Source organism: Cetorhinus maximus, chromosome 6 (assembly GCF_964194155.1).
Source record: "Cetorhinus maximus chromosome 6, sCetMax3.hap1.1, whole genome shotgun sequence".
Classification (NCBI taxonomy): domain Eukaryota; kingdom Metazoa; phylum Chordata; class Chondrichthyes; order Lamniformes; family Cetorhinidae; genus Cetorhinus; species Cetorhinus maximus.
The window spans coordinates 127116668-127235178 of record NC_135884.1 but is presented as its reverse complement, the minus strand read 5'-3'; the positions used below and the strand labels follow the sequence as shown (position 1 = coordinate 127235178).

The window sequence follows — 118511 nt, the reverse complement described above, 5'->3', positions numbered from 1 at the left end:
GCCCACGCAGAAGATGCAACACCTGCCCCTTCACTTCCTCTCTCCTCACCGTCCAAGGGCCCAAACACTCCTTTCAAGTGAAAGCAGCATTTCACTTGCATTTCCCCTAACTTAGTCTACTGCATTCGTTGCTCCCAATGCAGTCTCCTCTACATTGGAGAGACCAAACGCAAACTGGGCGACCGCTTTGCGGAACACCTGCGGTCTGTCCGCAAGAAAGACCCAAACCTCCCTGTCGCTTGCCATTTTAACACTCCACCCAGCTCTCTTGCCCACATGTCTGTCCTTGGCTTGCTGCATTGTTCCAGTGAAGCCCAACGCAAACTGGAGGAACAGCACCTCATCTTCCGACTAGGCACTTTACAGCCTTCTGGGCTGAATATTGAATTCAACAACTTTAGATCTTAAACTCCCTCCCCCCCATCCCCACCCCGTTTCTTCCCCCTCCCTTTTGTTTTTTTCAATAATTTATATAGATTTTTCTCTTCCCACCTATTTCCATTATTTTTAAATCTACAACTAATACCTTGTCAGTCTTTCCACCCCACCCCCACTAGAGCTGTACCTTGAGTGTCCTGCCATCCATTCTTAATTAGCACTTTTCTTAGATAATATCACCACCTTCAACACCTCTTTGATCCTTTTGTCTGTGTCATCTTTTGATTATCTGCTCCTATCACTGCTTGCTTGTCCCTACAACCACCCCACCCTCAACTTCACTCCCCCCGCCCCCCACCTTAAACCAGCTTATATTTCACCACTCTCCTAACTATACTCAGTTCTGTTGAAGGGTCATGTGGACTCGAAACGTCGACTCTTTTCTTCTCCATCGATGCTGCCAGACCTGCTGAGTTTTTCCAGGTAATTCTGTTTTTGTTCATTCATTGAAACCCGCCCGCACTCATTGCTGCGACCGTCTGGGGGGCTGCAATTTCAAGGAGTTAAGATTTTTTTGAAGAAAAGGCAAACATCAATCACTTCTGCGGACAGCAAAGTCCAACAAACTGCAAATTTGTTCAAATGAAACAAAAGCAAAAAAAACTGAAAATCTGAAATGAAGGCAGGAAATGCTGAAAATACCCAGCAAGTCTGGGCAGCATCTGTGGAGAGAGAGAGAAACAGAATCAACGCTGGGTCAATCCTGGAACTCCCTCCCTAACAGCACCGTGGGTGTTCCTACACCACATGGACCGCAGCAGTTCAAGGGGGCAGCTCACCACCACCTTCTCAAGGGCAATTAGGGATGGGCAATAAATGCTGGCCCAGCCAATGACGCCTACATCCCATAAATGAATTTTAAAAAGTCTGTGACCAGAATTTAGTCAATCTGTTTTAGCAATGCTGGAAGATTAAATATTGACCCAGATACTGGGAAAACTCCCTGCTTCTTCGACTAATATACCCCTGAACAGACAGGCGGTGTTTTAGTTTAACAATTGATCCAGAAGACCTAACACTATAATCAAAAATAACCTTCATTTTGATACTACATTGTAATTTCTCCTAATGTCCCAAAGTACTTCACGTACATTGAGTTACTTTTTTAAGTGCAGTCACTGTTATGCAGGAAAATATTAGAATAATCTTGAGAAATCATGAATATGAAGGATATTGAAGATTCATGATGTGGTGGGAAAGTATTTGCAGTTAACAAGATAGCATCAGTTTATGTTTATATTATGAAATAAGTGATTAGATAGCTAGAATATAGTGAACTGATGCATCAATACCATGTATATCAAAAAGCAAAAGGTATAGATTCAATTGTATGACGTGCCATAGAGAGCCTGATTTTCTAAATGCCATCAGGAAGTCTTGATTTATGGAGATTGAGTCTTCAGAGGGATAGGATGAAGAAATACTGGTATTCTCCTTTCCCCACTGAGGAATTCAAATCACTACTTGGTAACTATCACGATCTCCACACTTGTCCGTAATGTAGCATCCAAATGGTCTGAAACCAGAGAACCTGCCTACCCTCTGAGCTATGATGTATCGGTCAGGTTCCTATTCCTGAATGACTTGCTGAAGTGGTTTGATTTCTAATAGATTATTAAGTTTCTAACAGTTTATTAATGAGGATGCTGGGTCAGCTTCGGTTAGCATCTGTGGATATAAATCAAAGGCCACCATGTGCTAGTGTAGTCAATCCTCTGTACAAGTAGGATACATTTAATATTACAGATTAACCACCCTGTGGATTGCTGAAGGTGATTTTTAAAGATCTATCATTTCAAGATGAAGGTTAAAGCACAAAATTCATTGATGACTTTACAGTTCTCATCTTTGCTCCTTCATTTTTAAGAATTCTCGAATGAGCATTCAGGTTTATTACACAGCATAGATCTCAATATTCAAAAGTTTTTCCCCATTTACCCCTCAGTTCCTAAATAAGATTATTATCTGAGTTCATGCAGATTCTCCAAAAAAGAGGAACTTACATGAAGGACACTGAATATAAAGCAAGCACATTTGCGAGCACATCATGAACATGTGCAAGTTCCTTCCTCATCAGGTCTCTATATCTTTCAGCATCGTCAAATTTAGAGTTCTCCTTCTGGAAAGGCTCATGCAGCTCTCCAGAACTATTCTTCACATGTAAGGCTCCAATCTCACTGAAACAATTTCCCCATTCCAACATGGATCCACCATTCCCCACCATCACATCTATTTTAGGTTTCCTATTACAACTCCCCCCACCCCGACCAACATCCAGGAATGAAAGCCACCAAAAAAAACCTTCACAAATCATCTTTGTCCAATGACGCATCCAGCTGTACAAACAAAAACTTGCCCTTGTGCAATCCTTTCGTGCCTGTCTTGCAGGTGCCCTTATCTGTCTTAAGCCGCTATGTAGTGCAACCCCGAGCCGACAGAATAGCTGGTGGAAGGCTATTGACTTTCACTGGGGAAGACTGCAGATGGGCTTGCAGGATGACTTCAAGCAGTTCTGGACCTTGAGGGCCCGGCTTCAGGCAGCACCACCTTGTCTAGGCAGCAGCAGTCTGGGCTGAGCGGTACCAGCAAGGACACTGTGGAGTGGCAGTGGCGAGAGGACAGAAGTTTTGTCCTCCATTGTGCAGCACCTCAGCAATCATAGATTGGACTGCTGTGAAACCTTGCATGTCCTTTTGAGCTCGGAGATCTGCATCAATGATGGCAGCAGTCTGAGCCAGCATGGCAGCACGCATAGATCTAATTATCTTCATTTGAGCTCTCACTGCAGTACTGAGATGTTGACTGGCTTCCACCTATGCTGCAGCAAAAGCTAAAACAGTGGCCACCAGATGCTCCATCATAGTTGGGTCTGGTAGTGCTGTCATGGAGTTAGCCACCGCTTCCATGGTGGAAAAGATGTATTTCAAGACCTGCACGATGCCCGACGACATTTTGGAGTTGCCTTCTCCTCGGCAGTGACAGAAAGCGGCCTGGCAGGACTTCTAATGCACTAAACATCTTGGTGTGCATGTTCATCAGCATTCTCCTGAAAGCCACTCCATTGAAGTCCTCACCTGATTTCCCCATAGCAGAACTAGTCTACGAGTTCACCCTCTGAGGAGCTGGTACATGAGCCACCCCTTTTCTCTGGCCTGGTTGCAGCCCACTCAAGACTAGTGATTTACCATGCGCAGATCCTGATACTAGAAAACCCTCACATTCAAACAGTGCGAGTATCTGGTGGTAGTGAGCGTCAGTTGAAACGTAGATACCTCATCACTGCCATGGGGCTACTCTTCTTCCAGTCAATGTTGAGGCTGTCCAAGTGACAATTCATGGGTAACTGAAAAAATAAAGGCAAAAGGAGAGGTTTGGAGAGGAGAGAGGAAAGCAGGAATTCCATGGACTCACCATCTGCAGCTTTCACCTACTGCCACATCTTAGGATGGGGGTGAGGAGAGAATTGAGAAGGGGCATAGGATGCATCATCCTAAATGGCTCAGTAACATTAGATGCCACAGGCTGTATTATTTTCAGACCATGATTTGGAGCACCATCTCCTTGAGGGGGCTGAGAGGATGAAGTCATGGCGATCTCCACAGGTTTTCTGGGTCTTCTTACCATTATGGGCAAGAGAGAGGACAGAATATCAACGATTGTGCTGTGGAGTTTGTGGGTGATGTGCCTGCATAGATGCAGGTCTGTAGAGATGGCAAGAGGTGTCTGTGTTGCCATCACCAAAACGTGTGAATGGATGAGATGGAGTATCTGAATGTTAGTTAAGTCCCGAGTGTAAGGGAGCGTTGCTCAATGAGTGATGGGATGTGGTGAATTGATCGGTGAGGTTAGCGTTGTGGCATGTATAAGGTGTAATGTGACTATGCATCCACTCACCTTGAACACCTGTGAGGTCATTAGCTTTTTTTCAGCACTGTCCATATCCTCAGGGTCAGACTCTGGGCATCCACCACTGTGGCCATTTGCTCCCACTCCCTTCAGAGGCCTGGTGTATGAGGATCTTCTGGACCCAGAGCAATCTGGCTCCCTCCTGGACAAAAGGCAGCAAACACTTAATACTGGGAGTTCTCGCCCTTGCCTACAGCACCATTTTCCATCGGCTTCACTCTTCCAAATGATGCCTCAATAGCCTTCAGTTCAGCAGCTTCTCTTTAATGGGGACAGCCTGCCTTTAAGAAAAGCACAAAGCTGATACACGCCCTGACTGAGTTCAGGAGCAGCTGGCAGAGTGGGACCCGCTCGGCCACACAATCACGCAGATGAGGTGGGTACACCAAGTTTGACTTGCTGGTGCAGGCAGTTCATAAATCACAATCCCCCATTCTCAAAAACCAGGCCACACACATTTCTAGCCCAAGGAGTGTTTCCACTTTTTACCCAAAGAGTGGTGAGAATTTGGAGCTCAGGGAAGTTGAGGTAAGTAGTATATTTAAGTACTACATTTAAGGGAAGGCTAAATAAGCATATGAGAAGGAAATTGAGGATTATATTAATAGAGTGAGATGAGCAAGGATATTCATGTGGAACACTAACACCATCATGGACTGGCTGGATGGAATGGCCTGTTTCAGTACCGTATATTCTATGTAACCCGTCCCTAACTCACAGAAACATAGAAAATAGGAATAGGCCATTCACTTTGATCATGGCTGATCATCCAACTCAATATCCTGCTCCCACTTTATCCCCATATTTTTTGATCCCTTTCGCCCCAAGAGCTATATCGAACTCCTTCTTGAAAACATACAATGTTTTGGCCTCAACTACTTTCTGTGGTAGCGAATTCAACAGGCTCACCACTCTCTGAAGAAATTTCTCCTCATCTCAGTCCTAAATGGTCTACCCCGTATCCTCAGACTGTGACCTCCCTGGTTCTGGACTCCCCCACCATCAGGAGCATCGTTCCTGCATCTACCCTTTCTAGTCCTGTTAGAATTTTATAGGTTTCTATGAGATTCCACCCCCCTCTCATTCTTCTGAACTCCAGCAAATATAATCCTAACCGACTTAATCTCTCCTCATATGTCAGTCCCGCCATCCCAGGAATCAGTCTGGTAAACCTTCGCGGCACTCCCTCTATAGCAAGAACATCCTTCCTTAGATAAGGAGACCAAAACTGTACACAATATTCCAGGTGTGGTCTCATCAAGGCCCTGTATAAATGCAGCAAGGCATCCCTGCTCCTGTTTCGAATCCTCTCACTATGAAGGCCAACATACCATTTGCCTTTTTTACCACCTGCTGCACCTGCGTGCTTACCTTCAGTGACTGGTGTACAAGGACACCCAGGCCTCATTGCACATTCCCCCCTCTCAATTTATAGTCATTCAGATAATAATCTGCCTTCCTGTTTTTGCTACCAAAGTGGATAACTTCACATTTATCCACATTATGCTGCATCTGCCATGCATTTGCCCACTCACTCAGCTTGTCCAAATCACACTGAAGCATCTCTGCATCCTCCTCACAGCTCACCCTCCCACCCAGCTTTGTGTCATCTGCAAATTTGGAGATATTACATTTAGTTCCTTCATCGAAATCATTAATATATATTGTGAATAGCTGGGGTCCCAGCACGGATCCCTGCAGTACCCCACTAGTCGCTGCCTACCATTCGGAGAAAGCCCCGTTTATCCCTACTCTTGTTTTCTGTCTGCCAACCAGTTTTCTATCCATCTCAAAACACTACCCCAATCCCATGTGCTCACTCAAGGCCGGGGGTGGAAATGGGAAAACTGTCACCTCTGTTCCTTTCCAAGGAAAACTCCACCAATCACTCCTGCCTTTGCTAATCTACATTGGCTCCTGATCCTCCAGTTACTAAAATTTACAATTTTCATCTTGTGCTTAAATTCATCCATTGTCTCATCCCTCCCTATCTTGGATTTCCCCTCGAATGCTGCAACCGCCCCTCCCACTCTCGTGCATTCTCCAGCACTGGTGGTCTTATCATGCTATTGTCTGACCTCTAGTATTGGATGAGCAGAATTTCTTCCAATTAAATATTGGAAAAACTGAAGCCACCGTCTTTGATCCCCCCCCCCCACAAACATCATTCCATGGTATTCCGAGGCTGAGCCAGACTGCTTTCAATCTTGTTATTCTATTTGATCCTGAGCCAAGCGTCTGGATGTATTCCTTTCCAACACCAGGACCACCTATTTCCACCTCACTATCACCACCCACATCAGCTTGCCTGCTGCCAAAACCCTCATCCATGCCTTTGTTACTTGCAGACTTGACTATTCCAATGCACTCCTGACCGGCCCTCCATTTCACAGCCTCCAAAACTCTGCTGCCTGTACCATAACTCACACCAAGTCCCATTTAACCACTGCTCCTATGCATGCTGACCTACACAAGTTCCTCATTTGCTAACATCTTGATTTTAAAATCCCTCCATGGCCCAACTTCACCGTTTCTGTAACCTGCACAAAGATCGCTGTGCTCCTCCAAACCTGACCTCTTCAGCATTCCTGAATTTGCTCCACCATTAATCATCGTGCCTTCAGCTGCCAAGGCCCCATCCTTTGGAATTTCCACTGTAACCCTGTCTCCTCCTTTAAGACGATCCTTAAAACCTAGCTCTTTGAACAAACATCTGGTCACCTGCCCGAATATTTCTTTCAAGTTTGTGTCAAATTTTGTTTGATAATCGCTCCTGTGAAGCGTTGTGGGCTTCTTACCATGTTAAAAACAAACCACAAATTTAAATCGTTGTTGTATCATTAGCCATTGGCAACAAATCCCTCCTTTTTGCCTTTCAAATGCCCACATCCCTCTCCTTTAAAGATACCCATCTTACATACCCTTTAATTTCTTCTTCATAGGCTTAGTGTCCGTTTATTTCCATAGATTTCTGAGAAGTGCCTTTGGCCATCTTTTTCCCTGTTAAAGATGCTACGCAAGTGCAAGTTAACGTACAAACATACAAATTAGCAAGAGTAGGCTGTTTGGCCCCTCAAGCCTGCTCCGCCATTTGATAAGATCATGGCCGATCTGATTGTGGCCTCAACTCCTCTTTCCCACCTATCCTCAATACCCTTTGACTCCCTTGTTAGTCAAAAATCCACCTACCTCTTCCTCAAAAAAATTCAACGGCCCTGCCTCACCAGTCTTGAAGGGAGTTCCACAGACTCATGAGCCTCAGAAAAAAATTCTCCTCATCTCCATCTTAAATGTGAGACCCCATATTTTTAAACTGTGTCCCCTAGTGCTAGTCCCTTCTACAAGGGGAAACAACCCCTCAGCATCCACCCTGTCAAGTCCCCCTAGGACCTTAGATGTTTCAATTAGATCGCCTCTCACTCTTCTAAATTCTAATGTGAATAGCCCCAGCCTGTTCAATCTTTCCTCATTACATAAAACCCCACCCCAAATACCAGTTGAGTGAACCTTCTCTGAACTGCTTCTATTTACAATCATATCCCTTCCTTAAATGAGACCAAAACTACACACAGTACTCGAGATGCGGTCTCACCAATGTCCTGTACAACTGTAGCAAAACATCCCTTTTTTTTAAATATTCCATTCCCCTTGCAATAAATGACTATATTCCATTTGCTTTCCTAATGACTTGCTGTACCTGCTTAGTAACTTTGAGATTCATGTACAAGGACACCAGATTCCTCTGTATCTTAGAGTTCTGCAATCTCTCCATTTAAATATACTGCTTTTCTATTCTTCCTGCCAAAATGGACAAATTCACATTTTCCCACAGTAGACACCATCTGCCATAGTTTTGCCCACTCACTTAGCCCATTTATACCCCTTTACAGACTCATGTCCTCTTCACAACTTGCTTTCCTACCTATCCTTGTGTCATCAACAAATTTAGCTAGCGGTATTGTCACCAGACTAGTATTCCAAAGACCCAGAGTAATGCTTAGGGGAGCTGGGTTTGAATCCCACCATGGTGAAATTTGAATTCAATAAAAATCTGGAATTAAAAGTCTAATGATGACCATGAAACCATTGCCGATTGTTGTAAAAAACCCATCTAGTTCACTAATGTCCTTTAAGGAAGGAAACCTGCTGTCCTTCCCTGGTCTGGCCTACATGTGACTCTAAACCCACAGCAGTCGTTGACTTTAACGCCCTCTGAACAAGGGCAATTAGGGACAGGCAATAATGCCAGGCAGCGACACCCGCATCCCATGAATGTATGAAGGAATTTTGGAAAATTATAACCAGCCATCTACTATCTCAGCAGTCACTTCTTTTAAGACCATGGAATGAAGTAGTCAACGTTTAGTTCAATATATTTTTTTTTAATCAGTACCCTTTTCCTGGTGATTAGAACTGTTTTAGGTTTCTCCCTCCTTTTCACCTCTTAATTCACAATTATTTCTGGATGTTATATGTATCCCCTACAGTGAAGACAGATAAAACATCTGCTCAATTCATTTCCTTATTTTCAATTAATTCCTCAGGTTCTCTTTATCTCGATCTGTTCTTATATTTCTAGCTAGCTCTTGTACTCTAATTTCTCCCTCTAGTTATTATTTGCTGTTTATTTATATTCTGTCTAACCTTCTGACCTGTCACTAATTTTCACAGAATTATGTGCTTTTTCTTTTAATTTGACATTATCGTTAACTGCCTTAGTTAGCCACAGACTGTATTCTATCCCTAGAGATTTTCTCAGTGGAATGTATCTTTTAATGTTAAGAAATACCTTAAGTATCTGCCATTGCAGCTCTACTGACCTATCCCTTAATCTGATTTCCCAGTTCACCATAGCCAGCTCGGTCTTCATACCCTCATAGCTGCCCTTATTTAAGTTTAAAACGTTAGTCTTAGACCCGCTCTTCTCTCCCTCAAACAGAATGCAAAATTCAATCAGGTTATGATCACTGCTACTTAGGAGTGCCTTCACTATGAGGCCATTAGTTAATCCTGCCTTGTTGCACATTACTAGATCTAGAATAACCTGCTCTCTGGTTGGCTCTAGAACATGCTGCTCGAAGAAACTGTCCCGAAAACACTATGAACTCATCTTCCCTGGTATCTTTGCCAATCTGATTTGTCCAATCTATATGCAGATTAAAATCACCCATGATTATTGCTGTACCTTTCTAACTGTATACCCTGTCCTACCAGTGTGGTTACTGTTAAGGGGCCTACAAATTACTCCCACAAGTGAATTTCTACCTTTACTGTTTTTCTCTATCCAAACTGATTCCACATCTTGATCTTTAGAACTAAGGTCATCTCTCTCTAATGCACATTCTTAATTAACAGAGCTACTCCTCCACCTTTTCCTAGCTTCCTGTCCTTCTGAAATGTCATATAGCCTCGAATATTCAGGTCCCAGCCTTTGTCATCTTGCAGCCATGTCTCAGTAATGACCATCAGGCCATACATATTTATTTATATTTGAGCTGTCAATTCATCCGTTTTGTCGTGAATGCTATGTGCATTCAGATAGAGCCTTTAGTTCTGTCTTTTCACTATTTTCGCAACCTCTAGCCTTACCTGCTGACACACAAGTTTGTACACTGTCCCCTCCTGTCATGCTCTGATTAGCATTTTTCTTATTGTTACCCTGTTCTGTCTTGTCCTCTCCTCTTTATCACATCTTCCCTCACCCCACAAATTAGTTTAGAGCCCCCTCTACCACGCTCAGTACACGACTTGCCATAACAATGATTCCAGAATGATTCAGATGAAGGCCATCCCAATGGTACAGCTTCTACTTTCCCCAGCACTGGTGCCAGTGCCCATGAATCAAAATCTATTTCTCCCACACCAATCTTTGAGCCACACATTCAACTCCCAAATCGTATTTAGATATGCCAATTTGCTTGTGACTCAGGTAATAATCCAGAGATTACCACCTTTGAGGTTCTGCTTTTTCATTTAGCCCCTACTGCTCATACACCCTAAGCAGAACATCTCTCCTAGTCCTTATCTATGTCACTGGTACCTACCTGGACCACAACAACTGGATTCTCCCCCTTCCACTGAAAGTTTCTCTCCAGCCCCAAGCAGATGTCCCAAACCCTGACATTGGGCAGGCAACAGCGTTCTGGACTCTCACTCTCAACAGCAGAGATCTGTGTCAATCCCCTGACTATATTGTCCCCTACTACCACTACATTCCTATAAACCTTCCTGCTTGAATGGTTTCCTGTACCATGGTGCTGTGGTCAGTTAGCTCATCCACCCAACAAACCCTGCTTTCATCCCCACAAGCTGCAAGAACCTCAAACCTGTTGGACAATTGCAAGGGCTGAGTTTCCTCTACTTCTACCTTCTTGATCCCCTTACCTGCCTCACTCAGTCACACCCTCCTGTCCCTGGCCATTGACTAAATCAGAAGACCCTATCCTGAGGGATGCGACTGCCTCCTGGAACAAAGTGTCCCAGTAACGTTCCCCCTCCCTGAGGCATTGCATTGTCTGCAGCTTGGCCCCCAGCTCAATGACTGAGCCAAAGATCCTCAAGACGCAGACACTTAATACAAACATGTTTGCCCTGGATCACAGCGTCCTTGACCTCCCATATTCTGCAGTCACAACACATCATCAGCCTTGCCAACTTTTGTGTGTTAATTAATTTATTTTCTTAATTCATTTATAATTAAATCCTACTACTCCCAATAAGCTTTACTACTGCTAGAAAATTTAATACTAAAATAAATTACATGAGTTTTGAAAGATAAATGAGCAAAATACTCACCAACGACTTACCTGTTACCCTACGATGTTACACATTGATCTTTCTCAGAGTGCAGCCAATCCACAGACTGAGCCCCCTAGCTTTTTTAAACTAATCCACCACTCTCCACACACTTTTAAACTCAAAGTTAAGGTGGCTACTTCATGTGAACAGCACCCCCTCCCTCACTGCATCAAATTCCCTCACTCACCAAATTCCCAAGTTCACAACTGTGCCTAGCTGCACTCAATGACCAGCTGATGTCTTCATGCTTGCTTACTCTAAGTTGTCATGATTCATATCAAGAAATACAGATTCCTGCATATTGCGATACTTTAACCAAGAAATCATGTTAGGCCAACCATATCCCCAGGAGAGTTTGGAAGTACACCCAAGTTATTTAGACAGTCACTAATACTGAGGTTATAAACAATCACAATTATGCTGTGGTCAAACATTTCAGTTTTCATTTAGATTAGATAATAAAGAACTGCTCAAAATTTTGAATAGAAGTTCAATGAAGGAAACGAACAAACTTTGAAACATAATTTATTAAATATTTATTCTACACATTACAATAAATGGTCACTAATGTAATTTAAGCACCATAGGCATATTTGAGAAGGAACAGCACAAGATGTCAAGAGATGACTTTAGTGGACAGTATACAAGTATTCTTTTTTGATTATTCATATGCAAATTAAATTACATTATAACTATATATAATTATATATAATACACACATATATATAATTATATATATAATTCCATTATAAAATCCCTGGTAGTTTATATACACACAAATATGTAATTAACAATTATGCCAAGAACCTCCCTGTCATCATTTTCTAACAAGGGGAAAAATAAATTTGAGTTTCTAATATGTTTCAAGTGGTGATGTTTTAAAAGCACCTGTGCAAAGAAATAAACTATTCATTGTATGAAAAGTACTTATACCACTACTGTAGGTACATTACCAATCACACTTTTTTGGTCAAATTTAAAACAAGTACCTCTGTTGTTTTTCTATTTTAAAATTATGCAAGTGGCGGATACATGCAGCAGGTTGGTCGGCCTTTGAAAAAAAAATGCCTCAATCACCTTACACTCAATATATTAACCTAAGAATGAACCCAAGAATAAAATGAAAAGTACTGAAGATGCTAGAAATCTGAAATAAAAACAGAAAATACAGGAATCACTGAACAGGTTAGGCAACATCTCTGGAGAAAGAAAAAAGGTTAGAGCAACATTTCAGGCCTTTGATCTTTTATCATGCCCAATGTTTCACATCTATGACTTTTCATCATAACCCTACAAAGGAAGATTCATAGATCTAAAACATAAACCTAACCTTTGAGAATTTTCCACAGATCTTGTCTAGCCTGCAAGCATTTACAATATTTTCTGCTGATAATTACCTTCAAATCTTAGACTATGTTTTCTCTTTCAAAGGCTGATCAACCAGCTGGTGCATACCAGCATTTTCTGTATTGATCCACAATCATTTCAATGCCGAAGTGGAAGAACAATACGGAACCAGAATCAATGTTTTACATTAATGTTCACTGGTCTGCATTTATTTAATGGAAATATTTTCACATGGATAATCTTTAGTAAAAGGGTTAAATTGAACAACTTTTGGTCTGATTTTATGAAGAGCAAAACGCCATAGACATGGTGCATGTACCTTCCAAAGGCCAGTTGTCAGATTGGCTTCTGTTGACTACAAGTTATATTTGAATTTTAAAAAGACAGATGATTTTTAAAGAGATGAATAAAATAGTGAATGCACAACTACTTTAGGAGGATATTGAATAGTAATGCATAGGAATTTAAACATTTTCAAAAAAAAAGTGCATAACAATGTTTAGTGCTACAAAATTCAGCTTTTTGATACAAAAATTTTGATTAGCAGCATGATTCTTTGTATAGTACTGGTGGTAAGAATGCAAACGACTGTACAGTATTTAGTTATATTTTACTTCAGAGTTGATCGAGAATGGGGGGAAAAACCAGCAAATCAAGGTAAGAGAGATCTAATAGTGCATCTATTACTTCCTCTCCCTTCCCTCCATTGTGATAGTCTTACAACAATCAAGAAAGTCACAATAGACCACAAAAGGGAATACAAACCATAACAATCTTTTTACGCTGAGTCAAAAGGTATTTCTATTTTCCTTTTGATCTTGTCCTGTGTTGATATCTGCATAATTCCTCAGAAATTATCTACAAACCAAACTGCATTACAGACCACTAATTAACTATTCAAAAGAAAGCATCAGACTGAACTATCAACCTCTAACACAATGTAACAATAAGTGTATTTTCACCCCTAATCCCACATCAGATTGTCAAAGTCAATGTAAATGGTGGAAGAGTCATCGTTTTTGAGCTGATTGTTATTACATTTCATCAGGCATGTTAAGCCAAATCATTGCTTATTATTTGACATTCCTTTTTCCTATTGAATAACCAGAACCTTAGCTTGGGCAAAAGAATGCTAGTGAAAAATGCAAGAAAGGGGTAAATACTAGGATGATCATCATGGTCCCTGGTTGACTGCCAGTACAAACTTCCAAAAAGCTGCGTCCCAAAAAGAAACAGATGATCTAAAGTGGAATTCTGAATGCTCAGCTGTGATTAATATGGTACAGTTTTTCACTAGACTAGCAAATTCCATTGGGAATTACAATATAGCATGTATTACATTAGTTATTTTATTCTCTTTAAAAATGCAACTGGTCCAACATCAAGGTATTCTGTTTAACAAAACGATTACTAGTTTATTATTTTCAACAAGACTGAACTTAAAATCCAGGTGTCCATTTCACATCAAATTACTATAGCAATCCGCCAAACTCAGTCAATCCATATCTGCGCCAGGCAGACTTGTAGCATTGAAAGATAGTCTTATTGATTGACCAACCAGCCCTGGCTCACTAATAGGCCTTGGAGGGCTGGACCTATCACTGGAAACTAGATTCTTCTAACTCAGGTTTAAATAACATGCCCTTACAGGTGGTTCTGGCTGGACAAACAATGGAAAGCTTACCAGCACTTCGCACCAGTAGCTGTGTGGTTTCAGTTCGTAAAGCACCCCTGTGCATAATCAGGGTCCGCCAAACTCCAAGCTCACATAAATGGGCTATAACCCTATACCTTAGATCAGCAGAAACAACTGGTTGTGTAGATTTTTTTAGTAGCTTGGTTTGGAGACTCAAACACAGCACAGTAATGGGTTTTCTTGATGTCAAGACATATAACTGACAAAAAGCAGTCTTTGGAATGACAAGTGAAAGTGACACTTGCTGTCAGCTTGCTACTATTGATTTATCCACTGCTGCACACAATTAATTATTTCTTAAACTGGTGCTCAATCACTACAAGGCATTTTGATCCTCCATTTTATCACGTATACTGGGGCACTGGCTTCCTAAAGCATCAGTTTTTCTGTTTCCAAATGGTTCAATTCCATTGTGCACTTATTCTCCACCCCTTCCTGTCACACAGTTCAGTTTCTAGTTCTGAACCAAAGAATCAGGATTTGAAAATGATGGAATCTGAAACGTAACAAGCCCAGATCTATAATTATTTGCTAATTTAAACATCGGCTCCATTAATCTTGAAGGTAGATTTAACAGAGCGGAGACTATTAGAGTAGAAATTTCTCCTTTGCCAAGTTTAGACAGATGCCAGTGAGAAAAAAAGGGCAGCATTACTAACGCTTTAACACATTCCTGGGATGAAGACAAAGCACTATATAGCTGCAAGCTTTCTCTTCATGAATCATCTCAAGGCCACAATCCTATTCCTAGAATCCATTTAAATACCTAGTTAGTGTTTCTACAATCAGATGGAGATGGACTAAACATATAACAAAATGGAAATACATTCTAAATAGAAAGTGCTCAGGAAGGAATGTGTATAAAAGTACACTACTCTTGATATTATGGTCAGATTTTAATTTCTAAAATTTGCTGCTTTGATTTACTGGGGAAGCTGCCATTTTAGCCCTTCATCAACAGTTTGTACTTGGACTTCCCACATCAGGGACAATTTTTAATATGTTCATTCAAATCAAATCTCAATGCCTCATTCTAGATTTTTTGGTCCACTAATGGAACTAAACAACTCCATCGTTAACATCTACATTATCTTCCCACAAGGTTTAACTTAGTTAGCTGGCAGGAAATGAAATGATCAGCGTTACAAATTTCCCAGTTGACAATTCTTCATTTGGGCTTAGGCTCAGTCAGGGTGAGTTGGTCCAATATGAGACTGTCTTCTCATCGACAGCCGTGGGCACCTTGGACACGTGGTGGAATTGTCGTAATAACAATCTCTGCAAATAAAAAGAAACAAACAGCATTGTAAGATACTAGTTACAGAAAGATGCACATCATTGCAAATCAAACTCAATAGAATGCTTACAGATAACACAGGGCCTCTGATTTGCATGAAATTGCATGGGATCATAGATTATGCAAAAGAAACAGAAAAGGCCATTGTGGTTGTCAGGCTGGTCCCAAAGCCCAAAATATACCATTTGTTTCCCTCCTACAATCTCTCAGGGCAGTCTGTTCTACACATGTGCCATTCTCTGTCAAGCAGTTGACCCCAAACTCATATTCCATCTTTTCATGTAGAGTTCTTATATCCTGGATACAGAATTCATGGCTATATAAAATTGTCAGTTTACCAGTTTCCAAGATTCCATTGAAAGAGTTTGATGAAAATCTGTTACGAGTCTCCTTTGCTCCACTGTAAACATTCTCAATTTTTTTATTCCCTCCTCATAGCGTCAGCCCCAATTCCCTGGCAAATTTTGTTGCCCTGCTCCACAAAATCAGTGTCCCAATAATACAAAACTTAAGAGGACTGAAATATTGCTTTACACATACTACTGCACATTGCATTATGTTCTATTCTTCTGACTATATACTCCAGTGCACTATTATCACTGAAACTCACTTTTATTCATGTTTCTGAAGATGTAATATCAGCTCCAGTTATCATGCTCTCTCTCCCTTTTCCTTCACCACTCTACCTTTAAAAGCACAATGGCATGTTGTAATGGATGGCTCCTTAATACAATAGGCCTGTATTAGTTTAAGTTGCTTTCCCCTTCTCTGTCCCTCATCTGTGTAGCATTCTACAAGATAGACAAAGAAAACACTATGCCAAAAAGGAGAAAAGGTTTTTATTTAATTCATTCAAAGGATATGGGCATTGCTGGCTAGGTCACTATTTATTGCCCATCCGTAATTGCCTTTGAGAAGGTAGTGGTGAGCTGCCTTTTTGAATCACTGTGGTTCATGTGATGTAGGCAGACCCACAGTGCGGTTAGGGAGGGAATTCCAGGATTTTGACCCAGCGACAATAAAGGAACAATGATACATTTCCAAGTCAGGATGGTCAGAAGCTTGGAGGGGTACTCCCAGGTGGTGGTGTTCCCATGTATCTGTTGCCCTTTGCCCTTCTAGATGGTAGTGGTTGTGGGTTTGGACGGTGCTAAGGAGCCTTGGTGAGTTTCTGAAGTGCATCTTGTAGATGGTACACACTGCTGCTACTGTGCATCAGTGGTGGAGGGAGTGAATGTTTGTGGATGTGGTGCCAATCAAGCAGGGTGCTTTGTCCTGGATGGTGTCAAGCTTCTTGAGTGTTGTTGGAGCTGCACTTATCCAGGCAAGGGGAGAGTCACACTGTTGGCTTGTGCCTCGTAGATTGTGGACAGGCTTTGGGGGTCAGGAAGTGAGTTACTCACCTCAGGATTCCTAGCCTCTTACCCCTGCTCTTGTAGCCACAGTATTTATATGACTAGTCCAGTTCAGTTTCTGGTCAATGGTAACCTCCTGGGTGTTGGTAGTGGCGGATTCAGCGATAGTAATGCCATTGAATGTCAAGGAGCAATGATTAGATTCTCTCTTGTTGGAGATGGTCATTGCCTGGCACTTGTGTGGTGCGAATGTTACTTGCCACTTGTCAGACCAAGCCCAGATGTTGTCCAGGTTTTGCTGCATTTGGGCATGGACTGCTTCAGTGTCTGAGTCGTCACGAATGCTGCTGAACATTGTGCAATCATCAGCAAATATCCCCTTCTGACCTTATGATGGAGGGAAGGCCATTGACGAAGCAGCTGAAGATGGTTGGGCAGTACCCTGAGGAACTCCTGCAGTGCTGTCCTGGAGCTGAGATGACTGAGCTCTAACAACCACAACTATTTCTTTTTGTGCAAGATGTGACTCCAGGTTTGCTAGGGCTCCTTGATGCCACAATCGGTGAAGAAGGATGAAGAAAGAAAAGAAAATGAGAAAAGAAAAAATGCCATTCTTTTGAATAGTTGGATCCTACTGAGCTTCTATGATTATTTAATCATGACACACGCTGGCACATCTGGATGGCTAGCCACAGAAGAGGTAGTGACAGTCTGAGAACAGGCTATGCATCAGTCCTCCTGCCTTCTGTCATTAGTTCAATCAGGTTTTAAAAAACGGGTTGAATAAACTTTAAAAAAAGAAAATGCATCTGAATAACCCTGAAAGTTTGAGGCTCTGAAGATAACAGAAATAGTTACATTAAGAAGTTACATTCCATAACAGCGGAATACGCCTCCAAGAAAGTTACAAATTCAGAATCTTAATTCATCCATCTTAGAACATACCAAATTCTTTGTATGTCTTTAAAGATTCCAGGATTCTTACCTCCACTGCTCTTCTTGGGACTCTATTTCACAGGTTGATTACTGAAGGAATAATTTCTTGACATGCCCTGAACGTCCATTTCACTAATATAGACATATCTCTCAACTTACTCTTGCTATTTAACACAATAATATTTTGGATTTAACATTTTCATTATTGTAACATTCTTACATGCCTAAGATCGCCACTCAAAGACATCTCCTTTTCAGGCTGACACACCCTAGTTCCTTCAGTCTTTTCTCATAACTCAGTCCTTTGACTATGGATCAGCGTTGAGACACGTTTCTGCATTGTCTTCAGTGCTTGAATATCTCACTCATCTTAGCAGCCAGAACTCGACACTGTACCGAAGGTACAATCTAAGCAGAACCCTTCAGTCACAACATCCTGCATTTTACTGAAAGACTAGCTTAACATGCCATTGACTTTGATTATTGCTGCCCTACATTGGTTGGACATGTTGACCACTGAGAATACCAAGATTCAGTGATCTCTTTTGGCGTCATACTTAGCTATTTCAACACCATTCATGTAGTATGTGTGGTATTCAATATTTCTTGTGTGCGCAGTATTATTTTTCTACATTAAACATCATGTTATTTTTCTCTAATGCAGAAGCAATATGCTGCAGATGCTGGAAATTGGAATTAAAAACAAAAAATGCTGGAAATACTCTGCAGGTCAGGCAGCATCTCTGTAGAGAAAGTGTGTTAATGGCCGGAATTTTCCATCACCTCCCCTCCTTGGATCCATTTAGGTTTCATTTGAACTTGATGGTTTTAAGCATTATAAGATTCAAAACTCAGCAGTATATTTTTTAGAAAGTTTCATGTCCTCAACTGAACTTTTGTTGCGCAACCTATTCCAATCCAGTTGTTTTAGTTGTTTCCTTATTTCTTTCTTGAGGGTAGTAATACTGGTAGCAGCCTTCAATCAGATCACAGGTTGGCAACATTAGCACACAGTCGTCAATACACTTCTCATTTAAAGGAAAATGAAGTACTCATCCTGTACAACTCATCCTAATATGAATTCCTTAATGCATATATTGGAAGCCACTCATTTATCATGAGTCAAGGTTTAAATTTAAGAGTCTGGAATTGATACCTACAGTGTAATTGGTCCCGAATATCTACACCAACCAGGAAGTGAAGCAAACATTAGCTTAAGTTCTTTATACTAACCTGTGGAATACAGCTGAACAATCCTGGCACACTGATGTGTGGCTGTCAAATGGAAAGAGCACATCTCCCTCTTTGCACAACTCGCAGACAAAACCTTTAGCTTGACATCGCTACAAAGCAAGCCACAGAATCAAAGGTAGATTTTGGTCCAATTAATAATTTTAAAATACAGCTTAATACAATCATTGGGATAATGAATTTGCAGCATTATTGTAACATTTTATTTTATACATTTGATGTTTTTGATTAGAGATTGAAAACTGTTTGCTACAGATACATAAAGTGGAATACCACTGACTAGAACATTGTCAATAAACTTTGTTTAGCACATGAAAGTATTAATTGATGAGAAAATTATGACAAAATATATAGGGGGAAATTAAGAACTCAAAAGTTGCAAACACAATGCAGAAAACATTTAAACAATACTAATGGATAATGATTGGTCTGATTATTGGGCTGTATAGGGGGCACAGTTTAACAATAAGGGCTCTCGCATTTAAGACAGAGATGAGGAGAAATTTTCTCTCATACTACTGAGTGGTTTGCTAGGCCATTTCAGAGGAAAGTTGACAGTCAAACACATAGCTGTGTGTCTGAAGCCACACATTGGCCAGACAGGCTAAGAACATGTGAATGAAATGGGTTTTTATGACATTCTGACAGCTTCATAATCACCATTCCCGAGACTAACTTTTTATTCCAGATTTATTAATTAATTGAATTTAAGTTCCACCAGTCGCCATGATAGGGTTTGAACATGTGGCTCCGGAGCATTAGTCCAGGTCTCTGGATCACTAGCCCAGTAACGTAACCACTATGCCAAATCCCAACTAACTCCATTGCTGAAAATGTAAAATTAAGCCCAAGAGTGCAATGTAGAAAGCCAGCTATATAACTGATATTTCAGATGTCAGATGTTAGAAATCTTTCTCCAATGATTAGGTCTAGTCTGCTGAGTATTTCCATTACTTTATGTTTATGTGCCTAATTGGTAAAACATTTAAGCAAAATATTTCACTGTTCTATTGAACGGAAATTGAAGTATGGCATGCAAGGTCCGAGATTTCCGATGCACCTTATTGCTCTTAAGGAACACGATTAACGTTTAAGTGAATTAGGTGACAGGAAACGGTACAGTTTGGATTTAGCTATTTCTTTTTCTGAAAAATAGGACACAAAAACATCACTCTGAGAAACAATACTGTAATTCTCTTTAAAGAATACAATAAAAATGCAATATTTTTCTATTGGGGGTCAAAGCTTGAGGGGTGCGTTTCCTGAACCTAAAAATCTCTCCTTTTGAAGACTGATGTTACCTTAAAGGATTCTTTAACAGTAAAAGTCTGACTGTACCTCACAGTCCAGTTTGATATGCTTTGCAAAGGTGGTGTGGATTTCAGTTAAAGTGCAGCTCAGGCGCCCAGTGGCAATGTCAATTAAATCCTGTAAAGAATACATGTCATCGTTTTCCACAAAGTGCTGTCGATCCTGTAACTGTAAATGCAAACATTTAGACAAACACTGAAAATTTCTTCCATAAAAGCTGGATATAATGCATTTTCTTCTTACAATTTCAATTTCAGAATAGCCAATTTGGACCAAAATGTTGATTTTGCTTTTCCATTTGAATCAATATTACAGCATACAACATCACTTATGGACATGGCTCTAATGACAGAACAAACTTACCTGTAGCAGCAGCCTTGCCTCCATTGCCTCCTTACAGGTGATGAAATAGGGTTTCATTAACAGGATGTCTTGTCGGAGTTTCTGCAGGCAGAAACCAAAGGCAATACATGTAACTAAACAAACAATTTTTACATGCACTACCCTCCTTCAGGACAGGTCACTAAAATTTTGAAGAAGATTAAACAAGAACAGCATGATAGAAATAAAGAAAAACTAACTTAGAGGAAATTGGAACATTTCATCAAGAACAATCTCTACTCAGTTTAACATTTCAGCATAAAATAAAATACTCTGCTAAATGTCCAGGACAGAAGGCCCAAACAGGCAGAATTCTCAATCTTTCAAAGCTCAAGGGAAAGGATAGGGCTGAAGCTGCTTTTTTTGATATGCCATATATTCTGGATTAAAAATAAAACACTCCAGGTCAGATTCTGCAGCTATTCTGAAAATTATAACAAAGGAAGATTAACTTTTACATTTTGTGAAAAGTCTTCAAGGACAGCGTTGAAACAAAAGGGACAATATTCATTTATCAGTAACTACAGATTATTTATTTGTTTTATAACTAGAATCGTAGAATGATATAAGCACAGCTGGAGGACACTGAATTCATGGTGCCCAGATCTGTTCTTTGGTAGGGCGATCCAACGAATCCCACTATGCTGTTCTTCCCCATAGCCTTGTGAATTTTTCACTTTCAATATTTATCCAATTTTCTTTTGAATGTTATTTTTGAAACAGCTTCTATTATTCTTTCAGGCAGTACATTCATGATCACAAAAACTTGCTGTGTAAAGAAGATTCCTCACGGTGCCTCTGGTTCTTTTGCCAAAAACCTTAAATCTGTGTCTTCTGGTTACAGACCCTTATGCCACTGGAAACAGCTTCTCCTTTGCTCCAAAGCCATTCATGATTTTGAACAACTCTATCAAATATCCTCTTAACTCGCTCTGGTCTAAGAGCAACCCCAGCTTCTCCAGCCTCTCCACATAACTGAAATCCCTCAGCCCTGATACTACTTTAGTAAATCTCTTCTGCACCCTATCCAAGGCATTGACAACCTTCTTGACGATAGGGCTTTGTTTCTTGAAGGTAAGTGACCATTAATATTGAATATAATATTCCAGCCGAGGCCAAACCAGTGTTTTCTAAAAGGCTTAGCATAACTTCCTTGTTTCCATACTTTATTCCTCTACTAATAAAGGCGAGGATCCCGTAAGATTTTTTAAACAGCTGTCTCAAATTCCCCTGCCCGCTTAAAGGATTTGCATACATACACCTGAGGTCTGCTCCTGTAACCCCATTAAAATTGTACCATTTAGTACAAATTGCCTCTCCTCGTTCTTCCAAACAAAATGTATCACTTCACGCTTGTGAAATTTCATTTGCCATGCGTCTGCTCATTTCATCAGTCTGTCTTTGCCCTCCTGATGTGTTATTATCCTCCTCGTTGTTTACTACATTTGAGTTTTTTCACCTGCAAACTTTGAAATGATATATCAATACCCAAGCCCAGGTCATTATATATCAAAAATGCAGCGGTCCTCATATCGACCCCTGAATATTGACATAAAAGTGTAATGTTTTAAATCATGTGTCAAATCACTGATTTGTAATTACAGGGTCTGTACAGTTCTTCCTAACATTTACATTATTTTCTAGTTAATGCCTTTAGTAACATGCACTTCTGGCTGCATTTAATCAATACAAAGCAGGCTTATTTGTTGTACATTTTCAGTTGTAGAGCGTACACTGGATCTAGGCATACCCGAATTTCCACCAATTCCTCCACATAGTTGAAGAGAAGCGGATTAATCGCTCTGAGTTTCAGTACCGGCCGGGAAATCATCAGTGTGAGGTACCTCATACTATAACGGCACACCTAATGTCAAGTAACAAGGAAGGAAAAAAAAAAATCAGACAAAGACCCAAGTAGCACAACCTCAAATAGCATCTGCAAGTGTTAAGTCTCCTAACTATAGAAGCCTCAAGTTTAAACGTATTCACATCCTCTGCCAAGTAATGCATCAAAACATCCCACACTGGTACCATTTTCAGACAGTTTACAAAACATAGTCTAAGATACCTTGTGGTCTTGATCCAACCAAGATGGATTTAAGATCCGTCTAGTTTAAAATCAAAGGCGGTGGGCTGGATTTTCATCCCTCCGTTCAAGTCAGAACGGAGGAGGGCTGGCAAAAGATACGGTGGATGGGACCCGATTGTGGGATTCCTGCCCCCATTCCCGTCGTTGGCAACTTTAGCAGTGCAGGATTAGGGTGCGTGTTGTGAGGCCACACACAGCACTCCCAGCATTGCTGGCTGCATTGTGGGGTGGACATTTCAGGCCACCTGTGATTTTGATGAGGTGGACCAGCTTCTAAAAGTAGTATGGTTCACAGCTTAGAGGAGTTACAAACCATGAGGGAAGCCCTGTTCCGGAATTGGGAACCTTTTGACAAAGATGTTGCCAACTTCAAATGTCATAATGAAATGCTAAGTGATAAGTTAAATGCTTTTAATGCAGCAATTGATGATAGGGATTTGTTCTTTAAAAGGTAAGTGACCATTAAATTGACCAGTATTGTGAAAGTGGCAAAAACTTAAGATGCATCAAAATACATTATCCACTGGATAAAGTGATCTTATGCATTGAAGAATATTGGCAATCTGTCAATTGTCCCCTGTGATTTAATCTTTTTGTGGAAAGACAGCTCAGACATCTGTTTCCCTGCTTCAAAGTCTGAACAGATAGTTGAGCTCTTTCTATGACTTAAAAATCTTTATCTATTCAGCTCTGGAGGTTTTGTTGACACAGTTGTGCAATGGAATCTCATCATGAATGCATGACTGAATTCTAAATTCCATTAATGGATTCAGCTCAGCAAGAGTTAAGAGCTGTCAGGGGGACTGAGAATTTGTCTTGACAGCTTTATGACCCCTTAATAGGATTTTTAAAAAATGAAATTTGAATGAGGATGTTTATTTTGAGAATTTTATAAGCATCTCAATGAATTCCTAATGTTATTACAGGGTTCAAGATTTGTGTGCATAGTGGATACTGGGGGGGAGGGAGAGGTGGTGATGCTAAGGCGGTGGGCCAACAGAGGGGGGTATGGGCACTGAGGTGCCAGGCTGGGGAGAGGACTGATACGATGGGGGTCTATACGGGGCAGTAAGGGGGGTTGAATGTTGATACGGTGGAGGGGGTGGGGTGGTGGTGGTGAAGGTTGATACGGGGGGCTTTCAGAGGCAGTGACAACGACACTAGTCCAGACAGCAGCCAGGATCATGAAGCAGGAAAATTGTCTGACCCAATTTCTGTCTTGAAAATTAAAATTGAGCCCTATATTTATTTGTGGAAATATGTGAACTTGTAGTATTATGCAAAGTCTAAATGTCTCCCTTACATACTGAAGATAGTAGCTCTTTTGTTTTAGGGAAATGTACATCGTGACTAAGTTGTTTTTGTCACTTTAAACATCTGCGCCTTATCAGGGTAGATGAGGAAACAAGCACTACAGCTGATTATTGGCGATTGCTAATCCAGCAATGGAGGGATCATCATTCATTAAATCAAATGTGTTGTTGTATAGACACAAGCATGTTGATGACTAGAAATCCCTGCATCACTGCTTTTATTTCCTGCTTTTTTCTAATTGCGAAGGTTACCATTATGGTATCTTTCTTTGCTCCAGTCCTGACTTCAAAGCAAAGAGGGAGTATAGCTGTTGCCTATCAAGGTTGCTTCAATGAACCTTTGTTTCACCAGACTATAAACAAACATGAAGCCAACACAACAACTTGTATTTACCTTTCACTTTTAACATAATAAGGCATCCTAAGACATGTCACGGAGGCATTATACAACAAAATAAGACAACAAGCCACAACAGGAGACATTAGGACAGATGACCAAAAGCTTGATCAAAGAGGTAGGTTTTAAGGAGCGTTCTAAAGGAGGAAAGTAAGGTAAAGAGGTGGAGCGATGTAGGGAGGGAACACCAGAGCTTAGGGCCTTGGCTGCTGAAGGCATGATCAATGGCGGAGCGATTAAAATTGGGGGATGCTTAAGAGCCTGGAATTAGAGGAGTGCAGATGTCTTAAAAGGGTCTTAGAGCTGGAGGAGATTACAGAGATAGGGATGGGGCAGGCCATGGGAGTGGGATTTGAAAACAATGAGAATTTTAGAATTGAGGTACTATTTAACCAGGAGCTAGTGTTAAATCAGTGAGCATAGGGGTGATGAGTAACAGCATTTGGCAATAGTTAGGACATGGGAAACAGTTTTGGATGACAAGTTTATAGGGTAGAACATGGGAAGCCAGCCATGAGTGCATTAGAATAGTCAAGTCTAGAGGCAGCAAAAGCATAGATGATGGTTTCATCAACAGAAGAGCTGAAGCAGAGGCAGAGATGTTATGGATGGAGGTGGTAGCATAGTGGGCTACCAGTGATCAGAAACCGAACTGGACCAGACTTTTAAATACTGTGGCTAAAAGAGCAGGTCATAGGCTGGGAATTCTGTGCCGAGTAACTCAGTTCCTGACTCCCCAAAGCCTGTCCACCATCCACAAGGCACAAGTCAGGAGTGTGATGGAGTACACTCCACTTGCCTGGATAGGTGCAGCTCCAACAACACTCAAGAAGCTTGGCACCATCCAGGACAAAGCAGCCCACTTGATTGGCACCCCAACCACCACAATAAACATTTACTCACTCCACCACCAACACACAGTACACACTGCTGTCACTATCTATAAGATGCACTGCAGCAACTCACCAAGACTTCTTTGACAGCACCTTCCAAACCCACGACCTCTACCAGCTAGAAGGACAAGGGCAGCAGGTGCATGGGAACACCATCACCTGCAAGTTCCCCTTCAAGCCACCCACCATCCTGACTTGGAACTATATTGCTGTTCTTTCACTGTTGCTGGGTCAAAACACTTAACACCCTCTGAAACAACGCTGTGGGTGTTCCAACAACACATGGACTGCAGCGGTTCAAGAAGGCAGCTCACCATCACCTTTTCAGTAACAATTAGGGATGGGCAATAAATGCTGGCTTAGCCAGCAAGGCCCACATCCCTTGAACAAATACAAAAAAGGTGGAAGAGGCAGCCTTAGTGATGGTGCAGATATGTGGTTGAATGATAATTTCAGGCTCATATGAAAAGTGATCTGCTGCCAGTTAAAAACACAATAGTTGCATTCACTTTGTTTTGTATACGTAAAGAAACTGTGGATATGTGATTATGTGCAATTTAAGGCTTGCAAGTTTCCATGAACCAGGCTAAGCTCTGCAAACAAACTCATCATGTTAATTATTTTAATCATCTGTTATAGTTTGACCTCATTGATGATATACTGTGTATCTCTTCAAAAACAAAAAACTGTTTGTATACTGAATCATTCATTGTTTCATTTCATATTTTCCCCAAAATTTCAACAAGTTGCGTGGTGAGTAAAAGGCGTAAACCTGAAACCATGCACATGGATTAAGGATCAAGTGCCACAAAGGGCAAGTTACAAGAAATATATATATTTTTTTTGACTTAGAATAGCAATCCTGGTTAGGGCCAATATAATTTTCTGAAACCCACTTGACTACTTTCCGGTTTCCATCCTCATAGCTGTTACCATATTGTTCTCCCTCCCAAACAGGAATGATATCTCTTCTTCCCATCCATGACACTCACTTTATGGGTTTCAAAGTCCCAATTGTGTATGACACGTGCAGGGATGACTGCTACATCATTCCAATGGCAGCTGCTGCAGTAATATCGCCCTGTGTAGTCACACATACGCGCTTCACTAGGCACACCACCTGAAGTGTAAAACAAAAATCAAGGTGAAACAAACACGAGTGGTGCTTTAAAGGCAGAAGACTTTTTTTTAAAAATCTGATTTTACAATAATGAAGCTAGTCATGAAACATCATCCCACCCTCCTGACTGGAGAAATCCTATGCATCTTCAGTCAGTTACACCACAGTCAAGAGAATTTTTGCACTACATTACTGGACTATATGAACATGTTTATGTTTCAGAATTTCACTTTGGTACGGCAACATGTTTTATGTTTGCATCATTACTCTTGTAAATGCCATAATGAGTACGTTGACATCACTAACTATCAGTATAGTAGCCTCTGATGCAGGACCACAGTGGCTGTGTTGGGGGGAGAGAGGGAGAGAGAGAGAAGGGCAGGGTTGCACAGGACCTAAGCTACTTGTTTGCAGCAACACTAAATTCTCCATTTCTACAGCAGCTGAAGTGCTTCTGTCTTCTTGCTTCTCCCAGAAAAGGACAAAATGGACTAGGACGATAGCATGTGGAACTTTATGTGAAATAGGGTGTAAGCATTTGAAGCCAGAATAGTGAAATCCAGAAGACAACAGTTCAGTGGGGTGAACACTCATTTTAGGTCAACTTTTGCCAGTATGACTGGGTCTTTGGACACAATCAGAAAATGTGACTATTCCTACCATCACCTCTCAAAGAAATCTTTATCAAATCAATGTGTCCTCATGGATCTGCACTAGACTGGTGACCAAAAGTCTTGTCATATAATGAATGGTGTAGGGTATACTTTCCAGAACAGGATATTTGACCCGTTATGAATGGATTTTTATTATTGTATTCCAAGAATTAGTACGATCACTGTATATTTTTGCTAAAAAGCTACTTATAAATAAATCTGATGATTCGCTTTAGTTTTTGTTTGACAGTATGGTATTTGCCCTCTTCATAATAGACAGGAGAAGGTGATGGATGTTGATGTGCTCTCCAATGCATTGTAATGTAATTACCACCACCAACCTGTCTGCCACAGATGCATCTATCCTTGACAGTATCAGACAAAGCACTGTCTTCACATTGAGGATACCCTACCACCATGATAAAATGAATAGATTTCAAACAGATCTCGCAACTCAAACTGGGCAGCCATGAAGTGTACTCAATCACAATCTAACCTCATGGCCTGGCATATCCCCCACTTTACCATTACTACCAAGCCAGGGGAACAACACTGGTTCAATGAAGAGTGCAGGAGGGCATGCCAGGAGCAGAACCAGGCATACCTAAAAATGAGGTGTCAACCTGGTGAGGCTACAACACAGAATTCCTTGAGTGCCAAACAGCATAAGCAGCAAGCAATACACAAAGCTAAGCGATTCTACAACCAACAGATCAGATCTAAGTTCTGCAGTCCTGCCACATCCAGTCATGAATAGTGGTGACAATTAAACAACTTACTGGGGGAGGCTCTACAAATATCCTCATCCTCAATGATGGGGGAGCCCAGCACGTCAGTGCAAATGATAATGCTGAAGCATTTGCAACAATCTTCAGCCCAAGGTATTGAGTGGATGATCCATCTTGGCCTCCTACGGAGGTCCCCAGCATTACAGATGCCAGTCAGCCAATTCGATTCACTCCACTCGATATCAAAGAAACAGCTGAAGACACTGGATACAGCAAAGGGTATGGACCCTGACAATATTCCAGCAATAGTACAGAAGACTTGTGCTTCAGAACTTGCTGCATCCCTAGCCAAGCTGTTCCACTACAGCTACAACACTGGCATCTACCCAGCAATGTGGAAAATTGCTCAGGTATGTCCTGTACAGAAAAAAAGGACAAATCCAACACGGCCAATTACCGCCCCATCAGTTTACTTGCGGCCACCAGTAAAGTGATGGAAGGGGTCATCAACAGTGCTATCAAGTGGCACTTGCTTAGCAATAGCCTGCTCAATGACGCTCAGTTTGGGTTACGCCAGGATCACTCAGCTACTGACCTCATTACAGCCTTGGTTCAAACATGGACAAAAGAGCTGAGCTCCAGAGGTGAAGTGAAAGTGACTGCCCTTGACATCAAGGCAGCGTTTGACCAAATGTGGCATCAAGGTACCCTAACAAAACTGGAGTCAACAAGAATCAAGGGGAAAACTCTCCACTGGCTGGAGTCATACCTAGCACAAAGGAAGATAGTTATGGTTGTTGCGAGGTCAATATTCTGAATTCCAGGACATCACTGCAGGAGTTCCTCAGGGTAGTGACCTTGGCCCAATTGTCTTCAACGGCTTTATCAATGACCTTCCCTCCAGTATAAGGTGAGAAGTGGGGATGTTTGCTGATGATTACACAATGTTCAGCACCATTCATGACTCCTCAGATACTGAAGCAGTCCATGTCCAAATGCAGCAAGACCTGGGCAATATCCAGGCTTGGGCGGACAGGTGGCAAGTAACATTCACACTACACAAATGTCAGGCAATGACCATCTCCAAAAAGAGAATTTATCCATTGCCCCATGACATTCAATGGCATTAGCATTGCTGAATCCCCCACTATCAACATCCTAGGGGCTACCAATGACCAGAAACTGAATTGGGCTAGCCACATAAATACTGTGGCTACTAGAGCAGGCCAGGGGCTAGGAATCCTGCGGCAAGTAACCCACCGAGACTCCCCAGTGCCTGTCCACCATCCACAAGGCACAAATCAGGAGTGTGATGGAATACTCTCCAATTGTCTGGATGAGTGCAGCTCCCACAACACTCAAGAAGCTTGCACCATCCAGCACATAGCAGCCTGCTTGATTGGCACCACATCCACAAACAGTCACTCCCTCCACCACCAACACTCAGTGGCAGTACCATCTACAAGATGCACTGTAGGAACTCACCAAGTCTCCTTAGACAGCACCTTCCAAACCCACAACTGCTGCCATCTAGAAACACAAGGACAGCAGACACACAGGAGCACCACCACCTGCAAGTTTCCCTCCAAGTCACTCACCATCCTGACTTGGAACTATATCACCGTTCCTTCACTGTCGCTGGGTCATAATCCTGGAACTCCCTCCCTGACAGCACTGTGGGTGTACCTACACCGAATGGACTGCAGTGGTTCAAGGAGGCAGCTCACCACCACCTTCTCAAGGTGAAATTGGGATGGGTAATAGATGCTGTCCCAGCCAACGGTGCCCACATCCCATGAATGAATTTTTAAAAACTGGTAATTTTCCGGTAACATGCTGCTCCACTAACAGTATGCACATGGGTGCAAGTTTCTCCTCAGAACAGGGTTGTTCTGCTTATGGAAATTAACTTGTGTTCTAAAAGGTGGGAGCGTTGGGAGAAAGGCTGAACTGTAACACTAACTGTAAGCTGTAACTGTAACTGTTGCTATTTGTAGATTTCAGTTAATGTGCTAAGAAGTGATGCCAAGGAAGTCATATCTTTATCGTGAGGAGATTGTAAGATAAGATTTGCCATTCGTGAAATAAAACTCAATTGGCAACTTAATATTTTTGTTGGCAAACTATAATGAACAAATTGTGCAATCATCATTGAAATGAAGGAGTTGAAACTATGGGGTGGGTGGGAGGGGCTGACCTCCTTTAGGGCAACAGATTTCATTGGATTTCTACATCTTTCCCAGTTTTCAGTAATAAGTCTGGAGCGCTTTCTCCCTTTCAATAACCAACAATACCCACCTGCAAATATTGGCAACTAATAACTAAGCAGCCTGACAATAAGAGATGATTCTGGGTTCATAATTTTTGGCAGACTAACTGCAAAGAACAAGATAAATTGAAACGCTCAGCCGAAGCGGTCAAAGCAATGGGTAGTTTTTCAAAAATAGTTCGATGTTGCAGCCCATTCAACTTTGAAGTGAAATTTTCCTTAAAAACACTCATCTTTAGTAATTACCCAATGACAGCATCAATATCATATCTGACTCAATGAACTAGAAAGCTTTTCATTAACTCAAAAAGGAAACTATAAACAAATACACAGGAGCTCTCATCTTCTGATCACTCAACCATTCCAAAGCAAAATACATTTGTCAGATCTGCTTGGTCCAGACACCAAAAGTAATTCAGAAAAATACATTTTAATCAAAACAAATACATAACCCTGTCTGTCAGAGTTGCCCCGTATATTATTCAATCTTCTCCAAGCCAAAAATTAAGACGTTACCCTCTCCCAGTCACATTCACTGGAGACTTCCTGCTTGGTGCAGATTTCCCAAGTGTGCTGCTAGTGTGATCCTAAGTTCTCCCAGCTGCTTGATGTGATCGTTCCCCCATTTTGTTTTGAAGACAGTAAGGAAAATAAGTCTCCACAATCCAGTCTTAACACCTCAATATTAGCATGCAAAAATTCAGTGAAGCTCTCTTGATCATTCAATTATCCTGTCAAGATATACATCTACCAATATACATGGGAAAGTACCAAATTATACAGAAGATTCATTAAATACAGGTCAAATTAATATCAAAGTCTTCCATTACTGTTATTGAAACAAACAACCAGATTTTGATGTAAACCTTCCCCAGACTTCACCTTTATCAGAAAAAGATATACTATTTATTTCAAGTATAAATTAACATGACAATTGTTTAAGTTTCAAAGCAGATTACAATAGTGTACCCACGTAGAGAAACTAGCTGACGACACTCTCCACATCGATAATCTTGCCTGTCCAGTCCCACCTCAGGACAGATATTGAGTTCAAATTCAGACTGGTGGCTGACCTTTGATCTTACACAGGATTTGGTGATTTGGTTCAAACACTTACTGTGACACCGGTAGTAACAGCCTGTCAACAAGGAAACTGAACTCAGTGAAAAACGGTGACATGCAGCAGTAGAGAGATTAATCACAGCTTCTCATATAGTTTATTGTATTTACCTTCCTGACAATACATTCCTTTCTGGGTAAGAATGCTCTGTGTCAGTACATTGAATTTATACTAGACTGCAAGTGTGCCATACATTTGAATTAGTGTAGCAGGATTTCAAAAAAGTACCGAAACAAAACATTTTATTTCTTCTCAGGATGAGTTAGTATCAAATTATATAACAACCAAATTATATTATTTATTAAAGCATCATCTCCTGAGAATGCCTTTCAACCCAGTTTATAACCTTATACCATTTACTATATTTGGTTTGCAGTCAAAAGTACTGACATTATTCAGTATGTAAATCAAATGTGACTACTGTTCTACCAGTCTTTAAACACTTTTCAAAGCACAAACAATAGAGCAGTTTTGCTTTCTTTCAGGGAAATGTTAGTCTACACTTCATGAATGATTAAATATTTACCTAATTAAAACATTTTCATTCAATCTATTGTGTCACACTTCAAAGGTGTTTCAAGTTTGTAGGGCAAAATTAACCTAAGTCCTTATTTCACCAAATGACATATTCCATCAATGAAACATGCACAAGCCAAATTTGTTTAGTAACCAGAGGATTAGTGATTAGAAGAAAACTGAGTAATCAAATCAATTGCTTCATTCATTAAACAGAGAAAAAAAGTCACTAAATGGACCAAATAATTTCTTCAGTTTTTTTCTTCCTGTTTATCTTCTTAAAAGACAAGATATTAGTTAGAAGTAACACAACATTAAAAAAATTAATTTTTGGAAATAAAAGTCACTTCAATTCATATGCAAAATTAGTTAAAGCTAGAAATGCCTGCAAGGAGTTTGTCACAAGAAGTCTTAGGAATTTCCTAAAGCCTGGCAACCCAATTACTGGGAGGAAAGGGCAGTTGATTTCTACCTCCTGTGGAGAAATAATGTGCAAGAGATGCATCGGCAGACTTGTATTTTCATCCCTCTCTCATGAAACTACAATACCTAGAGCATACTGTATGAAAACTTACTAATAGTAAGGCAGGAGGCAAGGGAAAAATATGATTTTAATTTTATTCAATTTTTTGAAGACAAGACATTGAATAGCAATTCCCAAGTTAACGGTACTTTTTGGCATAAGGTTCTTTTTGTATTGCTAAGGCAGCCTGCCTGATGCTTATGTCAAGAGCAGAGGGGGGTGTTTAGGAGTGCTTTCATGCCCTACAAACTTAGACATTGTGACCAGAGCCAGCCAGCCAGTCAGTCAGTCAGGCCTAGACAATGGTGAATGAGCACACAAAACTGGCTACACAACAATGAGAACAATTCTCTTAGTTGCATTTATAACTTTTCTACAAGTGAAGAAAAACAAGAAAGAGCAGGAAGGTTTTGAGGGCAATGGGAGAAACAATACATCTTAAACAAAGAGTCAATGACACAAAATTGGTAGGCAAGGTGAATGTGTGACAATAACTGGACATAAGACATTTTGGATTGCACAGTATACTGTTAGAAGCAATTCTGTAGAATAAGTTACCAAATTCTTTCTTTCATTGAAGACATTAACATCTTCCTGGACCATAGGTTTCCCCTAATGTTTTCAAATGCAGACAGCGCAAACAGCCAGTGCCACAAAGGTTACCCGTCCTGGAGTTGACCACGGGGAGACCGTAGTCTCTATCTGTGCCCGAATACCACTATTACACACTCCAGCAAATACAAGTTAGCTATGGAAGTATAAAAGCTTTGCATTTTTAGCAAACAATGGGCTATTTTTCAGTAAAGATAAAATAATGCTGAACTGAACCAGATAAGAGACACTCACAATAGCAGCACTTTTCACAGAATGCCATAAGGTTTTTCTCCTAATAGTTAACATTGTGTCATCTCAAGGACTCCCGCTGAGCCAGTCTCAGTCTATTCAATGCATCAAGAGGGAGGATTGTTATAAAATAACTCATTTAGGGCCATGCCAATCGTCCTGCCTGCCAATTTCCTGTCTGTGTAGTAGAGTATTTGGCCACAATGCATCTTAAAAGTGGCTGTATATTAATATGCATTATATATAGTCATATTAGAAATTGTTTGGAACATAAAATATTTCCAATTAAAGTTAAACAAATAGTCGTTTAGTACGGAACTTGAGTATCACTGAAAAAAGAGACATGCCTAAGCTTTTCATCTTGCACTCATCAGGACACTTCGCAAGAGTACCAATATAAGGGAAAACAACAATTTATACTGTATGGGAAGAGAGTGCTGATTGGTTGGCAAGTGGCATTGCCATGGAGAATGCACCAGTGATGGTGACTGACAGTTGACTGTCAAGCATCGTTTGAAATTTAAACCAGGCAGCTTGACCCTGATTGGTCAAGACACTTCCCTGAGTCAGCGAATGGATGTCAATTTGTTTAGCGGAAACAGTGTACATGTTCCTTCTGACTGCACAGAACAGGGCCCATTATTAATGAGCAGCTTCCAGTACATGCAAATGCGTCATACTGTAAGCCCGACTGAATCTTAAGTTGGTTGTCAGCATAATTCTTAGCACACTGAGGATTATTTAGCAAATGTTGCCCAATTGTGGAATCACATCTAACGTTGGACGCTTTTTTTTTTAAGTCTTGTAAGCACCGGTTGGTTAGGTGTGGTCTACCCTGACAACTGCAAACAACGGCTGGGACATGCTGTTTGATATGATCCGCCAGTCTTTGGGATGTATGGCCTACTTACCTAGCATCTCAGTCACTGAATTTCATATACCACATCCTGTTTGTGGCGAACACCACACATGTTGCTATACATAGTAGCAGCAGGAAACAGCTAGCTTCACCTGTTACTCAAATTCTTGAGACACCTTGCCCTTCCAGGGTAATCTGAGGAAGAATGGGCACTTTTCAGGGCCGAAGGTGACGGTCTTAGGCCCGTTCATGAGTTTGTGTGATATGCAGTGCAAAATGATCTGATCAGGGTAACCATTATCCCACAAGGTGCCTTTAAATGGCCTTACTTCAGCATCAAGCTTGCATGCTGAGCAAATGGCTTGGGCCCTACTTACAAGGTTGCCGATAAGACCAATCTTATAGCGCGTGGAACTGTAAGAATTCCAACGCCTATATTGACCAGTGAAGGTAGGCTTGCGGTAGACAGTGGTAGAGAACCCCCTGGTAGATTTCTCAACTAGTACGTCAAAGAAGGGGAGTTCATTTAACTGCCCTCTACCACTGGTCTTATCGACAATCTTGTAAATAGGGTACGAGCCATTTGCTCACCATGCAAGCTTTATGCTGAAGTAGGATGCATCAAAGGCATCCTGCAGGATAATGGCTACCCTGATCAGATCATTTCGTGCTGTATATCACAAACTCATGAATGGGCCTAAGACCATCTCTTTTGGCCCTGAAAAGTGCCCATTCTACCTCAGATTACCTAGGAAGGGCAAGATAGCTCAAAAATTTGAGCAACAGGTGAAGCTAGCTGTTTCACGCAGCTACTATGCAGTAGCAACACAAGTGGTGTTCGCCACCAACAAGATTCTGTCATCAAGCCAAAAAGATGTTCTGCCTGTCACATAAATGAGTAATGTGGTATATGAATTTCATTGCCACTGTGATGCTAGGTATGTAGCCCGTACGTTCCAAAGACTGGCAGACCGTATCAAACAGCATGTCCCAGCCACTGTTTGCAATGGGCAAGCTACAGACCGTACCAACCAGCCCGTGCTCGCAAAACTCAAAACCCAGTGTCCAACATTAGTTGTGATTCTGCGATTGGACAACATCTGTTAAGTAATCCTCAGTGTGCTAAGAATTATGCTGACAGCCAATTTAAGATCGTCAGTTGGGCTTGTAGTATGGCACATTTGCATGTGCTGGAAGCTACATATATTAATACACAGGGCCCTGTTATTTGAAGACATTGTCCTTGTTTCAGCTAAACAAAATAAGCTAACTCATTCCTCAGGGAAATGCCTTGACCAATCAGGGTCAAGCTGCCTGGTTTAAATTTCAAAATGCTTGGCAGTTAACTGTCAGCCACCATTACTGGTGCATTCTCCATGGCAACAGCACTTTCTTCACTATATTGGTATTCTTGCAAGTGTCCTGATGAGTGCAAGACAAAAAGCTTAGACATGATGTCTCTTCTTTCAACAGCATTAAAAGTTAAACACCTTAGTGCAACAGATCCTGCAGGTGTGTTGCAATTTTGCTTCTTTAATAATGAAGCCTAAAAGGCATTATTACAAAGCTGCAAATTCCTTAGATCAACAACTGTAATTACTCACTTGAATGAAGATTCAAATGCTAGATTTAATCGAGATGAAAATTTAAACTCCGAATTCTATAAAATGTAACCCTTTAAAATTTAACCTAACAATTACGTTGCCAAAAAAAAAATTACTGACTTCATTGGGCAATTTCCTCCTGCTGAACATACAAGCCTCCTTACAAAAAAAACACTTCAGTAGTTCTAATATACATATCTATATTTTATTAAAGTGAATTATTCCAAAGTGGACATTCAAAAATACATGATAATTGGAATTTTTTTAAATTCGATCGTGGGATGTTTACTTTTGCTTATTTGAGGATTTTATTCTAAATGGACCTCGGCCACAGCAAACGTGAACTGGGGTAAACATCAAGTATTCACCTGTGCAGGTATACCAGGTTTGAAGCAAGCCCCATATAATCGTGCTGCACTTGTCACAAAACTGTTTGACACTTTTGCTTTTTTCCTTGTAAAATCTATGTTCAAGCAAAATTTGAATATCTGGTTCATCTTCATCAGGGTCCTATAAAGAAAGCCAGCAAAAAAGAAAAGGGTCAAACATCTATCTAACAATGGCACTTTTACATTAAGTTTACTGAAGCATTTCTATTCAATGCGTGTAATCAGAGTTCCTGACTAACTTTGTAACTGAAGACCATATTCTCTTGTGGAGGCCACACTATCAAATTCACTATTTCCTAACAATTTGTATTTATATAACACCATTAACACAACAAAACACCCAAAGGCACTTCACAAGAGCAACTAACAAAATTTGACCCCAAGCCACATAAAGAAACATTAGGACAGGTGACCAAAAGCTTGGTTAAAGAGATAGGTTCTAAGGAGTATCTTAAAGGAGGAGGGAGAGGCAGAGTGGTTTAAGGGGGAGGGAATTCGAGAGCTTAGGGTCCAGACAGCTGAAGGAATGACTGCCAATTGTGGAGCAAAGAAAATCAAGGATATACAAGAAAGGCTTGTCCAACGGTAAGGGGCAGAATAAATTGGGTCTGTATTCTCTGGAGTTTAAAGAATGAGAGGTGATCTCTTGTATGTTGCAACATAAAAGATTCTGATACGAGATTCTGAAGAGGCTTGGCAGAGCAGACACTGAGGTTGTTTCCCTTGGCTGGGGAATCTGGAATTTGCAGCACAATCTCAGGATAAGGGAGTCATCATTTAGGGCAGAGATGAGAAATTTTTTCACTCAAAGGATCATGAATCTTGGCAGATGTTCCATTATTGAATATATATAAAACAGATTGGACTGTCAGGAAATCAGGGAAATGGGAATGGCAGGAAAGTGAAGTTAAGGCAGAAAGATCAGCCATGATTGCATTGAAAAATGGCAGAGGCTCAAGGGGGTCTATGGTCTCCTCCTGTTCCTATGTCTTTTGTTACATTCTTAAATAATTTTAATTGTCAGTTAAAAACTGCAGTATTGCCCTCAAGATTCAAATGTTTTTCACATTCCTAAAACATATGAGTTATTTGTGTTTATGAATAGAGGAATCAAATATAAAAGTGAAAATATTATGCTAGAACTTTAAAAATCACTAGTTAGGCCTCAGTTGCAGTATTGTGGACAATTCTGGGCACAATATTTCAGAAAAGATGTAAAAGCCTTAGAAAAACTCCAGAGGAAGTTTAACAGACTTACCAGGGATGAGGGTTAAAAGAGAAGAGGCTGGAAAGGTTAAGAATATTCTCCTTGTAACAGAGAAGATTAAGAGGTGGCTGAATAGAGGTTTTCAAGATGAGAGATTTTGATAGGGTGAACTGAGAAAAACTATTCCCTCTAGCATGTGGATCTATAACCAGAGGTCACATATCTAAAATCACTGGTAAAAATATTAAATTATAAATTTTTAAGGTTAAGTGCATACAGGTTTTGGGTGGGGGTGGGGGGGGGGGGGCGGGGAGACAGGTGGTGGTCCCTCACTCAATAATTATGCACTTATAAAGAGACACTCATTGACACTGGTGGTGGATTGTAGAGTTAGGAGCTATACACTTGTCTCACTTTGTGAATAAATCTAAAACTGAGTAAAGATGAACTTCTGGTCTTCTCCTTCATCAACTGACTAAGAAGTTTAACAAAAAGATCTAGATGAGAGAAGAGGAGAAACGTTTTCACTCAGTTGTCAAGACCTGGAACAGACTATCTGAAAAGTTGGTGGAAGCATAAATAGCTTTAAAAGAAGGTAGGGTAGGTACTTGAGGATGAGGAAAATTAAGAGTTACAAATAAAAAGCAGAGATGTAGGACTAAACACAACTGCTCTTTAAAAGAGTTAACATATAGGCATGATGGACCAAACAGTCTCTTTTCTGTGCTGTACATTTCTATGATTTTATGAACTTTTGAGTCCTTATTATCTTACTGTGGTGGGATTCAAACCTGTGTCCCCAGAGGATTAGCTTGGGCCTCTGCATTCCTAGTCCAACGACATTACCACTCTGCCACTGCCTCCCCTACTAGACTTCCCAGTCAGGGGAAGCAATCTCTACCCTGTAAAGCCCCATCAGAATTCTGCATGTTTCAATGAGATCACCTCTCATTCCTCTAAAGTATAGGCCTAATTTACTCAGCCTCTCATAAGAGGACAACACTCAGCCCAGGGATCAATCTAGTGAATCTAGGCAGTCCTTACCTCCAAGGCAAATAAATCCTTCCTTTGATAAGGAGACCAAAGCTGCACATAGTACTCTAGTTATAGTTTACTCAAAGCCCTTTAGAACTGTAGCAAGGCTTCCTTATCCTTTACTCAGCTAAGGGATTGGAGTACAAGAAATTAATGGCACAGTATGACTAATGCAAGGAAAATGGAAATTTGAGGAATTATCCGCGCGTGTTTTAAAATATCTGCAGTATGAACCTTAGTGTCTCATTTTGAGAAAAAATATTATGTCAGTAAAGCACTCTTGCTGAATGGCTCAGATATATAAATACTGTACCTGTCCCCTCAATATTATCTGATCTCATCTGAAGTTATTACAAGCATTCATATTTTGCCATATCTAACTAGATGAAGTTGAGCATGTAAGAGATAGGAGCATGAAGTTGAGCATGTAAGAGATAGGAGCAGTAGGCCATTCATCCCTTCGAGCCCACTCCACCAATCAGGTCATGGCTGATCTACTTCTACACTATTTTCCTGCACTATCCCCACATCCCTTGATGTTTCTAATATGTAGAAATCCATGATCTCCGTCTTCAACATACTCTACAACTGAGCCTCCACAGCCCTCTGGGGCAGAGAATTCCAAAGATTCACTACCCTCCAAGTTAAGAAATTCCTCCTCATCTCAATCTTAAATAGCCTACCCCTTATTCTGAGAACCCTGAGAACAAAGGTTCATACAAGGTGAAGAGCAGTTGTCTATAGGAGCAATCCCTGGATATGCAAAAACAAAATTAACTTCCATAGAGAACTATTGATTATGAATAGGCTTCAAATCAAGTTATACCTAGTTTTTTTACATTGGCAGCACATCCTGTGACTACAATCAACCACAATTCCCAAACTAAGTTCACCAAACTCTGGTCCTGACATTAGAAACACAGCCCCTGCTCCCCTACAACCCCAATCTTTCTAGGGAGGTTCAGAGTCCTCAACGTACCAACGTTTCAATGTCAAACAATCCACAAGCCTCCACTTTTGATCTAATAACTCATTTACATGATGCATCATGGCAACATCATCTGAAGAAATGGGGATCATCACCCCCCGCTCTACTCTTCATCGCCTCTCGCAAATGCCTCGGTGCGATTATGCTGCTTGTTGAAAATCCCAGCCTTGGATGAATCACAATTTCCTCTAGCTAAACACTGACGACTAAAACCATCACCTTCAGCTGCTCCTACAAACTCAGTATTTTTGACATCAACTCCTTCCCTTACTCAGCCAATATTTAAGGATGAACCAGACTGCTTCTAACTTCAACATGCTATTCACCCTTGAGTGGAACTTCCAACCCTCTATCCATTCCATCATCAAGACCATAGATTATTCCAATGCTTACTTGGTCAGGTTTTGATCCTCCACTCTCTCAGAAACAGCTCATCCAAAACTCTTGTGCCCATATACTATCCTACACCGCCCTCCTCAATCATCACCTCTGTCTTTGTTGATCTATATTAGCTGCCAGTCTCCCAAGTTCTCATCTTCGTATTTAAAATCCTCATGGCCTGAGCCCTCATCTGTCATCTCAAGTCCTGCAAATCTCCCTCCTGCATCCACCCACCCTGCCAATCTTTGCAATAAACTGTTCTTCTGACTCTAGCTGCTCATGTATAATCCTCCCTCATACACTGCTCCATTAGGTGGTTGCCACTTGAGCCTCCTAGGTTCCATATATAGGAATTTGCTCTCTAAACCATTCCCATTTCTTTCTCTTCCTTTAAACCCTGTTTAACCCACGTGACTGATTAAGCTATTAGTCAGTTCTCCCAACATCTCCATTTTGGCTTGGTGTCCATTTTATCCATTAGGCCTCAGTGAAGAACTTTGGGACATTTTTCTGCAGTGAAGGCATCACATGAATGCAAGCTATTGCTGTTGTTAAGGATTGCTGGAAATGCAATGTTTTGATGGCACCATTTCATGCAACTGAAGTCTTTCATTGCTGGTGCCATTCTAGTAAAGTCTCCTCTTGACTCTCTCCAAGGTCTTTACATCCTTCCAGAAGTGTGGTGCCCAGAAATGGACACACTGCTCCAGCTAGGGCCTAACCACGTTTTTCTAAAGAATTGAGACAACCTCCTTGCTTCTGTATTCAATGCCTCAAGTTATGGATCCTGCATGCCTTTTTAAACAGCCTTCTCAACTTGTCCTGCCATCTTTAAAGACTTATTCATCTATCCTGGGTTTCTCTATTCCACAATCCCCTTAAAAAAAATTGTATCGCTTTTGAAAATTGTTCATTCTACTCATTTTTCCCTCAAAAATGAATCATTTCCCACATTTCTGCATCAAACTTCATTTGCCACATGTCTCCCCATTCCATCAGCCTGTCTACATCCTCCTGAAATGTGTTCCTATCCTTCTCATTGGTTATTATACTTACACAGTGCCTCAAAGTTTCCCTGCCATCGGCATCAGGTTGGCTGGCCTGTGGTAACCAGGTTTCTCCTTCTCCTCTATTTTGAGCATGCTATGGTCTAATATACTTGGCCAAGCAGGCAAAGCTCATTCCAAGCCTTTGTCAAAGTTACTTGACAAAACCAGTTTAATAGCACTTTATCTTACCATTGAAATGGCTATTAGTATCTTTTTGATGCTCCCTTCTCTACTCTTAATGGTAACACATCCGATCCCTTTATTGTCCATCAGATCACTCCACTTGTACGCATCATTTTGCAGTTTACCCTCCCTTCAATTATGGTAGATTTTTTAAAAATTTGTACACTGTACATTTCAAACCTGCAGTTCTTGTAGTTTAAGCCGGAGATGAATAAGTTTAACAACGGCATCTTTCTGCTTCTCTGAATGCTCCGGCAAATCTAATATAACTTGCTTCACCTCATCAATTGCACGCTTCAGATTTTCAATGTCTAATGCCACAAATGATCCCTGCATTAACAAAAACACAGAAAACAGGCAACGGTCAAGGTGAAGAACATGAAATTCTTTACTGCTTACATTAAGAGTGATCCAGAAACAAGCCAGCACCAAAACCTGTTAGCATATGGAATGGTTACAGAACAGACATAGGCCATTCAGCTTGTCATGTCCGTTCTGGATCTCTACAAAAGCAACTCACCTAGTGCCACTACCCCACTTTTTTCCTGTGGCACTACAATTTTTTTTTCCTCTTCAGATAAATGATCCAATTCTTTTTGAAATCCACGACTGAATGTGCCTCCACCACACTCTCAGATAGCACAATCCAGATCCTAACCACTTGCTGCATAAAAAAAAGATTTTCCTCATGTTGCCATTGCTTTTTTTTGCCAATCACTTTAAACCGGTGTACTCTGCTTGCATGTACATTTGAGCTTAAATTTCAGACCAATGACTAGATACAACCAGATACAGGATACGGCGCCAATTCATCTCCTGGTGCTGTCTGGGGGCAATTAGTGTGCAGTGTGCTGGATGTGCACTCACCAGCACCTGAGCAGTGGTTCTGGATTGATTGAGATTTCTCCTTCTATTCCAGGTTGCAGGGTGGCATGATCAGAGAGAGTAGTTTCCAACCCTGTGGTGGGGAAGCAGGTGCTAATGGGTCAGAAGATAGCCAGGGAAATGCCGTCAGCAACCATCAAGGCAGTGTGGTTATTTTCTCTTGGCTGCCTCCAATTAAGTCACATTGCAAAAAGGCATAATACCAACACAATCCCGATCACCAAGTGTGAAAGAATAACATCTTATACCAAGTGCTGGAACAGTAAAAACACTTTGATATTCACGAACACAAACAATAAAGTCCTTCACTGGAAATAGTTTTTCTCCCAAGACAAAGCACCTACATGGCAACTGTGGAAACAGTAGCACCAGATTCTTCTGGACACACCACCACTGAACCCTCTTCAGATGCCGACACCAACAAGGCCATGGAGTAGGTTTATTTGTAGTGCTATTCATTATATTAATGTTCATTTTCAGTCGGCATCCAATTCATTTTTTAGACTCTAGTTCAGAGCACAACTGCCCCCCAACCTATGTTTGTAAAAATAGATTTCTGTTGGATTGTTCCACAATTTGGGAGGTAGGAGGAAATATGTCATTACCTCGTGCTTAAACCAGCTCATTTATGTTCATTGAAGAATAAAGAATTTGTGCTTAGAGAATAGAATCATCAGAAAGCACAACATAAATAATCTTAACCCTAATTCAAATAGCATTCCACAGAAGATTATAATACGAAGATACTGAGCAACATTCTAGGCAGACGAATCTATACTGGAACCAAAATTATTTCACTGGCATCAGACTTGGGGTGAAGAGCATAAAAATAATTTTTAAAATGGATATTTCAGCTTCATTCCTTAGGAAAACAGGCCGTGTGAATTAAATACTTCTCTAAGGTTTATGCTCAACAATTTAAATGTTTTACTTATCTGCATTTAAATTAAAAGAAAGTCAATACTTGCCACTGGTTTAGAGAAGTGATCCTCAGCCAGGCCAAGATCCATCACTCTGTCTGTATGTGCATTGACCTCCCTATACAAAGAGTCTGTGTATAGTCCTAGATTAGGAAAAACTGTATTTGTTAATGGAAATATGAGCTACTGAAAGGAAAAGTGATCCAGAAAAATGCAAGCATGTCTAGGAATTTTGTGCAAATACTGCTAGCCCCAGCTAGTTAGGAGATATTCTCGAACCAGCTTTATACGAATTTCACTGCAGAAGATTAACTGCAGAAATGCCTGATTCAACTTTAAATCCTTATAGGTTTTAAAATATATCAGCAAAAAAGCTTAAAAAGAAAATTTCAAGTCATACCTTCTATTTTAAATTCATTTACTTCAATAGGCTCAACCGTCAAGTTAAAAACAAACGAAGGAAGCTGACTCCTGTATCAACAGTTTTCGTTTAGCAGATATGCATTACGTAATTTCTCTGTTGTTCCTCCCATCTTTCTTGGAGTCACAAGACTGGTTGCTTCAGCCTTAGCTTTCTCTTTCAGCAGTCACATGGCTCTTCCTCACATTGTACACAACTGGTCGAATTGATGTAGAAAACGAAACACTTTGCTTTTGCAATGGAGCTTGTACAACCTAATGTTAATTTGACCATAATCTAACTATATATTTTAAGAGGAGATTTCAATTTTTATTTCTTCCAGTTTTCACCTGCTCCCCTACCCACAGCCCCGCAAAGAGAGACTCATACTGGGTTACCGCATTATAAACCCCAGTAGGACTCTGGTGTTCCATCCTTGTAATCACTCTTTTTTGCCTTCACTTTTAACAACAGCCTCTGTATTCGTCAGATCATCTTTCACCATTTCCAGTAATATCATAATTCCACCAGCAAACACAGTTTCCACTCTGCTCTCAGCCTTTTGCAGAGTTTATTCCCTCTATGACACCGGAGATACACTCATGCGCCACCCCACCATCTACTGCCTTTGCCCTGGCACCTTCCCATAGAAGTGCAGTGAATGCAACACCACTTACCACACCACTGTTCAGGGCCACAAGTGCTTCTTCCGCACGAGACAGCAGTTCATATATACTTCCAGTAATGAAGAATACGCACATTTGCAAACTTTTGAGCAGGGGACACTGGAGACTGATTAGGAGCAGGAACATTGGCTGATGCACTTTCTGCTTTCTACTCAGGTAATAGTGGGGCCTTCAATGCTGGCCCAGAGATCAACTAATTAATTTTAGATTAAGGACTGAACCTGGGACTTTTGCCTTTATGGTTCATTACACACAGGACAATGCAGGGCACTGGCTTACTAAACCATCTATTTTAGTATTCCCTGACATGCCATTCCAAATTAACGAGATGCAGTGGGCAACTAATAGGATCTCAACTTGGATCCAAAAGTAAATTGTATGGTATTCAACCCATGACCCCCGCCCCATTTGATAGATTTATTACAGGTGTACAATATTATAATAGGCTTAGATAAGATAGACAAGAAAAATCTCTTCCCACTAGCTGACTAGGGGCAGAGATTTAAGATTTTAGGAAAGTGATGCAGAGGGAATGTGTGGAAGAACCTTTTTCTGCAGCGAGTGATAATGACTGGAACTCGCTCCCATGAGGGAGGTGGAAGCAGAAACAATCAACGATTTCAAAAGGAAATTGGATAGGCACTTAAAAGAAATGAAGTTCCAGGGCTATGGGGATCAAGTGGGGGAGTGGGGCTGATTCAGTGCTGTAAATGACTATGGCTCCCAACTCATACAACGAACTTAGTTGGTAATTCAGCAAGCAAACTTGCATTATAATCTGTGACCATTTCAAATACAGTGACTGACTTACTGGAGTACATTTTCAAGAGCACACCACAAAAATTATGAAACTTGACCAGAAAACATCACCCAAAACTTCCAGTTTCCAGGCCAAAAACCGGATGTATGACCCAAGATGTATTTTGGGACCCTGCAGAGTTCCTGATGCACTGACATCTCTGGGAATTGAACAGCAAGTTTAAACTTCTGATGGGCTTCCCTACTGATCTCAGGGCCCTAAAGGCAGAAACTTCAGACATTTCCAATGTACTTACGTGGATAGTTACCCAGGAAAAAGGGACAGAAAAATCCTAGTCTAACTCCTGAGAAGCTATACAACCGACCATCCCCATCACTTTTACTGACCACCACACTCCAGCCCCTCCGAATACCTGACTACCCCCCCGACCCCTCGGCCCAACTAATCCCCTGAATTCTCAACCATCTCGTCCTGACCACGTTAGCCCTACCCACGACCACTCTAGCCCTTCCTGCCAAACAATGTTACGTCCCTCCTGACCATCCAACTATCCTGCTGAGCTGACTCATCCACATAGCCACCCTGCCAACCTACCCATTCACTAACATTCATACTGGACCTTTAAACTTACCATATTGCAGCTAGTGCCGACAAAGCGGGCATGTCCTGGTCTCCCCCCCACTCTATAGTGCTGCGACAGAGGTCTTGGTGTGATCCTGCTCTCTGTATTTCTGGTAAAGCTGTGCTTGGATGACCCAGCAAGAAATGTGGAGCAGCATCGAGTTGGGGGAAAGTTTGAGTGGAGCTGCAAACAGACGATGATCAGTCACTTGAATAGAAAGGTTAGTGGATTGTACTGTGGGTGAAAATTGCTGATTCACAAAGATGATGGTAACAATAACTAGACTGTATTGTATTGAAAGGAATTCAAATCTGCAGTCAGGTGCGAAGGGAAAGCCGGATAGTGGGCCCTGAACAACAACAATTTGTTTTTACATAGTGTCTTTAACATACTAAAACACCCCATAGTGCCTTTTTTCTTTATTCATTCATGGGATGTAGGCATCGCTGACAAGACCAGCATTCATTGCCTATCCCTAATTGTCCTCGAGAAGGTGATGGTAAGGTGCTTTCTTAAACCTCTGCAGAACATGATGTCGTTTTATGCACAGTGCCATTAGGAAGTTCCAGGTTTTTGACTCAGCTTCAATGAACAAACGGTGATATATTTTCATGTGTGGTGGCATTTCCAAGCACCTGCTAAGTGGCAGAGGTTGCACATTTTAAAGGTGCTGTTGAAGAAGCCTTAGCACTGAGTCTTGTAGATAGCACACACTGCAGCTACAGAGTGTCAGTGGTGAAGGGAGTGAATATTTAAGGTGGTGGATGGGGTGACAATCCTGGATGGTGTCAAGCTTCTTGAGTGTTGTGGGAACTGCACTCATCCAGGCAAGCGGAGAGTATTCCATCACACTCCTGACTCTGCCTTGTAAATGTTGGACAGGCTTTGGGGAGTCAGGAGGCAAGTTACTCGCTGCAGAATTCCCAACCTTTGACCTGCTCTTGTAGCCACAGTACTTATGTGGCTGGTGCAGTTAAGTTTCTGGTCAATGGTGACCACTGTCCCATCCAAGATGTTGATGATGGGGGATTCAGCGATAGCAATGTTGTTTAATGTCAAGGGGAGGTTGTTGGAGATGGTCATTACCTGGCACTTGCGTGACATCAATGTTAGTTGCCTCTTATTAGCCCAAATTTCAACATTGCCTAGGTCTTGCTGCATGCAAGCACACAGTGCCTCATTATGCAAAGTGCTGTGAATGGAATTGAAAACTGTACCTTCAGCAGCAAATAATCAAACTTCTGGTCCTATGATGGAGGAAGTGTCATTGATGGAGCAACTGTAGATGCTTGGACCTAGGACACGATCCTGAGGAACTTCAGCATCGATGTCCTGGAGCTGAGATGATTGGCATCCAACAGCCACAACCAACTTCCTTTATGCTAGATATACATGCAGCCAGTGAAGAGTTTTCTCCCCAGTTCCCATTGGTTCCAATGTTACTCGGGTCTGAATCGTGTCAGATTTGCACTAAGTGCTCTAGCGGCCATGAAAAAAAGACATTTTACCTGCCGGCCACAAGGGCGGATTTTCACGCCGTTTCATCCCCTTCCCACCTCATTAAATTATGCGGTCACAGGAAACAAGCTGTCTCACTGGCGGGCAACCTCCAAATCGTCCGCCAGGCTGTTACCTCACTCTGGGTGCCATATCTAAACTGTAGCCGCGCACACAGTTCTCAATATTTGCAGCCTAGGACTGCTCCTGTGAAGACATGGCCCTGAAAGCCAAGAAGGAGTCAGTGACCCATCACTAGAATGCCTTTTGAAGGCCTGTCATGATGTCCTCCACCCTCCATCTGGCCAAAGGAGTTCCAACAATCTCACCACTCCGGCTTGGGAGGTGGTGGCAGTGGTGGCCAGTGCCAACAATGCACAGAAGAGGTTGGCCATCCTGTCCGGAAAGAGGTTGAATGATCTCCTCTATACCGTCAGGGTAAGGCAATCATTGCATCACTCTAAACTGAAACAATCACAAGGTCATCACACATTCATTGGCTGCTCAAGGGACATCACCACTCACTTTCTCTCTCACACCCTCACATCACCATCTAGCCTCGTCTCCTCTGGGGACTGACTCCTCAGCCCTCACCATCTTGAGGCCACTTGCGCAGATCAACATGTGTCCCCACACACACCCTGGGATAGATCCCTTCCCCAGTACAGCCCTTACCCTGCAGCCTCTTCCCTTGCCTGAGGCTACTTCTACCCCTTCCCCAAACAAGCCCTAGCCCTGCAGCCGTTGAAAAAACACCCCACCCTCAAGGCTGGTCTGGTGGATAGAGACCTGCCTGTGAGCTCCCCTAAAAGTGACGTGGTGCTGTCTGCAAAGCCTGGCACTAATGACCATGAGTGCTGCCTGAAGCAAGGTAGGTAAACAAACCTCAAAATCCCGAATGAAATAAGCAATCTGCTTTTGGCGAGCTGCATGTACAGTTGTGAAACACGTTGCCGTGCAATCACACCAATGTGCCTGGATGATCCAGCGTGAGGGGATGATTCTGGCAAGCAGGCCTTATAATGAGATGTTAAAGTAATGAAATTAGGTTCCTCACACGCGGCGGCAGGAAACGTGGCCTGCCCATTGATGGGTGGAGTGGACGATCGCAAATTGCCTTCACAACAGCATGAAAGCGATCTTTGGCCTTCTCACCATATCGTCCCCCGCCCGCCATCAACGGGGCCGGAAAATTCCAGCCTGGGGCTCCTGGGTGCCACACTTGTCAAATGCTGTCTCGATGCAAAGAACATTACTTGCACCTCATCTTTGAAATTCAACCCTTATATCCATGTTTGGACCTAGACCACTGAGATTCACAACAGAGTGGCCCTGGCAGAATCCTGAGCAGGTTACCAGTGAGTGAGTTCCACTTGATAGCACTGTCAACGTCACCTTGAAAATCTTTGCTTACGACTGAAAGAACCCTGCTGGGGTGGCAACTAGCTGGAGTGGGTTTGTCCTCCTGTCTGTGGAATTGTCATACCCAGGCAATTTTTCACTTTGCTGGATAGATGCCAACATTGTAGCTGTACTGGAACGGTTTGGCTAGAGGCATGGCTAGTTCTGGAGCACAAGCCAGGATGCTGTTTGGGCCCAAAACCTTTGTTGTATCTGGAGTGCTCAGCTATTTTTTGATATCATGTGAAGTGAATTAAACTGGCCAAATACTAGCTTCTGTGATTGTGAGGGTCTCAGGGGGCTGAGATGGATCATCCACTCAGCACTTCTGGCTGTAGATGGTTGCAAACCCTTCAGCCTGGTCTTTTACTTTGGTGTTAGCAGTCCTATGAGAAGTGTCAAAAAACATTCACAAATATCCTGCAAAATCAGATCATCATTGAAGTGGGGTAACTGATTAGGGTGAAAATGTATTAATAGCTTTAGAATAGACAAATGTAGTTATGAGGGCTCTTTCTACGCATGGTGGGAAATCTAGCCAACACACAGGCATGATGGGTATATAGCCAGGACTGTGGGAACCCAACTACCAATCACAAGTCATAAAACTTAATGACCTTCACAGGATGGATAAAAAAATGTTAGGGTGATAACAGCACAGACTGGGAAGTGTTAGAACAGAGGCATTCCCAGCCTCTCAGTGAGATAATGGTGACATCTGCAGCCTGAATAATTCTGCTCATTGGGTACATAACCAGAGGTTGTACTAGGTAGTATAGTGAAATGTGATAACTAAAAGATATAAGTATGTTAAGTAGTCTTTGTATCAGAGAGACGGCCTTTAGAATCAGGCTGTGTCCTCCCAACATATACTAAATAAAAGTCTTTGGTTACCCAAAGCTTACAGACTCGAAAGTGGTTTCTTTTTCCACAACGAGTATCTACCTATATTTGTACTTTAGTCTAGAGACTGGATCGCGCTGCAGGTCTTAACAGATGTTTAAGGGCTCAACATAGCAGAAACACCTACGTGCTCATTCCACGCAACCCACCTTCAATATTGGATTTGGGACCGGCATGGAAATCCAAAGCTCATACCAGAAGCATATAAAAGACTCATTATGTTTAATTAAGAATCCTAAGATTGCTGTAGAACACTTTTGTGAAATTTGGCTGCCCCAGCACCAAACGTGTCACATGATGCACAGAATTTAATGTGGCCCTCAGAAGTGGGTTATAAAAGTTTGGGTGGGGGATGGGGGTGCTGGTCCAGAGAATTGGGAGATTGGGAGGGAATTGTGGGGTGGTGTGTGCAATGCCCATTACCTTTCCAACGCTGTGGAATTCTACCATCTGAAGAAGGTGGAGAACAGCCTTCCCTCACCACAACCTGCTTCCTACCACAAGAAGCCAATTGAGGCCCTTAAGTGGCCAATTAAAGGCCACTGAAGGACCTCTTCCCCCAATCGCTGGCATTTTACGAGCTGCTGATGGCCCTCCCCCGAGTAGGGAGACCATCCAGCAAAAGCTGGTGGCTTCAAGGGAAGTGGGAAACCTCCTGATCGGGCACAGTGCAGCCCAGGAAGGGTTCCCTCCCACTTACAGCAAGGACCACCTCTGTGGTAACAAGCACTCTGCCCTCACCAACCATACCCTCCTCCGCCCCTCCACCAGGGCCTGCCTGACTGGCCCCAGCAACCCCGACCTTACTTACCTTAATCCCAGGGCAGCCTCCATGCTGCTCCTCTCAGCTGGGTGCAGACCCGCTAGTGGCCACTTCTTCCGGTGGCACTGTGGGACTGAAGGGCTGCCGGCCCTCCAATTTAAAGGCAGCTGTTATTAACTCATCTGTTAATGGGACAGGAGCCCCTGATGCTAGGCAGTTAATTGCCTGATTGCTGCAGAGTCAGCTTGGGGCTCTCCAAACGGCCAGGGAGGGTTGCCCCTGCTTTCTGGCTCAATAGCAGTGCAAACACCACCCCAACAAAATTCAGACTGATAAACTTACTCAGCAATTCATGGCACTGCAGTGGTGCTATTTAAAAGGGTCACCCCCAACTCCCACAGAGTTAGTTGCTGATTTGACCATTCAGGCTGCTGGTTAATTTCTGGGTGTTTTTTTCTGCCATCTATTACCAAATTCTAACTATCAAATATTTGATGTGCTGAACTGCTTTTATCTACCTTCAAACCACCAAGAGGTAGAGAGGCAGCAATGTCATAGATACACCATCACCTACAAAAAGCTCCCCTCCAAGTCACAAAATATCCTGACTTGGACACGTATTGTGTTCGTTTATCACTGCTGGGTTAAGATCCTGGGAATTCTCTACTTATTATTGTGGGTACGTTGCAAGGACTGCAGCCATTCAAGTTAGCAGCCCAGCATCTACTCTGGGGAACCAATGTGAGTTTGGCCAGTGTCACCATATCCAGAAAGAAAATGAGAAAAAAATCTTGCAACCAAGATGCCAGCCAGTTGACCAAATGACAGGTTTTTCTCAGATACTACTTTGAGCAACAGCTGTAAAACACATAGCAGGAGCCCAATGACAACTTCTGATTTTTTTTTTCTCTTTCACCCTGTAGGTCAGAGCTCAGAGGCTGGCAGAGGATCAAATATGAAGGCATCTCCTAATGTTTGGTACTGCATTTTGAAAGTTTAATATAGCACTTACCACTCTGTTCCTCTGAGCTAATTCAGTAAGTGGGTAAATACGTCAAAGGGAACAATTTCCTCTATTTGGTGTTTGTAACAAAACATGTTTTTTATGAACGCTGTTATCTTATAGAACACAGAGGAAATCCGAAGCGGTGTGGTAGTTAGATTGTACAAACTTATATAGCTTCAAACTATAAAGGAATTGGTTGATCTCAGCTGGGGTAATGATGGGGCCATGGCAAGCCAGGCCCTTTAGGGGGTGACAGAGCAAAGGAATGTGGAATACCTTTTGCCTTGACTCCAGTTCTCAATGATCTCTTCCACAACCTTTGGGAAATAATAGACCAGAATCAGTGCTTACAGCACTCGAGTTAATCTAATGAATCATACAAGGTGGAAAAATACCAAAAAAAAAGGATACTAGACTGTTCCCAATGACACTACAGTCTAGATTGATGAAGTTCACTGTTCTGACCTTTTACTGACAGATCACCCTCTTCCTCGCCGCCTTTCTCCACCTTTTCACCTGGATCTTTATTGAAGGGATTGAGATGACCTTGTCGAAATCGTGCCAGTCTTTCATCGTATTCCATGTCAATTTGACCTGAATAGGTAGAATAATTTGAAAATACTGCATATTCCATTGAAGTGAATTTTTTTTCGATATTTCAATTTTTAAAAAATTCATTCATGGGATTGGAAGCCAGTGTCCAGTGGCGTACCACAGGGATCTGTGCTTGGGCCCCTATTATTTGTCATTTATATAAACAACATAGATGACTATGTCGGGGGTAGGATTAGTAAGTTTGCGGATGACACAAAGATTGGCCGGGTGGTTAACAGTGAGGTCGAGTGTCTTGGGCTACAGGAAGATATAGACGGGATGGTCAAGTGGGCAGGTAAGTGGCAGACGGAATTTAACCTGAAAAGTGTGAGGTGATACACTTTGGAAGGAGTAATTTGACAAGGAGGTATTCAATGAATGGCATGACACTAGGAAGTTCTGAGGAACAAAGGGACCTTGGCATGTGCCCATAGATCTCTGAAGGCAGAGGGGCATGTCAGTGGGGTGGTGAAAAAGGCATATGGGACACTTGCCTTTATCAATCAAGGCATAGGTTACAAAAGTAGGGAGGTCATGTTGGAGTGGTAAAGAATCTTGGTGAGGCCACAGCTGGAGTACTGTGTGCAGGTCTGGTCGCCACATTATAGGAAGGATGTGATTGCACTGGAGGGGGTGCATTGGAGATTCACCAGGATGTTGCCTGGGATGAAACATTTAAGTTATGAAGAGAGGTTGGATAGACTTGGGTTGTTTTCATTGGAGCAGAGAAGACTGAGGGGCGACCTGACCGAGGTGTACAAGATTATGAGGGGGCATGGACAGGGTGGATAGGGAGCAGCTGTTCCCCTTAGTTGAAGGGTCAGTCACGAGGGGACATAAGTTCAAGGTGAGGGGCAGGGGGATGTGAGAAAAAACTTTTTTACCCAGAGGGTGGTGACGGTCTGGAATGCACTGCCTGGGAGGGTGGTGGAGGCGGGTTACCTCACATCCTTTAAAAAATACCTGGATGAGCACTTGGCACGTCATAACATTCAAGGCTATGGGCCAAGTGCTGGTAAACGGGATTAGCTGGGTAGGTCAAGTGTTTCTCACGTGTCGGTGCAAACTCGATGGGCCGAAGGGCCTCTTCTGCACTGTGAGATTCTGTGATGTGGGCGGCGCTGGCTAGGTCAGCATTTATTGCCATCCCTAATTGCCCTTGAGAAGGTGGCAAGTGAAATATGAATCAATTTCAGCAGAAATGAGAAATAATAGGAGAAGTTAAAACATTGTACTTGTGTACTTTGGTGTTATTCCAGAATTTATGCAAGGGGTGATCATGTGCATTTGGGCTGTCAGCAGAATTACCAAATAAAGATTAAAATGCAGTTTGGTATAAACAAGAGCTTCTTAGCAAGAAAAGATTGGCAGTCTGAACCACAACTGTAGACCTCATTGTCTTTGTGGCTGGATTGTCATGTAGACTTGTTCATTGATCATTAACTCTAGCTCAACAAAGAGTAAGTAATAGAAATTGAGATTATTCTTTGGACTAAAAACAAAATTACAATTTCTGAATAAAAGTCCAATATTTTTTTTAAAAAGCCTTATGCAGTAGGTAATCCCCCAGCCAATACAGCTGTTCCCAAGCCTACAAATGTCTTTACCAACTGACCACTATTAAATCACTGATTGAGAAGAACATGATTTCTGCTGGCCCTAAAATCAGAAACTGAGTCATGGCTATGAATCTATGTCTCCTCATTCTATGTATGGCATGGTGTGCTGCAACATTCGTTCTACCTCCTAAGTATAAAATGTAAAGTCTGTTGTACAGTAGAAAATGTTATTTCAGCCTATTATAATCAAGAGCATAAGAATTACTGTTGTGCACATCTCCATTTGAAAATTTCAAAAGCAATTACACGGTCAGCTGAAAATAAAAATCTAATATTCAGATGTTTTATGCCAACGCTCACATGTAAACATTTGTTAAATACTCTAGGCTAACAAGTATCACCTTAATGAATAGGGAGAATACATTCTGATCCAGATTCCAACCTATCCACAGGCTACTTGCTTGCTGACGCAGACAAGATTGTTTGTCATGGATTATTATGCATCAAACTGGTCGCAAAGTTTAATCAGTTGGTTTAAACATGTCGCTCAGTAATGAGAATATATGGGTTAACGATAAAGACTATAATTTTCTACTCTACTACATTCTCTGACCATACAACTTTATTTCTCATCGAAAGCAAAACAATGAGACCCTTATAAATTGAAGCATGCTGGAAGAACAGTTGATTTGATAAGAAAATTGTAATCGTGCTCACAGGACATTCTGAACAACTCAAATCATTGTTACAACTTTTGTGACGGAGGCTGGAGAGCAATCATTTACTCAGCTAGAGTAGCACCCTTGCAAAAATTAGCTTATAAACAAAACACTAGGACCATATAGTTTATAGTCCATGGTTAGAGGCTAGACCCAAATAAAAGAATGAGAGTTTTAGAGCATGAAATGCTTTGCCAAAGAGAGATCAGGCAGAGACTACGGAATCTCTTAAGGGTAGAAGCAAAGAAAGATGACGGTCTATGAAGTTATTGTAATAGGGCACTGGGAAGTAGTTTTGACTTACACCAGCAAACAATCTACACAGACTTAACAGGTTGAACTGTTGGGAACTTCTATAATCCTTCTACAATTATAGATTATAAAAGTTTTAGAAGTTATGTGAGCAACCAGTGATTAAAGGAAGATTGCATTGATATAGTACCTTTCATGAGCACAGGACATCCCAAAGCACTTTATAACCCATGAAGAATTTTTGAAGTGTTTTACTGTTGCAAAATAGGAAATGAGGCAACCAATTTGTGCACAAACTCCCACAAACAGCAACTGAACATAATAGATAGATAATCTGTTTATGTGATGTTAACTGTAGGATGAATACTGGTCAGGGATAGCCCCTCTTGCCCTTCCTCAGAATAGCGCCATGGAATCTTCTACATCCACCGGAACAGGCAAACGGGGTCTCAGCTTAGCATCTCATCCAAAAGGCAGCACTCTCTCCATTCTGCACTGCAGTATCAGCCTTGATTTTGAGCTTAAGTCCTGGAGTAGGGTTCTAGTCTCCGAGTTAGAAGGTTGTGGGCTCAGTGCTACCAACAGAACCACAGATGATACTAAATAGTATTTGGATGAAGTCACAGAGGTTACTACACTGTACAATATATTTACCTCAGTAGCTAGTATGGGCCACATGGTCCCATTAATGGACATGTGTTCATTTACCTAACAGATGCTCTATGATAGTCCATCATATGCAAACCATCAACCCCATCCTCATACACTAAGACAAAAGGTTTAGGCTGAAAAAACCCTGAGGTCAAACACACAGATACAAACATGGGATTTTTAAAAGCATTGAAATGGAGAGGATTTGTAGTAAAAAATGCAATTTATTGGTATATTTAAAAGACTATATTTAGCACATTAATAAGCTTGGCTGGAGTGCAACCTCAATGGAGTGAGGGGGTTTGGTGAGCTGAGGGCAACTTAAATATCTTTCTAAAAATCTAATGTTGTTTGCATTTAACTGTTTAAATTCTAAGTCTCATCCAGGGCCCTAAGCAGGGAGATAGAAATTATTCACTGGCAGCAGCTGAAATAGTTAATTGAGTAAACTAGCTTGAACTGGTCTTTACTGTACCTGGGCTCAGCTAGTCCTTTTGTTCAGAACATATAAATCCAAATATTCTCAGTGTGACCAATGCCGGAATCGATCTCAATGGAGTGAGACAATTTGGTGAGCTGAGGAAGTTCAGTGGGGAGGAAGGCACTCCTTTACTTCTACTAACTTTTTCACCCTGTAGGAATTGGTTCTTGCTCTACTAAAGAGGAAGAAGCAAGCTGTTTGGTGAGTGGTGAGTATACGGTAAGTGGTCAAGATCTATTCTATTCCTAAGGTTTAAAATTGTACAGGAATTTGTGATAAGATTGATATATAAAAGAAAATAAATAAGTGAATAAAATAATTAAGTAATTAATTAAAGCACAGAAGGATGGCAGGACGAGTTACGTCTCATGGCTGCAGCACATGGGAGCTCCTGGATACCAGTGTGATCCAGGGCAAGCATGTCTGCAGTAAGTGTCTGCAGCTTCAGGAGTTTCAGCTCAAGTCACTGAGCTGGAGGCTGAGCTGCAGACACTATGACACATCAGGGAGGGGGAAGTTACCTGGATGTTTTGTACCAGGTGGTGGTCACAACCCTGAGGATACGGTCTTCTGATTTGGAAGGCGGTTGGGGACAGGAGGGTGTGACTGCAGCGGAGGAAGGTCAGGGGATGCAGAGGGCAGGAGTGTCAGCCTCTGCAATTGTGCAACAGGTTTGAGACTTTTTCAGCTTGTTTGGATGAGAGTGGGGGCTGCAGGGTGGATGAGCTGACTGACCATGGCACAGTGGTACTGGAATCCATTCAAGTGGGAAGAGCACTTAGGAATGTAATGGTAGTAGGGGGGATTAACACTGTTCTCTGTAGCAAAGAGTGAGAGTCCAGATGGCTATGTTGCCTACCTGGTGCCAGGGTTTGGGATGTTTGCACCAACATAGACAGGACAAGGGAGGTGGTTCTGCATAGGCAGTAAGAGGAGCTAGGCATCAAATTAAGCTGAGCCTCAAAGGTAATAATTTCTGGATTATTACCTGAACCATGTGCAAATTGGTATAGGAAAAATAAATGCGTGGATCAAAGACTGGTGTGAGAGAGGTGAGTTTTGGGCACTGGCACCAGTATTGGGGAAAGTGGGATCAGTACCATTGGGACATTCTACACCTGAACCATGCTGGGGCTGGTGTTCTAGAGGGCTGCATAACTAGGGAAGTAGAGAAGGTTTTAAACTAAATAGTGGGGGCAAGGGATCAAATTTGGGAAGATGTGGTAAACCAAAGAGTAGAGGCAAAGTAAGAAAGGTAATAATATGGGAAATGATAAACAGACTGTGACAGGAAGGGACAGAAAGTGCAAATCCAAGAGTAAATCCACAGATAAGGCTAGATGCTACCATAATAGTAAAAAGGACAAAACTAAGGGCTCTGTATCCAGACGTACATAGCATTCAAAGCAAAACATATGAACTGTTAGCACAAATAGAAATAAATAAGTATAATCTGATAGACATGGCTACAGGATTGGGACCTGAATATTGAAGGGAGACAGACATTTTGGAAGGACAGGAAATTAGGAAAAGGTGGAAGGTTGGCTCTGTTAATTAATTATTGTATTAGCATATTAGAGAGGGATGACCTAAGTTTAGGAAACCAGGGTGTAGAAACAGCTTGGGTTGAGGTGAGAAATGATAAAGGCAAGAAGTCACTTGTGGAAGTGATGTACAAGCCCCCTAATTGTTACCACATGGTAGGACAGAGTATAAAGGAAGAGATAATGGGAGCTTATCAGAAAGGTACAGCAATAATCATGGGGGATTTTAATCTACAGATAGGCTAGAAAAGTCAGATGGGCAAATATGGTATAGATGAAGTCATAGCATGTTTTTGGGATAGTTCTTAGAACAGCACACTCTGGAGCCAACCAGAGAGCAGGCTATATTAGACCTGGTATTCTGCAACGAGATAGGATTAATTGGTAACCTCATAGTGAAAGCGCCCTATGTGGTAGCAATCTTAAGATGATTGAATTTTACATGCAGTTTGAGGGAGAGAAGAATGCGTCGATGACTAGTATTTTAAACTTAAATAAGGGCAATAATGAGGGCATGAAAGTAGAGCTAGCTAAAGTGAACTGGCAAATGAGGTTAAGGGATAGGTCAATAGAGTTGCAGTGGCAGGCATTTAAGGGACATTTCAGAATACACAGAATAGATAAATTCCAATGAGAAAGAAAAATTCCAAGGAGAGAATCCACCATCTGTGGTTAACTAAAAAAAAGTTAAAGATAGTATCAAACTTAAAGAAAAAGCATATAATTGCACAAAGATGGGTGGCAGGTCGGAAGATTGGACAGAATATAAAGAACAGCAAAGAATGACAAAGATTAATAAGGCGGGAAAAATTAGAGTACAAGGGAAAGCTAGCTAGAAATACAAAGACAGATAGTAAGAGTTTCTATAGATAGTTAAATAAGAAGAGTTAACCAAGTGGGTGATGCTCCTGTGCCTGGGGAATTGGTAATGGAAAGTAGGGAGATGGCAGATAAATTGAACAGGTGTGCTGCATCGGTCTTCAGTATAGAGGATATAAGTAACAACCCAGAAATAGCTGTAAATTAGGAAATGGAAGAGAGGGAGGAACTCAGAAAAATTACAATCACCAGGCAAGTGGTATTGAGCAAATTGTTGGAGCTGCGGGTTGACAAGTCCCCGACTCTGGACAGACTTCATTGTAGGGTCTTGAAAGAAGTGGCCAGTGAGATAGCTGATGCATTGGTTTTAATTTTCCAAAGTTCTCTAGATTCAGGGAAAGATCCATTTGATTGGAAAATAACAAATGTAACTCTATTATTCAAAAAGGGAGGGAGACAGAAAGCAGGAAACTACAGGCCAGTTAGCTTAACATTTGTCATAGGGAAAATATTAGAAGCTATTAAAAATTTTATAGCAGGGCAGTTAGAAAAACTCAAGGCAATCAGGCAAAATCAACATGGTTTTGTGAAAGGGAAATCATGTTTAACCAATTTATTGGAGTTCTTTGAAGGAGTCACACGTGCTGTGGATAACTGTTGATGTATTGTACTTAGATTTCCAGAAGGCATTTGACAAGGTGCCATATCAAAGGTTTTGTAGAAAAGTTCATGGTGTAGGGGGTAACATATTGGTATGGATAGAAGATTAGCTAGCTAACAAGAAACAAAGTTTGCATAAATGGGTTTTTTTCTGGTTGGCAGAATGTAATGAGTAGTGTGTCACAGGGATCAGTGCTGGGGCCTCAACTTTTTACAATTTACATAAATGACTTGAATGAAGGGACCAAAAGGTATGGTTGTGAAATTTGCTGATCACACCATGATAGGTAAGAAAGTAAATTGTGAAGAGGACATAAGGGGGTTACAAAGGGACGTGGAAAGGTTAAGTGAGTGGACAAGGATTTAGCAATGGAATATAATGTAGGCAAATGTGAAATGGTCCATTTTGGCAGGAAGAGTAAATAAGAAACTTATCTGAATGTTGAGAGATTGCAGAGCTCAGGTTCAGAGGGATCTGGATGTCCTACTGCATGAATCACAAAGGGTTAAGTATGAAGGTATAACAAGTAATTAGGAAAGCTAATAGAATGTTATCGTTTATTGTGAGGGAAATTGATTACAAAAGGTAGAGAGGTTATGCTTCAATTGTACAGGGCACTGGTGAGCCCACAAATGGAGTACTGCACACACTGTATTGGCCTCCTTATTTAAAGGAAAGATGTGTTAGAAGCAGTTCAGAGGTTTATTAGGCTAATACCCTGAATGGGCAGGTTGTCTTAAGAGGAAAGGTTGGACAGGTTAGGCTTGCATCCATTGAAGTTTAAAAGAGTAAGAGGCGACTTGATTGAAACTTTAAGATCCTGAGGGGTCTTGACAGGGTGAATATGGATAAGATGTTTCTTCCTGTGAGGGAATCTAGAACTAGGGGTCATTGTTTAAAAATAAGGGATTGCTCATTTAAGACAGATGAGCAGAATTTTTTCTGAGGGTCGTGAGTCTTTGGAACTCTTTCTCAAAAGGTGGTGGAAACAGAGTCTTTGAATATTTTGAAGGCAGAGCTAGACAGATTCTTGATTAACAAGGGCCGTGAGAGGTTATCGGGAGTAGGCAGGAATGTGGGGTCGAGGTTACAATCAGATCAGCCACGTTCTTATTGAATCGTGGAGCAGGCTAGAAGGGCCGAGTAGCCTACTCCTGCTCCTAATTCATACGCTCGAATGTACAATGCCAACTTCCCACAACAAAAAAACAATGGGCCTAAAAGTTTCTTCTAAAAACCACAGGTGCTTCAAGATTTGAAAATATTTCAACCATGCATGGGTAGAATAAACTACTGCTCGAAATTCTGTGTATGCTTCAATACAAAATTTAATATACATTTAAATTTCTGCTAGCTACAGCAGCCCCACCCAATCTCCAACACACACACACACACACACACACACACACACACACACACACACACGTTCCTGACATTGAAACAGAATTCTTACATATTTAATGCTACATTTAAATATACTCAGGCATTACTGCAAGTACAGTGCACTGGAGACCACTGCTGTTCCAGGAAATAGTAGCACACAGTTCAAGATTTCCACAAGCTTAAAATGTCAGCCATATCTTTGTGGGGAGACGGCTAGAGGAGAGGACAAGAATGGGTCGGGCAGGAGAGAGAATTGGAAGATATCCCAACATTGCAACCTGATTTTCAGGCCCAACAAGAAAGCCATTTTTCTAATCGTTTAATTGCATTTTAAAAATTTTTTCTTCATACTTAACATTAACGAGGCTATGTATTTTCTGTTTCTTTCAATGCATTCTTTCAAGTGGAAATTGAAAGGTTTGATGGTGAAATGAGTTGAAAGCTTTTAACCTTATTACTCAAAGAAATACAGAGTTCAGCATCTCATTGATCCCAAGATTGCATATGCTGATTTATATACATTTCAAGTTCGGGCGTATTCTAGTGGGATTGGGAGGATATTTGGGTATAAATCAACATTGGCAAAAATGGATGAAGTTTCTGGCACATCCTCTGGGTTGTGTCCAAGGGGGAAACTCCAGAACCTATCATTGCCTCAATGAAACGATGGGTACAGGGGCTGGGTGGCAGAGGAAAGGGGAGGAAATAAAAACAATCCTCTAAAGAATGTGTACTTGGAGCAGGCAAAAGTACTTTTCAATGTAGGCAAAAAATGTTAATTCTGGGACATGCAAGTCAACAAGATTTTAATAATGTAAACCTAGTTCAGAGAGCTCTTTATAACTTCCTGTCTCTGCATTATATTGTGCAAAGTGTTCCCCTGATAAGTGTACAAGATGTAAGCAAGGAACAAAGGTGTAAAGCTGGTGCTGAGTAGGTCAGATTCAGCAAGAGCACGTTTGCCTTCATTGCGCTCATCTGAAAATATTAGCATGCAAATAGTTATTGTTCTCCAAAAAGAACTGTGTCATAGGTCATGACATTTAACTTTCTTATATTATGCATTTATGGAGTTTCCATGAAGACAATTAACAAACAGATACATATGAAAGGTGTATACATAACCAGTATGGAAACTGAAAGTTACCATGCTTTGAGACAGTACTTGATTAATGTGTAACTCTTAACTCATGAGACCTTGCATTTCTTGAAAGGCTGAACAGGTCTGGGTTTTGTCTTAGAAAAAAAAAGACTTAAAGGTGATCTGATAGAGATCTTTAAAATTATGAATGGGTTAGACAGAATTGATGTGGAATGATTCAGCTCCTGAATTGGTTAAAAGCAAGACATGTGATATTATAATAAAAGGAAAGCACTAGAGAAGTTAATTAAGCTAAAGGAAGACAATATGCCAGAACCTGACTGGATTATCCATGGAGCCCGCTGGAAGTGGGAGGAAATTCTGGACGTAGGGCTAGTGATGTCCAAATAATTCAGATGATATGAGAAGAGTAAATAATTCTGAAGACCAAAAGCTAATTGATAAGATGGGAGAATGGGTATTTAAAGTGGCAAATTGATTCAAAAGTAAAAATAATTATACACTGAATGGTGAAAATCTGGGTAATACAGAAGACAGCTGAAGGGTTTGGACGTTCAGATTCATAAGACATTAGGAGCAGTAACTCAAATGATAAGACCATCAAGAAGGTTAAAACAAATACAGTGCTATTTGACAAGAGGTATAGAATATAAAATCAGAGACGTAACGACAATTTCCAAAGAACACAGTTGGAGATGTGTGTACAATTTTTGACTCCACACTAAAGGAAGAATATTGAAAAGAGAGAGATGACAGTGCAGATTCACTTGGATACTGCTTGGTTTGAAGAAATACCTATAAGGAGAAAAACTTGAAAAAATTCGGCTTGTTTTTGTTAACAGCAGATTATGGTGTGATTTGTTATATTTGATTAAAATTCTGAAGTGATGGGACACGGTAGCTGGAAAATGATCATTTCCAGTGGCTGAAGGGTTTTTAATGTGGGGGTGTAGATAGGAGATTATTTAGAAACAATTTAGGACAGAAAGCTGTAGAACCTTTTTTTCCACCACATAAATTTGAGGGGCCATGGAATAGGGTAGGGTTTGTATCCACAACCTTCAGACTCAAAAATGAGTGTGCTAGCACTACAAACATGTCAACTCTTATGAATTCATCACAAAATGTGATTTCTGGGAAAAATTAAGCTTCATTTACGATCTCACAATAGACCTCAAATCTCATGATTTTCCACAGGCAATCTTGTAAATGCACCATTTGTAGGCTGCTCTATCCTGTTGCTCCCCTGGATGAATTATGCCATGGATCATATAAAACTAACAGGTACCAATGGAGGGTCTCCACTACGCCAAAAGAGCCTGAAGCAGCTAAAACTGAAAAACCAACGAAGAACTGGAGCAAACAGCATTAGCCTTACCACACGCCAAGAGACCACCACTGTAACCAGGCAGCAGCCACCCTTGTACTCCCACTCCCAGCAGCAACTCAACTATTCCAGTAAAACACATGTACTATCCAGTTCAGGCAGTCTTGGAGACACTTCTCCCAAAGTGCACTGAGGTGATTTGTTTTCAGTTTGGGGATTTGGCTAACATTCAAATGATTGCAGCATTCATATCTACATTGCTGAATATAATAATTTTATTTAGTGAGCAGAACACTTTACAAGGAGCAGGAAAAGGGTGGGAAGCAGACAGCATGGGGAAAAATTATAGAGAAGCCCAGTTTAAGGAAGTTTCTGGGTACATAACTGTCAATCAAAATAGATCATCATAAACCTACATTATTTACCAAATCCAAAAACCAGCGATACTAGGTTGATATCTGCTGAGATTGAATGCACAGCTGATAGCAGGTAGGATACTTTTAGAAGTATTTTTAGTAAAACATTTTCAGATGCGGTAATATAGAATTCTGACCTATTAGAAATTAAATAAGCCGCTAATGAGGTATACAAACCAACCGTCAGTCTATATTTGTTTATGCTTGAAAAAGAAAGCAATTCATGATGTTTATACCAAGTCTCTTGATTTTTGAAATGGTGGCATTGGCAAGTCTGCCACTGGACTGAGGCTAATACCAAAAGCGCAACTGTTGCTATGGCCTGTAAATTTAAATGTTGAATATATTGTTATATCAGATATTACATAAAAATTACACAGGAACAGCCTAGCCCAACCAGAAGGCAAATGGAATGCTGGCATTTATTGCAAGAAGAATGGAATGTAAAAGTAGAGAAATTTTACTGCAGCTGTACAGGGGCTTGGTGAGACCACATCTGGAATACTGTGTACAGTTTTGGTCTCCTTATTTGAAAAAAGATATAATTGAGTTAGCAGTTCAGAGAAAGCTCATGCGACTCATTCCTAGGATGAGGGGCTTATACCCACTGGAGTTTAGAAGAATGAGAGGTGATCTTATTGAAACATATAAGATCCTGAGGGGATCTACTAGGAGGATGTTTCCACTTGTGGGAAAGACTAGAACAAAGGGTCACAGTTTAAGAAAATGAGGGCGACCGTTTAAGACTGAGGTAAGGGGAATTTTTTTTCTCTGAGGATAGTTAGTATGAGCAATTCTCTTCCCCAGGGAGCAGTGGAAGCTGGGTCACTGAATTTATTCAAGGTGGAGTTGGACAGATTTTTGATAGGCAAGTGAATCAAGGGTTTTAGGGGAGTAGACGGCAAAGTGGAGTTGAGACCACAACCAAATCAGCCATGATCTTATTGAATGGCGGAGCAGGCTTGAAGAGCTGAATGACATAAGTTCTACGTTCCTATATCCTCAACCCATGTGCCTGCCCTGCTCTCTTATCTCATTCTTGCCCTTTCCTTCAACCCTCTATCCAACTGAAACTTAAATATTGACATGGTGCCTGCATGCTACAGACTCTCAATCTTCAGTGTAAAAGAAAAGGGGTAAGTTTCCAATTTTCCACAATCAAGGAATTGGGTACAAATTGTACTTAAAATTGCACTTAAGTTAAAGCTCAAGAATCTGCTAAAATGCAATAGCATAATCACATACAAAATCTTTCATAAATCAGCAGAGTTGGTCAACGTAATAGAAAATGTGTTTTTTTCCCCCCTTTGCATTGATATTAATTGATGTACTTAACTGTACTTACGTGCAGTTTTATTAATAGATGAAAATGGGTTTATACTGAGGGGCCTGGATAGAATGGATGTGGGGAAGATGTTTCCATTAGTAGGAGAGACTAGGACCCGAGGGCACAGCCTCAGAGTAAAGGGAAGACCTTTTAGAACAGAGATGAGGAGAAACTTCTTTAGCCAAAGAGTGGTGAATCTATGGAATTCATTGCCACAGAAGGCTGAGGAGGCCAGGTCATTGAGTGTATTTAAGACTGAGATAGATAAGGTTCTTGATTGGTAAGGGGATCAAAGGTTACAGGGAGAAGGTGGGAGAATGGGGTTGAGAAACTTATCAGCCATGATTGAATGGTGGAGCAGACTCAATGGACCGAATGGCCTAATTTCTGCTCCTATGTCTTATGGTCTTCTGGCTTACAACAAAAAAAGTGCATTTTTATAATAGGAGCATCTAGTCCTCTACCTGAGTTAACCTGCTGTTAAATCATTAATGATGGCTTAAAAATTGCACGGAACAATTTACCTGTTTCACTGTGTACACTAGTCAGTTTCTTAATTTTAAATAATAAAGTATTTCATTTACTATGAAAATCTGTGCAAAGAAACCAAACTCAGTTTAAAGACATTCCTCAAACACCAACAAATGAGCAGTTTTGAGAGAGGTTGCTTCTGGCAAAATTATTTTTAAACCAGCTTTAACAGAAACTCGGCTTACACTTGATGTAACATATTTAAAATTTCCCTAATCTTTTGCGTTAGTTTGATCATTTAACACATTGTGCTGATAAATACTAACGCAAACTCAAGTCTAAAATGTCTTCTGTTCTCTGTCCCAAGTCTCTTGCAGATACTCTCAAACTTAGTGTGCTGCAATCCCCTCATTAAGATTTTGTCTTAAGACAATGAAATCCTTATAACTACACAAAAACAAGGTAAACTGAATTTTCCACACGTGTTTTCCTTGAGGGAAGAGGAAATATGCTGAATAAAAATAGTCAATTACTGTTAAAGTCACTTGTTATAAACTCTGTTTTAAAGTACTAAATTTCCAACTTGCGTCACTAAAATGAATGGATTCACATGCTTCGCTAAAAAAAAGATTTAAATTTATCAGTAGGAATTGGCGACTGCAGGAGTAGAAGCAGCTAAATGTACAATTGCTATCGCAATGGGATAGCAACTAGTACACAATGAAATGTCCACACGCGCTGCGCTATAACCACAGAATGAAGATTTTTAAAGTACAGCAGAATATCCCATTTCTGAACCTCCCACTTTGATTTTAGTGCAACAAAGTAACAGTGGACCGAGTGAATGAATTTAGGATTACACAATCACTACAGCTGCGGATCAGTGAGAAGTAGCACAGTACACTGGATAGTAGCCAAGGAGAGCTGGGCCCAGGGCCGGAGTTGAGGAGAGACAGGGAAAGATATCATTGTATCCCCGGGCTGGGAGGGAATAATTTGTATCGCCTTCATTTCAGCGGAGGATCTAACAATTGCTGCATGGATACATCACTACAACAAAAAGCGCTCGAACACGGTACCTCATCGTTACGGTGTGAACGGGAGAGAAACCGGACAGAAGGGGTAAATCAGACAGCCTGAAGCACCGGATCTACCCACAGCGACATTTTGCCCCACTGCATCTCCCCACATCAGCTACACCCAGCCAGCAACAGCGCCAGACCCACCCAACAAGGCTCCACCAATCAGGGTCCGCACCCTCAACAACCCGCCAATCAGAGTACGCACCCTCAACAACCCGCCAATCAGAGTCCGCACCCTCAACAACCCACCAATCAGGGTCCGTACCCTCAACAACTCACCAATCAGGATCCGCACCCTCTGCAGCTCGCCAATCACCAACCGATTCCTCTACAGCCCACCAATCACCACCTGCACTTTCTGCAACCCGCCAATCAACAAGCTCAGGCCGCAGGGCACCCCGGGAAACTGGCTGACCCATACAACAGCTGTGCTCAATGTCTTAAGGATGCACCAGTAACACCGTAAGTAAAATGTTTGGGTCGAGGGTTCTCATTGTTTGCCAAGCTCTCCTGTACCCGAGAGAGTCCAGCAACAGAGGCAAATCCTACTGCCCTTCGAACTATCCACACACCTGGAATGTAATATAATTCCCTGCCGTATGGTACACAGGATCTGTTATAAAAACCAAAAAAATACTGGAAATGCTCAGCAGGTCAGGCAGTATCTGTGGAGAAAAATAGAGTGAACATTTCAAATGGAGATGTCCTTTTATCAGAACTGTTACCTCCTCGGTGCAATGATGTGCTGTTGCCTGGAATTAGTGCCGCTATTCGGTAGGAACCGATTGCAAAAAAGTGCAAGGCCACTATAATTTTTAGATCCACTGGAAGGCATGATTCTAGTGAACCCTTGGATGATCCTCAATGAGGGCACACAAGTCAGCAACCATGTGCCTGAACAAGCACAAGCAACATTGATGCCTGACAGGGACGTCGAGCTGGTTTCCCCTTTGGCAGGAAACCCTCTACTCAGGCTATTGCCTTAATGCAGTCTCCTCTACATTGGAGAGACCAAACGCAAACTGGGCGACCGCTTTGCAGAACACCTGCAGTCTGTCCGCAAGAAAGACCCAAACCTCCCTGTCGCTTGCCATTTTAACACTCCACCCTGTTCTCTTGCCCACATGTCTGTCCTTGGCTTGCTGCATTGTTCCAGTGAAGCCCAACGCAAACTGGAGGAACAGCCCCATATCTTCCGACTAGGCACTTCACAGCCTTCCGGACTGAATATTGAATTCAACAACTTTAGATCTTGAACTCCCTCCCCTAACCCGACCCCCTTTCCGTTTCTTCCCCCTCCCTTTTGTTTTTTCCAATAATTTATATAGATTTTTCTTTTCCCACCTATTTCCATTTTTAATTCTATAACTATAATGCCCTGTCAGTCTTTCCACCCCACCCCCACTAGAGCTGTACCTTGAGTGTCCTGCCATCCATTCTTAATTAGCACATTCTCTTAGATAATATCACCACCTTTAACACATCTTTGTTCCTTTGTCTGTGACATCTTTTGATTATCTGCTCCTATCACTGCTTGCTTGTCCCTACACCCCCCCCCCCCCCCCCCCCCCACTTTAAACCAGCTTATATTTCACCCCTCTCCTAACTTTACTTAGTTCTGCTGAAGGGTCATGAGGACTCGAAACGTCAACTCTTTTCTTCTCCGCCGATGCTGCCAGACCTGCTGAGTTTTTCCAGGTAATTCTGTTTTTGTATTGCCTTCTTGCTCCTCTTTTCTGACTGCTGCACCCCTAGTGTCCATGAATCTGCCTTTGCTCCTGCAGATGTTGCTCCCCATCACCAAGCGATCCTATCTCTGAGTAACTCAATCACATTTCCTGTTACATACAAACATATGAATTAGGAGCAGGAATAGACCAGTTGGTCCTTCGAGCCTGCTCAGCCATCCATAAGATCATGGCTGATCTGTTTAGTTATGTCCTTCCTTCCTTTCAATTGGAATATGCAGTCTTCCTAAACCCTCATCAGCTTGTGAGGCCTGTAAGCAAAAGGACACATCTACTGTCCCAAAACTGTGCCAAACTTCCCTTGTTAATAGTGAAGCAATATGACAGATAATTTTCCTGACACTATGGGCGGAATTTTCCCTTTTGCTGACTAAGTGTGGCGGCAGGCTGGTTAGTCGGCGAGTTTCACGCTGATTGGTGGAGTGGGTTCTCACAGCCAATCTGTTTGAAAGCTAATAATTATGCATCGGCGAGCTGCTCACCGATTCACTTGGTGGAGTGGGCACTGATTTGTCCACCTGCTGTTACCCCATGGGGTTGTTGTTCCTGGCGCCATATTTAACCAGCACCCAAACACACATTCACTCTCTGCAGGCCAGCTGTGTGCTGTGGCCGAACGATATGTCCTCTAGGAGAAGCAAGCCCTATGTGCTTCCACTACTCCCTGGTGACTCCTTTCCAGGCCGTCCGCGACGACCGAGATGTCTTATTCCCGAGGGATGGAAGCAGGAGGGCAACCAGCCTGACCTCGCTGGTCTGGGAGGAGGTCACCAGGGAGGTCTGTGCCTGTGGCACACAGAAAAGAAAGACCCTGCAGTGCAAGAAGAAGATGAATGATCTTATCTGCTTTGCCAGGGTAAGTCCACCATGTACTCACTCTAGACTCTCACTTTCATAATGGCATCAGGGGCCCTAAGGGCTACAGTCCACAGGGATCTCACACACTATTAGCAGAAGGGATATCTACACTGAATGTCTTACACACACTTTAACATCACCACCATTTCATGTAGGGGAGGTGGTGGCATAGTCACCATCTAGTATTTCAGAGACCCAGGGTAATGCTCTGGGGACTGGGGTTCAAATCCCACCACAGCAGATGGTAAAATTTGAATTCAGTAAAAAAGTCTGGAATTCAAAGATAATTGCCGATTGTCATAAAAACCCATCCGGTTCACTAATGTCCCTTTAGGGAAGAAAATCTGCTGTCCTTACCTGGTCTGGCCTAAATGTGACTCCAGACCCACAGCAATGTGGTTGACTCTTAAATGCCCTCTAAACAAGGGCAATTAGGGACGGGCAATGAATGCTGGCCTAGCAGGTGACATCCATGTCCCATGAATGAATAAAAAAAAATCTGCCCTTACTGGAGAGGGCACAGTACACACAGCTTCCCAACTTCCCTTCCATCCGTTCTCATCACCTTCCATTTCATCTGTCTTCATACTGCCAAGGCTAGCCCACAACCACAACAAGAGGCAGGAATCCCAGACCAGTGGGGGAACTCCCGAAATACAGGGGTTGACTCCATTCAAGGAGGAGGCAGCCGTAGTTGGCAGGGGAGAACACGGATCGCTCCTCTGGTGAAGGTGAGTTCGGTCTCTCCCAGCAAAGGAGTACAGATGAAAACTCCATTAGTTGAACACATCATGACCTTCACAGTGAGTTAAATGTAATGTTGGATTCTGCCTACTCAGGAACTGATTCCATCCTCTTTCTTCCAGCCACCAGCAGGAGCACACTGAGACAAACCCCAGACAGTCCCTCAGCCCCAGCCCCCATCCACAATGGATGAAGATGCTGAGCGCCCACTAGATGTCGAGCTGTTACTGCGTTCACCTGCACCCTCTGCCAGCTCAGAGACATGCACCTCGGTGGGTCCCAGATCTATATTAGGATCAGTTCCACTATCTGGAAAACACAGGCAGGGGAACATCTGACAGTAGTTGTCAGAAGCAGTTGCTAGACTGGATTGAAGGATGGAGGAGTCCGTCTGTGTTCTCTCTGATGTCCTGGCTCTGGCATGCAAGTGCATCAAAGTCTTCATTGAGGACCACAGTCCAGCCGTTTCTGTTGGATTTGCACATGGACCTACTGTCAGGAAAATTTATTAATGTTACTGGAATTTATTGGAAAATAGTGGTATCTGTGTGTGTGTGTTTGTTTGTGTGTGTGTGTGTGAGACCTAATTAGATTAAAGGCAGCTAGTCTGGAGGCTTTGATGTAACAAAAGATAATCTAGGTTTGAAATATTAAGTATGTAAACATGGGGGAAGTTTAGAATGTAAGGTGTAAAAGGACATTTGCATTTTTAAATAAACCAGATCAGATTGTTTTCAAAGGAGGGGTGAAATGTGTCACCTAGCCAGGTGAAGCTCAGAAACAGTGTATTTATTTTTCCCAAAGATTACTGGTAAAATTAGTACTATGGTCATTTTTTATGATCAGGGAGGTAATGCTCAAAGACATAGTGAAACAATGGGAATTTGCATTCAAAGGGGAAAATATGTATAAAGGAGTGTAGATTGTATGTAAAGGCAGGCATTTTAAGATTTAACAAGTGTGAAAAGCCTTCAGCATCTACGCCTCAAGCTGCTGTCTAGAAAGAACTGAAGTTAAGGAAACTCACTTTGAATTGGATTGTTCAGTGTATCATGTTTCTTTGCCTGGGTCATTTAAAATCTATGTGTTTTACTGTTGCCTTAACAAAGGTGTAACTGGGGCTTAGATTAATTAGGGGATTTAAAAGTTATTATAGTAGTATTTTATAGGCATATGTATGTGCTTAAGATCATTTCTCTTAATAAATGTTTAATCTAGTTTTATAAAAACCTATAAGACTTGGTGGCCTTATTGAATTCAAAGCCCGCATCTCGAAACATACAAATTGCAAAAGTAGTTGTGGCAGTTATCTCAAGTTTCCCTCTGGGATTTGAACAACTCAGTATTTACCATCCGCTGAGCCATAACACTGCTCTCCATCACTCTAGGCATAGGTAGGATCTAGATGTGGCAAGAGGAGGACGGGGCACCTCGACCTCCCTCCAGGTGCCCCCCTCCTCAGAGAATCGGCAGGGTCCCTTGGGCACCAAAAGAGTGGAAGATCCTCTGCTGGACATCCCGGGGCCATCCATACAGGAGGCTCCAAAGGTTTCCAGCCGCTCCCAATCCCCTCCACCTGTGATCCCATCAGTTCCAGCTGCTCAGGCCAAGGAGGGTGCACCTGCCCCACAGCAGGAACCCGGGCCTCCAGAGGATGCCCACCAAAGTAATCTCAGACAACAGGACATTGATGTCAGCAGGCTGCCTCCATCTCTGCTGCGGATGCCGGGGCTGCATACAGGCATAATGGTAGAGTATGTAAAGTTAAGAAATTATGATTGGATACTGGTGGCACGGGTGCTAATTCGCTGTATATATAATGCAGCTCTGTAAATATTTGATTTTGTGATTCAACATCTCAGAATGTGAATGCCTTATGCATCTAATTATATGTGCCATCTTATTTCAAGGGTGACCTAAGCTCCCACTCCTCAATGAATCTGCCTTCATGTCTCTCAGATTCATGTAATGTTTAGCAAAGTCATGTTAGTCAATTGCGCCTAACGTCATCTAAGGGAGTGTGTCAATCCAGAGCCTAAAAGTGCATGTAGATACAGTCCTGCAGCACTCGATTGAATTACGTGTGCTGTTGTCTCTTAGAGGGTGAGATATAATGTCGTGGCATCAGGACTGAGCTGTGTTCCTTGTGAGTGTGAAAGCACATTTCCTGAATGTATTGTGTTGCTGCCACCAAGTCAAAATCTAAATGGCCACTGAAAGTGTCATGTGCTGGTGGCAAAGACTGCACAATGTGCAGTTGACTCAGGCTGCATGGTGGTGTACTGCCTTCCACATTGCACAGGCCCCACATGCTGCATTGGATGCAGACCTTTCCGACATGATACCTTAATGATCCTGAGGGCTACTGGTTCCAGCTGAAAGATGAGCTTGCTTGAGATGTGCACATTTGGAAAGGGGACAGGCAAAAATGTGCACTTGTCACCTTGTGTGGACCTCATTCCTCCTGGAACCTGGTGACAATCAGTGTGTAACAGGGTACATCTTTCGCGTTGTGCTATTGCGATGGCATCCTAATGTGGAACCTCTCCATCCTGGCTCTCTTCAGTCCCGGCCCTTCCGAGGAAATCTCTGACTCCTCCATGTCTCCCTCTGGCAAGTGATTCCCCCCCTTTGAAGCACCAGGCTGTGCAGTGTACAGCAGACCACAATGATGTGGGAACCCTCTGTGGAGAGTACAGTGGAGCACAGCTGAAACGGTCCGAACATCAGAAGTGCAAATTCAGGATGCACTGATGCATTTTACAGCCAGAGTGTTAGTGAAAAACAGTGGGGCCATTTACAGGGAGAGTGCTTGTGAAAAGCAGTGGGGCCATTTACAGGGAGAGTGCTTGTGAAAAGCAGTGGGGCCATTTACAGGGAGAGTGCTTGTGAAAAACAGTGGGGCCATTTACAGGGAGAGTGCTTGTGAAAAGCAGTGGGGCCATTTACAGGGAGAGTGCTTGTGAAAAGCAGTGGGGCAATTTACAGGGAGAGCGCTTGTGAAAAGCAGTGGGGCCATTTACACGGAGAGCGCTTGTGAAAAGCAGTGGGGCCATTTACAGGGAGAGTGCTTGTGAAAAGCAGTGGGGCCATTTACAGGGAGAGTGCTTGTGAAAAGCAGCGAGAGAACAGTGGTCTTTAACAGTGAGAGGGTGCGAGAGGAGAGTGGCCTTTAACAGTGAGAGAGTGAGAGAAGCAGCGGGGCCTTTAACAGGGAGAGAGTGCGAGAGGAGTGTGGCCTTTAACATTGAGAGCGTGCGAGAGGAGTGTGGCCTTTAACATTGAGAGCGTGCGAGAGGAGTGTGGCCTTTAACATTGAGAGAGTGCGAGAGGAGTGTGGCCTTTAACATTGAGAGAGTGCGATAGGAGTGTGGCCTTTAACAGTGAGAGCGTGCGAAAACAGAGTGGCCTTTAATAGTGAGAGAGTGAGAGGTGCAGCGAGACCTTTAACGGTGAGAGGAGTGTGGCTTTTAACAGTGAGAGAGTGCGAGAGGAGAGTGGCCTTTAACAGTGAGAGGGTGAGAGGAGAGTGGCCTTTAATAGTGAGAGAGTGCGAGAGGAGAGTGGCCTTTAACAGTGAGAGAGTGAAAGGAATGTGACCTTTAACAGTGAGAGGGTGAGAGGAGAGTGGCCTTTAACATTGAGAGAGTGAAAGGAATGTGACCTTTAACAGTGAGAGGGTGTGAGAAGAATGAGACCATTAAAGAGCGTGAGAGGGATAAGAGTGCAGAGAGCAACTGATTGGTGAGTATTTCTAGTCTTTAAAGTGAAAATAAGGTCCTTAGCTTGTGTTTAGGTCTCTAGTCTTTTTTTATTTTTTCTCATAGATAGCTTGTTAAGTAGAAAATCGATACGGGTGTGTATAAAAAAAAATTATAATAACGTGTAAAGAGTGGGGATACTAGAGTAATTAATTAATTAATTGAATAAAATACGATAGTGATGGCAGGATGGGTGATGTGTTGCTGCTGCAGCATGTGGGAGCTGCTGGACACCAAGGTGATCCAAAGCGAACACATCTGTACCAAATGTTTGCAGTTTGAGGAAATTCGGATCCGAGTTAAGGAGCTGTTGTCTGAGCTGCAGACATTGTGCCACATCAGGGAGGGGGAAAGTTACCTGGACACTTTGCTCCAGGAGGTGGTCTCTCGCCTCAGAATAGGTCATTCAAATTTGGTCTGTGACCAGGGACAGGAGGGTGTGACTGCAGATGAAGCAGGTGTGGGGGCCCAGGGGTTAGCATTTGAGGAGCCTCGACCCCTGCAACTGTCCAACAGTTACAAGGTTCTTGCAAGCTGTGTGGATGAGAGTGGGGACTGCAGGGAAAATGAGTAAACTGACCACGGCACCGTGGTACAGGGAGCCATTCAAGTGGGGGGAGGAAATGGGAACATAGTAGTGGTAGGGGGATAATTAGGGGGATAAATAGTGTTCTCTGCAGTAATGAGTGTGAATCCCGAAGGCTGTGTTGCCTGCTCAGTGCCAGGGTTAAGGACATCTCCTCAGGGCTAGAGAGGAAATTAGAGTGGGAGGGGAGGGATCCAGTTGATGTCATCCACGTTGGTACCAACAACATTGATAGGACTAGAAAGGAGGCTCTGCTGAAAGAATTCGAACAGTTAGGATCTAAATTAAAAAGCAGAACCTCCAGTTACTACCTGAGCCATGGGCAAACTGGCATAGAGTAAATAAAGTCAAGGAGTTAAATGCATGGCTCAAAGATTGGTGTGAGAGGAATGGGTTTCAGTTAATGGGGCACTGGTATCAGTACTGGGATAAAAGGGAGCTGTTCCGATGGGATGGTCTTCACTTGAACCGTGCTGGGATCAGTGCTGCGAACTGAATAATTAGGGCTGTAGAGAGGGCTTTAAACTAAATAGAAGGGGGGAGGGTTCTAGAAAGGGGATACGTAGGCTTACAAGCAAAAGATATGGCAGCCTTGCAGGGCAACTATTTAGGTAATAATACCCAGAGTTTGATAGGAACGGACAGAGTGTACAAACATAAAAAAAAGCAGCAAATAGGGTCAAAGGGGGAAAAATTATAAAAGGGCAAAATTAATGGCTCTTTACTTAAATGCATGTAGTATTCGGAACAAAATAAATGAATTAATGGCACAAATAGAGGTTAATGGGTATTATCATATAGCCATTACAGAGACTTGGTTACAAGGAGATCAAAGCTGAGAATGAAATATTCAGCAGAATGTGACTTTTCGAAAGAACAGGCAGGAAGGAAAGGGTGGTGGGGTAGCTTTGTTAGTACGAGATGGAATAAGTACGATAGCAAGAAAGGATCTTGGACTGGAAGATGCTGAATCCATATGGGTGGAGGTAAGAAATAACAAGGGGAAGAAGGCACTGGTGGGAGTAGTCTATATGCCCCCGAACAGTAGCTATACTGTAGGACAGAGAATAAATCAGGAGATAATGAGGGCATGTAAAAAAGGCAGTACCTTAATCATGGGTAACTTTAATCATCATGTAGATTGGGAAAATCAAATTGGCAGAGGTAGCCACGAGCAAGAATTCATGGTGTATTCGGGACAGTTTCCTTGGAACAATATGTTGTGGATCCAACCAGGGATCAGGGTATTTTGGATCTGGTAATGTGTAATGAGGTAGATTTAATAAATGATCTCAGAGTAAAAGATACCATAGGAAACAGTGACCATAATATGGTAGAATTTAGCATTCAGTTTGACAATGGGAAACTTGGGTCGGAAACAACTGTGCTAAAATTAAATAAGGGTAATTACAAAGGAATGAGGGCAGAGTTGGCTGGAATGGACTGGGATAGGATTTTAGCAGAAAAAACAGTTGATGATGAACAATGGCAGACGTTTAAGAAAATAGTTCATGACTCACAACAAAGATATATCCCAGTGAGGAAGAAGAATTCAAGGAAGGGTCTAAACCAACCATGGTTAACCAAGGAAGTTAAGGATAGTATCAAGTTAAAAGAAAAGACATACAGTATGGCATAGACTAGTGGTAAGCCAGAGGATTGGGAAAGTTTTTAAAACCAACACAAGATGACCAAAAATAAAACAGGGAGAAAATAAACTTTGAGGGTAAACTAACAAGCAATATAAAAACAGACAGTTAAGAGCTTCTTTAGATATATAAAAAGGAAGAGAGAGACCAAAGTGAAGATAGGCCCCTTACAGAATAAGGTGTGGGAATTAATAATGGGGAACCAGGAAATGGTAGAGGAACTGAATAAATACTTTGCTTCAGTCTTCACAGTAGAAGACACTAATAGCATTCCAATACTAAATAATCAAGGGGCAAAAGAGGGGGAGGAAATAAATACAATAAATGTCACTAGAGAAAAAGCACTACGGAAACTTATGGGGCTAAAGGCCCATAAGTCCCCTGGACCTGATGGGTTGCGTCCTAGGATATTAAACGAAGTAGCTACAGAGATAGTGGATGCACTTAGATTCTAGAAAAATCCCAGAGGATTGGAAAACTGCCAATGTAACACCCTTAATAAAAAGGGAGGGAGACAAAAAGCAGGTAACTATAGGCCAATTAGCTTAACATCTGTCATTGGGAAAATGTTAGAGTCTATTATAAAAGATGAGATAGCAGAGCATTTAGAATTACATAATCTAATCAAGCAGAGTTATCATGGCTTCATGAAAGGGAAATCATGGCTGACAAATTTATTATAATTCTTTGAGGAGGTAACAAGCAGGATAGATAAAGGGGAACCTTTGTAATATGTAATATATTTGGATTTCCAAAAGGCATTCGACAAGGTACCGTACATAAGGCTATTTAATAAGATAAGAGCCCATGGTGTTAGGGGTAGTATATTAGTATGGATAGAGGATTAGCTAACTAATAGAAGACAGAGAGTTGGGATAAAGGGGGCATTTTCAGGATGGCAACCTGTAACTAGTGGAGTGCTACAGGGATCAGTGCTGGGGCCTCAATTATTTACAATATACATTAATGACTTAGATGAGGGAAGTGAATGTACTATTGCCAGATTTGCAGATGATACAAAAATAGATGGGAAGGCAAGTGGTGAGGATGACACAATGGGTTTACAGAGGGTTATAGACAGGTTAAGTGAGCGGGCAAAAAAGTGGCAGATGGAATATAATGTGGGAAACTGTGAGGTTATGCACTTTGGCAGGAAGAATACAGGAGCTGAATATTATTTAAATGGAAAAGATTGCAGAAGGCTGCAGCACAAAGGGATTTGGAATTCCTTGTGCATGAATCTCAAAAAGCTAACATACAAGTTCAACAGGTAATAGGGAGAGCAAAATGGAATGTTGGCCTTTATTTCAAAGGGAATGGAGTATAAAAAAAGGAAGTCTTGCTAAAACTATACAAGGCACTAGTTAGACCACACCTAGAACACTGTGAACAGTTTTGGTCCCCTTATCTAAGGAAAGATATACTGGCATTGGAGGCAGTCCAGAGGAGGTTCACTAGGTTGATTCCGAGTATGGAGGGATTTTCTTATGAGGAGAGGTTGAGTAGGCTGGGCCTGTACTCATTGGAGTTTAGAAGAATGAGAGGCAACCTTATTGAAACATATAAGATCCTTGGGGGGCTTGACAGGGTAGATGCTGAGAGGTTGTTTCCTCTTGTGGGAGAGTCTAGGGCCGGAGGGCATAATCTCAGAGTAAGGAATCGCCCATTTAAAACAGAGATGAGCAGGAATTTCTTCTCTCAGAGGGCGGTTAATCTGTGGAATTCTATACCATAGAGGGCTGTAGAGGCTGGGTCATTAAGTATATTCAAGGCAGAGATAGACAGATTTTTAATCAGTAAGGGAATCAAGGGTTATGGGGAAAAGGCAGGAAAGTGGATTTGAGGATTATCAGATCAGCCATGATCTCATTGAATGGCGGAGCAGACACGATGGGCCAAATGGCCTACTTCTGCTCCTACACCTTATGGTCTTATGCCAATGGTTTGCTCTATGATGGACTTTGTCACAGAATGTGCCGCGTTGTATCTCTCCTCCGAGGCGCTCAGGATGTGGGAGTTGTGAGGGAACCTGGCACGTTCATGATCTTTTTCTGATGATTATCGCACACCAGTTGCACGTTGAGGGAGTGGAACTCTTTCCTGTTGATGAAGGTCTGTGGCTGCTGCCATGGAGCTCTTACAGTGACGTTGCTGTTTTCAGCCCGCACTCGTGGGAAGCCAGAGATCACCGCAAATCCCAGAAATCTATCAGCCTGGCTGGTTTCATCCAATGTGAATTGGATGCAATGATGTGCCTTACTGTAAAGGGTGGAGGACTGAGATACGCTGCATAGGTCCCCAGTGGCACCCTGTTACAAGGCCCTTGCAAAAATATTGAGTGCAGCAGTTACCTTTACAGCCATTGGCAAGGGATGGCCCCTCAGTCCATGCAGCATTAGATCTTCCCTAAGAATCTGGCAAATGAGAGCCACCACATCTCTTGACAGCCAGATGCGTCTATGGCAGTCTCTTTCAGTCATCTCCAAGTATGTGTCGGTATACCCTGGGGTGCGCCAGTCGCCTCTGTGGGATGGGTCTCACCTTCTAAACCTCTGGATCTTCCTGGGTCCCCCCTGGACCATGCACCTCAGGCCAAGGCTCTTCTCTAAGCCCTGGCACACAGTGACGGGCTCTTCTTCTCCTTATTCGGAACACAGCCATCAAGAAGGCAGCTTTCTGCACTCCCCCTCCTTCCTTGGGACACATAGATCACTCCTATGAATGCAGCTTACCCTTCAATGATCAACCTCCCATTTCAAGACAAATAACCAGTGTGAAGCCCTTGGGCTGCGCTCATTAGATTCCCAGTTCCATCCTTGGCGCTAACTCAAGGATCATATGTGCCTATTAATTCCCCCAGCAACTTGATAGCGCAATCGCAAATGGGATTGGAGAGGGTTGAGCACAGCCATATGATTTGAGAATCCAAAGTTCTGTCAGGCTGCCTCATTTAGATTTGAAGACTTCCCAGCCTTGTACTTTTGGAATTTTTGGAAGCTTTGTGCCCCCAGGGCTTTGTGCAGGGTCTCATGGACCATCTTGCATATGGCATATGTCCTGCTACCGCAATCCCCTAATGGTGTGGTCCCTCTTCCCTTCTCACCTTCCTCTGATGGTAAAAGGCTCAATGAGACCAACTCAAATGTGACCCCAGGGCCTACTGTGTTATCGCATTAAAGATTACCATGATTTGCAGTTCCTGATTCAATATCTTTTCAATAACTCTTCATTAATATTTTCAGTTGAGCCTTGATCTCAGTGCTCTCATGTGCAAAATATTAGGGTGCCCCTTGAATAGGCCAATGAGTCCTGCTGTCGACTCTTCCCACATGGCCTCTGACCTCTTCGCTGGCCATTTTTTCCTAAGGGTCTTTTTTTAACAGCGTCATTCCATCAGGCAGTCAACATGGTGGTGCTGCACTTTTACTTTGAGACCAGCTTCAAACCCTGCCCTGTCACCGTGGAAGTCCCTCCGATCATCCTGGAACCCCACAATGTGCAGGTATACCTCCCTCCAGTCACTCTCCAGTAACCCTGGAGCCTGTAATCATTATGAATATTCCTGCCCTCCCTCCTGAGCCCATCACTGTCGATGTCCCTATGCCCCATGTAGACCTCACCCCTCCCCATCTTGAGGCCGTGTGTACCAACACATACAGAGACCACTCCCACCAGAGCTTCAAGTACCCCTCCCTGTATTACCTGTTCTCCATCTTCAGGATTTAGATGCTTCCCCTAACCATGACAATAACATCTGCAGCCCAGTACCGAGCTGCAGCCCAGTACCGAGCCACGCATCCCCAGGACCCGTGGGGTGTGTAAGGCATGGCCAACCCCACAGCGTGGACAGGCATTCCCCCTATTTGACCTGGCACCACGACATGCATGCTATGCATAGCCCTGTAGCATGGCCCACAGAGCCCCATGACTGGCTTTGATTTCTAACCCCAACATTGCGGCCCAATGAGACATGACTAAATGTGTGACTGCCGCTTACCCTCTGGTTCCATCAAACCATCCCTTCCCCAGTCATGAGTCTGTGTGAACCCCCTCCCTCTCATCCAAAACTAACCCCCACATGAGTCTGCATCCACCCCCTTCATGTCAGGCTCCAGTTTGCCCAATCCCAGTCATTCCCCTGCATGCCAGCCCTGCCCTCCCTTGTTCCTCATAACCCAACCTACCCCCAGTCATTCCTCTGCCAGCCATCCCCTCACTCTCTCCCTAGGTCATCTGAAACCCGCACTTCCTCTCCCACCCCGCTATGACTCTGCCTATCCCCCACCTTCCTTCCCCAGTCTGGTCTAATCCGGATACAGTGCAACTCTGTCTGCGCTGCATAACAGTCTCTCCGGCCACAGTGCAGCCCTGCCTGCGCTCACAAGTGTCTCCAGGTACAGTGCAGCCTTGCCTGCGCCCCACAACAGTCTCGCCAGCTACACTGACGCCCTGTCAGCCCACCCACCCTGGTCTCACCTGAGAGAACAGCTTTGCCTTTGGTCAGGAGTTGGAGCAACGGCGAGAGATGGCAGCAGCGCAGTGCAAGGTAGGCGAACGTTGTGTTTACACACCTCGAAGTCGCGAGTGGTGAAGGTGGGCGCCACTTTTATTCGGCCATAAATCAGACCTGCTAAAGTGGCATGAAATTAGGAGGGATAACATGATTCCAGCGAGGTATGATTTTGATGAATATTCATGACATGCTGATGCATGCAGATGGGGTTGACCTGCCATTAGGCCACCATGGGAGTCCTGAAGGGAATATTCCAACTTATCTTCCCACTAGAGGATATCCGACTTTAGGCCTCATGCCCAATTTTGCATTCCCGGCCACCATGATTCCTGCCACTGGTGGGGCAGAAAATTCCATCCTATACAACTGTTTACCTGTGAATGAGTAGCTTTTCTGAACCTATGTCCTTTAATGATGCTGCTTGCTGCTATCCCCCCATTCTGACCTGCTACGCTGTATTTGTGCCTTCTCCTCCCTGTCTTTGAGATCCTAGGTGGATCCCGTGTGTCATAAAGAGAATTCAAAACTGGCCCTTAAAAGATAAGTTAATTAGCCATATTCCACAAGGGACCATAGGCATCTCTCTGTTAGAGAGAAACAATAGGTTATATGGTTTGAGGGGCACTGCTCCACATTGAGTGTGGGGCAAGGCAAGAAGGCAGGCCTTCATGTACAACTGTAGTCAGCACAGGGATTTAACTCACGCTGTTGGTGTTATGCTGCACCACACTCTACCCAACCGAGCTAAACGATCTCCTCAGCCTTTAAGAAGCTGATAATAAACTCATTAAGAGCCTTAATGACCATTTATCCATTCCGAGCAAGTTGCCTCTTCTGGCTTTTGTCGGAGCCTTTTAAACCTTAAAACGTTTGAACAACTTGATCAAAGACTAGTCTATAATATGGGAAATAAGACTGCCTCATTAGCCATTATTATAGTGAACTTATGTATCAGAAACAAAACAATGTTTCTGGGATCTAATGACATGTTTCAATGCAATGATGACCTCTGTTCGGTAAACTATTTAGGAACATCGGAATGTATAGGATCTGAGAAGACCATTTCAGTCCCTCTGGCCAGCACCAGAATTCAAAACTAGAATACACCGTTCACTAACTTTATCACTGAAATTGGTTTTCTCTACAAATTATTATCCAACTCCCTTTTAAAGTTTTTGATATTATAAGCCTCCCTGGGCAGTCCATTCCAAAAATTGATCACTCTCTATGTGAAGTAGTTAAATTGATCTGTTCATTCACCTTCCCTCTTTTGAGTTTCATCCCATGCCCTGTCTTGGTAATTATTTTTCAGGGTTCAGCTTGCCAACTACAACAATTGTTACATTTTTAAAAGTACTTCATTGGTAATAAAACAATTTGGGAAGTTCTGGGGTTGTGGAAGGCACTAAATAAATTCAAGTCTTTATTTCAATACACCTAAGAATAATAAACTCATCCATCTGTCATCTCTAGTGCAAATAAATTTAGATTCCGTTGTATCTCCTTTCAGCATGTTCAAGATGAAAAACGTTGAAAGGTTGAGAGAGAAGTAATGAGCTGGCAAAGATTGGGGAGAGAAATTTCCAGATAGTAAGACAAAGGTGATTGAACACTGCTACCCATAATGGATTGAAGAGATGGGAGGGTGCACAAAAGACAGAGCCATAAGACTGTAGGGGGAAGAAGGGAATGTCACGTTTGGGATATTTGGGGGTTGGGTGGGGCGCGGTATGCAAGACTGTAGAAGGATTTAAAGATCATGGATCCAAAATTTAGTACATTGGTTTAAGGTTTAAGGCACTGGAATGCTGATTTGGGCTGCAGTAGAGTGCTTAAGTTGGAGTTTGGTGACTGAGGGAATTTAAGGGTTAATTTCTATCTAAAGTCAAGTCTTTCTTTAATTTAGTAATTAACTAAAAGTTGCTGTTTGGGTTGGAAGAAGGCGAGTTTTAGGCCAGCTTTAAAACAGTGTTTACACAGGGTCTGATTGCAGCTACAACTAGTTAATTAGATAACTGGCTTAAACAGGTTTTCAGAGGTTAGATTCAGAGAGTATAAAAACAGGCCATCTTACAGTGCTGACTTTGTCTGTACTGAAGTGCTGCTTTGGGCTGCAGTAGAGTGCTTAAGTTCAAGTTTGGTGACTGAGCGAGTTCGGTGAGAAGGGAACGAGGTGATCCTTTGAGTACTGTGAGTACAGTCGGGTAAGTATTTACTACTTTTATCGCTTATAGTTTTTAAGGTCTTATTTTGTGGTTCATCGTTTGTAAGGGCTATGTTCTGTAACAACGAGGAGCAGGGAAGAAGGGCCCTAGAGTAATTGTACATTATTTGATATTAAGTATCTCCCAAAAGATTTAATTTAATTTGAAGGGTTAAGTCATGGCAGGAGAGCTCAAAGCCATGGTGTGCTCTTCCTGCTCTATGTGGGAAGCCGGGAACGTTTCCAGTGCCTGGGGCCAGCATGTGTGTGGGAAGTGTCTCCAGCTTCAGCTCCTAGAAGCCCGGGTTTCGGAGCTGGAGCGGCAGCTGGGGACACTGGAGCATCCGCGAGGCGGAGAGTATCGTGGATAGCATGTATAGAGGTGGTCACAAGAGTCCACAGGCAGGCAGAGCAAGAGGACTAGGCAGGCAGTGCGGGAATCTCCTGTGGCTATTCCCCTGCAAAACAGATATACCACTTTGGATACTGTTGAGGGGAATGGCCTCTTAGGGGAAAGCAGCAACTGCCAAATTCATTACACCACGGTTGGCTCTGCTGCACAGGGGAGGAGTAAAAAGTGTGGGAATGCAATAGTTATAGGGGATTCAATTGTAAGGGGAATAGATAGGTATTTCTGTGGCCGCAAACGAGACTCCAGGATGGTATGTTGCCTCCCTGGTGCTAGGGTCAAGGATGTCTCAGAGCGGCTACAAGACATTCTGAAGGGGAAGGGTGAACAGCCAGTGGTCGTGGTATACATTGGTACAAACGACATAGGTAAGAAAAAGGGATGAGGTCCTAAAAGCAGAATATAGGGAGTTAGGAAGTAAGCTCAAAGGTAGTGATCTCAGGATTACTAACAGTGCCACGTGTTAGTCAGAGTAGAAATAGCAGGATGAATACGTGGCTGAAGAGATGGTGTGAGGGGGAGGGTTTCAGATTCCTGGGACATTGGGACCGGTTCTGGGGGAGATGGGACCAGTACAAATTGGGCGGGTTACACCTGGGCAGGACTGGGACTGGTGCCCTAGGGGCAATATTTGCTAGAGTGGTTGGGGAGGGTTTAAACTAAAATGGCAGGGGGATGGGAACCTATGCAAGGATTCAGAGGAGGAGGAATCAAGGACACGAAGAAAAGACAGAAAGGGGAATAAGAAAAATGATAGGCAGAGAAATCAAGGGCCAGAATCAAACAGGGCCTCAGTGAAAAATAGTGGGATCGGGACAAGTAATGTTAAAATGACAAGCCTTAAGGCTTTGTGCCTTAACGCGAGGAGCATTTGCAATAAAGTGGATGAATTAACCGCACAAATAGATGTAAACAGGTATGATATAGTCGGGATTATGGAGACATGGCTGCAAGGTGACCAGGGATGGGAACTGAACATCCAGGGGTATTCAGTATTTAGGAAGGACAGACAAAAAGGAAAAGGCGGTGGAGTTGCATTGCTGGTTAAAGAGGAAATTAATGCAATAGTGAGGAAAGATATTAGCTCCAACGATGTGAAATCTGTATGGAGAGAGCTGAGAAACACTAAGGAGCAAAAAACATTAGTGGGCGTTGTATATAGAGCAGTGGCGATGTTGGGAATGGCATTAAACAGGAAATTAGAGACGCATGCAATAAAAGAATATCTGAAATTATGGGTGATTTTAATCTGCATATAGATTGGGCAAATCAAATTAGTAACAATACCGTAGAGGAGGAATTCCTGGAGTGTATACAGGTTTTCTGGACCAATACGTTGAGGAACCAACTAGAAAACAGACCATCCTAGACTGAGTATTGTGTAATGAGAAAGGAATAGCTGGCAATCTAGTTGTGCGAGGCCCCGTGGGGATAAGCGACCATAATATGATAGAATTCTTCATCAAGATGGAGAGTGATGTAGTTGATTCTGAGACTAGGGTCCTGAATCTTAATAAAGGAAACTACAATGGTATGAGGCGCAAGTTGGCTATGATGGATTGGGAAACGTCACTTAAAGGGATGACGGTGGATAGGCAATGGCAAATATTCAGAGAGCACATGGGTGAACTGCAACAATTGTTTATTCCTGTCTGGTGCAAAAGTAAAACAGGAAAGGTGGCCAAACCATGGCTTACAAAGGAAATTAGAGATAGTATTGTATCCAAGGAAGAGGCATACAGATTGGCCAAAAAAAACAACAGACCTGAGGATTGGGAGCAGTATAGAATTCAGCATAGGAATTTCAAGGGATTGATTAAGAAGGGGAAAATAGAGTACGAGAGTAAGCTTGCAGGGAACATAAAAACTGACTATAAACGTTTCTATAGGTATGTGAAGAGAAAAAGATTGGTGAAGACAAATGTAGGTCCCTTACAGTCAGAAACAGGGGAATTTATGATGGGGAACAAAGAAATGGCTGACCAACTAAATACATACTTTGGTTCTGTCTTCACAAAGGAAGACACAAATAACATACCAGAAATGTTGGGGAACACATGGTTTAGTGAGAGGGAGGAACTGAAAGAAATCAGTATTAGTAGGGAAATGGTGTTGGGGAAATTGATGGGATTAAAGGCCGATAAATCCCCAGGCCTGATAATCTACATCCCAGGGTACTCAAGGAAGTGGCCCTAGAAATAGTGGATGCATTGATGGTCATCTTCCGAGATTCTATAGACTCTGAAACAGTTCCTGCAGATTGGAGGGTAGCTAATGTAACCCCACTATTTAAAAAGGGAGGTAGAGAGAAAACAGGGAATTATAGACCAGTCAGCCTGACGTCCGTAGTGGGGAAAATTCTAGAGTCCATTATAAAAGATCTAATAGCTGAACACTTGGAAAACTGGCAGAATCAGACAGAGTCAGCATGGATTTTGAAAAGGGAAATCATGCTTGACAAATCTACTGGAATTTTTCGAGGATGTAACCAGTAGAGTTGATGAGGGGGAGCCAGTGGACGTGGTTTATTTGGACTTTCAGAAGGCTTTCGACAAAGTCCCACATAAAAGGTTAGCATGTAAAATTAAAGCGCATGGGATTGGGGGTAATGTATTGAGATGCATAGAAAACTGGTTGGCAGACAGGAAACAAAGAGCAGGAATAAACGGGTCTTTTTCCGAATGGCAGGCAGTGACTAGTGGGGTACCGCAGGGATCGGTGCTGGGACCCCAGTTATTCACAATATAAATGATTTAGTTGAGGGAACTAAATGTAATATCTCCAAATTTGCAGATGACACAAAGCTTGGTGGGAGAGTGAGCTGTGAGGAGGATGCAGAGATGCTTCAGTGTGATTTGGACAAGCTGAGTGAGTGGGCAAATGCATGGCAGATGCAGTATAATATGGATAAATGTGAGGTTATCCACTTTGATAGCAAAAACAGGAAGGCAGATTATTATCTGAATGGCTATAAATTGAGAGAGAGGGGAATGTGCAACAAAATCTGGGTGTCCTTGTACACCAGTTGCTGAAGGTAAGCATGCAGGTGCAGCAGGAGGTAAAGAAGGCAAATGGTATGTTGGCCTTCATAGTGAAAGGATTCAAGTACAGGAGTAGGGATGTGTTGCTGCAATTATACAGGGCTTGGTGAGACCACACTTGGAATATTGTGTGCAGTTTTGGTCTCCTTATCTGAGGAAGGATGTTCTTGCTATAGAGGGAGTGCAGCGAAGGTTTACCAGACTGATTCCTGGGATGGTGGGACTGACATATGAGGAGAGATTGAGTTGGTCAGGATTATTTGGCTGGAGTTCAGAAGAATGGGGGTGGGATTTCATAGAAACCTATAAAATTCTAACAGGACTAGACAGGGTAGATGCAGAAATGATGTTCCCGATAGTGGGGAGGCCAGAACTAAGGGTCACAGTCTGAGGATATGGGGTAGACCATTTAGGACTGAGATCAGGAGAAATTTCTTCACCCAGGGAGTGGTGAGCCTATGGAATTCGTTACCACAGAAAGTAGTTGAGGCCAAAACATTGTATGTTTCCAAGAAGGAGTTAGATATAGCTCTTGGGGCGAAAGGGATCAAAGGATATGGGGAGAAAGCGGGAGCAGGCTTTTGAGTTGGTTGATCAGCCATGATTATAATGAATGGCGGAGCAGGCTCGAAGGGCCGAATGGCCTACTCTTGCTTCTATTTTCTACGTTTCTATGTACCAATGCAGGTCCATGAGGATGAGAGAGGCGGACAATTGGGGATTAGTATGGAACAGGAGTTTTTAACAATTGGAGTTTGTAGCTACATGTTCTTTCTCGGTCTTTCTGCTCTCCTGGCCGGCCTCTCATCTTTCACTCTCTGTAAAGTTGAGCTCATTTAAAATTTTGCTGTGCGTATCCTAACTTGTACCAATTCCTGTTCAACCATCGCCCCTGTGCTCACTAATGAGCATTGGTTCCCAGTCTGGTACATGCTGATTTTTAAATTCCCACCCTTGTTTCCAATCCCTCTGTAATCCTCACCCCTCCCTAGCTCTGTAATCTCCACCCCCTCTGCAATTTTCACCCTCCTTCTCTCCGTAATCTTCACCCTTCCCTATCTGTGTAAACTCCACCCATCTGTATTCTTCATCCCTCTCTATCTCTGTAATCTCTACCCTTCTAATCTTCACCCCTGCCTATCTCTATAATCTCTTGCAGCCTGAGAATTTTATGCTCCTCCAATTATGGCCTTTTAAGAATCCCTGATTTTCGTCGTTCCAACATTGATGGCTGCGCCTTCAATTGTCTCAACCCTAAGCACTGGAATTCTCTCCCTAATGTAAGATAATGTATTCTTAAATACATATATACACAGAATTAGGACTTAATAGAATCATAAAATGATTACATCATAGAGAGAGGTTATTTGGTCCATTGTGTCCATGCTGGCTCTTTGCAAGAGCAACTCAGCTAGTCTCACTTCTCTCTCCTGTCCCTGTAGTCCTGAAAATATTTCCTTTTCAGGCGCTTATCCAATTTCTTTTTGAAAACCATGTTTGAATTTGCTTCCACCACACTCTCAGTGCATTCCAGATCCTAACCATTCACTGCATAAATAAGCTTTTCCTTCTGTCACCGTTGGTGCTTTTGCCTTTTCACCTTAAATTGGCCCTTGACCCTTCCATCAATGGAAATAATTTCTCACTATCTACTCTGTCCAGATCACTCATGATTTTGAACACCTCTATCAAATCTCCTTTCAACCTTCTCTAAGCAGAACAACCCCAGCTTCTTCAATCTATCCACCTAACTGAAGTCCATCATTCCTGAAACCATTACCGTAAATCTTTTCTGCACTCCTTCTGAAGCCTTTATATCCTTTCTCAAGTGTGGTGCCCAGAATTGGTTACAAATCTCCATTTAAGGCCAATGCAGTGTTCTATAAAGGTTCATCATAACTTCCTTGCTTTTGTACTATCTGTCTCTATTTATAAAGCCCTGGATCCTGTATGCTTTCCACTTTCTCAACCTACCTTGCTACCTTCAACAATTTGTGCACATATACCCTGTTAGAATTTGCTTGTGTCCCATCAATGTCTATCACATCTCAGTGTGATTGTCAAAGAAGGATTTGTGTTAACATTAGAGATTAGTCAGAACAATGGAAGTAGCAACTCGCAGACATGTTGGCTGCATCCCATGTGAGGGCAAGTATCGGGTATTGGCCAGAACAATGGAAGCACCCAAGCCGTATCCTATTAACTATTTAGGATTGTCTAGGTCATCCTGTTCCTATTGTAATATTAAGGCCACATGTCATGTTGAAGTGCTTAACAGTTAAACCATCAAGATGGCTATTATGTCAAGTTTAGAGGTTTGGTGAGAAGGAAATTTCGTTTCAATTTACATTCTGGGCATCATGTGATATGATTCAAATGAAATGGGATACAAAGATCAGGAGACAACCTTCTTGTGTCAGAGTTTATGGAACAGTTGAAAGTCCCAACACCTACAGAGGCCAAATTTGATCACCTTAGGTCTGCAGGAAACCAGGTCGTATGAGTCTGTTGTATAACTGTAATAGTCATTATGCTATTGGTGTCTGAGTAATAAACTAGCATTTGGACAATAGACTCAAACCTGAATCACAAAGAATCATTTAATTGAGTTTAAGGGATTTCCCAACATACCCCAAGGTGTCTCTGCATTTTCTCATTCTTCCTACCAAAACGTACCACTTCACACTTCTTTGCACTAAATTTCATCTTCCACATGTCCGACCATTGCACCAGCCTGTCTGTGTCCTCTTGGAGTCTATCACTAACTTCCTCACAGTTTACAATACTGTGTCATCTGCAGATTTTGAAATTGTATCTTGTACATCCAAGCCTAGGTCATTAATATATATTAATATACAAAACAGTGGTCTTAGTTCCGACGCCTGGGGAACGACACTGTATATCTCTTTGCAGTCCAGAAAAACAGCAGTTCACCACTATGTTTCCCGTCACTCACCCAATGTCGTATCCATTCTGTCACTGTCCCTTTAATTCCATGAGCTTCAACTTTGCTGGTGAGCTTCTTATGTGGCACTTTATCAAATGCCTTTTGGAGGTCCATGTACAACACATCAACTGCATTGCCCTCATCAAATTTCTCTGTTGCTTCATCAAAAACCTCAATCAAGTTAGTGACACATAATTTACCTTTAACAAATCCATGCTTGGCTTTCCCCAATCAGTCTTCACCTGTCCAAGTAACTGTTAATCTTGTCCCAGATTATCATTCCTAAAAGCTTTCCCACAACCAAGGTTAAACTGACTTATTTGTTGGGTTTATCTTTACGCCATTATTTGAACAAGGATGTAACATTTATAATTCTCCAGTTCTCTGGCATCACCCCTATATCTAAGGAGGATTGAAAGATTATGGACACTACCTCCACAATTTTCACCCTTATTCCCCTCAATATCCTCGAATGCATCCCATCTGGTCTTTATGATTTATCAACTTTATTTAGAGCCATCCTTTCTAATACCTCCTCCTTATCAATGGGCTTTATTAACCCATTCAACTACCTCCTCTTTCGCTATGATTTCTGTAGCACCGTCTTCCTTGGTAAAGGCAAATGCACTCATTTAGTACCTCCGCTATGCCCTCTGCCTCCATGCACAGATCTTTTTTGGTACCTAATCAGCCCCTCCCCTGCACTTAGTACCCTTTTACAATTTATATGCCCGTGGAACACTTTTCGATTTCCTTTTATGTTAGCCGCCAGTCTCTTCTCATACTTTCTCTTTGCTTCTCTTATTTCCTTTTTCACTTCCCTTCTGACCATTGTATATTCAGCCTGGTTCTCACTTGTATTATTAACCTGACATCTGTCATACACACCTTTTTTCTGCTGCATGTTACTCTCTATCTCTTTCATCAGCCTAGGAGCTCTGGCTTTGGTTGTCCTACCTTTCCCCTTAATGGAAATGTACCATGACTATATCCAAACTATCTCATCTTTAAAAGTAGTCCATTGTTCCATTACAGTTTTGCCTGCCAATCTTTGATTCCGATTTACCTGGACCAAATCAATTTAGACCCCACTGAAATTGACCCTCCTCCAATTAAATATTTGTACTCCGAATTACTTGTCCTTTTCCATAGCTAACCTAAACCTAATGATACTATGATCACTGTTTCCTAAATGTTCCCTTACTGACAAGCTACAAGCAGACAGGACTTCAACACAGAACTTCATCGTACAGGGAGAGAGGGACCAACAACACAGCCACTCAACTGCTGTAATCGACCAAGCTAAAGAAGGACCACACCACAGTTCCTTGAAAGGGAAATAAAGAACCTCCTTTCTGCACCCCCCCCAACCTGGTTCCATCTTCAAGCTTACTTGTGAAACCAACCTCGGGCCAATCAATCTCGAGCCATCACAACTGATTTTTAAAATTCATTTATGGGATGTGGACGTTGCTAGCTAGGCCAGCATTTGTTGCCCATCCCTAATTGCCCTTGAGAAGGTGGTGGTGAACTGCCTTCTTAAACCGATGCAGTCCATGTGGTGTAGGTACACCCACAGTGCTGTTAGGGAGGAAGTTCCAGGATTTTGACCCAGCTATAGTGATAGAACGGCAATATATTTCCAAGTCAGGATGGTGAGTGGCTTGGAGGGGAACTTCCAAATGGTGGTGTTCCCATGTGTCTGCTGCCCTTGCCCTTCTAGATGGTAATGGTTGTGGGTTTGGAAGGTGCTGTCTAATGAGGCTTAGTGAGTTCCTGTATATGGTACACACTGCTGCCACTGTGCGTAGGTGGTGGAGGGAGTGAATGTTTGTGGAGGGCTGCCAATCAAGGGGCTGCTCTGTCCTAGATGGTGACAAGTTTCTCGAGTGTTGTTGGTGCTGCACTCATCCAGGCAAGTGGAGAGTATTCCATCACACTCCTGACTTGTGCTTTGGAGATGGTTGACAGGCTTTGGGGAGTCAGGATGTGAGTTACTTGCTGCAGGATTCCTAGCCTCTGTCCTGCTTTTGTAGCCACAGTATTTATTTGGCTATCCCAGTTCAGTTTCTGGTCAATGGTAACCTCCAGGATTTGACAGTGGGGGGGGGAGTTCAGTGATGGTAATGCTATTGAATGTCAAGGGGTAATGGATTCTCTCTTGTTGGAGATGGTCATTGCCTGGCACCTGTGTGGTGTGAATGTTACTTGCCACTTGTCAGCCCAAGCCTGGATATTGTTCACATCTTGCTGCATTTGAACATAGACTACTTCAGTATCTGAGGAGTTGCGAATGGTGCTGAACATTGTGCAATCATCAGCGAATATCCCCACTTCTGACCTTATGATGCAAGGAAGGTCATTGATGAAGCAGCTGAAGATGGTTGGCCCTTGGACACTCCCCTGAGGAACTCTCGCAGTGATGCCCTGGAACTGAGATGATTGACCTCCAACAATCACAACCATCATCCTTTGTGCTAGGTATGACTCCAACCAGCGGAGAGTTTCCCCCCCGATTCCCATTGAGAACAGTTTTGATGAGGCATCTCTGCAATTTCAAAGCCTTTACTTCCACCAGCGTAACAACACGACTATGAAATAAAAGGCCTGCATCGAAAAAGACTGAATCCATTTCATTTTTCTTAGTATTGTTTTTATCTTCACTTTACCTAGTTTTGTTGTGTGCGCGAGAGTGAGCGAAAGTGTGTATGACATGTAGTTTCTTTAGTAACCTCCAGGGCAAGGGTGTGAAAATAAATAAACCTTTTCCTGTTTAAAGACAAAAAAGCATGCTGCTGGGTTACTTGAAATCTACTCACTCACCCCAAGGGTAAGTAAAAGGCACATCTCACATACAAATATAGGTGATCACGGGCAAAAAAATTGTTCGGAACACAGGAATCTGACCTCCCTCCTGCACCATCTCTCCAGCCAAGCATTAAGCTGCTCTATCCTCCTATTTCTATATTCACTAGTGTATGAACCTGGAGCAATCCGGAGATGACTACTTCTGAGGTCTCGCTTACTAGTACCCTTCCTAGCTCCCTAAAACCTGCTTACAGGACCTCATCCCTCATCCTACCAATATTACTGACACTGGTATGTACCATGACCTCTGGCTGTTCACCCTGCCTTCAGGGTTCTGCAGTCACTGAGTAACACCCTTGACCCTGGCACAGGGAGGTAATATGTCAGCTTGGAATCATGTCTGTGGCCACAGGAATGGTTGTCTGTTCCCCTAACAATAGAATCCCCTGTCACTATCACTTTTCTAGTCTTCCTCCTGCCCACTATGCCATGGACTTGGCTGTGGTTGCACTCCCCAGAGGAACTATCACTTTCACCAATATTCTGAATTGAACACAAGTTGGAGAGCGAGTACTATCTGTCTGGTCCTCCTTGACTGTCTGGTTGTCGCCCATTTCCTCTCTGCCTGCATAACCTTAAGATGCAGTTTAATCTCATAACTAATTTTTTTGTTTTATTTTTGTTTACAATTTGTAGATTTTTATTGTAGCTATAAATAATTTAATTGTTAAATTTATTTGTTTTCAAGGTGTTTTAAGGTTTAATGTGTCAGGGTACTATATAGCTGTTTGTGCCATTTTAGTTCTGCTAAGGTGTAGGATGTGGGTGGCAGGATGTGTGATTTGTGCCTGTTAGTTTATTTTTGTGGCTACAATGTGATGCAAGATAGCAAGACAGTCTTGAGATAGCAAGTAGTACAATGGATGATTATTTACATCCTAAATGACACCTGGGCAGTGAAATTGGGCTCCATGGCACTACTGGTGCCAGCACTATGGAAGCCTTAAAGTGAAGCAATGCTTTAGGTCACTTTCAGTGTGGCCTAAGTGGCCCCAGTAGTGGGAAGAGTACAAGCACAGGCATCTCTTGCATGTTCTGGAAGATTTCACATTGGACATATTGTGATATTGAATTTCCACTTCAGCTGATTTAATGCACAAACTATAAACTTGGACCATGCAGGTCCAGTGAATGTCTGTGCTAACCACTCACTGCTGAAAATGCACTCAGCTGCATGGAGGATCCTCCACTAGTGCTATTTAAAGGGCCAGCTATCCAACTTGCAGTTGAGGTACTTATTACTTACGCTCCTGCAAAATTTGGGGAAGTACTACAGTGTCTTTCTGGAGGTGTTTTGGTGAGTTGCTGGCAAGAACTGTTGCAGCATCCTGAGAGGGAGGGTAGAAGAGTTTTGTAACATGTCCACACAAAGGCTGTGACAATTGTAAAGACAGTTGAAAGACTGTAGTTGGAGTGCCTCTGGGTCTGCAACACATCAGGCAAATAGTGCAGAGGCTGAAGAGAGATGTTTTGTGCAAAGGGAGGAGGAGGAGGGGACTTCGAAGAAGGCCCTCCCACCAAGTGTTTTCCTGGAGTGTTCTAGAAAGCCAGCTGGCGAAGGATAGAACTTGAGCCAATCTTCACACATTTTTATAATCATTTATTTACAGAGATGCACTTTACAAACATGCATCTCCTAACCCAACAACCACAATTTCAATCTATTTCTATTTATAGGAGCACAAGTGAATCCTCATGACCCACATACAATTAAACACAATTAATATGGAATTTAGAGAGAGCACTTCTCCTGCCTCCATCTGAGCCAGTGCCTGAGGTGCCTGAGATTCACCAAGGAGGTGGTCGTGGAACTGTGTCACCTCCTTTTATGGGATCTACTGGAGCAATGCTCTGGAGACGAGTTAAAATACCACCACGGCAGCTGGAAAAATTCAATTAATTAATAAATCTGGAATAAAATGCTAGTCTCATTAATAATGATCATGCAATTACAGTATTGCCGTAAAAACCCATCTGGTTTATTGATGTACTTCAGGGGACGAAATCTGCCATCCTTATCTGGTCTGACCTACATGAGATCCAGACCCATACCAATGTGGTTGACTCTTAACTGCCCTCTGAAATGGCCTAACAAGTTGTAGGCAGCTCACCATGACCTGCTAACAGGCAATTAGGGATGGACAGTAAATACTGAACTTGCCAGTGATGCCCATGTTGAAAGAACAAATAAAAAAAACGGCAGAGGTGGTGGTGGATCTGGTAGGATGATATCCCCTGTCAGAAATTCCACCAGTTGCACCACCCTTGCCCTTGGTGTAATCTACCTCAGCACGAAAAGGCGTACATTACTGGTTTCTGAATGGCAACAGGTCACAGATAGATTGATTGATTGCTTTTCAGAAACTGGCAAATGTCATTTCCAGCGTTTGCAAAGATAAATGGCATCCATGGCATGGACATTTGGGAGGGATGTAACAAGAGATAAGGGTTTAGGAAGAAAATTCAAGAGTGCAGAGGTATAATAACTAAAGACTCTGCCACCAATATGAAGTGGAGAGGGGTCATGCAGGAGAGCATAGCTAGAAGAGTGAAGGATACATGCTGGAGGAGGCTGCAAAGATAGGGTGCGACAAGACATAAAGGCATTTGTAAATGAAAATTTTGAATTCAATATGTGGGTGTGATAGGAAATCCATGGAGGGCAACAACTGTTAGAGTCAGAATGCAAGTGCAAATTTTTTAATTGTTAGAGTTTGCACAGTGTCATGCTCTGGAGAGCAACCACCCAATGGAAAGATAACCCAGTTGATTCTTTAGTGGTGCCAGGGTGAGGATGTGATTGTTACAGGTATTTTAAAAGTCTTCATCAATGGGCATTTATGCTTAAGGGAAATGGTTAATGATGGTATCCTACAGCAAATGGCAGATTCTAAAGTTTAAAAAGTACTTAATTTCTTAATTATTCTTTTGCATTGAATTGGTTATGCATTATTTTCCTCCAATGCAATTTTTTAAAAAAGGAAAATGAGCTTGCATTTATACAGTGCGTTTCATGACTTCAGTATGTCCCACAGTTCTCTGCAGCCAATTTTGAAGCATATTCATTGTTGTAATATGGGAAACATGATAGCTAATTCGCACGCAGTAAGGTCCCACAAGCAAAAATGAAATAATGAACGGATAATCTGTTTTTGTGGTGTTAGTTGAGGGATAAATATTGGCCAGAACATCAAGCTTCTTCAAATAATGCCGTGGGATAGTTTACATCCAATTGAGAGGGCAGATAGGGCATTGGTTTAATGTCACATACTGAAGATAGTGCAGTACTCCTTCAGTACTGCACTGAAGTGTCAGTCTAGACTATTTGCTCATGTCTCTGACTGGAGCTTGAACCCACATCTTTCAGACCTAAATGAGAGTGATACTATTAAGCCAAGGCTGACATAGACATGGGTAGAAACTTGATTGGTGATGTTCAAACATGGAATTGGAAGGATAGGCATAGATTTGAGAGGTGATGGCATGTTCAATGACTTTTTAGAAGAAAGAGAGGTTGAAGAGGAGTGATAGTTTGCAGGGATAGAGGAATTAAGGGTTTTTTTGAGGGAGGTTACAACAGTAGATTTGAAGAAGAGGGGACGGTTCTTGAGGACAGAGAACTGTTTACAAGGTCAGTTACATAACACGAACCATAGAAATAGTCAAATTAAAAACAAAGGTTGTAGATAACCATAGCCATGAGATGAAGATTACATTTGGCAAAGGGTGAAAATTTAAGATTTAGAAACAAATAATTGGAGTTGGAATTTGTAAAGGTAGAGAATACAGGAAACCAGGCAATAAAGCTTCAAACTTTGTTAAAGTGTTGAAACCTTAATGTGAAGCCTATGCATTAGGCTCCATGGAGGTTTGAGTTGGTCTAATATTGTATATGAATGTGGTGATGTCATTCTTTAGCAGCAGACTATAGGGTACAGATTTTAAGTGCAATACTGATACAGCATATGTTTTCAGGCCGGTCCTTAACGCATAGATGATGTTGGTTTTCTTTTATCCAGAATAATTTGGAAAATTCTTAAACCACAAGGTTTCCATAAAATGTCCAACATCAGAAAATGTTTCACAGCAATAATTTATTAAATATTTAAAAAATAAATTGGCAAAACAGTAAAAAATAAAATATCAGGAATTCATGTTATTAAAATAAAATTGGGAGTTTTAAATATCCATAACTTATAAAGAGTTGGTTGCTGACCAATACTGAGTGTAAAGAGGATAACAGGGTAAGGCTATCAGAAGCAAGTAATCTATGACTGAGCTAACTCTTAGTAAAGACAAGTAAAAGCATGGTAAGAGAAGATCTAAGGTAAACTGTGTTTTCAAATCATCTCAGTGGATGATGAGTGATTGAGGTTTCATTTTGGACACTGTGCTTCAGATTCTTCCTCATCATCCTCATACATCTCTCCTTCTTCTTCTGCTGTGGCATCTTGGTACTGCTGGTATTCAGACACCAGATCATTCATGTTACTCTCTGCTTCAGTAAACTCCATCTCATCCATACCCTCGCCGGTGTACCAGTGCAAGAACGCCTTCCTGCGGAACATAGCTGTGAACTGCTCTGAGATGCGTTTGAAAAGCTCCTGGATAGCAGTACTGTTTCCAATGAAAGTGGAGGACATCTTAAGTCCACGGGGTGGGATATCACAAACAGCCACTTTAACATTGTTGGGGATCCATTCCACAAAGTAGCTGCTGTTCTTGCTCTGGATAGCCAACATTTGCTCATCTACTTCCTTCATGGACATCTTGCCTCTGAAGACAGTGGCTACTGTCAGGTACCTACCATGACGAGGATCACAAGCAGCCATCATATTTTTGGCATCAAACATCTGCTGGGTGAGTTCTGGGACAGTCAACGCTCTGTATTGTTGGCTTCCTCGGGCTGTGAGTGGAGCAAATCCTGGCATAAAGAAGTGGAGGCGTGGGAAAGGTACCATATTCACTGCAAGCTTCCTTAGATCGGCATTAAGCTGCCCAGGAAACCTCAGGGAAGTGGTAACCCCACTCATGGTAGCAGATACCAAGTGGTTAAGGTCTCCATAGGTGGGTGTTGCAAGTTTGAGGGTCCTGAAGCAGATATCGTAGAGAGCTTCATTATCTATGCAATAGGTTTCATCTGTGTTTTCTACAAGCTGATGGATGGAGAGGGTGGCATTGTATGGTTCTACCACTGTGTCAGAAACTTTTGGAGAAGGAACAACACTGAAAGTGTTCATGATTCTGTCAGGGTATTCCTCACGGACTTTGCTAATAAGCAGGGTTCCCATGCCAGACCCTGTACCTCCGCCCAGGGAGTGAGTAAGCTGAAAGCCTTGCAAACAGTCACAATTTTCACATTCCTTCCTCACTACATCAAGGACTGAGTCCACCAGCTCTGCACCTTCTGTGTAGTGACCCTTTGCCCAGTTGTTTCCAGCTCCACTTTGTCCTGTGATTAAAAGGATGTCAAACATATTCATAAACATTAAAAGAGGAGTAACAGCGAGTGTGCAAGGTGTAAATATATGTAGAAATAGCCACTGCTATGGAATATTCTGGAATGGATTCCCTGCTGAGGTAAACATTTTAGTACAGAATTTTGATTTCTCACTCTGGTGGTTATATTGGAAGCTCTATTTAGCATCAGCACATAGACAACAAAATGTGGCTATTAACAGTCATCAAGGAGGAGAATATCGAAGCTAGCTTTTTGCTCTGGTGTTATATGATTCCTTCAATCAACTTTTTTGTCCAAATCTGACCATAGTGATTTTGTAGAAACAAAAATACACTTCAAATATGAAGAATGCATTTATCACTAAAGATGAATTTCATCAGCAAAACATAATTACTGTGTATACTCCAGTAATGGTCGATCTCATGTAAAAGTCGACCCCCGACTTGTAGCCAAAAAATCCAAACTCTTTGTACTTACCACCCACTCACCAGTGAAGTCAAATTCACCCTGGTGCAAACCTACTCATTGATAGAATCATAGAATAGCACACCACTGATGGGGGCTGTTCAGTTCCTAGTGTCTACGCACGTCAACACCTTGTCAAGACTGCCAACTCACTGGTGTGCGTTGCATTCCCGCCAATCCTGCCCTCCAATATGGTAACATGGTATCAGGGAGGAACAGCAGAATGAATTTAGTGTACACAAATGAATGTCTGTCTGCATAGAGGTTATTTATTTATAAATAAAAATTCAATTATAAAAATACTTTTTGGCTCCTTTTGCCCTACTTTTGGGTGTGGGATTGGTGGGAACAGTTTCCACTCTGGCAACTCTGAGATTGCGAGATGATGGGAGAGGGTGGATTTCAACCCCTCGAAACTATTATTTGTGTAAAAGTCGACCCTCTAGTTTTTAGCTAAAAATGTAGTCTTTAGAAATTCGACTTACATGAGTATATATGGTAAGATCTGCAAGATAGCTAATCTCTTGTGGTGTTGCACATGGGAAGTTAAATTAAATGTAGTTTTCTCTAGTAACTTCTGAACGACAGGTGTTAGGCCAGTTAGCCTTTAGACCTAAAAAGGATAGAACAGGGTACTTCCTAAATAGTGAAAAGCTAGAAACAGTGGAAGTCCAAAGAGACACAGGGGTCCAGGTAAATAGACCACTACATTGTCATGAACAGGTACAGAAAATAATCCAAAAGATTAATAAAATTCTAGTCTTTATATCTAGAGAACTAGAATAAAAGTGGGTAGAAGTCATATTTCAGCTATACAAGCCCTGGTTAGACCACGCCTGGCCTACTGTGAACAGTTCTAAGTACTCTAACTTGGGAAGATTTATTGGCCTTGGAGGGAGCAAAGTGCATGTCTACCAGAATGAAACGTGGACTCTAAGGGTTAGATTATAGGGTAAAGTTACAAACTAGGGTTGAATTCCCTGGAATTTAGAAGGTTAAGATGTTATTTGATCTAAGATTAAGATACTATAGCATAGATAGAGATTAAATTACTTCCACGGGTTGGGGAGAATAAAACTAGGCAGCATAGTCTAAAAATTAGAGTGAAATTAGGAAGCACATACACACAAAGGGAGATAGGAATTTGGAATTATTTTCTGCAAACGGCAATGAATGCTCAGTCAATTGTTAATTTTAAAACTGAGATTTATAGATTTTTTTTAAAATTCATTCATGGGATGTGGGCATTGCTGGCTAAGCCTGCATTTATTGCCCATCCCTAACTGCCCTTGAGAAGGTGATGGTGAGCTTAATACAGAGGCCTTAAGCGGTATGGAGCAAAGGCAAGGCATACGGAGTTAGATCACAGATCAGCTTGTTGAATGGCAGAACAGACTTAAGGGGCTGATTGGCCTACTCATGTTCCCATGCTGATACATGGTTCGAGGGCAAGGAAGGGGGTCCAGTGTGGCCAGATATAACTGAGTTCTGGTTTTAAAGTCATAGGTTAAGTCCTTATTTTTTTTCTCCATGATAAATACCCACACCTATATTTATAATGGGAAATTGTCTATGTAAATATGTGCCATGCTGTATTTTCACCTCACCGCTAATGGTGGTGCAGCATCTTTCCTACTGAGAGAATGTAATTTCAGATTGACAAATATAGGCAGTTTCCATTATAAATCGCTACGTCTACATTTATAGAAGGAAATATGTAACACAGGGTGCTCACAAACACAACATTTTTAATATATTAGCATTCGATTTGCCATGTCATTGCACTTAGGGAGTCACATCTGAATGGGCCATTGGTGAGGAAGATAAAGAGAAAGGGAGATAGTGGCTGAAGCCTGAACAGGCTGTAAATATTCGAACTGAGACACAAAATGGCAAAATTTGAGGTTAAAGCTCAAGGTATGAGGCCCAAGTGTGCAAAAATTAGACAAGAGAATTTGAGAATAGGCAAGTGTGATGTAGACTATTTCTGCAGGAAGAATGTTATGGGTGACATGGGGAGCAGCAACAGTTTGAATAGCGCTGGTGATCCAGTAGCTGGGAATGAGCCAGAGATGGGCAAGCCCTGAATGTAACATTTGGTAGACAAAATCTTAACATAAAAATTGAAGCAGAGTTCCAGAATTTATGTAAATTACACAAAGATAATGATCCTTTAAATTAAGTTCAATATTCACTCACCACGGGGTGTGGGGTGTGGTAATGGTGGGTGTCAGTGGGGGTTTGCTCAGGTAAAAGAAACAAGATGGCAGTTGAGCTGGCATTGATAGAATAAAAAGTTGCTACAGAGAGATCCTCAATGCACAATGAGTGCCAAGTTTACAAAATTGAATTCCATTTATATGTGGGCATAGGAAATTATAATGAGAAAAAAGTAGGTACAAAAGTGGGTAGAAATTTGTCCAGGCCCAATTTTGTACCCATTTACACCACTATTCAGGCAGTGCATTCCCCCAAAAGGAAAGCTCCAGGCTAGCCTGAAACTGGGCCTTACAAATTCTTTTCAATAATTTAGATTCAATAATTTCCAAAGGCAACTTACCCATTGCAGCACATGAATTTCAGGCCGCGTGTCTCACCAACAACAGTCCATGGGTAATTGCCGGGGGTGGTTGCAATCACAACTGTCAGGAGCTGTGAAGCCAGGAGAAGCACTGTTCCCTACCAGGCTCCACATTTTTTTTTTCATTAAACAGTTTTTCAAGAGGAAATCCTAGCCTTGAAAGCCTGAGCTGAGAAAGTCCAATACCAGTTCCCTGGGAAGCTCAATTTATCTGAGGGGACCTAAAACTGGTGCTAAGCCTCTCATCAGGAAATACAAGGGGCCTAATTCTCTTTCAGAGAGGCCACTGGATGCCTGAAAATCCTCCCAAGCCAATGTGGTGTTGAACATGTTTCAGATGTCCTTGGAGAAATGGATCATTTTTGCCCTGATTTTCCATTTAGGATGCAGGGCAATAATGGCTGACTTCTATCACAAAGTGTGCAATCAAATTAATCAACCATCAATCATTTTTAGAAAAAAATAGTCTATCATTTCTAATTTTTTCTGTTTTGTGATTGATTTCTACGTACCAAAGATAAAATTGTCTGGTCGGAAAAGATGTCCAAAGGGGCCCGATCGGACACTGTCCATTGTGCCTGGTTCCAGATCCACTAAAATGGCTCTGGGTACATATTTAAGAGCTGTAAAGAGAACAAAATCAGAATAGTCAGTAAATCGGTTTTACCTTGTGTGAAGGGGAAATTTGGCACAAGGAATTATTCCAAACATATGCATTCCCAAATCAGAAAGCTTTCAAACACATTGCCCAGGCACCTTCCCTATTTTGCTGTCCCACGAGGATATCCTGCGAATAACAATTCATATTTCCATTCCACGTGTGTGATGCCTTGAGTACAACTGCAATGTTAGTGCCAAATTCAAGATATTTTTATTATTAAAAAATTGAGATAAATAGTCAATAAGACATTAGAAAGATTTAAGTAAATTAAAGATTAGACAATGCCAAGCTTCTTCTTCAAATGCTTTCAAATTTTGTCATATAAAAAAGTGTTAACTTTTATTTAGGATCTATGTTAACTCTGTACTTGGATATTTGCATAGTTTTAATATTCCATGCATTTTATTGTTTAAAGTTCAGTTAAATGTTTGGACCAAATGTTTGCATCTCCAACAAACTTAAGAAATCCCAAAATACTACATAATTTGTAGCTTTTTCAGAATTCAGCATAAACCCGTTTGGCTTTATTATTTAAGGCACTCTATTCTAACTTGTAGTTTCCCCTCGACATCACACAGTTCACAATGAACCTTGACATTATGTAGCTCTGTATGACTTACAAGACGCTTCATTGTAGTAGACACTAATTCTCTCCACCTGCAGGTCTGAGTCACCTACATAATTTCCACTGGGGTCGATTCCATGTTCATCACTGATGACTTCCCAAAACTGAGAAGAAAAGGAGGAAAATCAAGAAATATAAGATAACCAGCCAGATTAATTAGCATTAAGCCAGATGCTGTGTTTATATATACGGAAGAAATGGAAAATAACTGCTCCAATCATGTATGGATTTCAGTGTGTGGCTAATTATTCTAATGTGACAAAATGATGGATGCAGGTCAATTATTTTCATTGACCAATAGCATAGTATACCATTAGCACTGGCTTTAACCTAAGCAGATATACATGTGAGATCTAATCATTTTTATTTGGCTACATATCCCTAATAATTACTATTTTAAGGTGGTCAAGTCTTTTGCTTAATAAAAATTACGTTTTTGCTTTGCTTTTGCCAAGATCTAAAAGGATTCCTGCATTTCAATTTGATCTCAATTGGAATATCAAAATCTATTTTTTCTCTCTGCCTCCAACTAAAGCTGGTATCTGATATCCCCCCACCCCGCCCCAAAGGTTCAAAAAATTGTCTCCATGGATTAAAAACGCCCAAAGTTGCTCTTGGTGTCTTGTGGTGGTGATTGCCTGAACAAACTCTCCGTTGGCTGACAGGCAGTAATTATCATAACATCAGGAATAGCAGGGGTGGGGACAGCAAGTAAAAACTAATTACATCTCGCTTTACACTATGATTTATATGTTCTTTGTACTCAAAATAAAAAGAACGTTTTCAGTGGATAACTTCTTCTTAACATCAATCGCATTTACTGATTATACTAGGTTGCAAAATATATTAAAGGCATTGAGGGAACATGAACCTTTCAGCTACTATTTACTTTGCAAGCTGAATACATATCCTAAACATAATTTACTTAGAAAATCTATAAAATATCTAATAATAAATTGTATTGGAAACTTATGGCAGTCTTGAAATATGATTTTAAAAAGCAATTTTTGAAAAAAAAAGCTGCCACAATTTCAGTGAAGACATTTCTCCTCTAACAATGGAATCAGTCGTATGATTAGGAAGCAGCATGTTAAAGGAAGCCATTAAGTATCCATTAGCACAGATACTTCGTCATTGTATTTTAAAAGCTGCATGCAAACTAGTTGTAAATACCCACTCAGTAAAAGAGGGCACATTAACTATTATCATTAACAGCTTGGTTTACAAAATAAATTATATTTTCTGGGCTTTTCATGAATACAGCATGTGAAGCTCATTTTATTTCAAAGGAGAACATCAATGCAGCAATGTATACAGTTTTACCTGCATTATTATTTTACACTTTTACTGAAAAAGGGGTCATTCATTGCAATATGTTTAAATTTGAACTGTAAGAGGTAATGTTTCCTTCAGCAGCTGACCATGGTACTGAAAGTGCAAGCATTATCTAATGGTATATTTTAACCCCAGCTAATTTTGAGAGATTGATTTGGTTGCTTGAGTGCACAAAGTAGCTTTAATGTTATTCTGCATCTCCTGGGGGTATAGTTAATTGAGTAGGAGCCCTCAGCTGTCCAATAAATCTGAATTTCCCACTTTGTCTCATTCATCTCAAGCTCACCTACTTTTCAACACCAGCTGGCAGATACGGCACCGATTTAATTTCTTCATTTGCACCCTCCAGAGAATAAATTGGATGCACTCTAACATTTTGACTCCTCCCAATTCTATTATTCACCTCAGACCCATATGCCTCAATATTTAATAGATTCATATTTAATCTTTCCAAAACATAATGCAACTTTAAAATGACTTTTACTAAAATTCTGATACTTTACCAACTAGCATATATTACATGCTTTTAAAAGGAGAATATGGTAATGATATAGTGAAAAGCACATAGATTTAATCCTGATATACAGTCTTAACTGAGGAGATAAAAGTCTCCTCTTTCTGCTGTCTGTAAAGTCGATATGAATACAGTTCCTAGTAGGCCCAAGCCCACCATGAACAGCTTCCTGCAACACGATCCAAATTGGACCAGATTCCCAGAGCTTATTAGTATGTCTGATTTCTGAAGTGAAAAATCACACTCAGGTACCAAGGACAACCATTCTGGAGAGATTAAGTACATTGTCAGTCCAAAATTATAGGCAGTTTAGTTTACAAAACTGTAACTAACATGGGAGTATCTGATGCATTGCATGATCACAAAAAAAAGAACATTTTATAGGTGGAAATTCAAGACAAGTCCATCAAGATCGGAACAGAATTACAACCCTGAACGTTAACCTATTTGTTTTGTTGTTTTAGATCTGGGTTGTCCATTTTGCATTTTTGGTTGTTATTTCAGATTTTCAATTCTGCAAATTTTCTTTTTATTTCTGCATTAACATTTTACTGCTTATTTGTCTATTCTGTGAAGACATGAAAAAAGTGCGATTTTTACTGATACCTTGTGCCATTCTGCAGTTTAATATGCTAGGCATCATAGTATAGAACAGCAGCCACCATTGATATGGCAGGTGTTATAGGTATTTTTTAAAATTGGAAATGGTGGAGAGGGAGGTGTAGGAAGAAGTAACGACCCATTTTCATTGATTTTGTCAGCCAACGTATCAATTTGTCCATCCAATCCCACGAGAGGTTAAGAAAGAATGTTCCCTGGCTTTGTTTGAACCACTTTGGGTTGGGAATGATCTAATTTTTCTCGCTCAAAATGTTAAGACGTTCATCCGAAAGATTTCACTTGTGCTTGGCTGCAAAAAATGGAAAATAACTCTTTTGTGTGGCGATGCCCCGATTTAACGAAGACAGTTTCCTTGGTTGCATCAAAGCCAACCACGCCCATATTTAACGCCCAATTCTTCTCAATGGCGAAGAGGCCACCTGCAAGCAACCATCAAAGCCCCGGGTATTGTGATCCCACTCACGTAATCGTCAGAGCCTCTCACTCGGTAGATACCCAGAAATGGATTTCAATACAGCTAAACCTTATCCCAGCCCCTGCGGCTTGGACCACTCGACAGATGCTACATTTAAGACTGTTCCGATATTTTCATGTCACCTATCTCTGTCTTGGATGCTTTGACGTCTAGCCACGTGCGATATATTGGTAATAATCCCTGCACCATATTTAAACAACCCTTCTAATAATTATTCTACATTAGAACAAAGACCGCGCCCCCACCCCCCCCACCTAAACGTGACCATCAATGGATCGTGATTTTTCTGAGCGCATGAGTTAGCCTCTATTGAGATTTTCAGCTCCTCTCTAATGTTTATTCTGATTCCGTGTTTTATTCTGATTAACAGGAGGGATTCCCCTTACAATAGATTAGTTACCCTGCCTGGCAGTCACACTTTAAAATGCACAAAGCGGTTGCGTGCCATAACAATACATGAATTGAAACAATTTTGTAGATTGTCCCTGCTATTGCACTTTTACCGAATGCCATCGTTAAGCATTTGCTTGCAAGTTATTTTTAATTATATTTTAATATGTTCTCTACGCGAATGGAGGCGGAGAGGACAATGACCCACGCCAAGGTTATTCATCTTAGAGATCGGACTGTTTTAACTTCGATGCCAACTCTGAGGAAAGGCTTTTGAAATCAGGGCTCCAGCCCGAGGATGCTGATTTCGTGCAGATCCAGGCTTTACTTGCGATGGTGCCGTCCTCGGACAGTGCGGCAGAGCTGAGCTAATCCCCTTCTCCCCTGGTATCTGCAGTCTCGGGCGTGGCTGTCTGCAGAGCCCACGTCTCTATCGAAAGCAGCCCACAGGCGCAGATTCCAGAACAACCCTTCCACAGTGTAACAACACAACGGCGAGGTCCTAACTAAGACAATGCCAAACTGAAAATGCAATTACAAATCATCTCGATTTACAGGCTGAGCCATGAAAAGTAGAAACAAATGGAAAAACAGAAATAATTCTATTTAACATTGAACAAAGAAGCTTATAAATAGAAGAATGACGTTTATTTATCGCAAACAAGACAGTATTGCACACTACCTCCTTATATGGTGGGTTTTATTTCACAAAATAATGCAGTTATAAACATTTAAGTCCATTTATACTCTTTTTTTCTGTCCAGGCATAATCCACTCAGCACCATTTACCATAATCACATAAATGCTTCCATATCAACTAAAATTTACCTTGGCACCGATCTGGTTGCCACATTGGCCAGCCTGGATATGGACAATCTCTCTCATTCTCTCGCTGTTCTGCCTCTTGCTGTGGGTCGGTCAGAGATCTCAGCTACCGATCCTGGTTGGAGAAGGCGGTGGGATGGTGCTGTCTGCTCTTTTATACCATTTCACTGCACCAGCTGATCCGTGCCACAAGCAGGTTGATTCCAGACGAGGATTACGTCAGTCTCCTGGGAGACAAGACTCAGCAGCCAATAAGGATCCAGGGGACACTGCAACATCCCTGCAACACCAGAATCGCCTCCCACGAAACGCATCGCCACTGCTGCAAATACTGGCTATTCGATTGTGTTCGCCATGTTAGAAGCAAAAAAGGGGCAAACAAAAGAATGATGCTGAACTGCGAATTTACCATCCGATTAAATCGTTCGGAGTACTGGATAAGCAGGCCTTTATGAAAAATAAATCACTCTGTCAGAAACGCTGTAGTGTTGCAAAACTCTGGTACCCATTAGATTTTTGTTTTAAAAAGATGCCTATAATGCAGTACAGGAAACTGTTTCCGTAAAAAAGAAGTGAAAATACAAATACCAAAGCAAATTGTGGAAATCTGAAATAAAGACAGAAGAGGCTGGAAATACTCAGCAGGTATGGAAACATCTGTGGAGAGAGAAACCGAATTAACGTTTCTGGTCTGTGACCTTCTCAGAACTGGGTGATAAGGCGGAGGGTAGGAGAATGACAAAAGGTTTCATGATGCAAGGCCAAAGGGAGGGGCAATGGGCAAGTGAAGAAGCAAAATGTATGTCAAGAGGACGTGTGAATGGCAGGATAACTATGTTGGAAAGGAATAAGAGAAAAACGAGAATGAAACAAAATTAAGGCAGAGGAAATGATCTCAAATTGCTGAGTCCAGAAGGCTGAAAAGTGCCCAGTCAGGAGTTGAGGTGCTGGTTCTCAAGCTTATGTTGAACTTAATTGGAACATTTTAGCAAATCAGGGGCAGAAAGATCAGAGAGAGAGAACAAGGTGGAGAATTGAAATAACAGTCAACTGGAAGCTTATTGGGGCCACTCCTGCAGACTGAACAGAAGTGTTCTGCAAAGCAGCCACCCAGTTCATCATCTTGTCTCCGACTAAGAGGAGACCACATTGTGAGTAGTGAATACAGTATACTAAATTGAGAGAAGTACTGGTAAATTGCTGTTTCACTCGGAAGGAGCATTTAGGGCCTTGGATGGTGAGGAGGGAGGTGGTAAAAGGGCAAGTGTTGTATCTCTTGCATTTTCATGGAAAAGGTACTGTGGGAAGGGGTGATTGAGGAGTGAAACCAGGTATTGTGGAGGAAATGGTCCCTTCTAAATGCTGCAAGGAGAAGGGAGATGAAGATATGTTTGGTGATGGCATAATGCAGCAGGTGATGGAAATGGTGGTGGATGATCACTTGATTACAGCAGCCGCTGGGATAAAAGGTGAAGACAAAGGGAACCCTATTGTGTTTCTGGGGGGGAGGGGATTAGAAGTGTGTGAAATAGAACAGACAGGGTCGAGTGCCCTGTCAATCACAGAGGTGGGGAATCTGTGGTTGAGGAGAAAGGAAGACATATCAGATGGAAGGTTGCATCATTGAAACAGATGTGACAGAAACAGAAACTGAGAATGGAATGCAGTCCTTAAGGAAGCAGGGTGTGAGGAAATGTAAGGTAACTATGGGAGTCGGTGAACTTATAGTAAATATGGGGGAGGCAGTGGAGCAGTGGTATTGCCACTGAATGAGTAATGCAGTGTCCCAGGGTGTTTTTAAAAAAAAATTTGTTCACATGATGGGGTGTCACTTGCTAGGCCAGCATTTATTGCCCATCCCCAATTACTCTGGAGAACTGAGTGGCTTGCTAGGCCATTTCAGAGTCCTTGTCATTTCCGGTGCCTAGGTCAACGCCAGGTGGTCCATCTGGTTCCATTCCTTTTAGACTTTTGTGGTTTGATACAACTGTGTGGCTTGCTTGGCCATTTCAGAGGGCATTTAAGGGCCACTTAACCACATTGCTGTGGGCCTGGAGTAACATGTAAACTAGACAGGTAAGGACAGCAGATTTCCTTCCCCAAAGACATTCATGAACCAGGTGGGTTTTTGTGACAATTGACAATGGTTTCATGGTCATCATTAGACTTTTAATTACAGATTTTTTTAATTATTGAATTCAACTTTCACCATCTGTCATAGGATTCAAACCTGGGTCCCCAGAGCATTACCCTGTGTCTCTGGATTATTAGTCCAGTGACAATACCACTACACTACCAACTCCCCTGAATACTCAGCAGACCTGGGTTCAAATCCCACCATGCAGATGGTGAAATTTGAATTTATCAAAAATCTGCAATTAGGAGTCTGATGGTGACCATAATAACCCATTGTTGATTGTTATAAATTCCCACTCACGTCCTATAGGGAAGGAAATCTGCTGTCCTTACCAGGTCTGGTCTACATGTGACTCCAGATCCATAGTAATGTGGTTGACTCTTAAATGGCCAAGCAAGTCACTCAGGTGTATCATACCACAAAAAAGTCTAAGGAATGAAACTGGATGGACCACCCGGCATCAACATGCCGAGGCATCGGAAACAACAGTGGCAAACTCAGCCCTGTCAACCTTGCAAAGTCCTCCTTACTAACATCTGGTGGCTAGTGCCAAAATTGGGAGAGCTGCCTCAGACTAGTCAAGCAACAGCCCAACGTAGTCATAATCACAGAATCATACCTTACAGATAATGCCCCAGAAACCACCATCACCATCCAGCAAAAGTGGCAGAGTGGTATACAGTCAGGAGGAAGTTTCCCTGGGGGTCCTCAACATAGACTCTGGACCCCATGAAGTCTCAAGTCAAACACAGGCAAGGAAACCTCCTGATCACTTCATACCACCATTCCCCCACCCCTCAGCTGATGAGTCAGTACTATATGTTGAACACCACTTGGAGGAAGCATTGAGGGTGAAATGGGTGCAGAATGTGCAATGGGTGGGAGACTTCAATGTCCATCATCAAGAGTGGCTCGGTAGCACCAGTATAGACCAAGCTGGCAGAATCCTAAAGGACATAGCTGCTAGACTTGGTCTGAAGCAGGTGGTGAGGGAATCAACAAGAGGGGAAAACATACTTGATCTCATCCTCACCAACCTGCCTGCTGCAGATGCATCTGTCCATGATAGTATCGGTAGGAGTGACCACCACACAGTCCTTGTGGAGACGGAGTCCTATCCTCACATTGAGGATACTCTCCATTGTGTTGTGTGGTACTACCACTATGCTAACTGGGATAAATTGAAGATCTAGCAACTCAAGACTGGGTAACCATGAGGTGCTGTGGGCCATCAGCAGCAGCAAAATTGTACTTGACCACAATCTGTGACCTCAGCCTGCCATATACCCCACTCTACCATTACCACCAAGCCAGGGGATCAACTGTGGTTCAAAGATGGGTGCAGGAGGGCATGCCAGGAGCAGCACCAGGCATACCTAAAATGAGGTGTCAACCTGGTGAAGCTACTTGCCTGCCAAACAGCATAAGCAGCAAGTGATAGACAGAGCTAAGAGATTCCCCAACCAGCGGATCAGATCGAAGCTCTGCAGTCCTGCCACATCCAGTCGCGAATGGTGGTGGAGGAGGCTCTAAAAATAACCCCATCCTCAATGGTGGGGCAGCCCAACACATCAGTGCAAAAGATAAAGCTGAAGCATTTGCAAAAACCTTCAGCCAGAAGTCCTGAGTGAACAACCCATCTCAGCCTTCTCCGGAGGTTCCCAGCATCACAGATGCCAGTCTTCAGCCAATTTGATTCACTCCACGTGATAAATCAGGAATGGCTGAAGGCACTGGATACTGCAAAGGCTATGGGCCCTGACAATATTTCAGCAGTAGTACTGAAGGTGTATGCTCCAGAACCTGTGCCCCTAACCAAGCTCTTCCAGTAAAGCTACAACACTGGCATCTACCCGGCAATGTGGAAAGTTGCCTGGATGAGTGTAGCTCCAACAACACTTAAGAAGCTGGACACCATCCAGGACAAAGCAACCTGCTTGATTGGCACCACATCCACAAACATTCACTCCCTCCACCACCGACACACAGTGGCAGCAGTGTGTACCATCTACAAGATGCACTGCAAAAATTCACCAATGCTCCTTTGTCAGCACCTTCCAAACCCATGACCACTACCATCTAGAAGGACAAGGGCAGCAGATAGATGGGAACACCACCACCTGGAAGTTACCCTGCAAGTCACTCAACATCCTGACTTGGAACTATATCACTGTTCCTTCACTGTCGCTGAGTCAAAGCCCTGGAACTCCCTCTCTAACAGCACTGTGTGTGTACCTACACTACATGAACTGTAGCTGTTCAAGAAGGCAGCTCACCACCACTTTCCCAAGAGCAATTAGGAATGGGCAATAAATTCTGGCCTAGCCAGTGACACCCACATCCCATTGGTTGATAGCCTATCCCCAGAAAGGGGGACAATAGTCAAGGGTGAGAAGGGATAAGTCAGAGATAAACCATGTGAAAGGTGAGAGAAGGGCAGAAATTGGAACAAATGTTGATTAAATTTTCCAGTGCAGGGTGAGAACAGGAAATGGCACTGATATAGTTATCAGCATCATAATAGTGCCCTGATAGTGATAATCAGTGTTGATTGGCTGTGATGCCTGAGAAGGGAGCCAACATCATGCACTGGCCTGCACTGCTTAAAGCTAGATAGCACCTCTTAAAGGGGAGGTTCATAGAGACTGAAGAGGGTGATGGGAGTTGTTTGTGAGCTGAATCTAACCTGGAGCAGACAGAAGAATGGTACAAGGTGAAAGAGAGTGGGCTCCAAGTTTTTGAGATGCTGCAATGGAGGCCTTGGCAGAAAAGGTGCAGAGGAAGAGAGATGTCCTTTATCCACAGGGGGCCAGGAGGCTCTTCAGAACACTCAGAAGACAGTGGGAGCAGATAGTCATTGAGGCCTGTGTTACTCACAGTAAATGGTTATAATGGAAGAATTAATCCAGGTTGGTCTTTTAATTCAATCTGGTTTATTTTGAAGACAGCTCCTCAGTGCTACTGATTTCCTAGTAGCTTCCAAGCAAAATGTCCCAGCTGTATCTTTTTATCCTCTTTAGATGGGGTGATCAATGCCCATCACCTGTTTAACTAGCAATTGTCTTCAACAAAGTGATTGCCATGCAGTGTGATTACTTATACATTGACAGATTCCCCTTTAATTATATATATGTACACACACAAAATATATACGTTTTTCTTCATTTCGTCATTATAACACAAGACACCCCTCTTCCAATATATTTAGTAATTGCTTGGAGCAGGAACTTACTTTTCATAAAAACAAACAGTCTGTTAATTGGTGACTTGTGTCAACCCATTGTTATTTGGGGATCTCTCTTTTATTTCTTTTAAGGTGGCTAGGTCTATTAGCCTTTTCCAGCAACAATATGTCGAATGAACATTATTCCAAAGAGACCGGTTATCAACATAACATTCTATGGGCAAACTTCTCACATTGCCCCTTATATAATATTTCTGTCAGTATACTGGATAAGCAAACCCTCATATCTAATGCTTCTACTAATTCCAGTGTTTCAGCAGTTAAGGTGCTTCTTACTGCCTTTATTTTCTTGGCCTCGCAAGTCAGTGGAAAACATTTATCATTCTTTCCCACCAAGAATATGATAAACCCTGCTGTGCTAGAATACCCATCTGGAAGATTGGCATGTGAAGGAAGCATAGCTAAAAATGACCAACCTCATACCTCCTGGTTCACCCAAGGCTGGAAACTTGAGTACGCATCTCTCTGAATTTAATCTTTTTTAGTGTTTTATTTGCCCTCAGAACTTGCTCACTATTGCATGTTTCATCATAGTACTCAGCTCCAACACATGATAACTAGCATTAGGTCTAGTCTGAGTGCACAACCAGTTCAACTGCCCAATCAAACTTCTCAACTGTTCCGTTTCTTCCTTGGTAGCAGGATCCTCTTTGCAAGGTTCTAACCCAACTTATTGGGATATGATTAACATTTTCTAGATAAGATTGTTGATTCAGTGTCACTCCTGACTTGCTCTGCTTAATATCTAAACCTATGTATTTCAAGGCTCCTGAAGCCTGTCTTCCTACCTTGCACTCCTTCTTCATCTTCAATTACCTATTGCTCAAATTCTACAGAGTTTCCCCACAGGAAATCTCCTTATGGTACCAGTAGAGCATCACAGGTTTTACCTTTAACTGAATGAAACCTGTTTTCAACTGGACAGACCTCACTGAAAAATACCATACTCTTGCCTCATCATTCAACCCATAAACACATTTGTTCAATTTCCACAGCTTTCCTTCTACATCACCGGCTTCTTTGGGTGTTTTAAAAAAAAACTTCCCTTTGAAACTTCTCCCCTGTAAAAATGCAGCCTATATCAATTGATTTGCACTCTCAGGAATATGATGCCAAAATTGCTAAAAATATCTTCAAACTCACTTTCTCCACAGTAGGCGAGTCCACCCTGACATCCTGATCCCCGAATCTCTCTTCAAAGCTTCGGGCTAATCTTGCTTTGGCCTTATACGTACCATCTGGGAGTACCTTTTCGGTACAGATCCATCTGTGAGATAAAGCTGGTTGTCCTGTCAGGTATTTCAGAATATACCCCAAATGCCTTCCAACTTTCTAACTCTGTTTGACTTTCTTTATCAGCTTATTTTCCACTTTATTAGCAGCTACTAAAATCTCTCAGTCATAAAGAACTTCTACTTCTATTGAGATCCCTAGCTTGCTCTCTAGCCCTTGTTAAGCTATGGCCTTTACTCACATTCCTCTCTTTCCGAACTACTACATGATCTTTCTCCCATGCGAGCAGAACCCCGTTCGCAAGTCCATGATTTTCTTCTGGAGTCATGACCACTCTCTGGTTCACTGTCAGAATTAATTCTACACTTTCTGGGTTTCCACATCTTTACCTCAGTTTGCCAATCCATAGATCTTGTCTCCTGTCCTTCATCCTGCACATTTAGCCAATGTTCGTATTTACCAGTGGCCTTTCCTGCTCTCCCTATGATGGTGGCATCCCTCCACACACTGGTCCCTTCTGGCATGTATGTTACCTTTGTTTCTACTTTGGGTAGTTGCCCTTTTGGATGAATAGCATTATCCTGTACCTCAGTGTTACTTTGTTCATCAGTCAACCCTGTATTTGCCGTACTCTGCTCCTCATAACTGCCATGTGTGTGTATGCATGTGCATGGTGCCTCCACGCTTTCTATGTCCTGTTCAGAACCTGTAAAGGTATAGACAGTACCAATTAACTGCGAAGAATGTACCCTAACAGTTTGATTGCTGTGTTGCACAATCATTACTTTCCCATCACTCCTTATTACATTGCCAGGTCCTTTACAGCCTTCCCTTTTGTAATGTACCATGTCTCCTTGTCTAAACTGTATTCCTGATGGTCTTATGCGGTGCCACAGGGCTTGCTGAATTTTCTCCAAAACCTCAGCTTTAATGAAAGCTTTTCTGCCCGCTTGCAAAGCATTCAGATCAGCAGAAAAGTGCAGCAAATGCTACTCACTTTTAGAGCAAGAGGAGCATCTGATAACACCGAAGGCAACTTCGGATTTCTTCTGTACGCCAACTGGTACGGACTGTACTGCCCAACCATTTGCAGAGAGTTCTTCTAGTGCACTGCCCGTGCTAGCGCCATTTGCAATTTACAATCCTGTTATCAGCCAATATTTTATGCAACATCGTCTATTACTGCATGGTTTCTTTTGCAAAGATCATTACTAAATGGGCTCTCAGTGGCAGTGTGCATAGCTATGATGTTTAAATTTTCATACATCAAAATTCCTCATTGGTGAATTCCCCACCCTTATCTGTCAGGAACTTCATTAGTGTCCCTAATCCTGTTCCTACCCATTTCTCCATGACCATGGTCCTTTTGTCTTTATTATGCAAGACAATGGATAGGCTAAATCTAGTTGCCATATCTATGAAGTGTAGTAAAAAAAAAATACCACTATCCCTATCCCAACCTGTCAAGTCTATTGCTACTGCATTGTTAAATTCCCTGGCTAGTGGCAAGCTCTCAATAGGATGCAGTGGCATCTTGCAATATTTGAGACAAATCTCACACTGAGCAGTTATTTGTTCATTAAGGTGATCGTATCCTTTATCAACCACTCCCGCATCTCGAAGTAGAGTCTTCAGTTTCTGTGGCGCCGGATGTGCAAACTGTATGTAATTTCCAAATAGATTTTTTTTGTCCACCAAATTCTTATTCCCAGCAGTTAACAAAACTCAATGAACTTTTTGATGAGAAATCTCTGGCTTCCTTAGTGGCAGGCAGTAATGGCCTGACTGAGTAAAATGCAGATCTACATTTTTTTCCCTGAACACGACTGCTCTATCATTCTTCATATCTAACGTCACCTGAGTCTTCTTCATTACAGATTAGACTTAATAGCAGTATCTTACTAGAAACCACATCAGTACTGATAAACACACTGATCCCTGCTATCTTACAAGGGAGGACCACCAATTGAGGATGTTAATGTATTGTCATCTCTAAACATGAAGCAGGTAGAGCTTTCATACTCTTTGACCTTCCGCCAGTCTGCCTCATCGAGAGACTCCAGATAGCAGTCAAGACAGTCCATGCCACACACCGTAGAAGTGCAACCACTGTCCAGAACCGCACAGTTGAAGGAATCTACCATCCAAGATATTCTTCACTGGGTTCAAACTTTCAGTGACCAATACAATTCTATCATGCCATCTGAGACTATCATTTTCAGTCTCAGATGAATCCAGTTCATGGGTCACTTCAAAAATGCAAATCCTTAACTGTGGGCAGTTCAGCGCATAATGATACTGGGAATCACACTAAAAACACCAATTAACCATCCCAGGGACGCTTTTTGTCCTTACTCTCAAACTGGCTAGGGCTATGACTGTTTTCCGACCTCCTGTCATTAACTCCATCTTTGTATTGGAATCTTCGCCTAGTATTTGGTCAACCTCAAAACTTGGCCACCATGCAATCCTCTATCCTTTGTTTCATGCAAAGTTGTTAGCATTTGCTAAGAAAGTGGCTGGGAACAACTGTTTCCCCAGAAATTTAGGGCAGCAGCCATTGGATCTAAGAGATTCTTTCCCCCAGAATTGTACCCCTGTTAGTATTAAAAGTCATCAACGTGCGAAATGCGGGCACAGTCCCGTAATTTAAACAGCAATACTGACTCCAGAATTTCAAGTTCAAATCTGTAGTCTCCTGTACCATTTATCAAAATCCATGATATATTCTTCCATGGATTGATCATCTGATTTCCTAAATCTGTCAAAGATTGTCCAAGCTTCATAGCCAAAAATTGTAACAGAAGGTCCAATCCCTCTTCATGATCCAAATCATCTACTTTCCACTCTGTATAAACCTTACTCCTTGATGCTGGTAATGATAACACCAATGCAATACCTTGTTTCTTCTGGAGTATGGAAGTAACCCAGGTCCATAACTCAACTTCAGCCTTCCATTGCTGATAAGGTTCAGAGTCAGAAAAACAATTGGTGGATAATCAAAGCTTGCAATTTTGCACACTCCTTCCACCATTCCATAACTTAAATTATCAGCAACAGTACACTTCTTTTCCCTTAAAGGATTAAGACAAAAAGCTTCATATACAGCAATCAATCACCAAGCTTAAAGCTCATCCTCTGCTACTATGTTACTCATAATAAAATGGCTGTAGTGGAAAAATTAATTCAGACTGGTCTTTTGGTTCAAGCCAGTTTATTTTCAAGAAACTACTGACTTCCCAGTAACTTCCACACAAAGTGTCCCAGCTGTATCTTTTTATTCTGTTTAGATGGGTTAATCAATGTCCATCACCTGTTTAACTAGCAATTGTCCTTAACAAGGTAATTGCCATGCAGTGTGATTACATATACATTGACAGCCTGTGCGGAGGTGTCAGCTGTGGCTCAGTTCATAGCACCCTCGCCTTTGAATCAGAGGGTTGTGGGTTCATGTCCCACTCCCGGAAAACTAAGAACTGTGATTGTACTCGAAAGAGTTGCAATCTGTGACTGTTGATAACTCAAAAGAGTTTGACAGCCTGTGCAAGCAGTCCAGCCCTGAGGACCTTCACGTGGTTCTGCAAGAAGTTATGGATAACAGATGCATTGGTTAAGATCTTCCAAAATTCCTTAGATTCTGGAAAGTGGATTGAAAATAGCAAATGTAACACCTTTATTTAAGAACGGAGGCAGAAAGCAGGAAACTATCGGCCAGTTAGCCTAACATTTGTCATAGGGTAAGTGCTAGAATCCATTATTAAGGAGGTTATAGCAGAATACTTAGATAATCACAATTTGATCAGGCAGACCCAACATAGATCTGTGAAAGGGAAATCATGTTTAACTGATCTGTTAGAGTTTTTTGACTAAGTAACATTCAAGGTGGATAAAGGGGAACCAGTAGATGTGGTGTACTTGAATTTCCAAAAGGCATTTGATAAGATGCCATATCAAAGGTTGCTACAGAAGATAAGAGCACATGGTGTAGGGGGTTACATATTAGCATAGATAAAGGATTAGTTGGCTAACAGGAAGTAGAGAGTAGGGATAAATAGGTCATGTTCAGGTTGGCAAGTTGTAAATAGTGGAGTGCCACAGGGATCAGTGCTGGGGCCTCAACTATTTACAATCTATATGAATAACTTGGATGAAGGGAGTGGATGTATGATAGCTAAATTTGCTGATGACACCAAGATAGGTAGAAAAGTAAGTTGTCATGAGGAGGTAGAGAGTGTGCAAAGGGATATAGACAAGTTAAGCGAGTGGGCAAAAATTTGGCAGCTGGAGTATAATGTGGGGAATTGTGAACTTGTTCACTTTGGCAGGAAGAATAGGAAAGCAGTATACTATTTAAATGGAGAAAGAATGCAGAACATGGTGGGACAGAGGGATCTAGGTGTCCTGGTACATGAATCACATAAAGTTAGTATGCAGGTACAGCAAGTGATTAGGAAGGCAAATGGAATGTTGGTTTTATTGCAAGAAGAATGGAATATAAATGTAGGGATGTTTTACTACAGGGCCTTGGTGAGACCACATCTGGAGTACTGTGTCATTTTTTGTCTCCTTATTTAAAAAAGAGATAAAATTGCTTTAGGAGCAGTTCAGAGAAGGTTCACTGGACTCATCCCTGGGATGAAGGGGTTGTCTTATTAAGAGGTTTGGCCTACACCCATTGGAGTTTAGAAGAATCAGGGATGATCTTATTGAAACATATAACATCCTGACGGGACTTAATAAGGTGGAATCCGGAGGATGTTTCCTCTTGTGGGGGAGACTAAAACTAGAGGACAAAAAATAAGAAGTCTTCCTTTTAAGACAAATGAGGAGAAATCTTCTTCCCCAAAGGGTTGTTGGTATGTGGAATTCTCTTCTGCAGAAAGTAGGAGAGGCTGAGTCTTAGAATTTATTTAAGGCAGAGTTAGACAGATTTTTGTTAGGCAATGGAGTCAAGGGTTATGGGGGGGCAGACAGGAAAGTGGAGCTGAGAACACAAACAGATCAGCCATGATTTTATTGAGTGGTGGGACAGGCTCAAAGAGCCAAATTCCCTACTCCTGCTCCTATGTTCCTAAGTTCAATAGTCTTATAGGAATGGTCAAGGTCAGTGAATGCATCTTCAAATGCCATATCCCACCAACTGCACGACTAACCTCACACATTGGTCAATGCACCACACCCCCATCACTCACCTACCAACAATCTCTATCAATCAGGCCTCATAATTGTGTGAGGAATATGCTTTTTAAGAAAAATAATTGGAAGGGCGTTGAATTTTGGACACTCTCCCTCCTGAGGTTTTTTTTTTAAGTCTACAAGTTTACTTTGGCCTGTGTGCAAGCTGCTTTCTTTTCCAAGAAATCACATGTTTTCAGCTAGATGACCAGCAGGACACCTGATCAGAGAAGAATTATTTTGTTTATTTGAGGTAAAGAAAAAAACTGCTGTTGCCAGCCTGTAATCTCATGCTGATTGGTTGAAAACACCTGGCCTGGGGGAAGTTCTCTCTGGACATTTTATTTTGAGCTCAGTTGTGCCTTGGAAGGAGACTGTGAAGGAAGACTGTTTTTCTCTCTCTCTCTCTCCCTCCCCCTGCAATGCCTGCTGTCCAGAGTGAGTTAACACAGCCAGAAAATTCTCATCTCGGAATAACTCATCTGTATTTTGAAAGCCTGTGATGCTTTGACAAGTGAGTGTTATCACCAATAATGTTTCACCAAAGACTCACCTGACTGTGACCAGAACTCTGTCAGATCAACGGCGCCAAGATCTTTTTCAACTTCATCCTTTTCAAAGTGTTCTCTTACACCAACCTCTGCAGAGAGCTTATTTGTTTTGTTCTTTGTTTTGTGTTTTTTGTGTTTTTGTGCGTGTGTACGTGTGTTGGGGTTTTAAAAAGCGGTAAATCATTACAGTTTCAGATTACAAATTGTAAGTTAACCAGTTTTGCAACTTGTTTTAAAAGAAGTTTTGTTTCATTATAAATCAATTATTCTGTGTTTATTGAAAGAAGCCTGGTTAAAGTCTCTTTTATGTTAGGTATAGCAGTAGCAAAGGTAAACAATTGGTCATTTTGGGTGAGTGAATTAAACATTTACATTATTGCTGCAACCTGTGGAGTAGTGGGGCTAGAATTAATAGCACACTCCTCCCATCCCGGTCATAACACCTGATATAGAGGCCGGCATACCGTCTGCCTCCTTGATTGCTTGCTGTGCCTGCGTGTTGGCTTTCAGTGACTTATGGACAGGGGCGTTCAAGTTCCTTTGGACATCAACACTTCCCAATCTCTCTCCATTTAAGAGGTACGCTGCCTGTTTTTCCTGCCAGGGTGGATGGCTTCACGTTTTTCCACGTTATATTCCATCTGACATGTTCTTGCCTGCTCACTTAGCCTGTCTAAATCCCCTTGAAGTCTTTTTTTGCATCCTCCTCACAACCCCATCTAGTTTTGTGTCATCAACAAGCCTGGAAATATTACATTTGGTCCCTACATTTGGATCATTGATGTAGGTTGTGAATGGCTGGGGCCCAGGCACTGACCATTGCACTGTCCTACTAATCACTGCCTGCCAACCTGAGAATGATCTGTTTGTTCCTATCTCTGTTTTCTGCCCACTAGCCAGCCCTCAATCCATGCCGGCATATCACCCCCACTCTTGTGTGCTCTAATTTTGCTTACTCATCTCTTGCATGGAAAGCCTTCTGAAAACCCAAATACACCACATCCATTGGTTCATCCTCAAAAAACTGTCAACATGTTCATCAAACATGACTTCCCTTTCATAAATCTATGTTGGCTCTGCCCAATTCTACCATTATTTTCCAAGTGTCTAGTTATCACATCCTTTATAATAGATTCTTGTATTTTCCCTACTGATGTCAGGCTAACAGGTCTGTAATGCCCTGTTTTCTCTCCTTTCTTAAATAGTGGGGATACATTTGCTACCTTCCAATTTGAAGGAACTGTTCCAGAATCTATAGAAATTTGGAAGATGACCACCAATGCATCCACTTTGTCTACAGCCACCTCTTTCAATACTCTGGGATGTAAATCATCAGGTCCAGGGGATTTATCAACTTTCAGTCCAACTAATTTCTCCAGTGCTACTTTTTTACTCATACTAATTTCTTTCAGTCCTCAACCTTGCCAGTCCTTTAGTGTTCTCGTATTTCGGGGAGGTTTTTTTGTATCTTCCTCCATGAAAACAGACACAAAGTATTTGTTTAGTTTCTGTGCCCTTTCCTTATTCCCCATTATAAATTCTCCTGTCTCAGCTTGCTGTGGGCCCACATTTGTCTTTGCTAATCTTTTCCTTTTCACATACCAAGAGAAGCTTTTACAGTTCATTTTTGTTTCTCGCCAGTTTACTATCATGTTTGATTTTCTCTTTGTCAGTTTCTTGGTTCTCCTTTGCTGAATTCTAAAATGCTCCCAGTCCTCAGGTTTACTACTTTTTTGACAACTTTATAAGCCTCTTCCTTTAATCTAATACAATCTTTAACTTCCC

The 118511-nt window shown here is 42.0% G+C and overlaps 2 protein-coding genes and 1 long non-coding RNA gene across 5 annotated transcripts; 1 reads left to right on the top strand and 2 right to left on the bottom strand.

The window, feature by feature from the left end:
• Nucleotides 1–13763: 13763 nt before the first annotated feature.
• On the bottom strand, nt 13764–65247 carry def8 (differentially expressed in FDCP 8 homolog). Of its 3 annotated transcripts, XM_078544472.1 has the most exons (12): nt 65104–65247; nt 51184–51312; nt 42729–42823; nt 41056–41205; nt 36012–36153; nt 31152–31316; nt 26401–26528; nt 22467–22580; nt 20699–20779; nt 20363–20503; nt 19007–19116; nt 13764–15463 (listed from the first exon to the last, which is right to left on the bottom strand). In XM_078544472.1, the coding sequence occupies exons 2-12, from the start codon at nt 51299–51301 to the stop codon at nt 15370–15372; spliced, it is 1338 nt and encodes a 445-aa protein (XP_078400598.1). In that variant the 5' UTR covers nt 51302–51312; nt 65104–65247; the 3' UTR covers nt 13764–15369. The 3 variants fall into 3 exon arrangements, with proteins under 3 accessions (XP_078400598.1, XP_078400599.1, XP_078400600.1); XM_078544473.1 differs by lacking the exon at nt 20363–20503; XM_078544474.1 differs by lacking the exons at nt 51184–51312; nt 65104–65247 and adding an exon at nt 43081–43220.
• A 233-nt stretch (nt 65248–65480) lies between these two features.
• Nucleotides 65481–102517, top strand: LOC144682122 (uncharacterized). The gene is made up of 3 exons (XR_013576947.1): nt 65481–65568; nt 67449–67710; nt 100265–102517. It is a non-coding gene; the product is annotated as an uncharacterized LOC144682122 (long non-coding RNA).
• Nucleotides 92019–104695, bottom strand: LOC144682121 (tubulin beta-3 chain). The gene is made up of 4 exons (XM_078544463.1): nt 104390–104695; nt 100222–100330; nt 99453–99563; nt 92019–95885 (listed from the first exon to the last, which is right to left on the bottom strand). Exons 1-4 carry the CDS (start codon nt 104444–104446, stop codon nt 94810–94812), a joined length of 1353 nt encoding a protein of 450 aa, XP_078400589.1. The 5' UTR covers nt 104447–104695; the 3' UTR covers nt 92019–94809.
• Between the last annotated feature and the right edge of the window lie 13816 nt (nt 104696–118511).

Bases quoted from the DNA above. Each gene is read 5' to 3' on its own strand.
- def8 (XM_078544472.1), bottom strand. From the start codon at position 51,301: ATGGAATACGATGAAAGACTGGCACGATTTCGACAAGGTCATCTCAAT. The intron at 20,780-22,466 runs GTATGCCTAGAT...TTCTGCCTGCAG, and splicing joins AGGAATTGGTGGAAATTCGG to AAACTCCGACAAGACATCCT. The intron at 20,504-20,698 runs GTAAGTTTGTTC...TTGCATTTACAG, and splicing joins AGGCAAGGCTGCTGCTACAG to TTACAGGATCGACAGCACTT.
- LOC144682121 (XM_078544463.1), bottom strand. From the start codon at position 104,446: ATGAGAGAGATTGTCCATATCCAGGCTGGCCAATGTGGCAACCAGATC. The intron at 100,331-104,389 runs GTAAATTTTAGT...TTTTCTTCTCAG, and splicing joins GCAACCAGATCGGTGCCAAG to TTTTGGGAAGTCATCAGTGA. The intron at 95,886-99,452 runs GTACGTAGAAAT...TTTTAATCACAG, and splicing joins ACCAGACAATTTTATCTTTG to GACAAAGTGGAGCTGGAAAC.